Source organism: Agelaius phoeniceus, chromosome 20 (assembly GCF_051311805.1).
Source record: "Agelaius phoeniceus isolate bAgePho1 chromosome 20, bAgePho1.hap1, whole genome shotgun sequence".
NCBI lineage: Eukaryota > Metazoa > Chordata > Aves > Passeriformes > Icteridae > Agelaius > Agelaius phoeniceus.
Genome location: NC_135284.1, coordinates 8074506 through 8212080, shown reverse-complemented (window position 1 = coordinate 8212080; position 137575 = coordinate 8074506). Strand labels below are relative to the sequence as shown.

The following is a 137575-nucleotide window of genomic DNA, read 5'->3' as shown; positions in this document are numbered from 1 at the left end:
CATGACAAATAGCTTTGAAATAAACTAATCCCAAAAGCTTTTAAAATTTTTATAGAGGGGGAAAGGGCTTCTTCTGACACCATTTCTTTATGTTTGCAAGTCAGACTAATTAAAGGCTACTCACAGAAGGGATGATTTCTTAAGGGACAAAAGGATGCAAACAGCAAGGAAAACATGAATGGGATATGGGATTCCAGTGGGACAGGAATATTTGAGACTGGGAAATACAAACATGTATATTCCTGATCCATGAAGGTTCAACACAAAGCCAAAAAGGTGTATAGATTTTATTACTAACGTCTTTTTGACAGATATTGGGTTTACCTGTCTGATATTAAGTAGTATTAATTTTATACAGCTGGTGCACATGGATAACTTTTTATGCCTCAGTGTGCTTGGTGGAAATCACTCTGCACCCTGCAGAGAAGAAACAATGCCTTCTTTCTTAAAACAGACTGTGTCTGTGTTTAGAGAGCTCCTAAAATTGGCAACAGCATGGTACATTGGTACTGTTGCTGCCCATGAAGATCAGGGACAGACTAGGAAGGAGGTCAGAAATACCCCAGAGAGGGGCAGGTTCAGGTGGCTCCTTACACACAGGTGTGGGCCTGGAGCTTGGAATGCTGAGGTCCCTCAGCATTTCCATGGGGCTGTTGGTTTGGGGGGCTTTGTCCTGGGGCCTCCTGTGGAGGGATGTGATGGATCCCCCTTCACAGACAGGCTGTGTGTCCCTCACATGGGGAGATGCGGGAGACCCTTCCCTGGAGGCCCTGGGACCCCCTGAGGGGCTGTGGGGACCCTCACACAGAAGGACATGGAGACCTCCCTATGGGGGTCGTGAGGACCCTCAAACAGAGGCTGTGGGGAATCACCCCAGGGGCCGGGAGCCCTCACACAGAGGGGTGTGTGGGACCCTCCCTCACACGGAGGGGTGTGTGGGACCCTCCATTACCCAGAGTGGTGTGTGGGACCCTCCCTCACACAGAGGGGTGTGTGGGACCCTCCATTACCCAGAGTGGTGTGTGGACCCCCACTCACATGGAGAGGTGTGTGGGACCCTCCCTCACACAGAGTGATGTGTGGGACCCTCCCTCACACATGGAGGTGTGTGGGACTCCCCTCACATAGAAAGGTGTGTGAGACCCTCCCTCACACGAAGGGGGGTGTGGGACCCTCCATTACCCAGAGTGATGTGTGGGACCCTCCCTCAGACAGAGGCTGAGGAATTGCTCCCAGGGGCCGGGAGCCCTCACACGGAGGGGTGTGTGGGACTTTCCATTACCCAGAGTGGTGTGTGGAACGACCCCTCACGCGGAAGGTTGTGTGGGACCACCTCTCACACACAGTGTGGTGTGTGGGACCCTCCCTCACCTGCAGGGGTGTGTGGGACCCCCTTCACACAGAAGGGTGTGTGGGATCCTCCCTCACACGGAGGCTGTGGGGAATCACCCCAGGGGCCGGCAGCCTTCACACAGAGTGATGTGTGCCACCCTCCCTCACATAGGAGCGTTTGTAGGACCCCTCCTCACACGGAGAGGTGTGTACGACCCTCCCTCACACGGACGATCTCATCACGCGCAGCTTTGCGGGCTCCGTGCGCAGAGCGGGCCCGGCTGTGCGGGAGGCTCCGGCCGCGCGGGGGCGCTGCCCGCCCGTGCACGCCGGTTTCCCGGAGCGCGGCCATGGCGGGCGCGGCGCGGAGCGGGGGTAGCGCCGTGTGCCGCTCCCGGGACCCCGCCGTGTACCGCTCCCGGGACCCCATCCGCAACCTGCGCCTACGGTGAGCGCCTGCCCGGCCCCGGCCCGGCTCCGCAGGCCCGCACAACCCTGACGCTCCGCTCCTTCCCCGCAGGGTCCGTATCCAGCGGGTTGCGCCGGCCGGGCCTCTCCTGCCGCGGGTGCCGCCGCTCGCCGGCCCCGAGCGGCCGGGCCGGGCCGACCGCGCCGCCGATGCGGGAGCGGTGCCGCTGCAGGTTACCGGGGGCTCTCGCGCAGGCGCCCAGCGACCCCCGGAGGACGAGGAGGAGGAGGTCGAGGTGGGGTGGCAGGAGAAGCTCTTCAGCCAGGTGGGTGCACGGAGAGGGGGGCGGGAGGGACTTCGCGGAATGGGTCAGATCGGAGGGGGTCACGGGAATATCCAGTCTGACTCCCCTGCTCAGGCAGGGACCCCAGAGCACGCTGCTCAGGCTTGTGTCCTGGACTGTGGCTTTGAAATACCTCTAGTGAGGAAGATTCCACGCCCTCTCTGGGCAGCCTGGTCAGAGCTTGGTAACGGCACAGGGAAGAAGTTCTTCCTTGTGTTCAGGTGGAACTTTCTGGGCATCAGTTCCTGCCCGTTCCACTTGTCCCATTTCTGGTCCCCAAGGAGCAGAGCCTCATCCATGCACTGTGCCCTCCTTGCAGACACTGACAGACAGGGATGAGGTACCCTCTCAATGTCTCTTCTCGAGGCTGAGCAGCCCCAGCTCCCTCCGCTTTTCATTGTAAGAAAGGTGTTCATGATGAACTTTGTCACCCTCTCCTGAACCTGCTCCAGGAGCTCTATGTGTCTCCTGTCCTGTCCAGAACTGAACAGGCTTGGGGGAGCTTCCTGACACCCCTTTTTGTGCACCTCAGTGTGGGATTCCTTGTTTCAGGGTGAGCTACAGTGCCCAAAGCTTTCCAGGTGGGCATCAGTGGTGCTGCTGGCTGCCACATGCCTGAGCAGTGTTGGAGCTGCTCTGGAGCTTGGTTATTTGCTGGTATTCCCAAAGTGTCTTGTCTCTGGTGTGGCTTTGGAAAAAAGCTGAAAAACGTTTGTGGCTTTTCCAAAGCTGTTGAAAGGCAGCTGTTTGTGCTTTACCTGTGGTGCTGTCAGTTTGAGGTGGATCTGTACCTGAATGAGTCAGCCTGCCAGACTCCCCTGGACTGGCAGTACCATGAGGAGATCCGGAAACTGGAGAAGGCTGGAGGTCGGAAGAACAGTCGCATCTTCACCTACACCGACCATGACCGATTCACCAACCTAGAGGAGGTACCAGCTCTTAGTTACTCTGTGTCTGTCACAACTTCCAGTCCTACTGCAGAGGGAGCATTTCTTGGTTCTCAGCTGGGCAGATACCCTGAGTGCAGGAGAACACACTGCTGCAAAGCAATTTCCCCTGGTGCCCCAGACCTGGGGTGGGATGTCCTTGGTTCAGAGTGATGGTCAGGACAGCCAGAGGGACTTGGCTTTGTAGGAGCACTGCTCTATAGGAAGCTTGCTGGGTGGAGTGAGCTGTATTTTGTCACCAGAAAAGTGAAGGAATTCTGCAGTCATTTAGCAAGTTGTCCTTGCACATGGTTGTGTGCATATCTGTTCCCTCCTCTAAGAGGAGAGCTGTGTTTGGGAAAGATATCCAGTTCAGCTAGATCCTGTCTGTTGTTCCAGCTCTGCCAGAAGGTAACTGACTTGGATCACGAAGAGCCATCGTATCTGGTCGAGAGGATGGCCAATGTGAGGAGGAGAAGACAGGACCGTAGGCCTGTGTGAGTTCAAACTTGGGCTTGGAGCTTGTTCATGCAGGTTTCATTGTGCCTGGTCTGTGGGAGCTGGTGGCTTGTGCTGTATCACACATGTAATCCAGCTCTGTGACTCCTCATCATGGTGGGTTTGAGGTGAGCTGTGACTGGTGCTGTTCTCTTGTTGACAGAGAAGCAAGTTCTCTGAAGTCAAAAATCATCACCTGGGAACCTTCAGAAGAATTTATAAAGAACAATCATGTTATTAACACACCTGTCCAGACCATGTACATCATGGGGGATTTGGGACCTTATGGGAAGTAAGTAAAATCCTGAAGTGATCATAATTTTCCAAAAGAAAATCCATCTTTCCTCCTTACTCAAAACTCCTGTTTCTCTCATTAGTTAAGGGGGGAGAATTCCAAGAGCTCAGTAAATTGCTCAGGGCTGCAATTTCTTTCTTCCTCTTTCTTCAGTTGGGAGGTAGCTGAGTGTGTGCATCCAAAAGGCTTCTAAACCAATGTAGGAAAGTGTGTATGTGTTCCCTTCTGTACCCCCAAGTTCCTTTACCAGCTCTGGTGTTCCAGAGCAAGAGAGTGTCCGTGTTCTCTGTTCAGACTGTGTTTTCCTGGTGTCCTCCTTCAGGCTTGGTCAGAGGGAGTACGAAAATGTGCTTTGCACGATCAAGGTGGATGGCAATGGGGTGATCACAGTGAAGCCTGACTTCACTGGCACCAAAGGAGCTTACCGGTGAGTGGAGCAGGGCTGGGACCTCTCCTGGGACTGGGGGCTGAAATGGCTGTTTCCTGCTCACCCTTTGGGCAGGGGATCAGCACTTAAATTGAGAAATATTTCATTTATTTCAGAGATTTCTAGGGAAATATTATTGTGTGCTTACGCTCAGTATCACTGTGTGTGTGCTGTGTGGGGCTTTGGGGCAAATCTCTGGGGATGCAGGTTATCATGGAATCATGGAATGGTTTGGGTTGGATGGGACCTTAAAGCCCATCTCATTCCACCCCCTGCCATGGGCAGGGACACTTTCCCCTAGCCCAGGCTGCTCCAAGCCCTGTCCAACCTGGCCTTGGGCACTTGCAGGGATGGGGCAGCCACAGCTGCTCTGGGCAACCTGTGCCAGGGCCTGCCCACCCTCAGAGGGAAGAATTTCTTCCTAATACCCATCTAACCCTGCCCTCTGTCAGTTTAAAGCCATTCCCCCTTGTTCTATCACTACATCCCTTGTAAAATTACGTTATGCATGTGGTGGATGCAAGCAAGTCTTCCATTTTGAGGGAATGATGCTGGCAGGTACCTGGGAGTGAGGAGAGGGCTGTGAGTGCCCTTGTGTCACTGCACAGGCTGGGTAGAGGGGACACTGCTGGCTCAGGAGGGCCCCATTGATACCTGTGCCTATTCTCTGCATAATGGGGGAGTTTTTCCCATGTGTTCTGGGGCTCTGCAGGATCGAGCTGGATGGAGAGAAGCGAGAGGTGTGGGAATACACCATTGAGAATGCATCTGCCCAGGTGCAGCCAGAGGAGGAGGAGCGTGAGCAGCGTGTGTTCAGAGAAGTAAGTACTGCCCATGGAGCATATTCACTAATTCTGAGTAACAGAGGCAGCTCAGATCATCATGGAGATGGAACTGCTGGTGCTCTGCACACCTGAAGGGACAAATGTCACTGCCCTGAGCCTCATCATGCTCAGGGATCTGAGTCCTCAGATGGTAGTAAGTAAATGTAGTCCTCAGATCCCTCATCATGCTCAGGGATCTGAGGACTACAGCAAATACTCTTTGCTTCATCCCTTAAAGAGACCTTGTCTGTAGTCCTGCCTCTGGCTGCAGTGCTTTAAGGAGTGAGAACTGATGCAAGACCCCACCCAACTCCATGCCTTCCTAGTGTCACCTGCCAGTGTTTTTCCTTCCCTTTTGAGCAGTGGGCAAATCTTCCTCTTGCTGCCTGTATATTTATTAAATGATGTCTTGTTACCTGTAATGACCCAGGATACTGGGATGCCATTTCACATCTCAATTTTTCTGAATTGCCTTTTTGTCTCCTGACAGTTTATGAAAGTACTTTTTGGTTTAGATTTTTACTTGTGCATTTCCTTACTGGTTTTGTGGTCACCAAGGAAATCATGATTTCACTACACTGATCTCTGCCTGGCCATTTTCTTGGAATAGTTTGTACCTGTGTTTTTCAGATATCATTTAAGGTCTGATTCTTCAGAGCTTCTTTTCCCTTAAAACTGACCTAGGAGAACCAAAGCTGAAGTTCTGTGCAGTGTTAGCAGTTATGCATCAGTGTTCTATTAGATATTTATATTCTCCATATTTGTTGTAACAACCCTGCATATGCTAAGCCTGGTAATGACTTGAGTTTAAATTATATACAGTTTAAGTTTTGCAGTACATCACAGCAGATATAATCAAAATGCCACTCTTTTTTGTTGTTGTTGTTGTTGTTGTTGTGTGTGTTCCCAGCTGTACGGGCGGCACAGGGATTACCTCAGTGGGCTCGTGGGCTCAGACTTTGAAATGGTGAGTTCAGAGGCACTGGCAGGGACTGGAGCTCTGTGTCTTTGGGGGTCTGGTGACCTGGCTCACACAGTTTGCACTTGCAGCACAGTCTCCAAAGACTGTTTTGCTCTGGAGGGGGGTTGGCAGCTTTTACCTTGTGGCTTCAAGCAGAAAACTGGGTCAGAAGGGACAAGTGGCAGAGGAGTTGGGGTCTGCAGAGATCCATCCTGCCCGTTCAGGGCCTGCTGAACACTGCAGTCTCTGTGAGGCTGTGCAGTGCCTCAAGGCCTGTGATTCTAGTACTTTGAGAAGGAAGGAGGGTTTGTGCCTTCAGGGACAGTGGTTGCTGTTAACTTCTTCAGTATTAAACAGCTCTATGTGCCACTTTGTGCAAATAAACAGCCCCTCAGACTCTGACTCATGCAGTTTCCATTCTCACTGAATTATCTAAACTGCAGTCTTTTTTTTTGCTCAAATATTGTTTGACAATACAGTGAATACAAATCAGTGAAATACAATACAAAACAGTGAAAGTTGTGTTTTCCAGTACTTTGATAGAGTGTCTCAGTGCTTCCCCCTGCTCCCTGACCTTGGTCAAATGTAGGAACATGACAGAAGCAGGACTGTGATTTCTGCAAGTGACTTCTCACTGTGTGTTATATCAATCTTGGCATCTATAAGAGACCTGTTTACAGAACAGCAAATTCCTGCAGGCTGGGCTTTGGGGCGTTTGGTCTCTTTAGAGCCTCTTTCCAGAGGGACTGTTCACTTCTGGAAGGGATAGGACAAATCATGCCTCCTCCCTGGCCAGAGCAGTAAATCATTCATGTCCAAAAACCTGTGAAATACCTGTGTGAGATGCTGTTGGGAAGGAATTGTTGAGGTTTCACCAGTGGTTGGTGAGCTCTTTATCTTTTTTATCTGCTAATTTTTCCAGCCTCTTCCTGGTACTCTGAGACTTGTCGTGAATGGAGAAATAGGTGAGTTCTTATTCTAAACAGAGCCAGTGTGGGTGTGCTAGGATGGCTGAGGGTATGATCCAAGGATTTTTGAATCCCTAGATTCAGGAGGCCCTAGAATCCTTTACTTCCTCCTTCTCCTCCCTGTTTCCTGTAGACCAATCCCTTCAGAGGCATTTACAGGTTGAAGGTTACAAATGCTGTAGCTGTTCTAAGAAAGCATAGATCTGAAAAAAGGAGAGCAGATTGCTATAATATCTATTAATTTCCCAAAGAAACCAATTAAATGTGTGAACTCCCTCATCTGGCTAGTCTGGAGGAGGAATCTTCGCTGTGGGTTATCTCCTGTTACTTTGAAGGCTTTTCCTAGCTTTCTGCAGTAACTGATTTTCCTTGAGGTTATTGGTGGTGGCTCTCCCAAAAATCTACAGTGAATGCTGGAAGAATTTGTATGGTTGAAGCTGAAGTTCATTCTCTCTCCTCAGTTTCAGCCCAAGGCTATGAGTATGACAACCTTTATGTGCATTTCTTCCTGGAGCTGCCTGACCGTGAGTATTCACATTCCCAGCCACATCACAGCAGCTGAAGAGGTGAAACAGGCTTGGGCTGGTTCATCAGACAAGCTCTGCTGGGAGTCAGCAGAAATTAATGTTGAGTCTGGGATCTAGTTAGAGGCCTTCAGAGCTAAAATGGCAGAACTCAGCTCAGGCTGGGAGGTAGAGGTGGTGGTGACCAGTCTGTCCAAACTTTATTCCTTATCTTGCAGGGAGCAGCCTCCCTGTGCTCCCCACCACAGTGACCTTGTCTGATTTCAGTGCTTGCCATCATGCTTTGTGCTGATATTAACATATTAAATTTTGATGGATAAATAAGGTTCCCAGCACTTTCATGCATATCCTGCTGCATGTTTAATTCTCCTAAAGCTATGGCTCTGCCTCCCCTCTCTGGATATATCTGTCAAGATACCACTTCTGCTACTCAGTACATTTAGATAAGGCTCTGCTTTTCTCTTGACCTAAATTGGTTCTTTTCATGGACAGTTCAGGGTGTTCTAAAGAGCAGTGCCTGCAACAGGACAGGGAAAAGTCATTTGAGGAACAGCTGAGAGAGCCTGGGGAAGAGGAGGCTTAGGGGGGGACCTTCTCTCTACAGCTCCCTGATAGGAGGGTGGAACCAGGTAGGGGTCAGGCTTTGCTCCCAGACAAGTAACAGGACAAGAGGAAACAGCCTCAAGTTGCACCAGGGGAGGTTCAGGTTGGACATGAGGAAGAATTTCTCTGTGGAAAGGGTGGTCAGGCATTGGAAGGAGCTGCCCAGGGCAGTGGTGGAGTTCCATCCCTGGAGGTGTCCAAGGAATGGCTGGATGTGGTACTCAATGCTCTGGCCTGATAGACAAGGTGGGGATCAGTCACAGGTTAGATTTGATCATATTGGAGAGCTTTTCCAACCTTACTGATTCTGTGATTCTGTGAATGTCAGGGTGGGTGATGTTACTTTTTACCCCAGTCATCAGTCATCACATTCCCCTTTGAGCTGCTCTGGTTTGTGAGTTTGGCCTCACCCCAAGCCTGCATCTTCTCCTGTCCCCTGCAGGGTGGTCAAGCTCCCCGTTCCAGCAGCTCTCAGGAGTGACACAGACCTGTGCCACCAAGGCAGTGGGCTGGGTAAGGACACTTTCAGACCTGCAGAGCAATTTGAACAGGCAGTTTCTGGAGTGGAACATGTGTAACAAACTACAGATATATTCAGCAAATGTTCTGAGTTGGGGGCTCCTTTCAAAACCAGAGCATGTTTGGGATTCTCTTTATTCTAATTATGCTTGTCATTTTTTCAAAGATCCAAATTTCTTTCACTTTCTCCAAATAAAACTGAATCAAATAAAACTACTCCCAAACATTTTCTGGAATCTCACTTTTTTATTCATTCTTGCTGACTGATTGCCTTTGGAGCTTTGATTTTTATGTTCTCCAATGCTCTGAGTTAACCAAGCATTGTTCCATCTTGCCTGGGGCAGGAATGTGCAGAGACTCTACGTTGATTTTGAATTTTATCAGCTTTTTAATTATTTTATATGTTTTCATATTACAAAAATAGTTATCATACAGCATTTTAGTAATACGATTGTTTGAGTTACTCTGCTTGGCTTGGTTCCTGTAAAGTTTGAGGCTGCCCTGTAGTTATGCAATTGACTGAGTTTTCATTTGAGGTGTGTCACTCCCCTTTTCCATTATTTTCAACATCCTATTCCATTGACATGGCACTAGGGAATGTATGCAGGTCCCATGTTTGTTAGTGGGATGTAATTAATCTTTTTGGGCAGCATCACCTGCCTTCTACCATTAGTTCCTTTCTCCCAGCTCTCTCTGCCCTCTGCAATGCTGGTGATGAATTCTCCAGGAATCTGATCTCCACCCTGTTCTTTTTCTAGGATAATGTGGCATACTTCTGCTACCCCTTCACTGTGGACATGTTTTACACCCAAGAAGATGAAGGTGTGTTTCCTTGTTACTCTGAAAGCCTTTGGTCCCACTGTAGCTGTCATGCTGTCTGTCCTGTTGGAGATGAAAGGATAGAGGGAAATGTTACTGGTTCAACAAAAGTTCACCCTGTCACCACCCAGCCCCTGGACATATCCTGTGTTTGCCCAGGAATCCATTAGCATTTTTATGGATTCATTGATGTTGCCTTGTTTCTAGGCTGTAGGCAGTTTCATCCAGTTGGAAAACTGCTTGGCTCTTGGCTTGTCTCTTTAAACCTGGAGTGCAGGGCTGTGTTGCTGTGCCTGCACAGAGCCCTGGGATGCTGCAGCTGGAGAACCAGGCAGCTTTTTTATACACAGCTAAAACTCTCTGCTGAGTCTTACATTTGTAGACGTGCTCAGTGACCTGTATAATCCCTAGATAGTTCATGTCACTTTGAAACTTCAGCTCTATTTTAAGCTGAGCTTCTGCCTGTTCCTGCTACTTCTTCACCAATCCTATTGCTCTGTGGATGCAATTGCTGGGGACAGCACTGTGGCATGCCTTGCCACTTGAATCCAATGTACACTTTGGATCTGGGTATTCAACCAACACTAATGAATTTTCAGACTAGAAGAAACAAAATGAGTTTGTTTCACTGTGGAAGAAAGAAATGCTTGGAGAGATGTAGGAGAATCCAAGTTAATATTCCCCCAATAACAGTGGGAAAGGTCAGAGATAAACAGGTTCTGCTGTTTGACTTCAGATCATTCCCAAAAGATTGTCTTGACTGCTCAAAGATAATTGACAGCCCAGTCTGGACTTGCTCTTAAAGAATTTTCCCTAATTTTTATCTTCAATAATTCTGTTTTCAGCCTCAGATCTGAGGGTTCAGCTTTTACAGGGGAAACTAATAATCAACCATAAATCTTTGTTAGTCATTGTAGAAGAAATACAGAAAGGACTGTGGTGGAAGGGTGCTGGAGTGTGTTCAGAGAGGGAGCAGAACTGGAGGAAGGGTCCGGAGCACAAGGAATAGCTGAGGGAGCTGGGCAGACTCAGCCTGGAGAAAAGGAGGCTTGGGGAGGACCTTTTCACTCTCTACAATCCCCTGACAGGAGGGTAGAGCCACCTGGGGATTGGGCTCTACTCCCAGAGAGCAAGGGGCAGGACAAGAGGAAACCTCAGGCTGCTGCAGGGGAGGTTCAGGCTGGACACCAGGAGGGATTTCTTCCTGTGATGGGTGTCAGGTTGCCCAGAGAGCTGATGGAGTCCCCATCTCTGGAGGTATCCAAGGAAGGACAGGAGGTGGCACTCAGTGCTCTAGTCTGAGTGACAAGGTGGGGATTGGTCACAGGTTAAACTCAAAGATTTTGGAGGTCTTTTCCAAGCTAAATGATGCTCTGATTCTTTGGCTTCCTACTAGTGGAGTTGGGCATTTAGCATTCTTTTTCTCACTGATAGTCTCCTTCCCAAAGCTGTGACCTGCTCCCCATCTTGCAGACAGTCTCCCTCAGTGGCCTGTTCTCTACTTTGAGGTCCTATCCCTGGATTTCTGGCAGAGGTATCGTGTGGAAGGATATGGGTCCTTGGTGCTGCCAACATCTCCAGGTAAAGCATCCTTGGGACAATTGTGTTAATTGTCTGGGAGAATGAGTTGAGTGGTTCCTCTTGGGCAGTGATTCAGGCAGTCCCAGGGACTTGGTGTACTCAAGGGAGCAGTCAGCTGTCTGGGGTGCAGCAAAGAAGAATATGAGGCAAATCTGGAGCTCCTGCCCTTGATCCTTTGATACTGCCATCACAACCTGTGGTGTGATAAAGCTCTGGGTGATGCTGTGCATCCACCTGTACAATGGCAGTAACCCTCTGTGTTCCACATGGGATCTGGAGTGACCCCTGTGTGTTATGGGGAGATGCTGCTGTTGGGCAGAGGATACTTTCAGCACTGGCTGTGTGACTAGAATGGGCTGACTCAATGGGAACATGCTTCTAGAACATTTCTGATACTGTGCAGTGTTTCCATTTCTAGACAGCTCTGGGTTGGGTCAGCAGGTATTCACCTGCCTTTGCTGCCCTCTGTGACTGAATAAATCACAGGTCACAGCAGCTAAGGTGTCCTCTTGTCCTGGGCCAGGTGTCCACATGCTCACCATCCCTACCTGGCGTCCCGTGGGTCTGGGACCTGTTGCTGAAATGAGGAGGTTTTTCATTGGGGGATCTCCTGAGCTGGAGGACTTGACCTACATCCGGATACCATCGACCTTCAAGGTGGGCTCAGCTGCAGAGTAGCCTCTTGCCAGGATGTGGTGCATTTTGTTCTTGTGTTCAGGTGTCCCATGGTCAGCCTGGACCAGATTTGAACAAGGATGAGCTGCTGGTCTTGTCCCTCTCACTAAAGAAATGTCTCCTCTGTGAGTCTTGTAATCCTGAACAGAGGAATGAGCAAACACTGAGGCAGAGCTGTGCCTTCTGAGGGGTGAGCAGCTTAGAGAAGTAGGGGAGCATGGGCCAAAGCCTTGTCTTGCCTCTGCCTATACAGTGTTTGTCAGGTCAGCATTTGGTACCAGCTGTAGACTGCTCCTGGGTTTCTGTGAGGAATTTGGGCTGTATTATGCCTGGAACAGCTTCCTGAAGCAAGAAGCTGATGGGTGTGAGGCAGGTAGAAACTTCATGTTCTTCAGTAAGTTGCAGAGGTGGCTGCTGGTGTAATGAGCAGGGTGATGTTAGTGGCAGCTGTGTGTGGGAACAAGCCCTGAAGCAGCTGTTGAAGCCCTGCCCCAGCACTGCACTGTCAGCTTGCAAATGTTTAGGTCCTGCCCTCAACACAGCCTGGAACTATGTGCCCTTCTTTCCAACCTTGCAGGGAAGGGAGTACTGTGCCCACAGGAGTTTGTGCTCTGGTGGAACATGTTTGTTTTCACTGTGGGTTGCTCTAACCTGTGCCATCCCTGCAGGGAAAGCGCTTGAGCCGCTTTGGTTTCCGGACAGAGACCACAGGGAGCGTCACCTTCCGGCTCTGTTGCCTGCAGCAGTCCAGGTGAGTGCAGCAAAGGGAGTGTGAGCTCCATCAGCTCCATCTCCTGTGCTGCTTTTGGCAGCCCTGACCTGCTGGTGTGCTTCTGTGCAGAGCCTTTCTGGAGAACAGTGCCCTGAGACAGCGCATGCAGAGTGTGCTGGACCGACTGGGAGGCTTCAGCCAGCAGAGCTCTGTCTACAATGTTTTGGGTAGGGCCTTCAGTGTCATTCTGTCTTGGTGAGCTTTGGCTCCCTTTTTACAGAGTGGGCAGGATATTTCAGGATAATCCATTACTGTGGGAGTGGTTCCCCACCCTGTGAGCTCTCAAAGCCCATGGCAGAGGTTAAATGTTTTGCTCTGAGCTGGAAAATTTAGGAGGCATCAGCTCTGAGCAGGCAGGAGGGATAATCACTGTGTGAGGGCACGGCCTGGACTGGGCAGGGCTGGTGGCACTAAGGCACCGGCTCTCTCTGATTCCATTGTGGACAGAAATCAGAGAGCAGCAGGTGGAGCAGCACAGGTGCTTTGGAGGTGTAACCTATTCATAGAAAGTAGGATCCTGCCCCAGGAGAGATGATGTTCACTGAAAAGACACATCCCTCCCCTTCCCCGAGGCTGTCTCATGCATTCTGGCCGGCTGTCACCTCTGTGTTGCAGAGGCTTTCCAGCGGGCACGGCGCCGGATGCAGGAAGCGCGGGAGAGCCTTCCCCAGGACCTCATCAGCACTTCTGCCTCTGCTCTGCCCCAGCCACTGGAGCCATGAGCCTCACCTCTGCTGCTGCTTGGAGCACTTGGCATCCTCCCTCCAACACAAGCTCCCCCCCCTCAGCAGGAGTCCCAGTGCTGGTGCCTGGAAGCTTCAGAAGCCCTTCCTTTGTTGCTTTCCTTGGATGGGAGAGAGAGCTTGCAACACCTCCAGACCCAGAATTTGCATTTCCATGGGTATCTGTGGAAGGAGCCCTGTTTTTCAAGGCCCTTTGTTACCAGGCTCTAACATACAGCCAGTTTTTCTCATTTCTTCTGAAATACTGGCATGGAACCTGTGAACCCTGTAACACCTTTTCAGGGATTGAAAAGGAAATAATGAGAAAAACTGTAAATTTAGTTTTCTTCTTAGAGAAGAGGGTGATGTTGAAGGCCAAGGCATGGATGCTTTTTGAGATTAATGGAATGAGTAGATGACTTCTTGAGAAAATTAAAATTAATAAAGTAAATTAATAAAAGTAAAATTAATCCATCCACCTCTACCTTAAGACTGATTCATTCCTAGAGAGAGAGCTCTCTGCCACATGTAATACATGAAATTAAAGCAAAAGAAGATAGATGGAGAACTGGACAAAAGGATTACATTCTGCATTTTCTTGTGTGCTCATAAGGTCTGGCTTTGCAGTGGTGAGCAGGAAGTTTCTTTGTTCAGGAACACAATTGAAAACACACCTTCTCCTTAGTTCACCACAGAGCTTTGGGGGTTGGAAGGTTTGCAGACAGTGAGAGCAGTTGATAACATTTGCACAGCAGCTGAACTTTGAACTGTTCAAGCTGTTCATTTGAGGTTTGATATTTGTTGGTGGTTCGTTGTTGCATCTCTGATTGCAGAACACTGTGGTGCTTCCTGGGAAAGCTTGTGTTTACCCACTCTTTACCAGTTTCTTCTGTTATTTTCTCTTTTTCTTTCCCCTATTTTTATTTCTGTCTCAAGTTCAGAGGAACATTGCTCCCTGCAGACTGTCAGTGCTGTGCTGGTTTGTGCACAAGTCACATTTCCATGTGTTTTCTGTTCCAAACAAAGGATGGGAAGAGAAATCTCAAGCTCAGACCATGCAGGTTTGAATGTGTCTTGTGAATTTAGGATGCAGAGGCAGGATATGAAATATGAATTGGCCATTCTACTTTTGCTCTGCACGTTCCTCCTTCACAGGGAACAAGAGACTCGTGGTTGCAGCCGTGTGTGGTTATTGGAACATCCCCTTATTCCCTGGTGCTCCATTATTTTCTTCACTCCCTTCATACCCTTTTGAGGTTGTCCCAGTCTTCAGTGAGAAAACAAACCCTAAGAAGGAATCAGCAACTCTCAGAGTTTGTTCTTCCTTGACCTTTGCTGTAATTCCTAGATCTGTCTGGCAGCTTGAATCTATCTGGCAGTTGCAATCATAAGTGGACTTTTGTTCACCTTCCTTGCCTGTTGCCCCTCATTTTGATGGAGGAGGCTACCAGGATGTGTTGGATGATGCTGGCCTGTGCAGCAGAGCAGTGTCCTTGGCCTGGAGCTGGGTGATGTGCCTGCTGCTGATGTGAGCACTCTGGAGGTACCACATGTGGTGCTGGAGCAGCAGAACTGATCTCTGTGTTCTGTCATGGTCTGTGGTGACTGACCCAGGAGGAAAAGCATTCTGTGAGTATGTAGCACTTGTTATCTTTTCATTTTAATCATTATTCATGTTGTGGCCTTGTGTGTTTATCACACTCTTCTGGGTGTTTTTGTGGTGCTTCTCACCGACAGCTGAACTGCATTTCTCTGAAATGCTTCTCAGGATGGAGTTAAAAGGTTACAAGAATAAATTTTTATCAATAAAGTAACAAAACACCTTTTTAATTGAGATGATGCCAATGGCAGATCCTGTTAGAGTGGAATTTTCTGATGAGGTTGGGTTCCTGACTCATTGCCCAGTTATTATGGCAGGATTTAGTGTCCTGAGTGTGAGATTCACTAAGATTTACATAATTATATTATTTTGCTACTCAGAACTCTGGATAGAGAAACTTGAGAGGAAAATTTTAAAATTAAAAATTACTAGAACCAAGCAAGCAGTTCTTCCAAAATAAGAAACTGCAGATCTTGACTGTCATGCTTGCAGCCTCCTTGGCCTGGCAGAATAAAGTGGTGCTGGTAAAAGCTGGTTTGAAAAGTCCCCTCAGCAAATGCTCTTTGAATTTGCAGTTTTATAAATTAAACTAGCAAATTTCCATATACATGTACACATATGAAAATGTCACTGGTCTTTTAGTCACAGCTGGCATTTGTGCTCTGAGCCTGCCAAGGAATCTGGCTTGGAGAGGAGGGGTGCACAGCTGGAACTGGAGATCACCAAGCTGATTAGAGTGATGGATGGAACACCTTTCCTGTGAGGAAAGGCTGTGAGAATTGGGATTGGTCAGCCTGGAAAAAAGAAGAGCTGTGTTTGTTTAATTGGTGTTACCTAATTGTGGCCTTCCAATTCCTGAGTGGAGCTGACAAGAAGAGGGAGAGAAACCATCTACATGGGCCTGGAGTGACAAGACAAGGGAGAATGGCTTCCCACTGGCAGAGGGCTGGGTTAGGTGAGATATTGGGAAGAAATTCTTCCCTGTGAGGGTGGGGAAGATGTGGCTGCTCCATCCCTGCAAGTGTTCAAGGACAGGTTCAGGTTGGACAGGACTTGGAGCAACCTGGTCTAGTGGAAGGTGTCCCTGCCCATGGCAGGGGATTGCAATGAAGTGAGTTTTAGGATCTCTTCCAACCTAAACTGTTCCATGGATCTATGATTCTATGACTGGAGTGGGGTTGTGCATTTCCCAGGTGTGCACAGGGAGATTGAAGAGGAGATGGGCCCTGGGGACAGGCAGGAGGGGAGACCAATGTCCTCCCTGGAGCCATGAGGAAGTCACTGCTGGGAGTGTCCCTACAGTTCTCACCAGAGGGGTGCCCATACAGGGAAACTCAACAGGAGAAGTGAGAGGAAGGACTCTTGTGGGTGCACAAGAGCTTGGGATGGGTGGGCACAAGGTAACGAGACAGGGGACCCCTGAACTGCAAGGGGAAGGCAGGAGGAGCCTGCAGCAGGCACAGGCCAGGAATTGCTGCAGATCCTTGGGGGTCCCACAGTGGGTCTAGCAGTGAGACTCGGGGGTTTGTGCATGGCTGGCAGCTCCCCAGCTCTGGCTACACCAGCTGCAGCAGCATAGCTGGATTCTCTGGGGCTTTGTCTGCTTCTTCCTTTGAGCAGACTGGTGCTAGGATGGGTTTTTGAGAGCCAACTGAACTTCCAGCTGAATGGGCATCTGTCCAAGGCTGAATCCAGCAGCCTCACCGGTGCTTTGGGCTGCCTGGGGGCAGGACTCAGCCCAAAGGCCCTCAGGGCCTTCCAAGGTCGAATTGAATGAGCTGTGCAAACAAAAGGGAATGGCAGGAATGATAGCTTGATGGAGGAAAAGGATGTGGGCAGTTGACAGAGCCTGGATGATGCAAATCAACATCCATTAGAAATTCCAGTGTAAATGTAACAGAAAAAAAAATCTAGAGATGAGTCATTCACATGATTGGAACAGCTTCCCACCAAAGTCAGACTGCAGGAATGGGTTTTGGTCTCAGTGGAGGAAGGTTTGGGCTGTGATAACTCCAAACTGGGGACTTGCCAGGAAATCTCAAATGGTGCATTAGGCTTGGCCCTGTCCCAGGGCTGGGGATACGCACCAGGAGTGTCACCCTTCCTTTGTGAAGGATGCTGGGATGTAGGGATGTGCACCAGGAGGGTGTTCCAGAAGGACACTGGGATGTGCACAAGGAGGAATGTTGGAGAAGGCTGTTGGGATGTGCACCAAGAGGGGATTTTGGGGACATCACTAGAATGTGCACCAGGAGGGGTGCTTGGGGAGGACCCTGGGGTGTGCATCAAGAGGGGTGTTTGGGAAGGATGGTGGGAAGGTGCACCAGGACAGGTATTTGGGAAGGATGTTGGGATGGGCACCAAGATGGGGGGTTTGGGATGTGTGGAGCTGCAGCAGGACCATGTGCTACAGAGACCTGTCCTGCCCCTGGCTGGTGTGTGGGGAGGGGAGGAGTATTTTATTTGCACCACAGGGTTTAAGTGCTCGTTATTAAATCCCTACTGGAGGTTGATTGTTGGATCAATATGTTTTAATTTTAGCCACGGGGTTGGAGTAGCAGAGGAAGGCTTCCAGCAGCAAAGGGAAGTTCTGGGCTGGTTTGCCTCTCACCCCCTGCTGCTGTTTTATTAATGCTCACTGTTCTCCCAAGGTGCAGCCCACATTCTCTGCAGTTAATGCCAATATTTCAATGCACGGCAGAGTAGAGCTGACCTGAGCAAAATCCCACTTCATTGGATCAGTCAAGAAATAAATGTCCATGTGCCCTGTTCCTGCACTGAAATGATTGCTTTGGTTTGATTGAATATCCCTCACTGCTTTGGTTTGAGGAGGTTTTTAAGTGAACCCTAGTGCCGTGCAGGCTGAAGATGCTTCCCTTTCTCTCTCATCTGTCAAAATCATTTTCTAGAGTAACACAGAATATCAGAAGGGACTGACAGAATCAGACTTCTCTATAATTTATTCACAAGTTCTTGTACTAAAAATCATCTGACTTTCACAACAGTTGGCAGGATTTCTACAATGCGCGAAAGTGAAACTTGTCTTGGAGGTGTGTGATTCCAGGTTGTTTCGAGATTTCCAGATCTGAGAATGAGAGAATCAGCTTTTGTGAAGGTGGGGAAGGTGAGTTTCCCATGGCTTAGTGTGACCTTAGAAATCCAGGAAGGTCAGGCTGAATATCAAGGTACAATGCACGAATTTCTTCAGGCAGTGTAACAGATGACAGATGCTCATCTGTGAAAAACCTGAGAAATGTTTTTCAACTTGTTCCTTACATAAAGACAGAGAATACAGATCATCCCTATCACATGTTTTCTTTTTTCTGTAGGAAATTTTCCTGTGCAGGGCACTGGCAGTGGCAGCTTGCACCTGAGTGTGTTGTCAGGCTGCTGCTGGAGGCATGAGGAGGTGGAGGGAGCCTGTGATTCCTTTTAGGTGATTCTTGTTTCTCTGGGGTATTCCTGTCCCACTCTGCCACTCCCTGGGAAATCTTGTTCCCTCTGCTCATGTTCTTGTGAATGCCATGATGCTCTTATGGCTCTGGACATGGGATTGGAAATGAGAAATGAGACAAGCTGTAGAGAAGGGAATGTCCACTTTTCCTACTGCTGCTGGAAATAATGAGCCCTTATAATGTCTGGTTTTTTTCACCACAGATGTGTTCAAAAGGCTGAATTGCCTCTCCTTGGTCACCTCTCTTTTTCCTTTGTTTCCCATGTCCTGTCCCATTTTGACTTTTTCAGCCACAGCACACACCTCTTCCCAATTTTCCACCCCCATCCAATGCCTTTCTGTGTGTCCTGCCTCAGCTTCTCCAAGTCATGGCACAGTTCCCCTTCCTTGCAACATCATCTCCCTGTTTGCTGAGTGGGGACAGGAGTCCTGTCCCTGGAAAGACCCTGGTGCAGCATCTTCCCATCCTTGGACAAATGGGATTGCAGCCTGTGCTAGCTGTCCAAAAGCAACTTTTAATGTCTGTTGGCATGGAGACAAGCATTTGAGCAATTGGCACTGACGTACCTGCTTCCCTTGAGCAGGGAGACAGAACCTCCAGCTGGATCCACTTGGTCATATGGACTGTGGTCATATGGACCTTCCCCTGTGCTGTTCCTGCCCTCCCTGGCATCTCCCTGTGGGCATTGAGTGGGATGAGGGGTGAGTCTCCCTTGCAGGGAGGTGGAGTGGCCCATCCACCTCATCCCTTCCCTGCCTCTGAGATCCTGTCTCTCCTATGCCACAGGACTTGGCCTGTGTTCTTGACAGAGAATGCCTCCCTGGCTCCCTCAGCACTGATGTGCTCTGTGACTCTGGTCTGTTCCTCCATGAACAGCTTTCCAGCCTAATCCTCGACAAATAACTTCCAGCAGCTCTTCCAGGATCTCTGTCCTGTCCCTCCGAAGTGAACAGTGTCCCTGAAGTGACAGCAGTGACTGAAAATGAATGAATGAGCAGCTTCAGGTGGTTTCTGATTCACAGCCAAGCTGCAGCTCAGGGCTGCACTCTGGATTTCCATCACGTTTGCACTGTCAGCCTCACCCCGAGCCCAGCACTTGCTTTTCTCTGTGTTTCTGTTGAGGATTTATTCTGCACCCCCTTGTGTGTGTCTGAACTCCTCCATTGGCAGTTGTGGTTCTGTCTCCTGATAAAGGCAAGTCCTTGAGAATGACAGGATTGATCCTGGATCTGCTGCAGCTGCACCAGCCATCTGCAGCCTCTGCTCAAAGCACCTCTGTAATTCCTCATGTGTCTTTGGGTTTCTGTGCTGCATTTTGGGCTGCTTAACACCTGAAAGTCCATCCATACCCCGAGTGCTGCAGGCACAGGCACTGTTCCAGTGAGCTGTGCCTCTGCCTCCCTGGATTTGCAAGCCTCTGTTGCCTGTAGCACAAGTGAGGAGCTGTGTGATCCTCTCCATGAGCCCTTGCATGCCCAGGACTCTTGGCAGACCAATCACCCCACAGCCATGTCTCAACTCTTTGGGTCAGACCCTGCCACACAGAAGAGCCCTGAAGTGGGTGGTGGCAGCCAGCACAGAGGGGACCTGCAGGCCTTCCTGGAGGTGGGAAGCTGTGGGGTCTGGAAATGGAAAATGCTGTTGTGTAGCAGGCAGAGAAGTTTTCAAAGTGTGAATGTTGGCTTCCATAGCATTCCACAGAGCTCAGAAGAGGAGGAAAATGTTTATTCATGAGCCTCTTGAGATGAAATCTGGCTAAAAAGGTCCTTCACGTGGAGGTGGGGTGGTCATGCTCAAGGTCTGGGGTGGAGCAGGCTGTGGACCTGTCCTGTTCTGGTAGCCCAGTGTTAGTGCCAGAGATCTGCCCAGCCTGCTGATCTGTGGCAGCTGGGAGAGAGCCAAGTGTGGGGCCACAGCAGTGACACAAGGGGACAGGCAGGATGAGCTGCCAGCCTTAGCTCCAGTATGGGAAGGTGCTCCAGTTTGGCAATAGCCAAAAGCATGGCTGCACTCATGCCCAGTCTCAGCTGGGGCAGCCAGAGCACGGTGTTCTGGCTCTGTGGAGTGACAAGGACAGAACTGTGTCTAGAACCTTCATCCTTCTCACCTGCCTTGCAGAAGGCTGAGCTTGGAGAGCATGTGACACAAGGAGCCAGAGCACGGAGAGTGTGGAACACATGGAACCATCTTGGGAACAGCCTCTTCCCTCCACAGGGTGCTGAGAGGTGTTAGGGGAGATGAAACCTCATGGTGGGCGCTGGAGGGCTGCTCTGACACCAGACAAGGTCTTTCCCTTGCAGTATGATGGTGGCTTTGTACATCCTTCCATGAGTGAGACCATCCCTGGCACTGGAGTGATTCACAGCAACAAGGTCTGGGTCAGTAAATAAGTGCAGCACCAGCAGGAGAAATGCTGTGCCATCACCTGAGCTGTGCCTTCACCTGAGCTGTGCCCAGCACCTAAACCATGCCCAGTGCTAAAGTTCTACCAAATGAGACCTCTCAGCACAATGGGATCCTGCTCCTGCACTCCCAGCTGAAGTGCCCACAGGTGTCCCTTGACATCAGAGCTCTTTAAAGGCACCTGGATGGTGGTGGTCAAAAATCCTGTTCCTATTTCACTTCTTGGCATGCACGGAGCTGGTTTTCATGCTAATACATGTTATGGCTGGGAGCGGGAGTTTCAGATCTCTGGGAGGGAGATGGGCCCTTCCCCTGCAGGAAGCCTTGACCCTGATGGTTACAGCTCTCCAGGAAAGCCCAAGGGAACAGCGTTTATTATGGGATATTTTAGAGAGGAAGCAAAGGTGTTAAAGGGATGGATATGGGTAATTAGGGGAAAAACACGCATGGGATAATATGGGAATATTGGGGTGGCCCTGGTGTAATCCGGTGGGGCTGCCCCAGGGGGATGAGGTCTCCCGGAGGAGCGGGAAGGGAGCCCGAACTCCGCCCCGGGTGTACCGGGGGTACCGGGGCTACTGGGGTTACCGGGGGTACCGGGGGTACCGGGGGTACCGGAGACCGACTCCGCAGGTTCTGGCTGGGGCCGCCAGGGGGCGCCGCGCCCCAGAGGCGCGCTCGGAGCCCGGGCCGGGTTCACCTTTGTGGGGAGAGAGGGGCAGTGCGGGGAAAACGGAGCTGTGAGGGGAAAACGGGGCTGTGAGGGGTAACCGGGGCTGTGAGGGGTAACCGGGACTGTGTGGGGAAAACGGGACTGTGAGGAGTAACCGGGGCTGTGCGGGGTAAAAGCGCCTCTGCGGGGTAATCGGGGCAGTGCGGGGAAAGTGGGGTTCTGTGGGGCAAGCGGGGCTCTGCGGAACAGTGCGGGGTAAACAGGGTAGAGTGGAGCTGTGCGGGGCGAGGGGTGCCGTGCGTGGTATGTGGGACAGTGCGCAGTGAAAGGGGTGAGTGGAGTGTTGTGTGGGGTGATGTGTGGAGTGTTGTGTGGGGTGATGTGTGGAGTGTTGTGTGGGGTGATGTGTGGAGTGTTGTGTGGGGTGATGAGTGGAGTGTTGTGTGGGGTGATGTGTGGAGTGTTGTGTGGGGTGATGTGTGGAGTGGTGTGTGGGGTGTGCAGGTCAGTGAGGCATGAGTGGGGCTGGACACAGGGTGAGCTGTGTTGAATTTGGCCATAACACCCATGGGGGAGACCCCCAGCCTTTTCACCAGGGTACCCCAGTACCCCAGCCCCGGGCACCCCAGGGATGCTGGACACTGCCGGACTGTGGAACCGTGACCCGTGGCCCCGCGGTTGGATGCGATGGCCCCAGGACCTGCAGGAACCTGCAGGCCCCGGCTGTGGGAGATCCCACAAACTGGCAGCGTCTGTCTGAGCCCTGCTGGCACTTCTCTGCTCCCTGCGGGCCTGGTTTTGGGGTCCTCAGGGTGGATCCCCCAACATGCCCTGCTTGTCCCCAGGCTGGGGGGCAGAGCCAGCCGGTCCTGTGGGTGCCACCAAACCTCGCCGTCTGCAGGAGCCCCAGCACCACTGCCACCGCCCCAGGGACACCGCAGGGGTGACCCTGCTCTTGGGGCTGCCCTGCTGTGCGTCCCTTCACACGCTTAAGAGCACCGTGATGTGATGGCCCACAGGTATGACCTCCCCAGGTGTGATCCCTCCCGATGTTATCCCCAGATGTGACTGCCTCCTGTGGCCTCCCCAAATGTGATGTCCCTTGGGTGTGACCCGCAGCTGCGACCTTCTCGCGTGGACCCCTCCCAGCGAGACCCCTTCCCGTAGATGAGACGCCCCCACATGTGAGGTCCCCTGGGTGTGACCCGCAGCCGTGACACCTCATTTTCCGCCGGGCGCGACCCCCACCCCCCGGTGACATCCCCTTGTCACAGCTGTGACCTTCTCAGCTGTGCCATCCCCTCCTCCGGTGGCCTCCCCGCGATGCGAGACCCCGCGTGCCGCCTCCCCGCAGTCTGATCCGAGATGTGAGTGTCCCCGTGGCAGTGTCCCCCTGCCGGTCCCCCGCGCCATGGCCGGGTCCCCGCGGTGTCCCCCCGCCCCTCTCCGCAGCGCCGCACGCATGCTCGGCGCCCGCCCCTCCCCGCGCTCTGCCCGTTCCCAGCGGCAGCGGGGCAAGGATGAAGGACCGGACCGGGGAGCTGCGCGCTGTGAGTGCGGGGCGCCGCGGGGGCTGCGGGGGATGCGGGCAGCCCTCTGCCCCATCGGGGACCGCCCGAAGCTGGCTGGGCCCCCCTCCCTGCGCAGGGGCCGCCCTGCCCTGAACGGCGGCGGCGAGGGGGTTGGGCGGGGGCTGGCAGCAGGGGATGAGCCCCCCGGACACGGCCGGGATGCCGGGATTAGAGGGGTGGGGGGGTTCCCCGGGCTGCGCCGTCCGCACACCGCGCACCGCTGCGTTCTGCCCGGCTTCGGGCGGTGCGAGCGGCGATCTGCGCGGTGCCGGGGCCGCGGCGGCGGAGCAGCATCGCCGCTGGGAGGAGCAGATACGGACGTGTGTTTGTAGCGGTGCGGGCGGGGGCTGCCCGCGGGGCCGTGCCGTGCCGTGCCGTGCTCCCCGGGGCCGTGCCGTGCCGTGCCGTGCTCCCCAGGACCGTGACGCGCCCGCTCCCCTCCCGTTTTGCGTGCTCATCCTCCGGCGCAGCCGCTGCGGCGGGGCCGGGGGGCGCCTGCGGCCGCTGCACCGCGCTGACCCCAGCGCCGTGACCCGGCCTGTCGGGGAGGCCTCGGGCTCCGTGTGCGGCCGTGGCCGGCCCTGTGTCCCGCGGAGGCCCCGAGCCCCCCAGCCCGGGGCGCGGGCGGTGGGAGGTGGCGGCGGCTGCGCGCACGGAGCATCGGTGGAAGGAGCCCCCGCTGCCCCCGCTGCCCCCGCTGCCCATGCCCGGGCCCCTGCGGCACCCTCGGGGCCGCCGCGGTGCTGCTGCCCACGCTGGGGCCGAGCCCTGGGCACAGCGGCAGTGGCCGGAGGGGCAGAGCCCGAAATCCCGGAGTGCTGCTCCAGCCCCCGCCCTGTACCAACCACCCCGGTCCTCCCTTCCAGTGCTTTTTCTTGTTTCGGTTTTTTTTTTCCTATTTTTCCTTTTTTTTTTTCCTTTTTTATTTTGGTGCATTATTTTTTTTAAATTACTTCACGGTTGGCGCTGCAGAGCCGCGTGGGATTGCAGGGGGTTCTGTCCCGTGGGGAGGACTCTGCCACAGAGCGAGGGGCACTGGGGACCAGCGTGGTGTCCAGTCTGGTCGGGCATCAGAGCTGCCACCAGCATCGCTTGGCTGCGAGTTTGGTTTGGTCTGAAAAAACCCCCGGAGGATGGGGCTGGGGTGATGGCAGCGAGGGGCTGAGGAGGTGATGGGCAGCTCTGAACGCCCAGGGCTCGCTGTGGGTGGCTGTGGATTCCGGGGAAGGAAGAGGCTCCCGCAAGAGCTGCCTCCCCACTCTGCCTGGAAAACACCCAAACATGGGGCTCTGTCTCCACCACCAGCACAGGCTGTGAAATGGGATTGGAAAGCAGGCTTTTTAATAATAATAGTAAAAAGAAGCCTCATGAATGTCCTTTTGGCAGCCGTTGCTGGCTGAGAAGTGATGCCATGGAGTATTTTAAAATTTCTCTGTTCCTTTAAATATGCCTTAAGAAAAATAAAATGTGTTTTTGCCTCACTCCTGCTGCTGCTCCTTATTCATCAGCCTCATGCTGAGGGTGCAGCATTCTTCCCGGGGACTCCTGGGGATGGAGGAATGCTTTTGAGCATCCAGTTGCCCCGAATGTGAGTGGGTGCCCCCTGGCAGGACTGCAGTGAGTGAGGCAGCGTGGATTTACACCCTTGGTGCTGGCAGACACCAGGGAGGAGCGAGATGCTGCAGTGGACACAGAGTCAGGAGCGTTTGAACTTGTATCCTCTCTGCTGCCTCATTAATAGCCTGGGTTGGTTCCTCCCATGTTAATACAGTGCTTAAAATCTGCCAGGGATGATAAAAAGGAAGGATTAATAAAAAAAGAGCTGGCATTGTTGGAGCAGAGGAGGGGATGCAGGGCAGTCACCGCTCTACAGAACAGGAGCTCCATGTCTTAATGGGATTTTTTAAATGGTACTTGATATTCAAAATGCTAATCCCAGTTCTTTTCTGAACCTCGGCTCTGGTTTGGATCAGACTTGCTGGAGCTTATTCAGTGCCCTTGTGGGAGTAGTGCCCCCAGGTCTGCTCTGAACCAGGGATAGGAAATTTAACTTACAGATAAAACATGTCCCCTTGTTGTGGAAGGAGAGCTGCTGAGGATGGGCTGTACAGGATGCCTTGGATGAGGCTGAGCAGAGCTTTGTTTACAGCTGCTTCTGTGCAGGTGTCCCAGCTCTGGCTGTCACTGGTGTTTCCTGCCCATCTGGAGTGGGTCTGGCGCTGGTCCTGTTCCCCAGCACCCCCAGGAGCAGCCCTGGTGACATGGTGTGTACATGCAGGGTTGTGAATGCTCCATCGTGCCATAGAGCTGACAGCTCAGCTTGAGTGAGGCATTGGGATTTCCAGGATGTGACACAGGTCCAAATGGTAAAATAATTATGAATGGTGTTTGGAGAGTGGGAGGAAGCAAGGGAGATGTGCCAGTGTTATAGGATCACAGAGTGGCTTAGGTTGGAAGGAACCATCCAGTTCCAACCCCCAGCCATGGGCAGGGCCCATTTTTTGGGGTGCACTTTCCCCCTGTGCCTGTTATTCACCTCCACAGCTGTTTTTGTGTGCATTTCTCCAGTGATGTTTGTGTGTTTGTGCCGTGCCACTGCCCTCTCCAGCTGGCTGAATCCTCACTCCTGACAGCCAAGTCCCTGCTCCCAGCGCTGCCTCCTGCCAGTGGGAGTAGTGGGAGATGAGAGTTAAAAATAAAAGGGGAGAGGAAGCGAGGTGGGCTCCAGGTCGGGCTCTGTGGGTGCCCCCGTCCCCTCCTGTGGCAGTGAAATCTGCAGCAGTGCCCCAGGACTCACAGCCTGACCTCTCTCCATCCCTTCCTCTTAATTCCATCCTGTTCCTACTGAGGCTTTCTCTCCTGGGGGCACGAATGTGAAGTCGAGCACAGTTTGCAGAGGTCAGGTCTTGTGTGTCTCCATCTTTTCCAGGACCCCCGGCTGCAGAAGTCCCTACAGACCTTGCAGATGAATACATTCACTTGTTCAGATGCCATCTTCCTTTCCCTTGTTAACCCTTTTCATTGCCATAAGTGCTTTTGAGCTCTTCTGTTCATCCAGAAGGGTCACACGTGAATAATTCAGCTGTCCTGTGTCCCTGCCAGTGGGGAGTGGGGCTGTCACATGGCAGGTGACAGCCGGTGTCCACAGCTCTGCCTCGGCTTGAGGGGTTTTAGCATCACTGAAATGCTGGATTTTGGGGCTGGGGAGGAGCAGAGCTGTCCTGGCAGGTCAGACATGGCTGCCCTTAGAGCAGTCCTGATCCCACAAGCGCTGTGGCAGGGAAGCTGCTTTGCCTGCTCCCGTGGGGTCCTGGAGCAGGAGGGGTGAGACACTGCTGAACCTTCACTGCTGGGCAGCTGGGCAAGGAGGAAGGTGACAGGAGTGATGCAGATGAGCCCTACATGCTCCTGTGTGGGGTGTTCTGGTGTTCCTGCATGCTCCTGTGTGAGATGTTGAGATGTTCTTGTGTTCCTACATGCTCCTCTGTGGAGTGTTCTTGTGTTCTGACATGCTGCTGTGTTCCTACAAGCTCCTATGTGGGGAGGAGTGTTCTTGTGTTCCTTCATGCTCCTGTGTGGGATCTTGTGTTCCTACATGCTCCTGTGTGAGATCTTCTTGTGTTCCTGCATGCTCCTGTGTGGGATCCTGTGTTCCTACACACTCCTGTGTGAGATGTTGAGATATTCTTGTGTTCCTACATGCTCCTGTCTGTGTGAGATGTTTTTGTGCTCCTACATGCTCCTCCTGTGTGAGATCTTCTTGTGTTCCTCCGTGCTCTTGTGTTCCTACATGCTCCTGTATGGGATATTCTTGAGTTCCCCAGCACTGAGGGGTCCTGGGTGTCCCTGTGCCACAGGGACACTGTTCTCAACAGTGCATGCACACTGTGGTAGGGCAAGCCAAAAACTGGGAAAACCTTTTTCTGTGCTCTAGACATGGCTGCAGGCAAAGCCCAGACTCTAGGTCACTCTGGGTGGTGTGTCTTGTCCCCAGCCTGGGAGGGGCCTGGTGGGGTGATGGACAGAGTTTGAGGGACAGGCAGAGCTCAGAGGGGACACTGAGCCCCAGGGTCCCTTGGATGTGTTTGGGGAGCTTCAGGTCTGCTGCATGGGGATCTGGTAGTCCCACTGGAATCAACTTAAACACAGGAATACTCTTGACCCACTGAGACCTGGTGTCAGTCTGGGCATCAGAGAGTGATAAGAGTGATGATAAGTGCAGCCAGATACATCAGCTGGGTGTCTGAGAGGATGGAGCCAAAAGGGTTCAGTCTCATCCCTGCTGTTTTAATAGAAGTGTCTTTGTGTGTGAGCTGCTCGGAAGCTGTACAAATGTTTGTTTTGCCATGTATCTCCCCATTAACAAGATTTCTCAGGAAATATGCAAAATTATCACTACAGGCAGAACATGTACAGTAAGGCTCATTAAGCTAAGTACTGTGATAAATTGCTTCTTCCAGAAAATTATGTATATTAGCAAAAAAGGAGGAGAGTGAGCCCAGGTGGAAGGGCAGGAAGACAGAGTGTGTGGGATTGTTGTGGCTCCAGGTGACCTGGGCACACCTGCCTCAGGGGAGTGTCCTTGCACCATGGGATGATCCTGCAGGAGGTGTGGGGAGGGGAGGGCAAGCAGAGGACAGCAGGGGAAATGGAGATGGAGCAGTGCTGTGTCAGGACCAGAGCAGGCACAAAGCCAGAGAGGCTCTTTGCTCAGGGAAAAACCAGGCAACTGTGGAAGCACAAGGAGTAGAAAGTTTTGCTGAACTGAAAGGAGGGGAGAGAGCAGGGGGGACGTGTCACAGGCTGCTTGCACCTCTGCACCTCTGCCTGCAGTGGCCAGAGCCAGGGCTGCTCTTGGGAATGTGGGCACTGCTTTTGCCCCCCAGATCAGGGAGCAGACTTAGGGCTGTGAACAGGGGACAGGCTGTGGCATGTGGTGTGTCATGGGCTCACAGAGTGGCTTGGCTTGGAAAGGACCTTCACAGACCATGTGGTGCCATGGGCAGGAGCACCTTCACTAGACCAGATTGCTCTGAGCCTTCTTCCAGTCTGACCTTGAACACTTCCAGGGATGAGGCTGACACAGCAGACAGATTTCAGGATGCTCAATTCCTGCATGAGAGATGTTCTGAAACATCTTTCACCCTTTTTCAATGATACTCTGAGTATTTTCCATAGTGATGCAGCTGCTCTCCCCTTGCAGGAGTGATGGAAGTAGTGAGTGCAGCCCAGGACATCTGCTGGCCAAAAGCTTGGGGACATCCAGAGGAGATCAGGAAGTTCTTCTGCTCCACCAGCCCTGGAGAGCTCAGGCTCAGGAAAAGATTCCCCTCAGTTGCCAAGGAACCTTCAAAGAACTGTATCATCCAATCCTACTGTCTTGGGTTGGAACATCTTCCACTAGACCAGCTCCTGACTGGTTGTAGAATTCCAAATCTCCTGCCCAAATTGTGTTCATTTGCTCCTAGGCCAGCATGTTCTTTCTACAGGAGGAGGTTCCTCCTCAGGCACCTCAGGATACACCCCAGCACAGGGGACAGACCTGGGTGTGCAGCATCAAATATTGCTGCAGGGTGGGACTGAACTTTGTGTTAACAGTGCAGTTTTCCATATTCTAATGAATACTTGCAAACCCACGTTTCTTTTCATGGGAAATAACTAAAAATGAAGTTTTCTGCTCACTGTTCTGTGAGTTTTCAGGAGAGTGCTGCCACTGTGGCCACCTCCATGCTGCTGTACTTGTGCAGATGTGTGCTGCAGGTTTTCCAGTATGAGCTTTGCCTTTTCCCCTGCCATTGCTGGTCTTCCATCAGGTTCTGTCAGACTTTGGGTTTGTGTATGAAATGACTGTTTTGGTTTTCCAGAGGACCTTTGCCTTTTGGGAGGATCAGTGGCTCACTGGGATGGTGCTGAGGTTCCTTTACAGGGTCTAGGCAAGAGCACCAAAGAAATGTCATTGAGCTTCCATGACCATGTGAGCAGCCTGGTTTGGTGAAGGTGTCCCTGCCCAGGCAGGGGGTTGGACTGGAGCATCCTTGAATGTCCATTCCAGATCAATATTCCATGAGTGCCTGTTTGTAGGTGAGGTGATGGGGTTTGCAGCATAACCATTGTATGGACTGTGTTGATCCCACAGCCATGGGAGTTGTGGTGCTGCCCCTGTCACCTTCTCTGCCTGAGGCTTCCCTTATTTTTTCTCTGGTAGCTCTGGTCTGCACAGGAGCTGTAACCATGATGATGCCACTTAGAGGGTGTTAAAAAATTAATGTCAGATTATTTAAGTCTGTTTTTAAGCAAATCATTCTCCAGCCATGACTGTAAATTTATAAAGTACTGGCTGTAAAGTCTGGGTGCTTTCCAGTATGTGATAGTGCTGTCCATGTTACAGGAGGAGGTCAGTGAGTTCAGAGTTCAGCTCATTGCCCTCTCCAGGACTGGTGTCACCTCTGGCACTTGCTCTTCAGAGCTAAGGAGAATTTTACCTGTTTGCTTTTAAAACTGAGCTTAAGAATGATTATGGCTCTGCTGAAAGGCGTGGACTTTGTGCCAAAGGAATGCAAGCAAGCACCTAAGGACAAAACTCTTGGAAACCATGTTCTCCCTTGCACTGCTAGTGTTGGAAATTGGAAACACCACCTGACTCATGCAGGTGTTGCTGAATGCTGAAGTCATCTGTGCCTTGGATTTTTACTGGGAAGGTATGGGCTGGTTTTGGTGAATATTAGAATTACAGAATTGCTTAGGTTAGAAAACCCCTCTAAGATCCAACTGTTTCCCCAGCACTAACCCCAAGTGCCACAGCTACACATCTGTTAAACCCATTCAGGGGTGGTGACTCCATCTCTGCCCTGCACAGCCTGTGCCTTGGTACCTGGGCTGGACAGCCCTTTCCATGGAGAAATTTTCCCCAGAATCCAACTGAATTTGCCCTGGCACAACTTGAGGCCATTTCCTCTTGTCCTGTCCCTTGTTCTCTGGGAGCGGAGCCTGATCCCCACCTGGTTCCACCCTCCTGCAGGGCACTGTAGACAGTGAGGTCCCCCCTGAGCCTCCTTTTCTCCAGGCTGAGCCCCCCAGCTGCTCCTGGTGCTCCAGACCCTTCCCCAGCTCCATTCCTTTCCCTGGACGCACTCCAGCATCTCCATGACCTTCTTGTTGTGAGGGGCCCAGACTGACCCAAGATTTGTGGTGCCCCAGCAGTGTCCAGCACAGGGGGACAATCCCTGCCCTGGTCCTGTGGACACTTTATTTCTGACACAAGACAAGTGCCATTGGCCTCTTGCCCACCTGGACTTGTTGTCATCTTATTGCAGGGGTTCCATGCTGCTGTCTCCTATCACAATAGTTTCACACCTTTGTGGTGTTGCTCATGGGCAGCTCCTCAGAGCACTGACTCTTCTTCACAAAGCAGCCACCAACCCCAGTTCCCCTCTCACCCAGCCACCCCACTCTTTATAGCATCTTCCTCTCACTGGTCACAGCTGTGGCCTGTTAAAGTCAGGCCTGCTCCTGATCTTTGCTAATTGGCCCAGCTGCAGCTCTTTAGGTGTGAGATCACTTTCTACACTATTTTCTTATATTCTATCCCCCTACGTGGGCTTATGTTCAGCTACTGCTGGCCAGTGCCCCAAGGTCTTTCCCAGCTTTCCAGTGGCTCTGCCCCCAGCCTGGAGCACTCCATGGGGTTGTTGATACCCTAGTGTTGAATTTGGCCTCATTGAATGTCACAGAATTGCCCTTTGCCCATTGATTCAGCCTGTCCAGATCCCTCCTGCCCTCCAGCAGGTCAGCATCTCACCCAGCTTGGTGTCTTCTGCTGAGGGTGCCTGAGTCCCCTTGTCCATGTCATTGATAAAGGATTGGCCCCAGCACTGATCCCTGGAGAGCACCACTGGTGGCAGGCTGCCAGCTGGATTTAGTGCTGGAATAGGGCACAGCTGAGCTTGGGGCCTGTGTGCCATGAAGTGGCCAATTTATCGTGGTGCACAGCTCTATTATGTGGCCTGCAGAAAGGCCTGGGTCCATAGGTATTTCAAGGCATGGTTTTGGGTGGTTCAGCTCTTCAGGGCTCTCTCCTGGGAGCACACCCTCTGGCTGTGCTTATCCTTATCCTCAGCCTTGGCACCCCCTCCCTGGAAACCTTCAGTGACAGGACTTCAGCCCTGCTTGAAGGGCTTTTTTTGGCTGCTGGAGATGCCTAAAGCAAACCCTGAAGTGTGGGGAGGTCAGGGTGATGCCTCAGGTTTAGATTTTCTATTTTCCAGATTCTGTGCTGCTTTAATGTGTGAGTCTGGGCTTCATATTAGGGGATGGTGAGCTGTCTGCAGAGAGCAGGAAGACACAGCAATTCCTTCTCTAGCTGGGCACCAAGGACAAATGATCCAAATCTCAGGCCCAGGACCATAAATAAGGTGGGCTGAAGAGAGAAAAACAAGAAGGATGGGACTGCATGGGCTAAATAAAGCTGGAATTGGACAATTAACTCCAATATGCAAATGGAGCAGAACTTATAAAAGTGAGAGACCCCGTGACCGGGTGTCCATTTTGGGACCATTTTGGTTCATCTTGGGTGCAGCCCTGGCTGGGCTCTTGTGCTGCCCAAGCTGGATCCATTGAGGCCTCTTCAGAAATCCCTACTTCATTCTTTGGCTCTGTCTAGCCTCTGTTCTAGGGCAGCCCCAGGGTGAGGGATTCACTTGGTGGGTGGGAGATCCATGGATGCCCTGCACCTTGTCCAGGTGGGGCTGTGCTGAGCTGCCCTTGTGCTGCCAAACATTGCAGAGCCAGGCTGGGGTGTTCCCAGAGATTTGGGCATCTGTACATTCTCCTGTGTGTCCTTTGGGCTCGGTGAGATGGCTGAGATGTCAGTGCTGCTCAGCTGTTGTGACCTTGTCCTTCCTTGCACAGCTGCAAGCCAGAATGAGCTGCCCTGGGAGCTCTCAGTGTCAGTGCCCTGGCCTTGGGAGTTTGGATACAGGGGACAAGGTGACTGCTGTTGGTGTTGGACCCCTCTGTGTTGAGTTTGCAGGGTCCCCAGGACGAGGGAGGAATTGATGAGTCTGACTCCATGTTCTTAGAAGGCTAATTTATTATTATATTTATATTATATCATTATATTATATTATACGATTATATTTTTATTATATTATATTATTATAATATTACATTATTTTTATATTATACTATATCATCATATTATATATTTATACTATATTATTATATTATTATATTATATTATATTATTATATTATACAGTATGATATTATATTATGCTGTATTATACTATACTAAAACTATACAAAAGAATAGAGAAAGGATGCATCAGAAGGCATAAAAAGAATGATAATGAAAACTCGTGACTCTCCAGAGTCCTGACACAGCTGGCTGTGATTGGTCATTAAGTAAAAACAATCCACATGTTGGATAAACAATCTCCAAGCACATTCCAAAGCAGCAAAACACAGGAGAAGCAAAATCAGATAATTATTTTCTTTTTTCTCTGAGGCTTCTCAGCTTCCCAGAAGAATCGTGGGCAAAGAAGATTTTTCAGAAAATATGACAGTGACACCCGTGTGCCACTCTGTGTGGGGACACAATCCCAGACATGACCCACAGCTGCTCAGAGGCAGCCCCAGAGCAGCCTGTGCACCCTGCCATGGTACAAAAAGAACATAATTTCACAAAGCAAGTCAAGCCCAGATGGCTGGGATCTCTTCAGCTGGGCAGAGCAGCACGGAGGTGTTGGTAAATACAAACAAACAGATGCAGCCTGGGAGTGAAGCCGTGGAGCAGCCTCCTCATTCAGGGATGAGGCCTTTCTGTGCTTCCTGAGTGGTCCCTAGGAGGGGGATGGCAGCTGGTGTGGCTTTTCCTGTCCCTTGTGCTTTTGTGAGGCTCTGCTAGGGTGGGAGGCAGGCAGGAGCTCGCTGCCTCTTTGGACACAGATGATTCCCAGGAAAATGTGCCAGCAGGGCTTGGCAGAGGGCTGTGCCTGGGTTCAGGTGTGCCAGCAGGGACTGAGCCCCACTGGTCCTCTGCCCTGCCTCTGCTACCTGCACCAGCTCCCTGGGCATGGTCAGATCCATCTGCAGCACTCCCAGGAGAGGACCGGAGCCTGGGGCTGTGTGTGGCACTGCTGGGGTGACACAGAGCTGGCTGTGCCCCTCACTGCCCACCCTGCCAGGAACTGTGTGTGTCACTCCTGGGGTGACACAGAGCTGGTTGTGCCCCTCACTGCCCACCCTGACAGGAACCTGGGGCTGTGTGTGGCACTGCTAGGGTGACACAGAGCTGGCTGTGCCCCTCACTGCCCACCCTGACAGGAACCTGGGGCTGTGTGTGGCACTGCTAGGGTGACACAGAGCTGGTTGTGCCCCTCTCTGCTCACCCTGCCAGCCCTGCTCTTTGGAGGACAGAAAGCATCCAGTCTTTCCAGGTGTTCTGTGCTCCTTTGCCTCTTTCAGAAAGCGCTTGCAGAGGGAATGTGCTGGAATGAATTTGTCAGCATGTGCTGGTTACAAAACCTCAAAATAGAGCCGGGATGCTCCGGGGCTCTGGATGTCTTCTCATCTGCTGCTCCTTTTTGTCAGGGGTGGTATCACAGTTTGCTTCTGCCTCCACTTGGGATTTTGGCCCTTGTGGAGGGCACTGTGAAGCCTGTGAGGCGCCAAAAGCTGCTGGAGTGTGGGAATCCACAAAATCAGAGGGTTTTGGGAAAGCTGCAAAAGGCAGGCCCCAGAGACAGCAGAACTGTGATTAGAGCTAAACAGTAGCCATGAGATAGGTCAGCAGAAAAAATATTTAAAAAGTAGAAAAGCAAGGACAAATAGAACAATGGTCTGTGTATTAATGCTTGTCTAGAATAACTCCCTAAGCTACAGAAAAGTTTATCTAGTGAGATATTAGGAAGTTTGAAGCTTAGTAACGGAGCTCTGTGTTTTAAGGCTTACAAGCAGGTATTGTATTTGAAATAAGCAAGCATTGTTTAACCAAAGGTACCTGTGCTTATAGTGGTTGGATAGAACTACTGTCAATGTGCTTTTGCTTTGGGTGATTGGTCAAGAAACTTATAAAGTGAGTTGTAACATTGAGTTCTTGGTCTGCTGCCTGGGATGTGAGCTGATGGCATCTTCCCATTGTCATAACCATGTTGTTGTCTTATATACCAAGAGTTCTATTATCATTATAGTGCAAGGATTCCATATTGCCACAGTCTCGTACCTCCTCAGTGTTTCTCACAGGGAGCTCCTCTAAGCACTGGCTGTTCCTGGTCCTTACAGTAGTCATCATCTGACTCCAGATCCCACCAATCCCCTCTTTTATACCATTGCTCTTATTGGCTACAGGTGTGGCCTGTTAAGATCAGGCCTGCTCCTAATCTTTAGTAATTGGTCCAGCTGCAACTCGTTGGGGGATAAGATTACATTCTATACCACCTTCATTTACCCATACTGTACCCCCCTACACCATGTAATGAGACTGATGCTGAAAAATCAAACAGCTCAAGGCAGTTCCCAGCAGTCCTGTCCCATCGGTGATTTGTACAGAGACCCCAGCTGGCAATACTGGAGGAGCTCTGAGTGCCCTACCCTCCCCACCCAGCCCTGCTGCTCAGTGCCACTGAAGGGCAGCAGCTCCCAGAGCCATCCCAGCCCAGGTCAGGGCCCACATGGTGCCACTGCCCAGCCTCTGGTGGACTGGAGAAATAAAAACCTTGAAAAGAAGGGTTATCCTCACCCACCCTATGTGGGGACAAAGCCTGGAAGCCCTGGGTCCTTGGTGCTGCCTGACAGGGCCTGAGGCAGAAGTGAGGGGCACTGGGAGGATGCCGTGCCTGACATTGAGTTCCCAGGCTGTCACAGGCATCTTTTATGGAAAATCCTTTCCTTAGGATGTTTCCTCCTGAGAAGCTGAGAGGCCTCAGGGACAAAATGGAACCAATGGTTATCTGCTGCTGTGGAATGCAACAGGTGCATCTGGGATTGGTCTCATGTGGTTGTTTCTAATTAATGGCCAATCACAGCCCAGCTGGCTCAGACAGAGAGTCCGAGACACAAACCTTTGTTATCAATCCTTCTTATTCTATTCTTAGCTAGCCTTCTGATGAAATCCTTTCTTCTATTCTTTTAGTATAGTTTTAATGTAATATATATCATAAAATAATAAATCAACCTTCTGAAACATGGAGTCAGATCCTCATCTCCTCCCTCAACCTGAGACCCCTGTGAGCACCATCACACCAGGCTGGGGAATTGTTTGCTGCTTGTGCTGAGCAGCCCCTGCAGGTAGTTTTGACTGAGACAGGAGCTTTCCATGTGACTTTGGAAACCTGGGATGCTCACAATTGGGATGCATGAAGCCAAAACACGGTTATGTTTCCTTTTGAAACATGTTTCTTTTTTTTTTTTTTTGTTTTATGTTTCTTTTTTGAAAGTTTTGGCCTTGTTCCTACTTTTGTACTAGAATTAATCATGGGGGTCACCTCTTGGGGTAGAGCAGTGAGGGCCAGGCTGGAGGGAGATGCAGGGAGCAGCTGATCCATCAGTGCCTGCCCTGAGCTGCTCTCCCTGGCTTCCCCTCTGGCTGCAGTCCAAGGCACCCATTAGTGGATGTGGCTGCTCTGCCTGGCCCAGAGCTGGGGTGGTGGGGTGGGGTGGTCTGCCTGCCACAGGGGGTGAGGATGGCACTGAGGGTGTTCCCAGTGACGTGGGTTGGACAGATGGTGCCCTTCTCCAGCCCGGAGTGACAAGTGACATGTGCCCTCCTGACCAGCAGGCTCCATCTGTGTAATTTCCTCTTCATGGGGCTTCTGGCCGGGCTCTGTGCCATTCCCCCTGTCCAGTGCCTGCCCTAAATAACATCTCTGTGCCTGTCCATCAGCCTCTGTGCTCCCAGGAGTGCTGTGCCCTCAAGCATGAGTGCCTCTGGCAAGGCTGTGTGTGGCTTGGGTCCCCTTCCTGCAGGATTTCTGGGTATGGCAGGGTCCAGATAGGACTAGGCAGGGATGTGGCATCCTTTGTGCAATGAGGCAGGCCTGTTTTGGATGTGGAAGGGACAAGCAAGAGGTGACGAGGACAATAACATCTTGGCAGGTACCCTGCTCTCCTGCTGCTCTTCCTCTGCTGCCAGTCCCTGGCCTTCCTGGTTCCTGTACAAATCTTCATTTAAAATTAACAGTGGGAATACTCTGCTCACAGGCTTCAAAAAGGGGCTCAGAATTCTGGCAAGTTGAGATCCTGTCAGGATGATGGCAAAAAAATGCTGGATAGGCTTGTGGGGAGGTTGTGTTGAAGGTTTTTCTGTACAGGGCTGCAGGGGCTGGCTGGTGCTTCCCATCCATTCCATGGGCTGGGACACCTTTCACTAGTCCAGGCTGCTCCAAGCCCTGTCCAGCCTGGCCTTGGACACTTCCAGGGATAGGGAAACCACAGCTGCTCTGGGCACCCTGTGCCAGCCCCTCTTGGTCTGACATTTTCCCCCATGTCCAACCTGACTCCAGCCTCAGTCCAACACCATTGTCCTGTGCTGGGACAGAGCTGGAGGCGGCTCCAGGCTCAGAGCACAGGGGGAACACCCTCTCCTCTTGCCCATACTGCTGAGGATGAGCCAGTCTTTGTGTTTCTGTGCTGCCAGTGCCAGGTCAAACCCCATTTATCACCCAGCAGAATCCCCTGATCCATCCTCACAGGGGGCTCTCAGCTCCTTTCCTTTACTCCTTCCTGTAGATGCCCATCCTGTTGGGGCATGGTGAGGTGGCAGGAGCTGCAGGCAGGACACCCCCTGCATCTGTGGGTGGTGTGGATGTCCTTGTCCCTGACAGGGAGAGGTTTAGCAGGGTGGGGGAAGGAAGATCCCCTATCCTGTAAACACTCATCCAGGGTGGTGTTTGCATTGGCAGGTGCATCTTCCATCACTCCCAGTGTGTGTCCCCAGGGTCTGTTGGCATTTTCCAGGGTCCTGGGGGGTGTAGGTGGGGGTCTGTGTGTTACTGCCCATGCACTGGGCTCCCAGTACCACCCACCGAAGTGTGTGATGCTTCAAAGCTGTTGGTGCTTGAAATCAAGCACAGCACCAACCTAGCAGGCATGTGTGATATGTAAGTGGAATGTGAACATGGGTAATACTTGTGTCCCTGTAGCAAAGCTCTGTCCATGCATTCCTGGCTTTAGGACATGGTTCTTTGTGACCTCCTTAATGGTGAGCCCTCCTGCCATGTGCTGGGGGAATGCTTGGGATGCTCTGGGATCCATGGAGCACATGTGGGCACTGCTCTGGAAGCAGCTGTTGGCCCCAGGTGGAGCTGAGCTTACAGCCAGGCTTGCTGCTGGCTGAAGGGGTGGCACTGGGGCTGGGACAGTGACAGCTGTCACTGTGCTCAGATGGTTTGTGTAGGAGTGTCAGGGGCAGGACAGTGGGGATGGATGGAGAGCAGAGATCTCTGCAGCCAGGTCAGGAACTTGGGGTTTATTGCAAAGGGCCTGGGGGCAGGGCCCTGCTGGGAGCTGCCAGCCACAGCTCAGAGCAGGCCTGAGAGAAGAGAGGGGCAGAGAGGATGAGAGGGTGGAGAGTAAGAGGGTAAGAGCGAAGTTCTCGTTCCAATACAATAAATCTTCTTTTGTGTTGAATATTCTCATTCTCACTAACCAATCTAGTACAATATACAAATATATATACAATATACAAATCCTACAGCATTCACATACAGCGTATAAGAATCATTACATTACCATCCTGTGTTACATTTTAAACCCCAAAAACTCCTCTTTGGGCCCCTTCTGCCAAGCTGTAGGGTCTGCTCTGAGCCTTGGGCCTGTCTGCAAGCAGAGGGTGTTGTTCCATCAAAAGGGGATCACCTTCAGCTGGCCACACCATTGTTTTCCTGTTGTTCAGTAACTGAGGGATCTCAAAGCTTGCTTTCATTTCAATCTCACTTATAGTTTCTATATTCTCAAAATCTTTTTGCCAGACAATCATATTTATAAGGCTTTCCTGTTTCATCTTCCTCAACAGTTTGGAGCAAGGCTGGAGCAGTGGTGACACAGGACAGGGGGAGGAACTGGGCTGCCTGGTGGCACTGGCATGCAGGAAGGATTTAAAACATGACTGTGTTCACAGGGGCCTCAAGTTGAGGGAAGAGATGAGGATTTGACTCCATGTTTCAGAAGGCTGATTTATTATTTTATGATATATATTATATTAAAACTATACTAAAAGAGTAGAAGAAAGGATTTCATCAGAAGGCTAGCTAAGAATAGAAAAAGAAAGAATATAACAAAGGCTTGTATCTTGGACAGAGAGTCCGAGCCAGCTGACTGTGATTGGCCATTAATTAGAAACATCCAACATAGGCCAATCCCAGATGCACCTGTTGCATTCCACAGCAGCAGATAACCATTGGTTCCATTTTGTTCCTGAGGCCTCTTATCTATCACTGGAGTAAGAGCAGTGGCTGTAGTGGCTGTCTCCCTGCAGAGTGCAGAGGGGCCATGGGGTGATGTGTAACTGCAATCATCATGAGATGAGTAGAGGCAATCCTCTCTCAAATCTCCATTCCACTGGCTTCTTCTCTCTTGTAAAGATGGAGTAAGAGGAAACTTTTCCAACGTGTTAATTTTCCATTTCCCTCCGTCGTGTAACTGCTTTGGATGATAATCTTTTAAATGTCTCCTTATGTGCAGGACTGTAATTTTTCCTTCCCTTGAGAGCTTGCAGCCCCCGCCTTGCTGGGACAGGAGGTGTTTTCATCTCTGGTGACAATGACACACATGCTTCTGCAGACAAGGACAACCCCTCATTTGCCTGCTGTGACTTTACTAGTTCTGCTGTTTTATCTGTTTGCTCCCACCTTTCCTGCACTCTACAGCACTCCTTTTATTTTCCCATCACAGCATCCCTTGTGTTTGCCATGGCAGCATCCCTTCTATTTACCAGCATGGCATCCCTTATGTTTTCCTGACGTGGCATTCCTCATGTTTGCCCATTGCAGCATCTCTCATTTCCTATTGCAGCTTTCCTTGTGTTTCCCACTGCAGCTTCCCTCCTGCTTTCCCGTGGCAGCATTCCTTGTGTTTCCTGTGACAGCATCCCTCATGTTTCCCATTACAGCATCCCTCGTGTTTTCCCATCATGGCATCGCCCAGGCTTTCTCCTGTGGCAGCATTCCTTGTGTTTCCCATGGCAGCATCCCTTGTGTTTTCCTATCACAGCATCCCTCGTGCTTTCCCATGGCAGCATCCCTCTTGTTTTCCCATCACAGCATTCCTTGTATTTTCCTGTCACGGCACCCCTCATGTTTTCCCAGTCCAGCATTCCTTGTGTTTGCCATGGCAGCTTCTCTCGTGTTTTCCCATGGCAGCATTCCTCATGTTTTCCTATCACAGCATTCCTTGTGTTTTCCCATCACAGCATCCCTCATGCTTTCCTAGTCCAACATCCCTTGTGTTTTCCTATCACAGCATTCCTTGTGCTTTCCCAGTCCAGCATCCCTCATGTTTTCCCATCACAGCATTCCCTGTGTTTCCCATCACAGCATTCCTTGTGTTTTCCTATCACAGCACCCCTCATGTTTTCCCAGTCCAGCATCCCTTGTGCTTTCCCAGTCCAGCATCCCTCGTGTTTTCCTATCACAGCATTCCTTGTGTTTTCCCATGGCAGCATTCCTCATGTTTTCCTATCACAGCATTCCTTGTGCTTTCCCAGTCCAGCATCCTTTGTGCTTTCCAGCATGCCTCATGTTTTCCCATCACAGCATTCCCTGTGTTTCCCATCACAGCATTCCCTGTGTTTCCCAGTCCAGCATCCCTCATGTTTCCCATCATTTCCATGCCTCACACTTTCCCACTGCAGCACCCTGGTGTTTCCCATTCCTGCTCCTTGCAGAGCTGGTGTGCTCACACAGAGTGCCCTGGGAGCTCCCCCTCCCTGGCTGTGGGGTGTCCTCAGCTGTGTCCATGCTGTGCCATGGCTGCTGTGGTGTTTTGGCCATCCCTCCCTGCTGGATGTGTCTGTTCTCTGCTCTCCCAGAGCCCTGGGGCTCGGAGTTGCAGTGCCTGGGGTGTTCCCCACTCTGGCTGGTGTTTGCCCCAGCTCCTTGGAGCAGGTTAGCACAGGAGAAGGGGAAAGTTCCTCACAGGAGCTCTGAAATAGGGCTGGGAACTCTGCAGGAAGCCCTGGTTGATGCCTCTCTCTCTCTCTGTGTTGTTGCAGGCCAAGGACAGTGATGATGATGATGAAGTCACCGTCAGTGTGGACCGGGACCGTTTCATGGATGAGTTCTTTGAGCAGGTGAGAGCTTTGTTCCTCCAGTGTGGCTTTGAGGCTGCTTCAGACCTTTCTGCTGGCACCAGGGTGGGTTGTGGACGCTCCAGGCTCCCTGTGGCCACTGGGGATGAGGATGAAGGTCCTGCCCTGGCTGGTGCTGCTCAGCTGATGCTCAGGGTTGTGCTGAGTGCTGAACATCAGGAGCCTGAGGCTGTGCTGCCCTGTGGACGTTTCCCTGCTCCTCCAGAGCCCAGCCAGGCTCTTGCCCAGGCCATGAGAGCAGGGAAGCCTCACACCCAGCTCTCAGGCCTTTCCCCAGGGCACCTCTGCAGAGCAGCAGTCTCTGCATGGATCATGGATTTAATTTTGTGCCTCCTGTTCCCAAACAAGAGGTTGTCTTCTGGCATGTGGGTGGCTGTAAGATCTGCTTGCGGATTTTTAGCACACCCTTAGCATGGCATGTGTGTGGGGGGTGTTAAAATGGATCTGTGCAGGCAATGGAGTGGGAACTGGGATAAATCTGATGTGCAGGTGGAGGAAGATGAGCAAAGGAGTGGTGTGAGCTGAAGGAGAAGGCTGAGTTAGAGGGTGAGCAGCCTGCCAGGAGAACACAGGAGAGGTTTCCCCTCTTGAGCAATGCTGGTGTCTTCCTGTAGCACAGAAGGGCAGGGAAAATGCCAGAATGGATCTTTGGGAAAATGTGGCCTCCCTGAAATGGGGGGTGAGGGTCAAATTGGGCATTTCTGGAGCTTTTTATGGAGCAAGGAGCCATGGGAGACTGAGCCACTACCAGCCTGGCTTTGCAGTCTCAGCAGTGCTCTGCCAGTGGCACAGAGTCTGGGGATCAATCTGCTGCTGATTTATATAAATCCCAGAAGTTTCTCAGTGTATCACAAAGAATCCAGGACATACAGTCTGCATTACACTGCTGTGAGTCAGAGCTGGCTGGTGGGATGGAGAAGGGCTGATTCCACAGTTCCAAACTGGAAAATATTTATCCAGGAGGATGTTTGCTGTGGTTCAGACATGTCATGGTTGCTTTGGAATAGGGTATAATAATCCCTTCACTTTCCAAGAGTCCAGGTCTGTCACAGACCACCTGTCTTCTTGTCTCACTTCACAGGTGGAAGAAATTCGAGGCTTCATTGATAAAATTTCGGAGAATGTGGAAGAAGTGAAAAGGAAGCACAGTGCCATTCTGGCTTCCCCCAACCCTGATGAAAGTGAGTGAGCCCCGTGTGTCCCATGTGTCCTGTGGCTCCCCTGGTGGGTGGCTGGGGCCAGGCACAGTCCCCTGGGTCTGCAGGTGGCCACAGCTGGGTGCTGAGGGAGGGCTTGGGCTGGCCTGGTGACTGACTGGTGGCTTTGAGACCTGCAGAGGTGGTGAGAGTCCAGCGAGGGGATTTCTGCAAGCCTGGGGCAGTGTGGAGGCTGGGAAGGGCAAGTGCCTGTTTCTGTGGTGGGTGGAGTTGTCTTGCCCTGGGCTGCCTGGGCAAGTCCCAAAGAGTGGATAAAGCAGAACAGACCAAGTGTCACCTGCTTGGGCCCAGAAATGTCACAGCTCCTCTTTGAGCCAGAGGTGGCAGCTGGGACCTTGCATCTCTGTCCTGGGGACAATTTGTTGCTGGCTGGTCAAGGAGTCTATCCCTTCCAGACCTTTTTCTTCCAGAGAAAAGGTTTGCTGCCAGGAGCTGGAGTTAGGGCTTTGAGCACCCAAAGGATGGCAGCATTTGGGTGTCTGGGGGATCTGGCAGAGTTAGAACTGTGCATGCTGTGGTCCCTGCTCCCAAGGGAGCCAGAGGAGCTGGCTGTGGGGTGGTGAGGTCAGCAGTGGTGTCTGCAAAGCCCTTGCTGTGGAATGGGTGGATCTGAGGGCTGAGCTCTGCAGGGTGGGGCTGGAGCTGCCCAGGCTCACCTGCTGAGGGACAGCCCTGGAACAGCTCTGCTGCCCCAAACTCCACCTTCAGGGTGACACTGAGACCAGGTGGGTCCCCTCTGCCCCCCTCCATCATCATGCTGCTGTCACAGGGGTGTTGGATGCTGCAGGTCTGACCCTGCAGGATGGCTCCAGGCCACTGCAGCCCTCATTTTGGCAGAGGTGTTGCTTCCATGGGCTGAGCACTGCTCATGCTCCCAGTTATAGAGGCTGGAAAGGTGAGACCAGGCCTCTCTATGCTCATCTACCCTCTTCCCATCCATTTCTCATTTGCCCTGTGCAATTCCATGTCTGCTTGTGGAATTGTGCCTGGAGGTCCCAGGAGGGTGCCCACATACACATTGCCCTGCATCCATGTCAAAGCAGTAGATTTTGTAATTACTTGAAAGGAATGGCCCATCCTGAATTGTCCCAGGCTCCCCTCTCCTGGCAGCTGCTCCTCAGCTAAAATTTCCTTGGCCAAGCCTGGAATTGAGGGATTTTCTCAAGGGAGTTCCCATGTCTCAGGCTATTGCCCTATCAGCCTCCAGGCCCTTGTGCTCTCACTGTGAGATGTTGCAGTGTTCCTGTCTGGGAGTGTTCAGAGAGAAGCTGCTGTGAGCCCCATGTGTCCTGAGGGCATGTGGCTTCCCTGGTGGGTGACTAGGACCAGGCACAATCCCCTGGGTCTGCAGGTGGAATGGCTGCTGCACTGGCATGGGGTCCACTTGGGGCTGCAAAGGCCACCCATGGCCTAAAAGCATAAGAATCTATTTAAAAGTCTGAGATCTGCAGTGAACAAGATGTGGTGACATTCCCATGACTTCCAGAAGCATCCAGGACCTTGGAAGTGCTTCTGGTTTTGTTTTACAGCGTTCCTTTGCCTTGGTATTGTAGAGAATTCAGTTTGTCTCATCAAGAATTGTTGGGACAGGAAGAGAGGAGCCACATGAATGTGAAATCAGTGATCTGTGGCATTGTGGTGTGCTCAGAAGGTGTGGCAGGACTCAGCAGTGGACAGACTCAGAATCACAGAGTACTTTGAGTTGGAAGGGACCTTCAAAGATCATCCATGGGCAGGGACACCTTAAATCTACACCAGTGGCCACTTGCTCCAAGCCCTGTCCAATGTGCCCTTGAACACTTCAGGGATGGGGCAGCCACAACTTCTCTGGGCAGCCTTTGCCAGCCCCTCACCACCCTCACAGTCTGACATTTCTGCCCCATGTCCAATCTGACCCCACTGCCCTTTGTCCCAGCCCTTGGACCATTCTGTGGCCACCTCTGGACCTGCTCTGCCAGGGCATTGTCTGTGCTGGCAGCCTCACCCCCACCCTCCTGTGTTCCTGAACCCACAGAGAACCTGCTCATTAATGCAAGTTTGTAACCCAGGGCTGTGAATTTATTAAGATTAATTTGGAAATTCAGAAGCACATTCCCATGAGGCATGGCAGGGGCACAGAGCCAAAGGACACTAAAATGTAGGTTGTGAGAGGCTAATTTTGGGATGTGCTCACTGAGATTTGCTGTTTAACAGGGCAAGGAGCGACACCTGGAATGGCCATCAGGGCAAGATGTTGCTCCCTGCAGGGATTTGGGATGCTGCTCATCCCCTCTGGAACAGCATCCTGCTTATTTCTTAGTGCTCTCCAAGTACTTTAGTATCATGTGGAAGATGCAAGATGAGGGGAAATGTTCCTCCAGGAAATAAGAGAATGTCACGGAGTTCTCATCCTTGTCTGGAGGCACATGTGCTGTGCAGCTCGGTTTGGTGTGGGTGTTGTATCTCCATCAGAGATACAAACTCCTTAAACACCACCAGCAAGTCCCTCCTGGAGCTGGAGGACTTTGGGCTGGGGCTTTAGATGGAACAGAGCTGGGCTGGTGGTCTGGGAAAGGTTTGGGCAGTGGTTGGGGTTGCTGTTGCAGGGATGGATGCAGAGGTTGTGGTGGCTGCTGGTGGATAGCTGCATTCTCAGGGGCAGTGATGGAAGAGAGGGACTCTGTGACAGTGTTCACAGGGGTCTCAGGTTGAGGGAAGAGATGAAGATTTGACTCCATGTTTCAGAAGGCTTGATTTATTATTTTATGATATATATTACTTTAAAACTATACTAAAGAATAGAAGAAAGGATTTCATCAGAAGGCTGGCTAAGAATAGAATAGGAAAGAATGATAACAAAGGCTTCTGTCTCAGACAGAGAGTCCAAGCCAGCTGACTGTGATTGGCCATTAATTACAAACAACCAACATGGGCCAATCCCAGATGCACCTGTTGCATTCCACAGCAGCAGATAACCATTGGTTACATTTTGTTCTGAGGCCTCTCAGCTTCTCAGGAGGAAAAATCCTAAGGAAAGGATTTTCCATAAAAGATGTTTGTGACAGGACTTCATAGGCACAATCCCACTGGAATCTGCTTTTTAAGTGGCTGTGCTCAGGCAGATGCAGCCCCTTGGTGTTCTCTGTTTGCAGGATCAAGTGAGGTCCAGTGTCTGTGTGAGACCTGGATTTGCCCGGTGTGCTGAGCTGCAGGATCCATGGAGGGGCTCATCCCTCCCTTCCTGCTGATCCCTCTTCTGGCTGCACAGACTGTTTGGGATCTGCCTTGCCCCTGCTGCCTGGGTTTATTTTGGAGCCCAGTGGGTGGGGAGCTGGCTGGCTGTGCCTCTGAGGCAGGGAGGTGACAGCCCATGGCTCCAGCAGGTTTAGTCTGGCTGAGGGGCTCAGGGGGGTCTCCACACCCAGTGGGCAGTGCCATGGTGGGACTGGCTGGACTTGGAAAAGCTGAGGGGCCGTGTTCCTCCTTGGGTTGGGGCCATTGTGAAAAACGCCAATCACTTGGTTTTAAAATTTTAAAAGTTTAATAGTAATAAAATGGTTATAAAAATAGTAATACAATTGGAGTAATAATAATTTGGACAATTTAAATTAGGACAATATGAGACAACAAATACAAAGAGTTATGGATGTCCAAGTGCCTTTTTCTGGGCAGCACGAGCCCGAAAAGGGATCCACGTTAACAAAGGATTAACCCTTAAAAGCAACAGCTTGTTGCATATTCATACACCTCATACATGATGCATAAATTCCATTAAAACAAAGGATTCTGTCTGGTCATCATCAACCTCTTCCTCTGAATCCTGACAGCGCCTTTGAGGCGGGAAGAAGTTCATTTCTTCTGATAAGAGAGCAATAAATTCTTTTTCTCTGAAAGATTCAGGTGTCCTGTGGCTGCTATCTCGCTGCCAGTCCTTTCTTTTAAAAAAAGTATCCTACATAGCACAGTTTCTATTTTAACAATTTTTATAACCTAAAACTATATTTAACACAGTACTTAAGAGAACTAATACAGCATCACTTTCTAACACAACACATATAATATTCATTTTAATATTTGCAAAAAGCCAGTCATAAAATACATGCATTTTTCACAGCTATCACATCAGGTTTAAGTCACAGCTCCTGGTAAAATCATTCCTAAAATCCTTCCTAGTGAGTGCTGTGGCTGTTGCTGCTCCTGGTGCTGCAGTCAGCTGCTCCTGCTTGGTCCTTGGTGCAGGCCACATCCCACTGATGTGAAATCACTGATTTCACATTCATGTGGCTCCTCTCTTCCTGTCCCAACAATTCTTGATGAGACAAACTGAATTCTCTACAATACCAAGGCAAAGGAACGCTGTAAAACAAAACCAGAAGCACTTCCAAGGTCCTGGATGCTTCTGGAAGTCACGGGAATGTCACCACATCTTGTTCACTGCAGATCTCAGACTTTTAAATAGATTCTTATGCTTTTAGGCCATGGGTGGCCTTTGCAGCCCCAAGTGGACCCCATGCCACAGCAGCTTTTCTCTGAACACTCCCAGGCAGGAACACTGCAACATCTCACAGCCAGCAAGCAATGAAATCACATTTGCAGTTTCCCTGGAGTGGTCAGGAGGGGTTCTGTGCCATTCCTCCTCTCTGCGCGCGGCGTCCCTCCAGTGACAGTGCTCCTGTCTCTCCAGCACTGGGTTATGTAACACAGCTGTCTGCTCCATGAGTTGCCTCTGGGAACAGAAATCTTCAGATCCCAACTTGTGTCTCTCAGCCTGTCAGCTCAGCCCATCTCTGCAGGCTTTGGGAGGCCCAGTAAATATTTCAGACCTGGAAGCAGGTCCATTCCAGCTGCACCAGCACAGGAGGGGAGGTTCACTTCCATCCATCCATCCATCCATCCATCCACCATCCATCCATCCATCCATCCATCCATCATCCATCCATCCATCATCCATCCATCATCCATCCATCCATCCCTCCATCCACCATCCATCCATCCATCCATCCATCCCTCCATACATCCATCATCCATCCATCCATCCATCCATCCATCCATCCATCCATCCATCCCTCCATCCCTCCATCCATCCATCATCCATCCATCCATCCATCATCCATCCATCCATCATCCATCCATCCATCCATCCCTCCATCCACCATCCATCCATCCATCCATCCCTCCATCCATCCATCCATCCATCCATCCATCCATCCATCCATCATCCATCCATCATCCATCCATCCATCCATCCATCCATCCATCATCCATCCATCAATCCATCCATCCATCATCCATCCACCCATCCATCCATCCATCCATCCATCCATCCATCCATCCCCCATCCATCCATCCATCCATCCATCATCCATCCATCAATCCATCCATCCACCATCCATCCATCCATCATCCATCCATCCATCCATCATCCATCCATCATCCATCCATCCATCAATCCATCCATCCATCCATCCATCCATCATCCATCCATCATCCATCCATCCATCATCCATCCATCATCCATCCATCCACCCACCATCCATCCATCCATCCATCCATCCATCCATCCATCCATCCATCCATCCATCATCCATCTCTCCAGCCTTCCCCCAGTCTGTGCTGCCACTGGGGATTGCCCTGACCCAGATGCAGGACTTTGCCCTTGGCCTGGTTGGCTGTCAGGATGTGGAGTGCCTTTGATGGATGTGAAATTGTGAGTTTTTGGGGCTTAAATTGTGAGGCCCAGGGAGGCTGGATGGTTCTGGCTGCTTCCCACAGCTCCTGCAGTGGGCCTGAGGCCACAGCAGTGCACTGGTGATGTCCTGTTCCTCAGCAGGGTGAGAAGGGCATGGTGTGGCAGCAGAGCAGGCACCCAAGGGGACAGTGAGAGCAGGTGCCACCTACCCTGTGGCTCTCAGCATCTCTGTTTCCTGCTTCCCCTCTCCAGGCAGTCCCAAGGGAGTGGGTTCTCAGCTGTGGCTGGTGTGTGATGTAGAGATTGGAGGGGTGTTTGCTGCAGGAATGGGGGTTCCTCTGCCCACTGGGGGTGTCCAGGGTCTCCCAAACTGTCTGCCACACCTCACTTGGCCTGGCCATCCCCAGCAGCGTGGTGCTAATGCTACCCCTGGCCCTTCTGGCAGTGCCACACTGTGCTAGGCTTGCCTCAGGTGGCTTTGTCCTGTCCCTGTGTCACACAGATGCTTTGTCACCCTTGCAGACACTGCTCCAGCTCCTTCTTGGAGGAGTTTTGTCTCTCCTGCCTGTAATCCTTGTTGAAGGGCCTGTCTAGGACATACCCTCCAGTGATCTTCTCACTTCCAGCCTGAGTCTGTTTACAATCGATTTACACACCAATGTCAGCCCAGGAACAAATGCACTTTGCTTAAAGAGTTCTTTGCCCTTCTGGCTTCATCCTGGCAGGTCACCACAGCAGCTCAGGTGTTTTGTGTGGGCTTTGCACAACCCCAGCCTTCCCAGGCCCCTGCACCTGCCCCAGCTCTGGTTTTAATGAGGTGGGTACCCCAGGTTTTGAGCCAGCTGCTGCTCAGTGTTTTTTGAGCTTTTCAGGCTGGGTTTCCCTTCACTTTCCCTGTGGAAGCTGGGATCTGTCTGTGTGGGATGGGCTGGGGTTCCCTGTGTTTGGGTGTGGGTGCTGTGCTTGGGTAGCCTCAGGCAATGTGTGTTTGAGGGACATGGGCACAGCAAGGGCTGGCAGGTCACGGTGACTCAGCTGTGTGTGACCCTGTGGTCACAGCTGTCCTGGGAGTGACCAGTCAGCCCCTCCTTGGTCTGTGGGTTCAGCTCTGAACCAGCCCAGTTCCTCCTGGCACTGGCTCAGTGGGTGCCATGGGGTGCAGGGAGAACAGGGGTGAGCACGGGCTGGGAATGCCCAGGGCAGGGTGCCAGGGATGCCTGGGCTGTGAATTTAGGGATACTCAGGCCATGAGTGTGGGGATCTCATGCCATGGGTGCCAGAGGAGTCTGGGCCATGAATTTAGAGATGCTCAGGCCATGGTGCCAGGGATGCCCGGGCCATGAATTTAGAGATGCTCATGCCATGGAGGTGCCAGGGATGCCTGGGCTGTGAATTTAGGGATGCTCTGCCATGGAGGTGCCAGGGATGCCTGGGCCATGAATTTAGGGATGCTCAGGCCATGGTGCCAGGGATGCTCAGGTCATGGAAACAGGAGTGCTCCTGCTGTTCCTTACCTTCCCTTTGCCACCCCCTGCCTGAGGCTCCCACAGCCAGGTCGTGCCCAGCATGGTGACACCCACTGCCAGCCCTTGGGTGCTGCCCACAGGAACTGGACACATGGGCTGTTGGAAAAATCCCAGCTTTACAGAGATGGGGCAACTGAGAGGTGTTTTAAAAGATTTTATTCCATTTTCAGTCTTGTTGAAGGGTGAGACATAAGAGACAACCACACCATTCTATCAGAAGCCAACCAATTTCCTGGTTACAATACCTTATAAATTTTTTCAGCCTCTTAGCTTTTGCCACACAATGCTGCTAATTCTTCTAACACCAATCACCTATATTTTTACCCCATGTGGTCTTGCTGCAATGCATCTTTCAGAATTCTAATTGTCTAAAATATGGTCTTTTTGCAAGGCCATAGTTTGAAATTTGTTGAAACTTGTTCCTAGTTCAATCTCTCTCTCAACAATGTCATCTCTATTCCATGCCCTTCCTAAGCCAGCACTCCCAGTTGCCCTGTCTCTGTAAATCTGGGATTTTTCCAACAATGGGCTTTCTATGCATCATCCCAGTGCTGAGTGAGGCTACCTGGAACACCTCTGTCCTCTCCTCCTGTGCCCCTGTGGCTTTTTCTTTTGTTTCCCCTGAATGTGTTATCCCAGGTGATTTTCCCTTTTCCTGTGCAGTTCTCCTGCTCCATGATCATCAATATCCATGATCACCAGCACCATTGATCCACCACTCTGAGTGCAGTTAATATCAATTAACTGGAGTCTGATTCATGGCAACATGTTAAAAAAGAATCAAAATCAGCAGTTCTGTAATCATTTTGGGTTTAATTTAGCCCAAAGGTTTAGTGGCACTCCTGGAACCTGTGGTGCTGCTGCTGCTGGAAAACTTAAATCTCCTTTGGGCAGCACTCCCTGTTGCACCCCAGAGCCTGGGGTGTGATGGACACTGAGGAGGTGACCGTGGAGCAGGAGCCCATCCTTAGTGCCTGAGGTGCTGCTGCTCCCATCTCAGTGCAGGGGGACCTGTGGCTCCTTGGCTCTGTGTGTGTGACAGCAGCAGTGTCACAGTGCCCAGCGCCTGTTCTGTGTGCTGGGATGGAGAGGGAGCCCTGGAGGGGAGGGGACACGAGGCCACCACTGCCCTGAGCCTGTGGCACCCTTGTCTCTCTCTGCTGGTGCATGCTGTGTGTGTGACTTTGTGTAGGGATACAGCATGGGTAAATGAAGGTGGTACAGAATGTAATCTTAGTCCCCAATGAGTTGCAGCTGAACCAATTACTAAAGATTAGGAGCAGGCCTGACTTTAACAGGCCACACCTGCAGCCAATAAGAACAGTGGTATAAAAGAGTGGATTGGGGGAACTGGAGTCAGATGATAACTGCAAGGACTAGGAACAGTCAGTGCTTAGAGGAGATGCCTGTGAGAAACATTGAGAAGGTACAAAGCTCTGGTGATGTGGACTAGAAGGTACGAAGCCCTGGTGATATGGAATCCTTGCACTATAATGATAGTGGAACTCTTGGTATAGAAGACAACAACTTTGCTCCCACTCCTGTGATGGTTTCCAGCCCTGGCTGCTCCTTGAGCCCTGGCTGGGATCCACGTGGGTGGGTGAGCTGAGCTGGCTGTACAGGGAGTCTCTTGGCCCTCTCCTGAGTCTTTGCATCCAGGGAGGTCAGGAAGAAGGAGGAAAGAAAGGAGCCAAAATTTGGGGGGGGCTATGGTAGCTGTGCCTCTTGCTGTCTGGTCTGGCAGAGCTCAGCTCTCCCAACCATCATTGGATGCATGGGGTGTCCTCAGGCTCTCCTTGCCTCTTCCTGCTGGATTTGGAGTGGTTCCCAGCTGTACACCAAGGGGAGAAGAGCCAGAAACCCCAGTGTAGCAGCCAGGAGCCCTGCTCTGGTGGGCACTGAGCTGGGCTGTGGGATGCTGGGTGGCATTGGTGGCATCAGTGGCACAGCTTTGGGTGACCGTGCTCACAGGGGGTCTTAGGATGAGGGAAGAGATGAGGATCTGACTCCATGTTTCACAAGGCTGATTTATTATTTTATGATATATATTATATTAAAGCTATACTAAAAGAATAGAAGAAAGGATTTCATCAGGAGGCTGGCTAAGAATAGAAAAAGAAGGAATGATAACAAAGGTTTGTGTCTCGGACTCTCTGTCCGAGCCAGCTGGGCTGTGATTGGCCATTAATTAGAAACAACCACATGAGCCCAATCCCAGATGCACCTGTTGCATTCCACAGCAGCAGATAACCATTGGTTACATTTTGTTCCTGAGGCCTCGAGGCTTCTCAGGAGGAAAAATCCTCTGGAAAGGATTTTTCAGAAAAAATGTCTGTGACACTCTTGGGTGTCACAGACACTGGTCTGTGGTTGAGTTCCTCTCATCTTCCAGGAAGAAGATGAAACTCATCTTGTGCCCCCCATCCCCTCCCTGTCCCTTCAGTCCTCCTCCTGGCATGGCCATGCCTGGGATTCCTCATGCTTTTGGCTCTCAGGTTTGGCATTGTCAGGGTTGGGGGGAGTGTGAAGGGCGGTGTGAAGGACAGAAACATGGGGCTGCTCTGGAAAGTGCTGGGGGAAGGAAACAGCAGGAATCAGCAGTGGCAGCCCAGCAGGCAGGAGGTGAGGAGGCCAGCCCTGCCCTGTGCAGCTGTGTCACTGTAGGGGGATAGAACATAAGTAAATAAAGGTAGTATAGAAAGTGATCTTACCCCCTAAAGAGTTGCAGCTGGGTTAATTATTAAAGATTAGGAGCAGGCCTGATGTTAACAGGCCACAGCTGTAGCCAATAAGGAGAGTGTTATAAAAGAGTGGATTGGTTGGTTGAGGGGGAATTGGAGTCAGGTGGCTACTGCAAGGACAAGGAAGAGTCAGTGCCTAGAGGAGCACACAAGAAATACATGAAACTCTAGCAATATGGAGCCCTTGCAATGCAATGACAATAGAACTCTTGCACTATAATGTCACCACGGCTGGCACAGCACTGGCACCCCTGGGAGGGCTGTGTCACCCGGCTCTGTGGCTCCCTGGGGGCTGCCTGTGCAGGCAGAGAGGGGCAGCAAACCCCCTCCCTGCCCTTCTGCAGCTGGAGCTCTGCCTGCTCCTGCTGAACCCTTGTCTTGGTGCTGGCACTGGGATAATCCCTTCTCTGCAGAAATGGGTTTAGGAGGGCTGAGCTGAGCAAGCCCTAAATCCTTTTACTCTTTCCTGAGATTATTCTGACGTGTGGGAGGCTGCTGCTTTCTAGGCATGCTGAGAGCAGGAGCAGCAGGGTCTGCTCAGTGGAGCTGGGCAGCAGCACAGGCAGGAGGAGGAGGGTGGCCACAAGTCCTGGGACCTCAGCATCACCCATGGAGATCCCACTGTGGGTGCACCAGGAGCTCCTGCCGTGGGCACATTCCAAGAAATGACTCTACAAAGCTACCACTAAATTATTGAGAGGGAAAAGACTCAGGGATAGTGAGTGGGGAAATTGCTGGGAGTAGCTTGAGGAGGAATTATTGATGAAAATCCATTTGGATTTGGAAAGGCAGCGTCTGTCTGTCTGTCCCCCTGGGTGACTGCACTCATGTGTGGCAGGGAGGTGTGTGTGCCTGTGCTTCAGGTGGGAGGAGAAGAAGTTAATTAAAAATGGGGAGTTGAGGCAAGCAGTCTGAGGAAGGGGTGGCCAGAGCAGGAAATCTGAGTGCTGAGGAGCCTGGAGCTCTCACAGTGGGTGTGCACAGAGGTGGATTGGGTCTGGTGGAGAGGGGGACGTTGCTGGGCTGGTGAGGTGGGTGGCCATGTCCCAAGGAGGGCAGGCCATGGCTGCAGCGTGGGGCCCCTCATGTTGGACTGTTGCAGACATCTTTTCTGAAAAATCCTTTCCTTAGGATTTTTCCTCCTGAGACGCTGAGAGGCCTCAGGAACAAAATGGAACCAATGGTTATCTGCTGCTGTGGAATGCAACAGGTGCATCTGGGATTGGGTTTATGTGGTTGTTTCTAATTAATGGCCAATCACAGCCCAGCTGGCTGGGACAGAGAGTCCGAGCCACAAGCCCTTGTTATCATTCCTTGCTATTCTATTCTCAGCTAGCCTTCTGATGAAATCCTTTCTTCTATTCTTTTAGTATAGTTTTAATATAATATATATCATAAAATAATAAATCAGCCTTCTGAAACATGGAGTCAGATCCTCATCTCTTCCCTCATCCAAGAACCCCCATGAGCATGGTCACATTGGGCAGGGCTGGAGCCTGCCAGGAATGGCTCCTCTGACCCCTTGGGTTGTGTTGTGTCTGGAAATGAGGGATCTCTGGACTGGTGGTGGGGTCCTCTGGTGTGGAAACTGCAGGTGCTGCAGTCAGTTTGGCTGCACCTGGTTTGCCAACATCAACTGATAAGACATTGAGGAGAAACTGGAAGAGGAATGGAGGGGTGGACAGCCAGGATACCCCAGTGGGACACCTGACAGCCTGCTGGGAGAACAGGGTGGATGGTGATGAGACCACCTGCAAGACACTCCTGGAGCCCTGAGAGTCCTGGGCAGCAACCAGGAGAGCCCAGCCCTGACATCAGGGTGGCAATGGGTGCCTGTCCCATCCCTGACTGGTCAGTGCAGAGCAGAACTCCTCACAAAACCAGCTCAGAGTGACCACTGTCTGAGGGGGTCAGGCTGGGAATTGGCAGAACTGGTGGAATGAGCTGTTCTGCCTCAGCCCAGGGCAAACCTGGCACTGGGCACCTCTGCCCTGCTGTCCCTGCCCTCCCCACCACTCTGTGAGCTGGCTGGTTCCTTCAGGAGTTGGGTTGCAGCTGCTTTGAGCTCAGGCCAAGCCAACAGTGCTTCTGGAGTGTTCCTGAGATACATGGGACCTTTTTCCTGCTGAATAGTGACAAAACAAAGACACCTGCAATAGGATGTGCAGTCTGGTGCTGCTGGCCCATGGCATGGCTGTGGTGCTGTGCAGCACATGGTTCTGCATCCAGTGTTCTACCCAGTGCTAGAAACAGCACTGAGCCTGGAGAAACAGAGGCTCAGGAAGGGCCTTCTTGTTCTCTAAACTCCCTGAAAGGATGTGGCAAGATGGAAGAAAATTTATTCACAGGAATTGTGGTCAGGCAGTGGAATAGGCTGTGAAGGGCAGTGGTGGAGTCACCATCCCTGCAGGGGTTTAACAGATGTGTGGATGTGGCTCTTGGGGAGAGTGGTGGCAGTGCTGGGTTAACTCCATTCTCTGGGAGGATTGCTCCAGCCTAAATGATTCCATGATAATCCTGTTCCTTTTCAGAGGCAGTTCACAGAGTGCTGCTGTGTGTTTGACAGAATCCCTGCAGTAACCAAGTGTTTCACTGTCATTCTAAATCCTTGCAGCGCTTGTTTTAGGAGAAAACATTCAGACAGCAAATATCTCCCATTTCCCCTTGAACTCCCCCCCAAATCCCTGTATTTTATAGCCTCACAGCACCACCCACATTGTGCATGAGGCTGCAGCCCACTCTCTCAGGGTCTGTGCCCACTGCCCCCTCCTCAGCCGTGGTTGATGCGAGGGTGCGCCAGCGGCGAGGCTGCGGCGGCGTGGGTGCAGCACCAGCTGCACTCAGGGCTGGCAGTAACCATTCCCTGCATCCCAGGAAGATGATTAATCACCGTGGGGGCACTGCTGCCCATTTGCTGTTACTGGAAACCCTGCAGAGAGCTGCTTGGAAGGGCTCTGCCTCCTGGAAGTGCCTGGGAGCCGCTGATCCGGAGCGGGAGCTGCTCGGGCAGCTGCCAGCCCAGGCTGAGCCTTCCTGCCTGCCCTGAGCTGCCTGCTGCCATCCAAGGGCTTGGAATCCCACTGGCAGAGCTGGCACACTGGTGTTCACCAACCTGCCCACCCACACAAACACATGGCCTGGGCATCTGTGGGACATTCTTGAGCGCCACGTGGACCTCCTGATTCACAGAATTCACAGAATCTCATAATTCACAGGGTTGGAAGAGACCTTCAAGGTCACAGAGTCCTACCCAGTCCTAACAGCTCAACTAAACCCTGGCACCCAGTGCCACATCCAGGCTTTGTTAAACACACCCAGGGATGGGGACTCCACCACCTCCCCTGGCAGAAGTTTCTGCTCAGTTTCCTGAGCTGGGCAGTGTTTGGTGTCATGAGCTGCCCAAAAGCTCAGTCAGGACTTGGGATTTATTTTTGTTTTCTCTTGTAAGGCTCCTTTGGTGTCTCCTGGGTTGTCTCCATCCCCTCTGTCCAGCTTGAGCTGTTGGCAAAGGGAGTGGGAGGACTTAGGGCTTGGCTTCCACAGCCCAGACCAGTGTCTGTCTCCTGGCTTCTTCCCCGCCGTGACTGTGAGCACTCCCTAGCTTATCTCAGGTCCTGGTGAGGCTGTTTGCTCAGAGAGTTTGGGGTGAATTACAGCTTGTGTGGGTACTTTGAGGGTCTTGAATGGCAAGGGCTGGGGATGGTGTGAGTGGGCAATGGCTCTGGGTGTTAGGGTCACAGTTAGAGCTTCAGTCTGCAAACAAGAGAGAGAATGCTCCAGTGAGGCTCTCTGTGAAGGCACAGCTTCCTTAGGGACACATTCCCATGCTCTGGTGTGGCATCCTCCATGCCTGCAGGGGGACATCCTGCCTCTCCATGGTTCTCATCACAGGCTGCAGGAAAAGCTCTGCTCTGGTGCCTGGAGCTCCTCCAGCCCCTCCTTCTGTACTGCCTCAGGCTCTGCAGGGCTTTTCCTCTCACATCTTCTCCTTTCTTGCTCACAGCTGCTGTTGGACATTGTTTGCAGCCTTTATCTGAGGCGCTGTCACTGATGGTTTCAGCTTGGCCAGGCTGTCCTGCAGCCCTTTGGCGCTGGCTGTACCCTAAATGGGCAGCTCCAGGTGAGGGACTTCTGACAGAGAACACCCCTGTAGCTCCCCCCTGCAAGTGCCAGCAGGGTTTGGAAGTTCATGAAATCATGGATCTGCAGAAGGGTTTGGGTTGCAAGGGACTTAAGAGCTAATCTTGTTTCACCCCCTGCCATGGCAGGGACACTTTCCACTGTCCAGGCTGCTCCAAGCCCTGTCCAGCCTGGCCTTGGACACTGCCAGGGATCCAGGAGCAGCCACAGCTGTGCTAGGGCCTCAGCACCCTCACTGGGAAGAATTTCTTCCTTATATGTAATCTAAATTTCTCCTCTTTTAGCTACCACAGCATGCCCTTCATTCCTCCATCCATCCCTTCTGCATCCTTGCTTGTTCTGTCATACCTGCTGCAAAGTCTTTTATTGGCCAGAGTTGAAAAAAATTCCAGAAAATTAGGAAGGGGTTGAGTCAGCATCTGATGCTTTTGTTCTTGTTTCCCACAGCTTGAATCAATAAGTTGCAATGTGAAACTCTGAGCTCTGTTTCCAAGAATAAATGTCAGCCTTTGGGAACTGAAGGACTGCACAGAGGTCACTGATGTCCCAGATTTCTTTTGGCAAATGGGACTTCAGCCAGAAAGTCCTTCTCCACAGAGCTGCTCTCCATCCATCCATCCATCCACTGACCCACCTCTAACTATCCCCTGGTCTTTGCTGGCTCCAGGGATTGTCCTGATCCAGGTCCATGACCTTGTTGAACCTCACAGGGTTCCCATGGACCCACTGCTCCAGCCTGTCCAGGTCCCTTCCCCTTCCCCACCACTCAGCTCAGTGCCATTCACAAACTTGCTGGGGGTTTGCCTGTGTCTTGATGGAGGTCTTGGGCCCCTCTTGTCACCAGTTTCCTCTTGCACACTGAGCCATTCTCTGCAGCACTTTGGGCACAACCATCCCACTGATTCCCTGTCCCTCCAGAGTCCATCCCTCAGACCCCTCTCTTGGCAATTCCAGTTTCCTGAAGTGCCCCCAGCTTTCCCCCTGGCAGGAGCTCCTCCCCAGAGCAGCAGTGGTTCAGCCATGCTGGGGCTGTCCTGCATCCACCAGTGCCTGTCTCATCTCTGTGCTGCTTGGAGCCTCCAAGGGCATGGGCAAGCTTCCAGCAGGCAGTGAGGAGCAGCTCCCATCAGGAGCAGAGTGCTTCCCCATCCTCCAGGGGAAGAGTTAGCCTGTCAGCCAGTCCCAGACAGAGCTGCTGTCTGCATGGCTGGGCTGTGGCTCCTGCATCCCTGCTCTGCTGGGACCCCCTTGGGTGGGTGCTGGCTGGAGGGAAGGGACTCAGGGTTTGTGTGGCCACCATCACTGGGCTGCTCCCCCCTCCTCCTTGGGTGGTGATTCTGTGGGTTCAAGACCTGGATTTTGGTCCTTCAACTACAGCAGAGCTGTGGGAAAGGGCCCTGAGGTATTCCCAAGTGAATTTAGCAGGCAGGTGTAAATAATAGATATGGGGAGCAACCGAAAAGTGAAATATCATGGAAAAGTGCTGCCATTCCAATGGGACACTGCTGCTCATGAGCTGGAGATCATTCAGTAGGAGAAAAAACTCTCCCTGATGTGTCACTTGGCTTCTTCCCTGGCAATTTGCTGCTGAATTATCAGTGCTGGGACCCCCTGCCTGTGCTCTATGGGTGCTCACCAGTGCATTGCAGATGCTGCAGAGCTCCGTGAGCACAGGGTGGGATGGAGCTGTGAGCCTGCACCCCAGGGCTGCCCACACCCTGGATACCCCCCTGCTTAGCTGGGGCACTCAGCCTGCTGAGGCTGCCCCCAAAGGGATACCCTGGCCTGGGGATGGGGCTGGATTCGTGGGATGTTGTTGAGAAAGATGAAAGTTTGACAAGAAAGTCTCACAGATATGTGTGCTTAGCAGAAAGATTTTTAAATGTAGAGTCTGATGAAGGAATAGAGATGGAAGCAAGTTTTGATATAGAAGAAAAGAATTGCTGAGCCAGTCTTGCTGGATAACCAAGGAGGCAAAGGCTGTGTTAGTTAGAAGGGTTTTTATGGCTTAGAGCAAAGGATAAACCCACCCCAAACAAGAAGATGTTTTTACCAAGCAGGAAGAGAGCACAGGCAAACAAAACAGCAAATGTTGCTAGTAGAAAAAAAGATCTCAGAATTTTCCACTGCAAGAAAACTGAAACACAACTTCTAGCTTAAACTGTAATGTACCAACTTTTAGTGATTGGAGAACAGTAACATGAATATGGTAATTACAGTAGTTATGATAGGCTGTAGATAAAAGTTAAGGTACAGATTGGTTCTACTGTATGAAGATGCTCAGCAAAGAAAAGTCTATAATGCGATGTAACCTAAAGAAAAGTCTATAATGCATTGTAACCTAAACTCAAGGTCTCAGGGCCTGCCTGCAGCTGGAGCTGACAGCTGTGGGCACAGCTCTGTCACCCACCACCCTGGACTGCTGTAAAGTCTTGGATCCAATAAACTGCATTTTGGAGACTGCCTGGAGTCCCCCATCCCTCATTCAGGCTCTTACAGGGTGTGGTGATGCTGAATGATTTTTCTCACACCTGAGACCTTCTACCTAGGGTAGCTGCTTGTGTATGCAATTCCTGCATCAGTGGAGTGCTGGGCTGCCCTTTCAGGGACCTGTCATGTTGTTAACACGCTCCAGTTCCCCTCCAGTGGTGATGGTGTGCTGTGTTTGGACCAGTCTCCTCTGGAGACGGTGACATGAGGACACGTGGGCTGGGGAGGTGTTACCATAAATCCTGGCTTGTGACTGAGACATGAGAGATGGGGCTTGGGTTGGTACTCCAGCCTCAGCAGCCTGAACAGGAGATGTTTACAGATGCTGGCTGATAGGGACAAAATTAATCTGTCACTTCAGTCTGCACTGTGTTAGTGACAGTGACAGGCCATGGCTCAGGAGGGACCTTCTCACTCCCCACAGCTCCCTGACAGGAGGGGGCAGCCAGGTGGGAGTTGGGCTGTGGGAGGACACAGTCTCAAGCTACGGCAGGGAAGGTACAGGTTGGGTATTAGGAAAAGGTATAGCTTGGGTATTAGGAAGAAATTTTCCACCAGAAGAATAATAAAGTACTGGAATGCTCTTCCCAGGGAGGTGCTGGAATCACCATCTCTGGATGTGTTTAAAGAAAGCCTGGGCATGGCACTGGGTGCTACAGTCTGGCTGAGGTGTTGGGGCATAGGTTGGACTCGATGATCTTGGAGGTCTCTTCCAACCCCATCATTCTGTGGTTCTGTGGGCTCTGCTCCCTGGGAACAAGGGACAGGACAAGAGGAAACAGCCTCAGGTTGCACTAGGGGATATTTAGATTGGCTATTGAGGAAAATTTCATCATGGAAAAGGCTGTGCAGGGCAGTGCTGGAGTCCCCATTCCTGGGTGGATTTAACAGATGTGTGGGTGTGGCACTTGTGGACATGGGTTGGTAGCAGTGCCCTTGGCAGTGCTGGGGGAATGGTTGGACTTCATCATCTCCGAGGGCTTTTCCAGCCTAGTTGATTCTGTGATTCTGTGGTTGGGGAAATGGGATGAATTATTGATGTTTTGTGCATGATGGCTGTGAAGGCCCTGGCTGGGCAACTCAAGGGCCAAGCACTCTTGAAGGACAGTGTGGCTTGAGAATGGCCCTGTCACTGCCCTTGTGGTGACATGTCTCCTCCTGTGTCCCCTGAGCCCTTTCCTCTGATCCTGCCTCAGTCCCTGGGGTCTGAGAGAGAGAAATGTTTTTTGAGAGCAGGCAACAAATCTTGAAATTGTTTTTAATGCCAGCAGAGCCTGCTTAATAGGTTTAAGCATCTTATCTCTCAGCACTCTTAATGAGTTTCCAGGCCCCACAGAGGTGGAGCAGAACTGTGTTTTCCTAATCAAGTTATCAGTTTATTAGCAAAAATGCAAATAAAAGAGTTGCTTTGGATGCAATTAAAAAAAAAAACAACGTGCTGTTTGGAGAAGAACTGAGCTTGTGTGGATAATAGGATCAGGGCAAGGCTGAAGAATTGTCCAGTAAAGAAGGTGAAAGGCAACTGGGATGTGGCCTCTCAGATGTCTGGGGCTCTCTCACAGGAGATTTTTCTTCTTAATCATATGAGGCTCTAAATGGTGGAAGCATTTATTGAATCACTCCATGAATGTGCCCTACTGGTAGAAGAGCTCACCAAGAGTTAATGGATGATTAATTATCTTGGAGGTAAATAATTAATCAAGTGGTATAGAATCCAGCAGGTCAGGACTTGGCTTGTGATCTGTAAATACTGATGTGTGTGCAGCTGAAGAGCATCTTGTGCAGATATTCTTCATTAGCAGCCTCCTATGAACCCCTTCCCTGTGCACTTTTAGCAAGCAAGAGTGATCCATCATCCTTCTGGTGACTGCCAGGGTGCCCAGGGCTGGAAGGAGCCCTCAGGCAGCAGCACTTCAGGTACTGGAGAGGAATTCTTCTCTGTGAGGGTGGGCAGGCCCTGGCACAGGGTGCCCAGAGCAGCTGGGGCTGCCCCTGGATCCCTGGAATTGCCCAAGGCTGGGCTGGGTAAGGCTTGGAGCAGCCTGGGACAGTGGGAGGTGTCCCTGCCCATGGCAGGGGTTTGGAACAAGTGGAGCTTTTATGGTCACTTCCAATCCAGACCACTCCAGGTCTGTGATTGTGCTGATCTGTGAGATGCCCTTGGTGATGTTTTTGTCTGTTTTGGTGGGCACCATCTCCAGGTCAGCCACTGGGTGTGTGTGTGTGTGTACAAGGATGTTTGTGCCATCTCCCATAACCCAAGGGCTGCTTTTTTGGTTTCCTGTCACCTCCATGATCCCAGTCTGAACCTGGGGGAAGCCTTTTCCCCTCAGGTGTGGTCAAAAGTGGTGGGTATGACAGAATTATAATATCACAGAGTGGTTTGGGTTGGAAGGGACCTTAAAAGCTCCTCTTGTTCCACCCCCTGCCATGGGCAGGGACACCAGAGTGCTCCAAGCCCCATCTGCTCTGCTTTGAAACCAGATTTGAAACTTTCTCCTCTGTCCTTCAAACTGCAGCCATGAAGGGAACAGCTTCAGGGGAAAGTTATGATGGAAAATAACCAAATCCTGACATTCCCACATACCAGAGTGAGCCTGTGTCAGATTCAGCCTTTCTCTAGTGCCATGACATGAAACCATCCCTCATTCCCTGCCTGTGGGCAATGGTTTGAACACTGTTTGATTTCTTATTGCAATGTGAGAAGTTTTTGAGTTACATCAATATTTTAAAACTTGCAATAATCAGTTGGATATTACAGGTAGACAGGCTGTGTCAAAGGGTTTCCAGTACCAACAATTATTGGTCTTTAGTCTCTTAAATTAAGGGTTGCCTTAGAAGATTGGTCATGCAAAGGCTCAGGAGAATGTGGCAGTGTGTTTTTTGATGGTAATGCATTTCTAGCAGTCAGTTTTATAATCTTTCCTATTTTGTACTGTTACAGCAGATTTTATTACTGATGGATTGTTCCTTTCCCCCCATGTTACTGGTTTTGTCCATCTCTCCAAAGTAGTCAGTTGGATATTACAGGTGGACAGGTTGTGTCAAAGGGTTTCCAATACCAACAATTATTTGTCTTTAGTCTCTTAAATTAAGGGTTGCCTTGAAAGATTGGTCATACAAAGGCTCAGGAGAAGGAGGACCTTAACCTTAGGTAAAGAGCCCCTGGGTTCAAGAAGGAGCTGGCCCTGAGGAGTCTCTGGAGCTCTGAGGGCAGTTGAGGCAGAGTAGGTGCATTAGCATTTATCTAGAGCAAAAGCAGAGAGGAGAAGACAGTGCAGTTTGTATCTGTGGTTACTTCAATTAGTCAGGGGATAGAAACCCACAGGTTTCTCCTAAAAAGTTTCTGGGTTGAAAGCAGAGCAGGGGCAGACTGGCTGGAAAGGGTTTTTCTGTGCTGCCTTTGCCTTTGGCTTGTTGAACACAAGCTGTGATGCTGCCTGCTCCTCTCAGCTGCAGGGAGCTGCTGCTCTCTGACTGACTGGTGTTGTCTTTGAAGCTTTTTGTTGAAGAAGCAAGGCTGAAATTCCAAAGTTGTCTGTCAGCCAAGGCCCTGGTGAAGAACCACGTCTGGAGTGACCTCTGCCAGCCCTTTCCTTTCCTGTCCTTTTTAGCCTGGTGGGAAGGCTTTGAGGAGAGGTGGCAATGTCAAGGCTTGAAAGGCTCCTCTTTCATGGGAGGAGCAGCAGAGCCAGTCAGGTGCTACCTGTGCTCTCTGAGGGCAGCAGAGCCTCCTCCTTGTGTGGCAGAGAACATTGTCCCCTGTGTACCCCCACTTGGAAGGAACACCAGTCTCTGTGTCCCTTCTTGTCACCCCACCCACTGTTTTGTGATGAAAAGCAATTCAAACCTCATGCTGATGCCTTGTTTTTGGGACCAGGTGAGCTCAGAGTCTCCTGTAAAAGCATCTCCTGTGCTGCTGGTGGAAGGTGACTCTGCAGGGCATTGGGTGATGATGTGGAGTGTAGGAGCATTGGGGCAGGATGGTGGGGACAGATGGAGAGCAGAGATCTCTGCAGCCAGGTCAGGAACTTGGGGTTTATTGCAAAGGGCCTGGGTGCAGGGCCCTGCTGGGAGCTGCCAAACACAGCTCAGAGCAGGCTGAGAGAAGAGAGGGGCAGAGAGGATGAGAGGGTGGAGAGTAAGAGGGTAAGAGAGTAAAAGGGTAAGAGAGCGAAGTTCCTGTTACAATACAATAAATCTTCTTCTGTGTTGAATATTCTCATTCTCACTAACCAATCTAGTACAAGATACAAATCCTACAGCATTTACCTACAGCCTATAAGAATCATTACATTTCCATACTCTGTAACATTTTAAACCCTAAAAACTCCTCTTTGGGCCCCTTCTGTTAAGCTGTAGGGTCTGCTCTGAGCCTTGGGCCTGTCTGCAAGCAGAGGGTGTTGTTCCATCAAAAGGGGATCACCTTCAACTGGCCACACCATTGTTTTCCAGTTGTTCAGTAACTGAGGTATCTCAAAGCTTGCTTTCATTTCAATCTCACTTATAGTTTCCATATTCTCAACATCTTTTTCCAGACAATCATATTCATAAGGCTTTCCTGTTTCATCTTCCCCAACAGTGGAGTAACATTTTTTTTCCCATTGAGGGCTTAAAAGTTTTGAATAATGATGATAAAACCAGCATGTCCCTGTCTTTGACACCACTTCCTGATCAGGTTGGGTGTGTGAGAGAGGAGGTGGGATTTTTCTGTGCAGGTGTGGGCTTTAGGAGGATGCAGCTGAGTGACTCATGTGTGTTCAGCCCAAGTCAGAAAGTAGGACACGTTTATGCAAGGCATGTTAACATCTCTTAAAAAAATGCCTCAGCTATAAGAAGTGCCTTATTCTTGGCATCCATCTGGGTTCTTGCAGAGACAGTGCTTAGAGTGGGTAATGGCACCATGTGTGGATTATATATCTCACCATGACCAAAAGGAATCTGGAGCTCCCAATCTGGAAGATAATTCTGTGCTCTTGAGACTACTGCAAGGGCTTTTAATAGCTTCTGGTGCTACAGGAAGGCAGCCTGGTGGGAAAGCAAGTTGGAGAATGTAGGCAGAGCATCACCCACCTTATTTTCTTCTGAATTTTAAGAAGATCCTGCTTAGTTCCTGCTGTTCCTCTTCTGCAGTGGTGGAGCCACAGCAAATGGAGCTCTCAAGATTTAGCTGGGGAAGGATGTGTAATATTTTCTCTTAATTGAAAAGAAAATGAAGTGACATTTCAACCCTTCATCTCATTCTTTTTTGTTTGCCCTGTTGTTCAGTTTCACATGAAAGAAATGCTGATAAAAGGGCTTGTCAGTGTTTGCCTTTGCAGCTCCCTTTCCATGTCTGAGCAGGGTGCTGGACACAGCCCCAAGGCCCCTTCTGCTCTCACACTAGAGAAGCTCTGAGCTGCTGTTTCCAGCAGCCTGAAGTGAAGACATTAGTCATTACCTTTGCTAATGAAGGGCTTCCCCTGGGGACCAGCCTCTGAACCTCCCACTGGTGGGAAGGTGGTCACTGATATGGATGCAGCAGCTGGGGATGATGTCCTATCAGCTGTAAGCAGCAGAAAAATGGAAAAAAATTCCATATTTTTATGATTGAAATAATTTGTCATGTGAAAAATCCAAATTCTTGTGATGAAAGCAGGTTTTTCTGAGCCCCTGGTGGAGTCCTCTTGCAGTCAGCTGCTCTGGCAGCTCAGCTGTGGGGAATGCTGCTGCTGCCTTGCTCCATCACTGGCAGGAGGACCATAACCCCATGATCCCCCAGCACTGGTATTCCTATTTCCACTTTCCAGTACAGGAGGAGACCAGCTTGGGGTCCCTGAAGGCACCAGGTTCTCAACTGCCCAGGTTGGTCTCAAGCCCCACCTGGAGTTTTGTGCAGCAATTGTGGCTTGGTGGGACCTGGGACTTGGAAAACTTTCCCTCCTTATGTGTGCTTGGGGCTCCTCATGAACGTGTCGGGGTGAATGGAAATTGAAAATCCCTTCCTGATTTGCATGCAGGCAAATTGCACCCAGCAGGGCTGGAGAGAACAGCCCCATGTGGGTCCCCCTGTGCCCTGAGCTGCTCTGGGCTCAGCTCCTGGTGGGGAGATGCTCCTGGTGGTGGTGAGGTGTTCCTGATTAGGAGATGTTCCTGCTGCTGAGGTGTTCCTGGCTGGTGGGATGTTCCTGGGGGTGAGATGTTCCTGGGGGTGGTGAGGTGTTCCTGATGAGGAGATGCTCCTGATGGGGAGATGTTCCTGGGGGTGAGATGTGCTCTCTGACCTGGTCCTCCTCAGAGAAATGTGGAGGGATCAAAGGCCTGCAGCCCCTCTTGTTCTGGAGATAGGCTGGAGAGCTGGGGGTGTTCAGCCTGGAGAGATGAGAAGGCTCTGGGGAGAGCCTAGAGCCCCTTCCAGCCTAAAGGGGGCTTCAAAAAAGAGGGAGAGAGTCACATTTTACATGCAAATAGTGACAGAACGAGGGGGAACAGTTTTAATCTAAAAGAGGAGAGATTAGATTAGATATTAGGAAGAAATTCTTGCCTGTGAGGGAGGTGAGGGCCTGGCAGAGGTTGCCCAGAGGAGCTGTGGCTGCCCCTGGATCCCTGGAATTGTCCATGGCCAGGCTGGATGGGGCACCCTGGCATGGCAGGAGGTGTCCCTGCCCCTGGCAGGGGGTTGGACCTGGATCACCTTTGAAGGTCCCTCCCAACCCAAGCCCATCCCTGATGCTGTGATTCCCTGAAGGGCTGTGCAGGCTCCTGGTGCTCTGCTGAGCTGCTCCTGCTCTGGCACAGGCTCCCCTCTGCCTGTCCAGGCTGGGATGTGCAGATCCTGCTGTGTCTGCTGGAAGGGGCTTGGCAGGGCAGCTTTCCCTGTGTGGGGTGGTTCCATGTCCTCTTCCAGGACAGCTCTGGGCAGTTTCCCACCTCCCCAGGCTGGGGCAGGCTGGAAGCAAAGCTCCCCTCCACTCAGCAGCCTGTGTGGGCAGTGTGGGGCAGTGGGCTCCACAGCATGGGTGCTGATGCTGGTCTGTGTGGGAGCCTTCTCCTCCTGCATCCCCACTGCCTCCCCCTTCCTCTGCTGCCTGTGTCAGAGCTCTGCCCTTGGCAGAGACCAAAATAGCTCCCACAGAGCTGCTGAAATGTCAGGCTGGAGCAGGCAGAGCTGGGCCACAGTGCTGCTGTGTGTGTGCAGTGGGACAGTGCCCTGTGCCTTGAGCCTGGGGCACACATCCATGGCTGTGTTAAACCCATCCAGGGACAGCGGCTCCATCCCTGTCCTGGGCAGCTGTGCCAGGGCTTGACAGGCCTTTTAGGAAGAAATATTCCACAATATCCTGCCTAAATCTCCTCTGGCACAACTTGAGGCCATTTCCTCTTGTCCTGTCCCTTGTTCCCTGTGAGCAGAGCCTGATCCTCACCTGGCTCCATCCTCCTGTCAGGGAGCTGGAGAAAGCAGAAGGTCTCTCCTGAACCTCCTTTTCTCCAGGCTGAGCCCCTCCAGCTCCCTCATCCTCTCCTGGTGCTCCAGGACCCTTCCCCAGCTCTTTAATATCTTTCTAGTTATGAGATGCCTAAAACTGAACCCAGGATTGGAGGGAATGGGGAAGGCAAAAACTGGCAAAGGAAGGAATCTGGAGAATGATTTGGCAGAGGAGAGTGAATTGCAGAGTGTGAAGAGGGAGCCATAATTAAAGGAGACAGACAGCAAGAGGATCCCACATGAGAGGGGGGAGGAGGGTTTGGGGGGAGCTGCAGGGATGTGGGGCTGGGGAGAGTGGGAGAGCAGGCTGAGGGGAGCACCAGGGACAGCACACAGAAATATTGCCTATGCAAGAGCTGGGCAGGGTGAGTGAGCCCTTGGCAGTGGTTCTGTGCAGTGCCAGCCCTGCATCCATCCTGTTCCCCCCTCCCATCCAGCCCAGGCCATCCTTGCATTGCTCTGCAGGAATTTGTAGCATCTCTGTTATTTTCTGTTCATTCCAGTTGTGTGATTTGATCTTTCTCGTTAAAGATGTGCTTGGGTTCTCTCCCTCCTCCCTCCCCCTGTCAGAGGTCACCTGCCCTGCAAGGAGCAAGGACACTGTGGGAAAATTGGGGTGGGGGAGCGGGAAGAAAGCAAGGCTGGGTGGTGTGCTTGCTTTTGGGATTCCCTGCCCCCTCCTCCGATGGATGGAGGAGATTTCCCTGCGGCGAATTCCTGAGATTTCCCTGCAGCGAATTCCTGAGATTTTCCTGCGGTGAATTCCTGAGATTTCCCTGCAGTGAGTTCCCGAGCTGGGGAGGAGGCACTGATGATGACACAGCAGTGACGATGACACAGCAGTGACGCTGCCCTGCCGCCGGGCTGGGGAGGAGAGGGAGCTGCAGCGAGCGTGCCAGGGAGCACGTCGGCATTGCTGGGCACTGCTGGGCACTGCCGGGCATTGCTGGGCACTGCCGGGCATTGCTGGGCACTGCTGGGCACTGCTGGGTGCTCCTGGGCACTGCCAGGTGCTGCTGGGCACTGCCAGGCACTGGCATGGCTGGGGGGGCAGCTCACACGGCACACAGCTGCCAGACACCTCCAGAGCAGAGGGCAGCCCTGGCACAGGGCTCACATGGTGCACAGGGCTCCCATGGCACACAGTTCCCATGGCACACAGATTCCCCATGGCACACAGCTCCCACACCCCTCCAGAGCACTGGGAGCCCTGGCACGGGGCTCACATGGCACACACATTTCATGGCACACAGATTCCATGGCACAGGGCTCTCATGGCACGCAGCTCCTGTGGCACACAGCTCCCAGTGCATATGGCTCTGATTTCACACAGAAATGATTTCACACAGTTCCCATGGCACACAGCTTCTCTGGCACACAGGTCCCACAGCACACATCTCCCATGGCACACTGCTCCTGTGGCACACAGCTCCTGTGGCACAGACCTCCCAGAGCACACAGTGCCCACACAGCTCCCATGGCACACAGCCCCTGTGGCACACAGCTCCCATGGCACGCTGCTCCCAGAGCCCACAAGCCCACGTGGCATGTGACTCCCATGGCACACAGCTCCTGTGGCATGTGACTCCCATGGCACACAGCTCCTGTGGCACACAGCTCTTGTGACACACAGCTTCTCTGGCACACAGCTCCCAATGCATGTGGCTTTCATGGCACACAGCTCCCATGGCACAAGGCTCACATGGCTCACAGCTCCTGTGACACACAGCTCTTGTGACACACAGCTTCTCTGGCACACAGCTCCCAATGCATGTGGCTTTCATGGCACACAGCTCCCATGGCACAAGGCTCACATGGCTCACAGCTCCTGTGGCACACAGCTCCCAGTGCATGTGGCTCCCATGGCACACAGCTCCTCTGGCTCACATCTCCCATGGCACACAGCTCCTATCCCACACAGCTCTCACAGCACACAATCCCACATGGCATGTGATTCCCATGCCACACAGTTCCCGTGGCACACAGCTCCCGTGGCACACGTGGCATGTGCCTGCCATGGCTCACAGCCCCCAAGCAGCACCTGGAGAGTGCAGGGTTGATGGATGGGGAGGTTCTGGGCAGAGCTCTGTGCTGGGGGGACTGGTCAGAGGCTGCCCAACCTGCTGGGGGAGGGAGGTCCCCAGCCATTGGCAGGTGTGTTCCCCTCTCCAGAGCTGCATCAGGAACAAGTTGTTTCTGATTTTGGTGGATTAACAAGCAAAAGATGGAGGCAGTGAGTCAGCCTTGGGGTGGGGATCATGGAAGAGGGCTCAGCACATGTAACTCCCATGCAGGCTCAGAGCTGGCTCACTCCTGTGTTTGGAGCCAGGTGTGCAGGTGGGGATGGATGGACCAAACCCTGCCTTGCTGCTGCTGCTGTCCTCAAAAAGTGTTGGGCTGGGCATCAGGAGGAAATGTTATACCATGAGGGTGCTGAGGCCCTGGCACAGGGTGCCCAGAGCAGCTGTGGCTGCCCCATCCTTGGAAATGCTCCAGGCCAGGCTGGACAGGGCTTGGAGCAGCCTGGGACAAGGGAAGGTGTCCCTGCCATGGCAGGAGGTTGCAATGAGATGAGCTTTAAGGTCCCTTCCAACCTAAACCACCCTAAAAGTCCATGGATATGTGAAAAGATCCTTAAACAAGTACCCAGCACTGTGAGGTGGATTTTTTCCCCTTTTTGACCTTTCCCTGACAATGAGTCACAGGATCTCTCAAATTTACAGGGCATCCTGAGGGTTATGCCTTCCTTCCAACTCAGAATTTTGGGCTATCCCATTTCCTTGAGTTAGCGGAGTCTAAAGAAGCTGCCAGACAAGCACTGTGCAGGGATGGTGGCTGCAGCTGACAGTGACTGCAGGTGACAGTGGCTGCAGGATGTCCTTAAAGCCCTTCCTAGCTACTGTGACCTGCCTGTGTGTTGTCCTTACTGGGACCTGACAATTTCAATGAAATGACACATTCCCTGCACTTCAGTCAGTGTTTAAAACCATAAATAATGCTCTTTTTTGTTTTGGGGGTTTTTAAGTTGGTTTTTTAAATTATTTTATTTTAGGTGGGTTTTTTGTTTGGTTGGTTTTTTGTTTTGTTTTTTGTTTTTTAAGGAAAAAAATTCTGGATTCAGCACATTCAGGTGTCAGCATTCTTTGTGGGTGCATTTTGAGTCTTTATTTCACACTCAGTGCTTTGGGTACCAACTGCAGCATCTCAAGGGCACTCCCAGCTGAAGCTCTGGGAGGTAGGACTACTTCTGGTCAGTTTTTTTCTTCCAGTGCTATAAAAAGTTTTCAGCCAGAGGTAATACTTGCTCTTTATCATGGAAATATGCAACTCTAAAAATAACCTTTCCACAATTCCCCAGCTGGCTTCCTTCCTGCACAAAGCCCTGTGTCTGTCTGTCCAAGTGGGCTCACTGAGTGTCACCTTGTGCAGGGGTGAAGAACTTTCCTCCATGCTGAGTCCTTCCATCAGCCCCTCCCTTCATCCCATCCTTTGGGATGCTCAGTCATGGGGCCCCTCATGGGCACAGACTCACTCTCTGATCTGGAACAATTCAATCCTCTCTGATTTTGGGAAGAGCTGGGGGTGTCCTAGGAGCTGGGGAGGGATGGGTGAAGGGTCTCAGGATCCTGAAGTACAGGAATGAAGCTGCCAAAAGCAGGAGAGCCTCATGGAGGTGAACTGGGTCCAAAGCAAGGTCCTGCACCTGGGCTAGGGCAATCCCCAGGGCCAGCACAGACTGGGGGATGGATGGATGGATGGATGGATGGACAATGCATGGATGGACAATGCATGGATGGATGAGGGATGGAGGGATGGATGGAGGGATGGATGGATGGATGGATGGACAATGCATGGATGGATGAGGGAGGGATGGATGGATGGATGGATGAATGGATGGACAATGCATGGATGGATGAGGGAGGGAGGGATGGATGGATGGATGGATGGATGCAGAAAAGGACTGGAGGATGCTGGTGGGTGACAAATGGGACTTGACCTATCCATGGGCACTGGCAGCCCAGGAAGCCAAGTGTCTCCTGGGCTCACCCTGAGCAGTGAGGGCAGCAGGACAGGGAGGGGATGTTCCCCCTGTGCTCTGAGACACCCTGGAGCTGCCCCCAGCTCTGGGGTCCCAGCACAGGACAGTGGTGTTGAACTGAGACTGGAGTCAGGTTGGACATGGGGGAAAGATGTCAGACCAAGAGGGGCTGGCACAGGGTGCCAAGAGCAGCTGTGGTTGCCCCATCCAACCTGGAAGTGTTTAAGGCCACATTGGACTGGCCCTGGAGAAGCTGGTCCAGTGGAAGGTGTCCCTGCCCATGGCAGTGGGTTGGACTGGATGATCTTTGCAGGTCACTTCCACCCCAAACCACCCTGTGAGTCCATGATCCTGTGATTAAAGCTGGGGACAAAAAGGAATTAAATTGCTCTAGACATCTCTGTTTACAAGACCAGTTAAAACCCTACAGAACTGCAATTGCTTGTCTGTGATCCCAAATTCAGCCTAGCTTGTGTTCCTCAGACCTGGAAGAAAGATTTGGTTGGATGAAGTGTGAAATATCTTTTTCACAGCCTGGGAGAAGGACTCTTCAAGGGCAGGACCCTTCAGTAGCAGAGACACTCAAACATCTGCATGGTCCTGTCCTGCTCCTTGATATCAAGTGCTCACAGAATAAATTTAAAGCACTTGATCCTCCCTGAAGGTCTCAGTGTTTCTTACCACTTCTCTGTACCTCCTACCCCTGGAGTTTTACTTGCCATGGATTTACATTGGCCTGTGTTCTCCCATGGGTGGTGAAGAGGAGAATATTTTCCCACCTTCTCCCAGTGCCACAGAAACTGGAGCTGGGAGTCACAGGGAGCCAGAAAACCCACCAGCAGTGGCCTGAAGGACAAGCTGAAGTTTTCTTGAGATGCTTCAAGAAGAGCAGAACCTCTCAACCATTTTGGTGCATTAATAAATGAAAATGAGATAATAATGCAGAAAGGACACAAACATATGGGAAACACTTCCCTTTTTTTGGGAAATACATTATTTATCTTATGCTGAATAAATTCCAACATTCCAGCAGTAAATCAGTTTGTTGCTAAACAGTTGATACCAAAAATAGGCACTGCTGGATTCAGTCTGCCTGAAGGTATTGATTGGGAAGTTTTCCAGGAGCTGAGTAAGACGGTGCCTTTGCCATTAGTGTTGATTTCCAATAATTTCTGGCATACCTAGTGGGCACTGGGAACTTGGGAGGTAGAAGAGCATTGATTCTAAAGAGAGAGGGAATGAGCTGGGTAATTATTGACTGATTAAACTGACCTTGCTTCTGAGTAAAATAATGGAGTATTCAAGGTGGGGTTCGATTGGGAGAACTAAAGAAGGTAAAGACAATGAGTGCAGTCAGTGTTGCAAAAATAGAGCTGAGGAGCTTTAGTTGGTACCTGTGCCCTCAGTGTGTGTGGGAGGGCTGGGGCAGATTTGGTCCATGTGAGCCCCAGCACTGCATCTCAAGTGCCCTGTGTCCGTCCTGGAGCTGCCAGGGGTTTGTGTGTGGCTCCAAGCAGAGTGGAGCAGGCAGTAGGGGGATTTGTTTCTCTGGTGCTGCCCTGGAGCTAACAGGATGAATGGAAGGAGAGCCATAGGCAAGGCAGAAGAAGGCCATGGACAGGGAAGGAGTGTTTGCTCATCAGGCAGCTGATTGCTCCAGGAGAGCAGCTTTGGGGATGATGCTGCAGGGCTGAGAAGCTCTGACAGATGGGCACATTTGCAGCAGGTGGGAGCAGCCATCCACAGCCCTTTTCTTGCATGAATTATGCTGTTTTATTTGGGTGCCCCAGCTGAGGGTGGGATGCAGGGGCTGAGCAGTTCTCTCCTGTCCCCCTCTGCCTGCTCCCCATTCTGTCATACCTGCTGCAAATGGCTGTGTTGGCCAGAGTTGAAAAAAATTCTAGAAAATTAGGAAAGGGTTGAGTCAGCATCTGATGCTTTTGTTCTTGTTTCCCACAGCTTGAATCAATAAGTTGCAATGTGAAACTCTGAGCTCTGTTTCCAAGAATAAATGTCAGCCTTTGGGAACTGAAGGACTGCACAGAGGTCACTGATGTCCCAGATTTCTTTTGGCAAATGAGACTTCAGTCAGAAAGTCCTTCTCCACAGAGCTGCTCTCCATCCACCCATCCATCCATCCATCCATCCATCCCTCCATCCATCCATCCATCCATGAATCCATCCACCCATCCATCCATCCATCCATCCATCCATCCATCCATCCATCCATCCATCCATCCATCATCCATCCATCCATGAATCCACCCATCCATCCATCCCCCATCCATCCATCCATCCATCATCCATCCACCCATCCATCCATCCATCCATCCAGCCATCCATCATCCATCCACCCATCCATCCATCCATCCATCATCCATCCATCCATCATCCATCCATCATCCATCCATCCATCCATCCATCATCCATCCTTCCATCCATCCATCATCCATCCATCATCCATCCATCCATCCATCCATCATCCATCCATCATCCATCCTTCCATCCATCCATCCATCATCCATCCTTCCATCCATCCATCATCCATCCATCATCCATCCATCCATCCATCCATCATCCATCCATCCATCCATCATCCATCCATCATCCATCCATCCATCCATCCATCCATCCATCCATCATCCATCCATCCATCCATCCATCCATCCATCATCCATCCATCATCCATCCATCCATCCATCCATCCACCCATCCATCCATCCATCCATCCATCCATCATCCATCCATCCATCCATCCATCCATCCATCCATCCATCCATCATCCATCCATCATCCATCCACCCATCCATCCATCCATCCATCATCCATCCATCCATCCACCATCCATCCATCCATCCATCCATCCATCATCCATCCATCCATCCCCCATCCATCCATCCCCCATCCATCCATCCATCCATCCATCCATCCATCCATCCATCATCCATCCATGAATCCATCCATCCATCCATCCACCATCCATCCATGAACCCATCCATCCATCCATCCATCATCCATCCATCCATCCATCCATCATCCATCCATGAATCCATCCATCCATGAATCCATCCATCCATCCATCCATCCATCCATGAACCCATCCATCCATCCATCATCCATCCATCATCCATCCATCATCCATCCATCCATCCATCCATCCATCATCCATCCATCCATCCATCCATCCATCCATCCATCCATCCATCCATCATCCATCCATCATCCATCCATCCATCCATCCATCCATCCATCCATCCATCCATCATCCATCCATTCCCCAGTCTGTGGTGGTCCTGAGGATTGTCCTGACTCAGGTACTGGACCTTTCTAGCCAATCTCATCTCTGGTACCTTTTAAAACCTTTTGAGTTGCTTTAAGGCCATTAAACACTATGGAAGATGTTTCTGCCAGATCCCTACAGTTCCTACGAAGGATTCCTTATTATTTGCTCCCAGAGGTCAGATCCTTGTGGGGCTTCCTCTTTGCATTCACTTTTAAAAAGTACCCAACCTTCCATTAATGAAAGTTCCTAGATAAACAAGAAAGGTTTATTTGTTTAAAATTTTCTTCAAGGAACTGTTCCCACAATCTTCTTTCATTTTTTATTGAAAGAGCTAAGTCTTTGCCAAAAAGATCCTTCCAGCTTTGCCAGGTAACTCAGCTGGGAATTAGCTTGGACTTGCACTTTTCTTGATGATGTTTTATTGGTTATTGTCAGTAAAGACTCGAAGGTTGCTGAGGTGAAGTTTCTTAGTCCCAGCAAAGAGTCAAGGGCTGAGCACCTTGCAAGCAAAGTCACTGTCACCATGATGTCCAGAGAGATGGAGTGACAGTACCTGTGGAGGGTGGAGGGCTGTGCCTGCCAGCACCTGCCTGCTCTCCTGCCTATTCCTGCCTGCTCCTTCCTGCTCCTTCCTGCTCCTGCCTATTCCTGCCTATTCCTGCCTGTTCCTTCCTGCCTGCTGTTCCTCCCTCCTGCTTCTGCTTCTGCCTACTCCTGCCTGCTCACTCTTGCTTCTGTCTGCTCCTTCCTGCTTGCCTGCTCATTCCTGCCTGCTCCTACCTGTTCCTGTCTTCTTCTGCCTGCTCCTGCCTGTGTGCCTCTTCCTCCCTTCTGCTTCTGTCTACTCCTGCCTGCTTGCTCTTGGTCCTGTCTGTTCCTTCCTGCCTTCCTGTTCCTGCCTGCCTGCTCCTGTCTACCTGCTCCTGCCTGCTCCTGCCTGCTCCTGCCTGCTCCTGCCTATTCCTGCCTGTTCCTGCCTATTCCTGCCTGTTCCTGCCTATTCCTGCCTATTCCTGCCTATTCCTGTCTATTCCTACCTGCTCCTATCTGCTCCTGCCTGTTCCTGCCTGCTCCTGCCTATTCCTGCCTATTCCTACCTGCTCCTGCCTGTACCTGCCTGTTCCTATCTGCTTTTGCCTTCCTGTTCCTGCCTGCCTGCAGTGTCACCAGCCTGGGCTGAGTGTCTGCTCTCTGTCAGACAGGGGCCTCATGAGCTGTTGGCAGAGGGAGGAGGAGGAGTTTGTGCCCCTGCCTGCTCCCTGCACTGCCTGGCCTCCCTCCCAGGCAGGTCACAGCAGGCCCTGGGGCTCCTCAGGGGTGTCAAGACCAAAGACTTCTCAGGGGTCTTGGACCAAAGACTCCTTGTCCCTCCCAGCAGAGACTGGGGACACGTGGCCATGGGCAGGGACATCTCTGCTCTTGCTGTGCTCAGTGCCAGTGGGAATGGAGAGGACATCCTATGGGATGTGGGGAGCTTGGCTCTTGCTCTGGAACATCCCACGTGCCCCCCTCAGTGCCCCTCTGGCATGAAGGGATGCTGGCCCTGGCACAGCAGTGTTGTGGTACTCCAGCTTCCCATGGCTGTGTGTCCCTGGCTGGGAATGGTTAAATAATCTCAGTGAGTCACTTAAACAGACACTGTGCATGTGAAAATAATTGTCTGGGCAGCCTGTGCCTGCCAGGCCGCCAAGTAATCCTCACACGGCCTGTGACTCAAATCCAGCCAGAAGGAGTGTTCTTCATGCTGCTCAGTTGGAAATGGTTTGAGGGGAGGCATCCAGCCCTGTTCCCTGTCCCCTCCTTCCACCAGTGGGGTCCTGTGGCCCTTGCTGGCTCCCTGAGTGGCCAGCACAGGCTGTGCTCTGCACTTGTCCTTTGTGTCCTCAGTGGCAGCTTCACAGCAGCATGTCACAGCTCATAATGGACCTTAAAGACCATCTCATATCTCATCTCATATCTCATCCCATCTCATCCCCCTGCCATGGGCAGGGACACCTTCCACTATCCCATGTTGGTCAAGCCCTGTCCAACCTGACCTTGAACACTCCAGGGATCCAGGGGCAGCCACAGCTGCTCTGGGCTCACCCTTACAGGGAGAAATCTCTTCCCAACATCCCAACTATCCCTGCCCTCTGGCAGTGGGAGCCATTCTCCCTTGTCCTGTCTCTCCATCCCTGATCCCCAGCCTCTCTCTGGAGCCCCTTTAGGCACTGGAAGGGACTCTGAGACCTTCTCTTGTCCAGGCTGAGCACCCCCAGCTCTCCCAGCCTGGCTCCAGAGGGGGCTCCAGCCCATCTCCATGGGCTTCTCTGCACTTGCTCCAGTAGCTCCACGTCCTTCCTGGGCTGGGGACTCCAGAGCTGGCAGCAGGTCTGCAGGTGAGGTCTCAGAGCAGGACAGAGGGGGGATCCCTCAGCCTGAACTGACAGGGGGAAGGGAAAGCACATGGCAGTGAGTTAGGAGAAATTGTTCAGGAGAATTGAAGGTGGACGTGGGTGGGAAGGGACCTTGGCCAGTCCCCTCCAGCAGGTCCAGTGCTCAGCCCTGTGCAGAACATCCATAAGGACAGACATCCCTCAGACATCCCAAAGACATCCCACAGACATCCCTCAGACATCCCTCAGACATCCCTCAGACATCCCACAGACATCCCTCAGACATCCCACAGACATCCCTCAGACATCCCACAGACATCCCTCAGCCTCTCTGCATCTGGTATTTGACCACCATCATGGATGCTCTTCTTCTTAATATCTAATTTGCATTTTGCTTGCCCCAGCACTGCTTGTCCTCTTCCTGTGCACCCCCAAGCTTCAGTAGGAAGCTGAATGTCACCTCCAGGGACCAGCAGGACACCTGGCCCAGGTTCTCTGCACCCTCCTGCAGGGTGGTCTCAGACAGCAGTAGGGACCCCCTTGGCTTTCCCCTTCCCAGGTGAACAATCCCAGCTCCCAGCCCATCCCTGTGGCCATGGCAGCCTCTTGTCTCCTCTTGTCTCCTGTACTCCTGGTCCTTGTCTGCTTACCCAGCCTGGATGGCTGCAGGGAGTTACTCAGCCCAGGCTGCTTTATTTCTTTATTAAGAAATAAATTTAATTCCTTATTATTACAGTTTTTAATTTCTTATTATAACAGTTTCTTATTTTTATTACTTTCCTATTATTGGAAATTTTTATATATCCTATAAATTCTTTAAAGAAATTTCTTCACATTACCGTTTCTTATTATTTCTTTATTTCTTATTATTACAAGTTTTTTTTTTAAGAATGGGAAAAAAAAATAGTCACTTAAATAAGAACTTCAACTGAAAATCTCCTATTCCTGCCACTGCATTTATGCCCCTTCTACAGCAAATATCCTGGGGTGAAGGACTTCACAGATGTATTCCTTCTCTCCTTTTCCCAATAGTGCTGAAGCTTGTAGCTCAGGGATGGGGATGTTTATAGCTGCCAGAATGATAGGACCTTCCCCCAGAACATTCCCATCATCAGGATTGTCTAATTATGCCTGTGACTGGCAGCTGGCATCAGAACCATTGACATGAGTCAGTCAATATGCCTCAGCTCTATTAAACTAAGTTTTATTTAATTAAGTCTTGATCTCATCAAAATCAAGAGGGAGTGTTGGGGTGGCAGCAGGGAGAGCTGCACTGGCAGACCCCAGGTGGGTCTCAGTGATCTGGGTTTGCTGCTCCAGGGGCTCTGGCAGTTCCTGAAGCACAGATTGCTGAGGGGCACAGCTGCAATCCTGGCTTCTTTCAGGACACACTGGTTTCTGGGAGAAGAACCTGGATGTGATCACAGGGTCACAGGATGGTTTGGGTTTGAAGGGAATTTGAAAGGTTCCACCCCCTGCTATGGCAGGGACACCTCCCACTGTCCCAGGCTGCTCCCAGCCCTGTCCAGCCTGGCCTTGGGCACTGCCAGGGATGCAGGGGCAGTCCCAGCTGCTCTGGGCACCTGTGCCAGGGCCTGCCCACCCTCAGGATCTGACATTTCCTCCCCATGTCTAACCTGACCTTATTTTTGTATTCTTGTTCTATTTAACGCTTGTGTTGGGGCCCCAGAGCTGGAAGCAGCTGGAGGTCCCAGGAATGTGAGGAGAGTCCAGCATGGGGTGGTGGAAGTGTTCCCACCTAGATTGTGAGAGTGCTCCCAGTCTGAATGTGGGAGGGTTTCCAGTCTGGATGTGGGAGTGCTCCCATTCTGGGGATGCAAGTGCTCCCAGTCTGGGGGTGGAAATTTTCCCAGTCTGGATTGTGGGAGTGCTTCCAGTCTGGATTGTGGGAGTGCTCCCAGTCTGGGGGTGGGAGGGTTCCCAGGCTGGGGGTGGGAGGGTTCCCAGTCTGGGGGTGGAAATTTTCCCAGTCTGGATGTGGGAGTGCTTCCAGTCTGGATTGTGGGAGTGCTCCCAGTCTGGGAATTGGGAGTGTTTTCAATCAGGGGTTGAAAATCCTTCCAGTTAGGGGAGTTCTGGAGTTCTCTGCTTTTAACCCCCTGTGTTCTCAGAGGTGTATCCATGTCCTCAGTGGCCACACCAGGTGCTAATATTCAAATTTCAGCACTGATTGGTTTGACCACAAACTCCCAAAAACTTACTTCTTTTTCAAACCAGGACAGGGGGTTTAAGGGCTCCCAGCTCTGGTCTCTACACTCTGCAGGGCAGCAGATTTCAGTGGTGTCTGCAGCACACCCATGTTTGCTCTTTGCTCTCTCCCCAGAAACGAAAGAGGAGCTGGAGGAGCTGATGTCTGACATCAAGAAGACGGCGAACAAAGTGCGCTCCAAACTAAAGAGTGAGTGGTGACAAACTAAACTGAACTAAACTGAACTAAACTAAACTAAACTAAACTAAACTGCCTAGCATGGAGCTCTGGCTCTGCCTGGAGCACTCCTGTCCCAGGCTGGAAATACTCCCAGGGATCAGCATTACCTTCCCTCCCTCAGATGCTTTTGTTTGCCCTTTTTGTCCCCTTGTGCCTCATTCCCAGAATGGAATTGAGGGAATGGGGCCAGGAGCAGCTGGTGGGCTCTGAGTGAGTCCTGTGCCACACCTCTGGCAGGGCTTGGACACTGGGCAAACCCCCAGCTTGGCCAAAAGTTCTGTTCAGGTCTGGGTGGGTGAGGAGGTGCTGCTGTGGGAGGTGCTGCAGGATGTGACCCTCAGTTTCCACTATTGGAGGAGTCAGTCACTCTCTGGGGGGGCTGTCTGCCCACTGATGGTCAGGGTTGTGCTGGAGCACTCAGACAACCCAGAATTCCAAGACTGGGCCCCAGGGGACTGAGGGAGTCTGAGAGGATGGCAGCATCTTGAGACAGGAGCCAGGTCACCCCTGGCACCTCGGATTTGCCTGTGGTGGTATGGACATCAGTTTGGTTGGCATTGCTGCAGAAGACCTGGCTGTGTCTGAAGGGTAGGAGAGGAGCTGGTGCTTCCCCCAAGGCAGCAGTGTCCTCACTAATCCCAGGGTTTTGTGGGAGTCTGGCAGTCATGAGGACTCAGATATGCCCAGAGCCCTGTATTTGGTCACCCCTGGTGTGGCCATGTCCCATGTGAGGACCAGGAGACCTGAACCCCTTGTTCCTATGCTCCCTTTGTCCTCCTAGCACATGATCTCAACTAGAACCAGAAAGGAGAGCCAGGTATATCTTATCTATTCCACAGTCCAAGGGATCCATTCCTATAGCCCTGGACACACTGGGATCCCTGTGCTGGGATATCCTGGTGATAGTGTTTGGCCTTAAAAAAAACCAAAAAACTTTTTTCCATAAGTGTTTTGTTCAGTGTTTTGTAAGGGACTTTGAGAGCCTGAAGGATTGCAGGACAGGCTCCTGTTCCCTGCTTCCAGAAAAGCCTCTCTGCTGTCATATTAACCTGGAGCAGCAGATGACTGGTGCTTGTGCTGTGTCCCAAATTGCCTCCTGGCCAGCATGATCAATGACAGAAAACAGTCAGGGCTGATCAAAAACAACAGCTGCTGACAACAAACTGACTTCTTCAGGCCAGACATTACTCATGCAGGGCATAATTCTGATTGCTAGCTTCTTGGGAAAATGGGATTTTATTAGTTATCAGAAATGCCCAGTGTTTGCCAATAGCATTCCATGGGAATGGGGAGTGCTCTGTGTGGGTGTGCAGGAGGCCCAGGGACTGATGAAATCACTGAGCTGTGCTGGGGGTGAGCCCTGCTGCAGGAGGAACCTGCCCTGTGCTGGGCTTGAGGGACTGATCCAGGATGGAAAGTGCTGTGGACAGCTGGGCTCTGAGAGCTGTGAGACACCACTGTTGGGAATGGGCTCTTCAGCCCAGCTCCAGGGATGCCACTCTGGCTGCTTGCCAAGAGCTTTATCAGTGTGCCCACCCAGGCACGCCAAGATCTCGGATGGTTGCAGTTTATTGCAGCCCTGAGACACATGAACAGTCTCTGTTTTGGTCCACAAGTTCAAAGAAGGAGTCAGAGTTCTTCAGTTCTTGGTCTCAGAGTTGTTTATTGTTTCTTATCTATAAAATTTTTTCTGCTGTCCTGCCAAGGTCTGCTCAGGAGGACAGTTCCAGGCACTCTGCCTGCCCCCAGGGCAGTGTTATCTCTTTATACTAAAAACTACATATAACATGTTTACAATTACTTTCCAATACCTATCACCTGTGTTAAACAGTGAGTTTCTACTCTAAACCAATCCCAAAGTGCCAACATCACTGCAGAAGATGGAGGTAGAGAAGATGAAGAAGAAAGGCTGGAGACACGCCCAAGTCCTTCCATCTTGTCCCCAAAACCCCTATTCTAAAAACCCCAAAATCTACTTTTTCACCCAGTGATAATTTTATTATTACACTACTTAAACTTCTGTGACTTTCAGGTCTTCATACAAAGCTGGTAATTTGCTCCACGGGTCACAATCAAACCCACAGGTGCTCTGGGCTGTGTGCCAGGGTCTCTGAGCCCCCTGGCAGGGGTCCTGGCACCTCTGGACACCCAGAAGGATGTCCTGAGTTCTGACATGCCACCAGCTCACATGGCTGGTTCAGGTGTGTCCCTGCACACTGGCCAGCCTGCTGATGGCAGCTTTCTTCCAAGTTTTATAATCCCCTGAAATTAAGTCTTTGAGTTAGTATGTCCTGAGCTGGCCTTGAGGAACAGGTTTCATAGAATCCTGGAATGATGGGATGGTTTGAGTTGGAAAAAGCCTTAAAGGTAATCTTATTTCACCCCTGCCATGGGCAGGGACACCTCCCAGTACTCCAGGCTGCTGCAAGGCTTGGGCACTGCCAGGCATGGGGCAGGATTGCTGGTCCTGCACTGTGCCAGCCCTGCAGTGTGACCGTGCTCACAGGGGTTCTTGGATGAGGGAAGAGATGAGGATCTGCCTCCATGTTTCAGAAGGCTGATTTATTATTTTATGATATATGTTACATTAAAACTATACTAAAAGAAGAAAGGATTTCATCAGAAGGCTGGCTAAGAATAGAAAAAGAAGGAATGATAACAAAGCTTTGTGTCTCAGACTCTCTGTCTGAGCCAGCTGACTGTGATTGGCCATTAATTAGAAACATCCAACATGTGCCAATCCCAGATGCACATCTGTTGCATTCCACAGCAGCAGATAACCATTGGTTACATTTTGTCCCTGAGGCCTCTCAGTTTCTCAGGAGGAAAAATCCTAAGGAAAGGATTTTCCATAAAAGATGTCTGTGACACTGCAGCCCACAGCACTGTGGGACATGACCCTGCTCCTCCCTGCCATGGCCCTCAGGCTTTGGACACTGAGGCCTTCATGTCAATTATTTTCCTAATTAAAGGGGCAGATCCCTGTGCTGCTCCATGGCTGCTCAGCACTCCTGCCAGCGTGGTGGGTGCTCCCTGTGCCACTCCAGGACATGGAGGAGCTGCTGGTTTTTGGTTCCCTGGAGGAGTTTTGAGGTTTGGTATTTTGCAGACACTTCAGCTCTGCATTTTCTCCTCCTGCCTCTCTGGTAGAAGCAGCTCTCCAATTTGTTTGAATACTGGCAATCAGACCTAAGCACCACATTGATTTTGTGTGGAAATCCTGGCTCACCAGCCTGGGGGTGACAGTGCTGCCCTTTCAGCCCCAGATCACAGCCAGTGGCCAGGCACCAGGTGCTTTGCAGGGCTTTGCTGCCAGCTCAATGCTGGAGTCAGGGTTTGGGACGTGCCCAGCACCAGCTGCTCCTTGATCCAGTGTTTCACAGTCCCTTTGCCAAACAATCCCTTCCCTTTGGTTAAGCACTGGAGCAGCCACTCTGGCAAAGTGGTGGAGTCACCATCCCTGGAAGTGTTCCAAAAATGAGCACATTGGCATTTGGCACAGTGGCTTCATGGGCTTGAGGTAATCAGTGGAAAGTTGGATTTGATTATTTTGGAGGTCTTTTACAGCCTGAATGATTCAGTGGTTGTTCTCCAAAGAGCACAAACTATTGGAATAATTACCAATCTAGCCAGACAGGATGTGCCTGGGCTTGTCTGGCCCTTGGTGCTGAACCAGATAGTGGCAACTGTGGTGTTTCACCCCACAGACACTTTTGGCTGGGTGTGTGGTGTTTCACCCCAGGGACACTTTTGGCTGGCTGGGTGTGTGGTGTTTCACCCCAGAGACACTTTTGGCTGCCTGGGTGTGTGGTGTTTCACCCCACAGACACTTTGGGCTGCCTGGGTGTGTGGTGTTTCACCCCACAGACACTTTTGCCTGGCTGGGTGCTGCAGCTGGGCACGTGGGGACAAGTCCAGGCCTGCAGGAGCTCTGGTGGTGCTGGGATGGAGCTTCCCCCCATAACAGGGGCTGCTCCTCAGGTTTCCCTCTGTGGAGAAGCTTTAAGGCGATGGTGAAGGAAAGGAGTTGGTTCTGCTGGAGGGTTTGGATCCAGAGCTTTATTCTGGCCCTCAGGCCTCTGAATGCAGCACCAGCTCCAACAGAACTCCCTGAGCCCGTGGCTGCTGCTCCTTTAACCCCGGGGAGAGGGGCAGGGAAGGGGCAGGGAGGCACCAAGCAGGGACAGGAGGGGAGGGACAAAGGACAAAGGACACCTGGATGGCCCAATGCCCCCCAGGGGTAGAGGGCATCCTTTGGATCTGCCAATCACTCAGTGCCCTTCTGGAATGCCAGGACTGACAGACAGTGCTGGGAGGGAAAGAGGAGGTGACTGGCACACCTGGGAGGGAATTATCAGGGGAGGGACCCAGGTTTCTGAGGTAAACCCTGAAATCACGACACAACAGGAAACTAATGTGTCCTTGTGCCCTTCAGGCATTGAGCAGAGCATCGAACAAGAGGAGGGGCTGAACAGGTCATCGGCCGACCTGCGGATAAGGAAAACTCAGGTGAGCCTCTGACAGGGAGGGGAGGGGGGCAAGGGGCAGCTCAGGGGTCCTAGAAGTGCTGGAGAGGAGGCCTCTGTAGGGGGATAGAATATAAGAAAATAAAGATAGTGTAGAAAGTGATCTCACCCCTAAGGAGCTGCAGCTGGGCCAATTAGCAAAGATTAGGAGCAGGCCTGACTTTAACAGGCCACAGCTGTGACCAGTGAGAGGAAGATGCTATAAAGAGTGGGGTGGCTGGGTGAGAGGGGAACTGGGGTCAGTGGCTGCTTTGTGAAGAAGAAAGAGTCAGTGCTCTGAAGAGCTGCCCATGAGAAAACACCTAGATTATAAAAGAATAGAAGAATTCTATTGAAATGATGTATTATAAAAGAATAGAATATGTAATATATTAGAATAATATATAATTGATTCTATTGAAATGATATATTATAAAATTATAGAAGAAAGGATTTCATCAAGAGGCTAGAAAGGAATGGAATGATAATAAAATCTTGTGACTGACCAAGTCTGAGACAGCAGGACTGTGATTGGCCATTAATTAAAAACAATTACATGAGACCAATCCCAGATGCACCTGTTGCATTCCACAGCAGCAGATAACCATTGGTTACATTTCGTTTCTGAGGCCTCTCAGCTTCTCAGGAGAAAGATCCTAGCCAGAGGAGTTTTCATAACACTCCTGTGTTAGGCACTATGTCTGTGCCACTCTCAGCCTGCTGTCCCCTTGTGTCCCCCCAGCACTCCACGCTGTCCCGCAAGTTCGTGGAGGTGATGTCGGAGTACAACGCCACGCAGACCGACTACCGGGAGCGCTGCAAGGGCAGGATCCAGAGGCAGCTGGAGATCAGTGAGTAACCCACCCTGCTGTGGGGCACTGGGCTCTCTGGGCCACGGCCTGAGCACTCCCAATGGAGCAGAGCTGCTCCCTGTCTCGGTTTGGAAAGCCAGGTGTCTGCTAAGGAAGGCAGGAGCCTCCCCTGAAATGGAAAATGTAAACCCCCTCCCTCTGAATTGCTATAAATTTTAAATTAAGGGGCTCTCAGGCAAAAATATGGGAGCAGGAAATAACAGTTCTTTAATAGGGAAGAAAATACAGGGATAAAATAAACAATGCAGTGCACTAGAACAACACTGACAGAGTCAGAACCCAGCCTGACACCCTGTGGGTCAGGCTGTTGGCAGCAGCCCCATTGGAATTGTGGCTCAGCCCTCCTGCAGTGCCAGGGCTGGTTCTGCTGGAGCAGGGATCCTGGAGAAAGGTGCAGTCTCTGCCTCTGAAGATCCAGTGGAAGGAGAGGCAGCTGCTGCTCCTCTGGGGAATCCAGTGCAGAAGCTGTGCTGGTGTTCCAGAATCTCCAGATTATATCCAGGTAGGAATGCTTGGCTCCTCCCTCTGGGCTCACATCTCCCAATGGGATGCTGCAGTTCTTATCAGCCATGCAGGGACATTCCATAGCTATTACCAGCAGATGTCTCCCCAGAGGGAGGAGTGATTGTGAGCACTCAGAGACAGACATAAGGCAAACTGCCCACTTGACAAAAGACAGCTGCCATACAGGTGGCAATAGAATACAGCTTGCCTTGCTGTAATCTGGAACACTCCCTCAGAGCTCCTGGGATGCACAGGAGCCCCTGGGAGCAGCTGGAACATGGCTCCTGTGGGGTGAGACCTTGAGTTCCAGTGGCAACTGCATCCAGCAAAGTGCATCCCAAAATGCTGCAGAGAGAGCACAGGGATCACAAGGAGAGGGATTCCTTCTGTGTTTGCAGCTAATTTTTATTCAAAGAAGCTCACAGGAATTCCTGATTCCTGTGGGTGCTTGTCCTTCCTCAGGGTGCTCTTCATGCATGAACTTAGCTAAACATGGAATCAGGGAAGGGAATTCTTGAGATGGGAGCACTCCCTGCTCCTGATGGTCTCCCTTGCACAGGAGGAGCAGGAGCCTCAGTGCTGCCTCTCTGGGCCAGGACTGATTGATGGCTCTCAGCAGCCATTGTGTTGTGGCCAAGGGTGGACCTCAGGTGACACCTGAGGCTGGTGGCACCTCACCCAGGTGACACTGCTGTGGCACTTGGATCTCTGAGTCAGCCAGAGCCCATCCCTTAGGAGCAGTCCAGTCCTGCCTCTCTAGAAACACTCTCCTGATGGTCCTTCTGGGCAGGCAGTGACAGTTTAGAGCAAAGGGGTGATCTCCCAGCTAAGAAGAACCATGTAATTAGGGGAATAATCAAGGGGGAAGGGGAAGGCAGGGCATGCAGAAATTAAAGGAGATTTTTGCAAATAATCTCACTTTCAGACATGTTGTGGGGTTTGTGCTCAGAATGGAAGGCTCTGAACTTAGTCTTTTTTTTTCCTAAGAACCAAATGGATGTTTTTTTCTTTCCTCCAACAACTCACTGTGAATAATGATGGGAGATCTGTGAGTCAACCTGGTGTCCTTGGTGGTCACCTGTGGGAATGTGCTGGGAATCTGGGTGCTGTGGGAATTTCTGTGGAGGGCTGGAGGGAGACACAGCTCTGCAAGCCTTAATCTTTGTTCAGATTAGTCCTTGTGGTGCCTGATACTCCCAGGGCTGCATGGGAAGGCTGACTGACACGGGGCTCAACAAGAGCTTGCCAGTTTGCTGTAAAGCAGGATGTGTCACTGCTCCAGCTGCCTGACTCACCCTGCAGTGACAGCTGAGGAGTGCCTTGTCATGTGAACAGCAATTTAAGGTATCCCTGTGCCTCTCTCTGAGAGAGGAGGTTTGGAAGGGCTCAGCCTTGTCCTTGACTGGATGCAGACCTGAAAGAAACCTTCCTCTTGTTTTCCTACTGAATTTTGGGAGGGCTCTGCTGCTGTGCTTAAGTCCTGAAGATATGTTGTTGTTTTGTCTGCTCTGTCCATCCTGCCAGGTTGTCAGTGCCTGACAGAGCCTGGGGGTGCAGGGACAGGGCAGCTCAGGAGCCCCCATGGAGCAAAGTGTGCTCTAGGAGAGGTGTCCCTGTTCCTGAGAGCAAGGGACTCCTGTTCCCCTCAGGATGGAGGTGTGGAGGAGTGTGGGAGATGAGTGCATTTCTCATTGCTACAGAAGAGGTGCAGAGCTGGGCTGGGGAGGGCACAGCCCTTTGCCAGAGCTGGATTCCCCCATCAGGAAATGGAAAAGATTTCCTGGCAAAAAGACTCATCCAAAGGTGTCGCTGTAGGACATGAAAGAACACAAGCTCACAGTGCTGTTCTCAAGGTGAAGAAAAAAGGGAGGTTTATTTTCTGACTCCAACATTTATAGTTTTCCAAGAGTGACAGTGGATTGGAGGGTGACAGTGGCACCTCTCCAATGACACTGGACAGACCAGCAGTCCATCAACTTTCTCCTCCTCCATGAAGGAATGCAAAACAATGAGTTATTTACAGAAAGCGTGTGAGAAAGTTTGTTATAAAAATGTCAACATCAGAAGACTTAGAAAATCTTCAAAAATCAGGGGGACACCAAGGAACAGTTTATGGGTGTTTTACCAGGGGCTCTGCTTGGCCCGGGGTGTCCCAGGCAGGGCTTCAGCCCCAGCTGCTCCTGCACAGGCTCTCTGGGGCAGAGCTCAGCTGGGCTGTGACTGCACAGATCTCCACAACATCCTCAGCTCTCGTTTTCTGCTGAGGAGTCCAAAGATAGAAAGTGCTGGGAGCTCTGACAGCAAAGCCAGTGAATCACTTGGGTTTTGAGTGTGAGAGCAGGAACTTCTCAGGTGCTCTGGGCAGGCTCCCCAGCACCAGCAAGTTTCTCCATCCTCACCACACCTGGCTCTGCGAGTAGCACAGTGGCAGAGTTGGTGATGTGGAGTCAGTGCCCTGGGCTGCAGCCACCCCCTGGGGCCCCCCACAGCCCCCTCAGGATCTGTTCCCTTCTCCTTGTGTGGGCACTGCTGTGTCTGTGTGTGCCAGAGGTTGTGCTGTGCAACCATCAGCATCACCCTGCCCACCCAGGAGCAGCTCTGAGAGCATGCAGGGTTCTGTGGCTGAATCCTCATCCTGATACCAGCCTGGGCAGGGCCAGAGCTGTGTGAGCTGGGTGACAGGTGGGCCAGATTGTACCTGTTACCTCACACACAGCTGGACAGGACAGCATTGCCCATCTCTCCATGAATTGTATGGATTTGTGTCTGTAAGTGTTGAAAAGCCAGCTCTGGGCAGAGGATCCCAGCCTTGGGAAGGTTCCCTGTCCTCAGTGTGAGCCCCAGCTGTGGCTCTGCAGGTGCCTGTGCAGGGATGCTGCCAGCCCAGGGGTGCTGCCAGCCTGGAGAGCCCAGCTGAGCCCTCATTTGGCCATGGACCATTGGACTCCTTCAGCCCTGAGCTACCTCCCTATTTATAGACATCTGCATGCAGGGTTGGCCACACTGCCATCCAGTGTCAGCTGGGCTGTGGGACTGAGCTGTGCCACCAGAGGCTTCCCTGGGAGCTTCCCCCACACCCTGGCAGGGCTGCCCCATGCCCTGGGAGATGCTCACTGGGGTGGTCACTCTGCCCAGCTGGCCATTACAGGGCCTTTACTGTGCCTTGAAGTCTCCTCAGTGGTTTCACACTCACCTGTCCCAGAGTTTGGCTCTGCAGTGACCTGGGCACTGTCTCTCTCTGTTCTCTCCCTGCCACCTTAGGGCAGAGTTTGCTCTGGGTGTTTCTTGTTGGCAGAGCTGCTTCTCCCCAAGAAACTTTAATTGCTGGAGATGCCAAGTAAGAGGCAGATGTACTCTGGAGCTCCCTGGGGAGGCACAGGTCCAATGCTCAGGATTTTCTGGTGTTTAACCAAATTTTGGGGCAGGAGTGTTCCTCCAGGCTCTTCTCCCTCACAGTGGCTCCATCCTTTCACTGCTCCATCCATTCACTGTGCCATGGCCCTGTGGGAATGTGAGCAGCAGATCAGGCAGGTGCCCAGGACACTTTGAGCTGATTTTAGTGCTGTGGAGGAGCTGATGACAGGCCAGGAAGCCCAGTTAAGAGGCAGTGGCTTTCCTGGGAAGTGCTCTGAGGTCCTGCAGGTTGGTTATATTGAACAATTGGTTATTGTTGGGCAGGTGGTGTGGGTGAGATGCAGCCTCCATGCCCCAGGCTTGGCTCAGCATTGTAGCAAGTCCTTCCTGAGCAGCTGTGCCAGGCCAGCAGTGCCTGCCCAGCTGTTAGTCCATGGGATGCCTTTGCTCTCATCCTTCACCTCAGTGCAGCTTTTCCCAGCCCTGTGCTCTGCATTAGGGCAGTGAGGCAGCAGGAAGGAGAGGATGAGAATGATTCCCACATCCCACCCCACCTCTGCCCATGATGGATGTGGCATCTCCTGGAGCCCTTCAGGGCTGGCATTGGCAGAGCAAGCAGCTCTCCATGGACAGCACCTGGGCCAGTGGCTGCTCAGAGCTGGGCACATCCACAGGAGGGTTTGGAATTTTGTGCTTTTGATCCCTTGTTCTCCCTTCCTGGGAGCAGGGCAGGGTCAGCCCAGAGCAAGCAGCCAACAGCAAGGAAAGCTGGCAAGGCTTGTGGTGGATCACCCTTGGTGGGAGTGATGCTCTGTCACTCTAAAACATGGAATGGTGTCTGGAAATGGGCTGGGGACCCTTCTCCTCCTGGGGACCATTCTCCTCCTGGGGACCCTTCTTGGAGCTGGGCAAGGTGGGAGCTTGACTGATCCTGAAATCTGTGAGTACACAGTGGCAAAGCTCAGCCTCACATGCATCTGTGAACCCCCTCAGGTTGTTTTTGGGACTCAAACCAGCAGCTGCTCAGGGCTTTGGGGTCACAACCAGGTTGTGGTTATCCAGACCAGCCTCACACAGAGCCCCAGCCTCTGCCCATGTGTCAGAGCTGTGCTGGGCTCTGCCCATTTCCCCACTCTGAGGTGCCCTGGACTCGTCCTGGAGGATGCTGTTGTCCTTTTCAGTGCCACAGGCTGCAGGCAGTGTGTCACAGGGAGCATCTGCAGCCCCCAGCCCTGCTCTGCAGGTTTTGCTTCCATCAGCCTTGGTGGAGTCCCTTCAGCAGCTGCTCCTGCCTGACTGCCCTGCTCACACCTGTGGGTGTCACTTGTCCTGTCTCAGGTGAGCTGCCCACCCTCTCCATCCCATTGGGCAGCCCCCAGTGTCCTGCCCAGCATCTCCATCTGTCTGGCTGTAATTCCACGTGTCCTACGTGGCTGCTAGCCCAAGAAATTCACTGCACTCAGTGCAGGGGTCAGTGCCACCCATGGAGGGGTCAGGATCTCTCTCTGCTGCATGGGGTGGGGAAGGGAAGGAAGCACATTTTTCTCCAGGTGTGGGTGAATTGTTTTTAGAGGAGCCATGGGGCTGGAGGGCCCCAGAGCCATGGAGGGGGCAGGACAGAGCCTGGCTTCTGGTGGTTGGATGTGGATGCCATGGGACAGAGAGAGAGAAACAGCAAGTGTTCCTCACAGCAGCTTGTGAGAGATCTTTTAGGGAGTTGTAAGGATGTGATAACTTGTTAAGTATAAACAATTTGCAGGTGATGGTTTTATACTTCATTTTCTGGGGGTTTTTAAGGATGTTGTATGAGAAAAGCATTTCTTCTTTTTCTGAGCTTTAGAGAATGTGAATCCCAGAAATATTCTTGGGAAGTTGTGCCTTGCTTGTTGTGCCATGGTTACAGCAGCAGGGCCAGAACCTGGGCAGTCCAGCTGGGCCCAGTGTCCTGGTGGCATTGGGGACAGGGTTTGTCCAGAGCACCCTTGCCTGTGGCTCCTTCCCCATCCCTCCTCTTTCACAGACACTGGGTGCTGCTGGTCCCTCAGCCCTGCTCCCTGCTCTGCAGGAGTGCTCAGTGTGCCCAGGAGGGTGTTCCTGTGTGAGCTCAGCCAAGCTGGCAGCTTGATGCCCTTAACATGAGGTGTGTCAGAGCCAGGCTGTGAGAGGGCAGCCTCCAAACTGCCCTGTGTGCTTCTGGGGCCGAAAGCTCTGCTCTGTTCCACTCGTGGGACAATTACCATGGAGCCTGTGGGACTTGTGCTGGGTTCAGGGGGCTCTTGGCTGACCTGTGTTGTTGTGTGGTTGCAGCTGGCAGGACCACCACCAGCGAGGAGCTGGAGGACATGCTGGAGAGCGGCAACCCGGCCATCTTCTCCTCTGGGGTAAGCTCTGCTGCAGCTGAGCCAGCCCCCAGCACCAGGGATGGCTGCTGGACGTGCTGCCACAGTGCAGAGAAATGAACACAGCCCATGCAGGAGGGGGCCTGGGGGCTCAGGTCTGGCCTGAGGATCTGCTGGAGCAGCCTGAGTCCCAGCCCCCTGCTGCAAACCCCTGGCTTGGGGTGCTTGGAGGGGCTCTGCAGCTCCTGCTCATCCCTCTCAGTCCCAGACTGAGTCTTAGTGCTCAGCCCAGCTGGAGCTGGGTGTGAGCATGGTGCTCAGTGGCCTTGTTTTCTCTGCAGATCATCATGGATTCAAACATCACCAAGCAGGCTCTGAACGAGATTGAGACACGGCACAGCGAGATCATCAAGCTGGAGAACAGCATCCGAGAGCTGCACGACATGTTCATGGACATGGCCATGCTGGTGGAGAGCCAGGTGGGGAAAAGCTGCAGCCCAGGGCTCACCTGCAGGGCTTGGAGGGTGATGGGGGCTCCCTGTGGTGGGTGGGGAGGCTGGACAACAGTGCTCCCCTGCCTGGGTGGGTGCTGGGAGGGAAAAACCACATCCAGGAGCAGCATGGCTCCCATGGGGCTGAGCTGGGCTCCCCAGGGCTGGGGTGCTCTGTGTGTGTGTGGGGTGGGAGGCTCAGTGTGGGGTTCAGGAGGAGGGCAGTGGGTGGCTGCCATGCAGGGGGAGATCCCTTCACCTTCCCTGGAGCACCAGGCCCAGCTGGGTGAGCTGGGGGTGGCCCCTGGGCTGTGCTGCCAGCCCGTGGCACCAGTCCCTAGAGCCAGGCACGGGCTCCTGTGTCATTGCTCACCCCCCTTCTTGCCTGCCATGCTGCCATGGCCCGAGGAGACGTCGGTGGCAGGTAAAGGCCCCCTGGTGCTGCATGCTCTGCTCTGCATGGCTGCTCCTGCATGGCTGCTGCTTGCATGGCACTGGGATGGCCAGTGGCAGGACACCAAGGGTCACCAGGGCACCGTGGTGTTGGTGGCCTGTCCTGGCTGCAGTGGGGGACATATGTGGGGAATTCATGATTCCATGCCCTGCTCTGAGGGTTGGACAGTGCCAGCACCCTTGTCCTGCGGGTGAGAAGCTCGGAGCTGCTGGCACTGGGAATAGAGGGGCACCAGGAAGGCAGCAGGGCTGGCAGCTCTGCTCTGCCCTGGCATGGCACAGCTAGGAAGAAGCAGCAGCAGTTTTACACAAGACAGGGAGCAGTTGGTGGGGCTCAGTGCTCAGCACCCCAAGGTTTGTCCTCCCTGTGCTCTCCAGCATTAGGGTGAGAAATGGGCATTGCAGAGTTGCTGGCTATGAGCCCATGGCTCTGTGGCCTCAATTCCCTCCATGCCATGCAGGAGGACACAGGGCTTCAAGCCTCCCACTCCTGCCAGCCCTGTCCAGCTGCTGCAGACCTGGCTGTTTGCCTGCCCGGTCAGGATGGGGCCAAAGGAGGTGAACAAGGCTGGAGGAGCTCACTCCAACCCGTGTCCCCACACCCAGAGGAGCCCCCAGTTCCAGCCTACCCCTGCAGCAGGGGCAGAGATCCCTGGAGGGCTCTTCAGTCCTGGCTGGCCTTGCTGCAGACCCTCCTGCCCCCGGTGCGGTGCATGTGTGGATGGGAGCGGTGGTCCCTGGTCCCTGCTCGTATGTGGTTTCCTGGGCATCCCTCATGGTGCTGCTGGCACTGTCCTTGCTCCCTGCCATGCCTCCTGTTCCAGCAGCATGTGGTGTGGTGCTGGTGTAGATCCCACTGGGGCTTTGGTGTCACCTGAGACATTGGGCAGGTCAGCAGCAGGACTGGGCTGGGAGCTCCCTTGTCCCTCACCCTTGCTCGTCTCCCCGCTGGGATGTGCACAGAGATGCTCTGGCATGGAACCTGCAGTCCAGGGCAGGAGACACGCAGTAGCTGCAGGCAGCTGATGGTTCTCGTCTCTGTGCAGGGCTGCTGGGCAGGGCAGCGTCCCCCCGGAGGCAGGGAGCGGCAGAGCAGGAGGGAGCTCAGCTCTGCGCGGCCGGGCGGGCTGTGTCCCCCTGCAGGGAGAGATGATTGACCGCATCGAGTACAACGTGGAGCACTCGGTGGACTACGTGGAGAGAGCTGTGTCCGACACCAAAAAGGCGGTGAAGTACCAGAGCAAAGCCAGACGGGTGAGTCACTAAAAATGCGGTGTTACAGTCACTAAAAATGCAGTGTTACAGTCACTAAAAATGCTGCTGCCTGTCCCTTGTCCTCAGCAAGCCTCTCCTGTCCAAAGGCAGGGCTGAGTTGACATTCAGGCAATGCAGTCAAACCTCCACTCAACACTCACTGGCTCAGCAATAGAGGCAGGAAAGGCTCTTTAGCAAGGTTTATTCCAGCAGAGTAACACAGTCACCAAAGGACAAACCCGGGGAAAGAGAAAACCCACGTGGAGCAGGCAGCTTATAAAGGGGAAGGGATGGGGGGCAGAGGGGCCTGGTCTCCAGGAGTAGGGACCTGGCCACCAGGGATACCAAGGAAGAAGGTTCCCACAGGGGAAACCAGAGGAAGTTGTGACACCAAATCCATGGGGAGACTGTTTTTCCCTTTGGGAGGGATGACTCTGTGGTAAGTAGTTAATGTTCCAGGCTGAGGGCTTGGGGATTGACCAAGGGAGGAGAGTTCATGGGATGCTACAAGTCACAGCTCTGGCTGGGGCCCATCTGCCCCTGCCTGCACTGCTGACACCTCCATCCCAGCCACAGGGCCTGGCTGGCTCTGTGCCTGCCCCAGGCAGCCTGGCACAGCTTTGCAGGTGCCCAGGGACCTCATTGCCCCACACCACTGGGAGCAGCCCAGGTCCTGAGGGTTGCAGAGCTCCCAGCACAGACTGTGTGAAAGCTGACAATGAACCATAGGGCAGGGGTGCGGCTTGGGGGGAGGAAAACGGACAAGGAGACCCCTAGACCAGGCAGGCTGTTGTGGGAAAATGGAATGTAAGAAAATAGTTCAGAAAGTAATCTCACCTCTGAGGAGTTGCAGCTGTACTAATTACCAATTAGGAGCAAGCCTGCCCTTAAACAGGCCACAGCTGTGTCCAATGCTGAAAAAGAGTGAGTTGTGCTGTGAAGAGTCAGTGCTGTGAAAAGCTGCCCATGAGGAATCACCAAGAAAATATGGAGCTTTTGCAATAAGATAGCAACATGCTGTGAGAGCCACAGCCCGTGCAAAGTAAAAACAGGGAAAGGTCATGGTTCAGCTCAGAGTCTGAGCACAGTGCCAGCTGTCTGTCCTGCTCCTGTGTCAGCTTGGGGACCTGAAGGCCAGCTCAGGGCAGAAGCAGGAGTGTCACTCCCTGCCCAGGACTGCCAGGGCCCTTCTGTCTCCCAAGATGCTGCTCAGAGCCCATCATGGGCAAAGGGGAGCAGGACAGGCTGCCATTCTGAACTCCTGGGTCCACCATGGGCAAAGGGGAGCAGGACAGGCTGCTGTTCTGAACTCCTGGGTCCACTGTGGGCAAAGGGGAGCAGGACAGACTGCCATTCTGAACTCCTGGGTCCACCATGGGCAAAGGGGAGCAGGACAGGCTGCTGTTCTGAACTCCTGGGTCCACCCTGCCTCAACACTCACCATCCCCTCTCCCCTCTCTCCCTGCTGCTGCTGCTGCTGGGACACGTGAGCAGAAGAAGATCATGATCATAATCTGCTGTGTGATCCTGGGCATCGTCATCGCCTCCACCTTCGGCGGCATTTTCGGCTAGGCTGCCCCCGGGACTGTCAGTGTGCGATGGATGGAGCCGCGCGTGCCGTGGGGCTGCAGCCGCCCGGAGCCCCCCGCGCAGCCCCGGAGCCTCCCAGCAGCATTTCAGTTTCATGCATGGTTGTTTGTGACGCTGTGTGTGCGGTGCGGTGCGTCTGTGTGGAGGGAGCTCCGGCCCCGGGGCGGGCGGGGGCCGGCCCTGGTGATGGCTGCGAGGGGGACCCTGGTGGGGGGAAACCCGAGCTCTCATCACTGCTGCAGGCTGGGGGGAGGCTGGGACCGGCTGGGTGGGCGGGGGGGCTGCTGCTGCTCATCCTGTGCTGGGCAGTGTTAGTGACAGGAGCAGGGAGGGAGGGAGGGATGATGGGGTCAGGGGTCCTCGGGAGTGTGGTGCCCAGTCAGCCTCCCCAGCTTGCCCATCACCTCCAGCTCTCATGTCTGTCGGCCGCATCTGTGCTTGCAAACACCTTCCCTCGGGCTGCTTCTCTCCGGGGCCCTTCCCCAGGGGTGTGCTCTGCCCAGCCCTGCCTGGCCAGTGACTGTGTCTGGCTCTGGGGCTCCAACCCTGCCACTCCTCCCCTCCCTACATGAGCCCTCGCCCCAGTAGGGTGCCAAAGGCTGGAGGTGCCTGATGGAGCAGTGTGGGATAAGGAGCTGCTGCTTGGGGCCATCACAGCTGCCTGGGGACAGGAATAGGGCACGTGGGGGCCAGTGCTGCTCCTGGATGCTGGCTTGACAGGGCAGGGTGGCACAGAGAGTCCAAGGCCAGTGAATTTCCCTGGCTGCTCATCCTGCAGCACAGCCTCATGGCAGTGCTCTCAGCCCCGGCACACGGTGCCCTGACTGCTCTTGCCCACAGGCTGGACTCTGCCTGCCAGGGTTTGGGGCTGTTGCTGATGTCCACAGCCCCTGGCAGCACTCAGCTGCGAGCAGGGCTGCTCCAGCCTTGCTTTTCCATACCTATGGCTGGGGGTTAGAAGCAGTTGGGCTCTCTCCTGTTGTGGTGCCAGGAGCAGCCCTTGCTGCATCCAGCCCCCTGCCAGCCAGGAGCAGCAGCCTCCCTCCTCCTGTCTCCAGTCTGGCTCTGAACAGGCCAGTGCCTGCCTGCCTGTTTGCCACCTCCTGGCACCGTGCCCTCCTGCCCAGCCATCCAGTGAGGCACCTGCTCAGTGGGGAGCTGTGAGACAGCCTGGGTGCCCTGTGCCCTCTGCCATGCCCATGGCACAGCTGCTGTGGGGTCTCACTGGCAACTGCCAATGCCCGTTTGCCTCAGGCTAGGGACAGGGCTCTGCCCTCACCTTCCTCTGCAGACCCCAGGGCTCTGGCTGGCCTGTGCACATGCCAAAGCACCACAGGAGTCCCCAGGTAGGACTCACTGCCACTCTGGGACAGGGGCTGGCAGCAGAAAAGGGACACTTGATGGCAGCCAGTATTCCAGCCTTGGGCAGTGTCACCTCCTAGCTCCCACCAGCACCAGGCAGGGCTGCTCCACAAGCTGGCAGGGTGCTGTGGCTCAGGCACTGGCTGTGTGTGGTGCCCCTGGGTGCAGGGGAGAGGCAGAGGCTGCAGCCACAGAGTGCTGCCTGCCCCAGGGCCAGCCCTGACACGGCTTTTCTGCCACTGTCACCTTGGTCCCCCCACACAGAGCCCCCTGCTGCTTGCAGCTCCCGTGGGCAAGGGGGTCCAGCCTGGTTCCCCACTCTGCCCAGTCCCAGCCCCTCGGGGTGCAGCCATGGGAACAGCCCAGCCCAGAGCCCCCTTCTTTCACAGTCCCACAGCACTGATGTGAGCTCCAGCACTGCAGCCTGCAGGCACTGAAGGGCTTGGGGCACCAGGACCGTGCAGGCAGGGCTAGGAGGCAGGCAAGGGCAGGGGCTCTGCTCCAGGGGGACACGTCTGGCTGCAGCAAAAGGGAGTGGCCATGCTTCTGTCCCTCAGCAGCTCCCTGCCACTGCCCTCCATGCTTGCTCTGCCAGGCCAGCAAGAGCCCCAGGGCCCCTCCAGGAAGCAATAACACTGGGCAGGCAGGAGAGCCCTCCTCCCAGGCTCCTGCCCTGCAGCCATGCCAACTGCTAGCACAAGGTGACTTTTTTCTCTTCCAGGCAGCAGCTTTAGTGGCACAAGCTCACCTGACATCAGGGCTGTGGCACCCCTGTCAAGGCACAAGGCCAGGCACTGCCTCAAGGGGGGTTCTTGGCCCTTGCTCCTTGTTGGCACCACCCCTGCCAGCAGCCCCCACAGCAGCAGGAGTCAGATGGGGCCAGTCAGGGCCGCTGGCACTTTGCTGGGATCCTGTGGGCAGCAGCAGTGCTGGGCTCCAAAGGCAGGGAGACGAGGAGCCACTGCTGCCCCACAGGCAGGCTCACACTGTCCTCGCTGTGAGGGGAGGGTGTTTTGGTGCAATAATTACCCCTGCACTATGGGAAGCCCCATTGAGTTCCTTTTCACCTACCTGTCGTTGCATGTACAGACCAAATCACCAAAAGCGTGGTTGTGCTTTGGGAAGACGTTTCACCTTTTCTTTCCAGCCCCCGACCTGCACCCGCTTGTCCTTTGGGTTCCACCACCTCTGTTCCAGGTGCCACCTGCCCTCCCCACGCCGGGAGCGTGTTGATGCAGTATTCCATGAGCAGTGTGGGGCACGCACAGCTTGCACTCGAACTGGGGATTGGTTTTTTCTTTTGGGTTTTGGTTTTTTCTTTGTTTTTTTTTTTGTAATTAATGTACTTGAAGGCTTTCCGAGCCCCCCGTGGAGTTCTACTGTTGCTGTACTGTGAGCTAAGTGTCCTTGTTTTCTATGTGGATCTTGACCCTGGCTTGCTCTGTCTCACTGGGCTGGATGACACTGTATGTTGCCTCTCTTCTCCTTCCCTCTTTCCCTTCCTGCTAGCATTCCTTTCTTCTCCTGAGGCTTTGGGTGCAAAACAGCTTCCCATTTTGTGGAATTTTTATGTAGAATAAACATTTGTAACTGTAAAGCTCTGGTTGGAACCTCTCCTTGTTTCAGGGGAAGGGAAGAGGTGATGGGGGGGTTCAGTCAGTCCCAGCACCTTGGAAGCATTAAAACAAACAGGGTGGGCTTGGTGCCAAGCACCAACAAGAGTAAATGGCTACTGGAATAACACTTGAGGAGTCAGGAGCAACTTTGTCCTCATGGAACTACACCCTGACAGTGTGGATCCTATGCAGGCAGAGAGGAAGCTGGCAGGGAATGAAGTACCTTTGTCCTCATGGAACTACACCCTGACAGTGTGGACCCTCTGCAGGCAGAGGCGAAGCTGGCAGGGAATGAGGTACCCCATTCCCACCTCAATATTCCCAGCACCAAGGGCAGGACGCAGGACACCAGCAAACACTTGCAACTCTTTGACTCTTTAGTGAGGTACTGGGTATCACATCCTGGCTTACCTGGAGCTCAGCTGGCTCACTGCACTCAGGAAGGGAAGTGATGGCACTGTAGAGCACTGCCCAGCAGCAGTGCCAGAGCGCTGTCTGCACCTTCACCAGGGCAACAGGGCTGGAAGCTTTGCTGTTCGGCAGCACCTGAGCCAGTTTGCACCTTTAAGAGCCACAATGACCAGTCCCATCAAGTCCCCAGGTGTGGGGTGCCATCTGTGCCATCCACAGGAGGCTCTCTGGAGGCACCCATGTGCCACCTTCCATGGCAGCAGCGTCCAGAGAAGTTCAGAAGCGAGGACGGCGTTTCCGCCCCGTGTATTTCGTGTCTGCCCGCACCTCCCTGTGGGAAGAGCAGGGAACAGCTCAGCACCACCTGCAGGGCACTCGGGAGGGGAAGGGAGCAGGTTTGTGGCAGGAGGCTGGGCAGTGACAGCAGGTGACAGCCTCTGAGGCAGGACTCAGCTGGACTCACTTGCCCTGGCGCCGTCTGCGCTCCTTCTTCTCCAGGATCCAGTCCCGGCTTTTCTTCACAGACTTGCCCTTGACATTCCTGAACCGTGTCCTGGGGGGAGAGGGGGCAGCAGCTGGAGAGGAACTGAGGTGTGGGGGCACATTTCTCTGCCCCAGAGGATTGTCACCCAGAACTGGGTCACAGAAGTAGTGAGTTTCCCTCCCACCACCCCTGGCCAAGAGGCTGAGCCAGCACTGGAGGAGGCTGATTCCAGCCCTGGCTCAGGGATCCTGACCCATGAACTCCCCCAGGCCATACCCTGTGTCACACCAGCACCATGCTGCTCTCTGGGGTCTCAGGGCATTACAGGCTCGTGCACAACCACCTTCCCCTTGTCTGCTCTACTCCAAGAAAGGCAGACAAATTCAGGGTTCCTACAACGTTCCCAGCTCTGCTACTGCTCTCCAAGACCAGACAGCCCTTACACTGAGTGAGCAGAGAACAGCAATGTAAGAGGCAGGAAAACATGGCAGCCACAAGCTCCTGGCAGCCATGACAACGTTCCTCTGGTTTTTGTTCTGTCTCTCCCAATGGCTGCAAGAGGGGCTCCTCCCTGCACCACTGCTGTGGGAAGAGACAGGGCCAGCAGCAGAAACGCCCCAGGCCACTGCTAGGACCTGGACAGGAGAAAAAAAGGGAATGCCAGGACTCAGGCACTGCAGCCTGCCTCCATGGCCATCATGAGCCCTGTAAACATTCCCTCTGCCAGACCCTGGCATCAGCTGAAGAGCCCAGTGCAGGACAGAAAGCACACCTGACTGCTCACCTACAGCTCTAGGTAATCACCTACAGCCCCTGGGAAATAACGAGTTTTGTTCCCCATGTCCCTTGGGAAGATAAAGCAGTTGTCTCCTGGGCTTCTGTGAGTCCTCCCTGTCCTTCCCCTCCCATTGTGGGAGTGTGGTCCCCAGTAAAGCTCAGCCCTCCAGGGCCCCCACTGTGCAGGGAGACCCTGCAGCCTCACCCCCCCACGATACCTCTCATTGGTGAACTTTGCCTGGTGTGGCTCCTCACTGGCACACTCGGTACCAAGGCCCTGGAAAGCAAAATTGGGAACTTGTGTTCTCCTCTGGAGCAGGCACAGCTCATCAAAACTAAGGGGAATGCAGGGATCTGCAAAGGGAAGGACCAGAGCAGGGACAAACTGGTCTTTCAGAAATCATGGCAAAAAAAAAGGCAGAACAGCTTTAAAGAGGGAAGGGTTAGATTGGATATGGGAAGAAATTCTCCCCTCTGAGGGTGGCAAGCCCCTGGCACAGGGTGCCCAGAGCAGCTGTGGCTGCCCCATCCCTGCAAGTGCCCAAGGCCAGCTTGGACAGGGCTTGGAGCAGCCTGGGACAGTGGAAGGTGTCCCTGGCCATGGCAGGGGTTTGGAACAAGAGGAGCTGTAAGGTCCCTTCCAACCCAAACCAGTCTGTGATTATATGAGAGCAGGGCTTGGTGACTGGCAGAAAATGTATCAGTGAAGTCACATCTGCACTCTCAGAGCTGTTTGGCTCCCACACTGCCCACAGCTCCTCCACATCACCCAGGACAGCAGCTCTGCTGCCTCATGGAGGCCTCACCTTTGGTAATGTGCCAGATGTCCCAACAAAGAGACAGAGGAAGAACCTGGAAGAACAAGAATAAGGAGCATGAATGTGGGATTCAGCATGTGAGTCTCAGTCCCCAGGCAAGACTGAGATGTTTTATAACAGAGTCAGATCTAAGCTTTAACCTCTGTCCAGAACTGCATAATGGGAGAGAGAACAGCTCAGGGGAAGGGAAAAACAAAAAGAAAAAAAACAAAAAAACACTGCTAAACCCAGGCTTCACCCCAAACACAGACAGAGATGCAGGACTCACTTCTTGGCTTTAGCACTGTTGGGGTAATCCACCACCATTCCCCCTGTAAATCCAGCTCTCATGGCCTGGGCAGTGATGAGCTCCAGCTGGGAAAAGCAGCAGGTGCAAAGTTAATGAGCAGCCATCCCCCAGGAAAGCCCAAGAGACCTCTGGGAGCACCACACCAGGCTGGGCATTCCCAAGAGGGACTGCTCCTCCTCCTGCTAAGCTCTGCACCCATCTCCTGGTTCTGCACTCCCATCCACACACCAATTCCTTGCCATTTTAATTTTAAGACTCAGCCCAAGACAATCTATGAAATATGTGTTTCCTCAAGCCAGGTCTCATAAGCTTTTGGAGATCTATTTCACACCTAAGATAGCTCAGCTATCTTAGAAGGCATAAAATCAGCAGGATGGCTTCTGTGGTCGTGTTGGAAACAAAAAGGTTTTAATAAAAGGCAAAACAACAAAACTTTTTACAGAGAAAAACCAAGCCAGGTGCAAGAGGCCCTCCTGCCCCTGGTAAAACACCTCACAAAAGCAATTAGTTTCTTTGTTCTCTCTTCTTTTTCTAGTAAATTGCTTAGGCAGGACTTTTTGGCTTTTGTCTAATTAGCTATTTTTAAGTTTGAGGTGAAGTCTTTTAAGTCTTATGAAATTTTTTTTTCACTTAATTAAGAAGAAAAACTTCTGAGCTTATTTCTTTTTTAAAGGGACAAAAAAATAGTTTTGTCACTCCATCAACAAAGAGCACATAAATCTACAAATCCTATAAATTCCTGTAAATCTATGAAACAACAGAACCTGCACAAGGTATCCTCCTTACAGGTTATTTTTATGGGCTCCTGAAGAGCTCTAGAAGTGGCAGGGGGGACAGAGACACTGCCTGGATGTGGAAGAACAGGATGCAAACAGTAAATGATTTATTTCTGTGCCAGAACCCCTCCCAGCTGACTGATACCTGCTCTGAGTTCTCAGGGTACAGCTGCAGCACAGCTCGGGATCCTCGGGCCTGCAGGAGACAGAGCTGATCACTCCCCTGACCCCTCTGGGTCACCATCCCAGCCCCAAACATGAGCTCCCTCCCCCTCAAAACCTCCAGGACAAAGCTCCAGGAGAGCTGCTCAGCCCACAGAGCCAGTGAGGCACAGGGGAACAGCAGCTATCCCAGAATCATGAACTGCTAGGTTTGGGAAAGACCACCAAGACCATCAAGTCCAACCTTGATGAGCAGCAGCACCAGGCAGGAAGGCAGGCAGTGGCTGCTCCTGCCAGTCCTGCTTCAGAGCAGGACTTAATTTACTTAAAACAACCTGACTTGAAGTATCTTCTAAAGAGCTAAGCCATAAGAGCAGCAGAGATGTGGCTGGTGGAGGGTGGCACTTACCAGGGCAGTGTAGAGAGTGGAGAAGAATCTGTAGAGGCGTTTGGGGGGGCTGTGTGACTTCTTGTCAGCATTACAGAGCCACTGCACTGCAGAAATACTGAGAGGGAAAATGAGACCCTCAGGACAGAGTTACTGTTTCCTTCACAGAGCTTGTCACCTCCCTTGAGCTGAATTCCTGCACTAGGCATGTGCTGGGCCTCAGGGAAATCATTTCATTTCCTCTGTGTTGCTCTGCCTTCTGTTTCATAGCTACACAAACCCCTCTGGAGACTCACAAAACAAGGTGCATAAGTTAAAGGACAAAAGCATCATCAAGCATCCCCTTTAGTCCAAGTGCTCAAATCATAGAATGACAGAATGGTTTGGGTTGGGAGGGACCCTAAAGGTCAGCTTGTTCCAGCCCTTGCCATGGGCAGGAACACCTCCCACTATCCCAGGTTGCTCCAAGCTCTGTCCAACCTGGCCTTGGACACATCCAGGGATGGAGCAGCCACAGCTGCCCTGGGCAACCTGGAGGCCTCCCTACCCTCACAGGGAAGAATTTCCTCTCTGTATCTCACCTAAATGTTCCCCCCGTTACTCCTACTCCAAGCATTACAGCTCCTGAGCAGCACTGGAGAGCTCAGCTGTGTCCCTTGCCTGGCCAAGCAGGTTTTCCCAAAGAACAATTTACACCAGAGCTTTTGGCTCAGCAAAGGACAGCCCTTGCTTCCTCCCAGCTGTTCTCTGAGCAGGTAAGTCCCTCTGTCCCCCTGATCCCAAAGCCAAACACCAAACCTTGATCCAGGGACTGACTTCTCTAAGCTCTACCACTTTATACTTTGTTCTCCTCCTTGGAGTAGGTCTCAGCCATCCTGATAATATCCCCAGCTTTACTTTCTTCCCTTCAACAAAATTCCTAGCTCAGCAGCACAAAGGACAAGCATCACCTGGGAAGCAGCTGTCACAAGGTGCTTCTACCATCCAGAGTTCTGGAGGTTTGTCCTGGAGTGATGAGCCAAGGCTGACAAGGCCAGTCCCTCTCAGCTGTGATCTACCAGGTGTGCACCATGGGGACTGTGCAGTTCTAGGGGTGTCAGGAGAGCTCAGCTACAGGCACAGACTCACCTGATACAGCCATCAAACATGCCAGGCCTGAAGGGAATGCCATGGCCCACATCTGCAAGGAGAAGGTCTCCTTCCACCTCCCTCTCCACGGCCACATCTGCACAGAACACAGCACAGCTCAGGCACTCAGCTCCCAGCCCTGGGGCCTCTGAGGGTCTCAGGGGAGGTTGTGCTCACCCAGCATGGCAGGGCTGATGTCCATGCCAATCCAGTAGTGACCCTCCTCAGAGATGTAATCCCCACTCAGCCCAGAGCCACAGCTAGAGGGAGGAAGGGGGAAAGAGCTGAGCTCATGGGGCTGCTCTGAGGCTCTGCTGGCCACACACACCAACGTTACAGCAGCCTGTCCCTCCTCCCCAGCCCACAAAAGGCACTGGGACATGGCCACCCCCTTGCCTGTGCACCCCTGCAGCCCCAGATATGCCATGGAATTGGGCAGAGCCCCGCTCACCCCACATCCAGCAGGAGGCAGGCACGGTCCTCGGGCAGTCCCAGCAGCTCCACAGCCCGCTCCGACATCTGCGACTGGATCTCCACCACGCGGGAGCTGCGGCACAGCACAGCGTGAGGGACGGGCGGCATCCCGAGCACTGCGAGAGCGGACCCGCACCGCCCGCGGCAGGGCCCGCACGGCAGGGCCCGAGCACCCCTCGCCTCCCTCAGGACCCGACCCTGCCCCTCACTCCCGGACCCCAGGACTCCCGGCAGGGCCCAGGACCGACCCCGACCCCTACCCCTACCCCCGGTGGGTGCCCCCGGTGTCTGCCCCATGGCGAGTCCCCTCCCAGCCCCACGAAACCCGCAGCGCCGGTCCTGCCGTACTTCTGGGTGTATTTCCGCGCCTCGGCCTCATCGTAGAACTGCAACGAGAGAGCGGCGGGCGCGGTGAGGGCCGGACCCCCCAGCGGAGCCCGGTACCCCCCCGCAGACGTGCCCGGTTCCCCCCCGCAGACGTGCCCAGTCCCCGCAGACGTGCCCGATTCCCCCCTCAGGCATGCCCGGTGCCCCCCTAGACATTCCCGGTTCCCCCCCAGACATTCCCGGTCCCCCACCGCCGCTCACCAGCTCGGGTGGCCCGCGGTGCTCGGGCCGGCGGCCGCTGCCCGCCATGCTGCGACTGCGTGACGTCACTGCCCAGCGACAGCGCCGTGCCCGCCCGGTGGGCGCTGGTCTGTACACGTCATTCCTCCGCCGGTGACGTCACAGTTCCGCGCCGCGGCGCTGGTGATGGCGGCGGGCGGGCGCTGAGGCCGCCATGGGCCCGGCGGTGCTCGGGCGGCTGCGGCCGCTCCTCCCCGCGGCCCCGCGGCCCGGCCTCGCCCCGCCGCCCTCCCGGGCCGCGCAGACGGGCGGTGCCGGAGCCCCGCGGCCGCGCCGCGATCTCTACGAGGTGCTGGGAGTGCCGTCCACGGCCACGGCGGCGCAGATCAAGACGGCGTACTACGAGCAGTCCTTCCGCTACCACCCCGACCGCAATGCGGGCAGCGCGGCCGCGGCCGCTCGCTTCGCCGCCGTCAGCGAGGCCTACCGGGTGCTGGGCAGCGCCGCGCTCCGCAGCAAGTACGACCGCGGGCTGCTGAGCGCCGCCGAGCTGCGCGACGCGCCCCGGCCCTCGGGCCGCGCTCCCGCCGCCGCCCCGTCACCGCCCCGCGCCCCCGCCGCCCGCCCGGGGCCCGGCCCGACCCCCTTCGACTTCGACGCCTTCTACCGTGCGCACTACGGGGAGCAACTGCAGCGGGAGCAGATGCTGCGGGCGCGGAGGGAGCAGCTGAGGCTCCAGCGGGAGGAGTACGCGGCACAGGGACGCCTCCGGGCCCTCTCGGATCTCTCCATCGGGCTCCTCTTCTTCCTGGGGGTGGCTCTCATCTACGGCCTCAAGTGACGGCGGGGCGGCCCCCGGGGTGTCCCCCCAGCTGTGCGGTGTCACCAGGGGCTGGCAGCGGGCTGGGGGTGGGCCCTACCCCGCCCCGCATCTGCTGTTCGGGCTGTGACATTGCACCCTGCCAGAGTGACCTTCAGGCACGGGGAATGGCCGGCAGCGTCACAGGCTGCGAGCTGGCCCCTGTGCCAGTGTGACCTTCAGACACACAGTGCCCTGGCTGGCACAGTCTGTGCCCTCTGGATGCCCTCTGGGGACACAGCCTGGGCCAGGCCACTCAGGGTGACCTTGCAGGAGCTCTTGATGTGCCCCCTCAGCCAACACCTCCTGCACAGTGCCTGGCAAGTGAGCACAGTCCTGGACTCTGGACTGGGATGTGTCCCCTCCTTGGTACAGCTGTGTGACCCTGGGTGACTGCAAAGATTAAAGGCTGTCAGAGGTGCTGTGTGTGTTCAGCTGTGCCTCTGGTTCCTGCTGCTGCCAGGCCTGTGCTGTCACACCTGCTGGTGCCACATCTCTGGAGCTCCTGATGGCCCAGCTGCACCACCCTGTGAGAATGGCAGGTACAGGAGGCTGAGATCAGACCTGAAAAATGAAACCTGAGCCCATGGCCTGGTCAGTGTGTGACACTGCCTCGAGCTGTGTGACAGCACTTTGGTGTCTGCAGTCCTCTGTCCTGTCTGGGGCCTGCCAGGAGCTTCACACCACCCCTCCCCGTGAGGATTTTGGCTGTGGTGCACCTGTGAGCATCCATTGCTGTTCTCTGTGTCTTACATGTGTCTGAGCATCATTTGCACAAGAGTATTTGCCTATTTAAATACTGAAGTGTTTTAAGAACTGAAGATTGTATTTCTCAGAACCTTTTCTTTCTCCTTGGGTGAAGGTTCACCTGTGCTATGCTGCTGCTGCCTGGAGGGAGAGAAGCTTCCTGGCTTGAGTGTGTCAAGGACTGTGTGGGACACTGGGTTTGCTGTCAGTGGGGTGAGCAGGAGCCCAAGCCTTGTCCAGAGCCTGGGTTGTGTTTTGTCCCAGCACAAGAATGTCACAAGTGAATGAATGCCCTGTGTCTGCAGTGTGCATTTCTGTGATCCTGCTCAGAGCCTGGGGCCCTGGCACAGCAGGGACACCCAGGGGCAAGATGCAGGTTGGGCAGGCAGTGGGGAAGGAGGAAAAGAATCCTACAGAGCCAGACAAGAAGAGTCTGAAACCAACCCAAAAGCTAAATCCAGCACAATGGACATGCCACAGCAGGAAACAAACACCAGGAGGCTGCAGCTGAAGGAACCAGGGATGGGGAACACCCTGGGGGATGGGGAGCAGCAGCCCTGCACTCACCATCCACTGTGTGATCCCAAGGAAAGGAACAGAAGGGCCTGGGGTGGAGCAGGCTGAGAGCTCAGGACTCCTGCCACTCTTTGCAGTGAGGGCTGGTGGGATGGGGGAGGTGGGTGAGCAATGACAAAGGGCACAGTGGCCCCTGAGGGGATGGGAAAGGCACATCTCATCCCTTGAGCTGGGATGGGAAAGGGATGAGATCCCACACAAGTTCAGGCTGATGTGAGCAGTGGCTGCCAAGCTGTGAGCAAGCCCAGCTGGCCACAGGGTGTAACCCTCCATGGGGTGAGGGCTTTGCTGCTGGCACGAGGCACCAGAAGCTTCCCCATGTGCAGGGCCAAACTGGCCCTTGGCCCCTCTCCAGCCTGTGCAGGATTGCTCAGCATTGCTCCCTGCCTGCTCTCAGCAGCTTGTGCCCCCTCCAGCTGCTCACTAGAGGCTGCTGCATGCTGGGGCTAAGCTCAGCCCAGGGGCAGAGTGAAGCTTTCCAGGGTCCTCCCTGGTGCCAGTCTGTCCCTTCACTGGGATGTCACAGTGGGACACAGGAGCCTGGTGTGCCCTGCCAGAGGGAACTCTCTGGAGTTGGGGTTCTGGCACCTGCTGATGCATTTTCATGCTCATCTTCATTCTGTAAACAAATCACTCAAAAGATCAGAGGCAGCTTTTTGGGCAGCATTTGGCAGGAAGCATTACTCTGCAGGCTGGAAAAGCCAGCAGTGTCCATGGCACTCCTCTGGCTCCCTCCCAAACAGGGGGTTTGGAGTTCCTGCTGCTGGCTCTTCTCTTCCTCCTCAGGTCTCTGTGATGTATCTTGAAGATTAAAGATATCCAGCCACAAATTGGTGACAAAATGACACATCTTTCTTGTGGTGGGCCTGGGTGGGAAATACTCCTTGCACTTGCTGGAAAGCAGGGGTGAGGAGCTGTGACCGTGTTCACAGGGGTCTCAGGTTGAGGGACGAGATGAGGATCTGACTCCATGTTTCAGAAGGCTGATTTATTATTTTATGATATATATTACATTAAAACTGTACTAAAAGAATAGAAGAAAGGATTTCATCAGAAGGCTGGCTAAGAATAGAATAAAAAGGAATGATAACAAAGGTTTGTGTCTCAGACTCTGTCTGAGCCAGCTGACTGTGATTGGCCATTAATTAGAAACAACCACATGAGCCCAATCCCAGATGCACCTGTTGCATTCCACAGCAGCAGATAACCATTGGTTACATTTTGTTCCTGAGGCCTCTCAGCTTCTCAGGAGGAAAAAATCCTAAGGAAAGGATTTTTAATGAAAAGATGTCTGTGACAAGGGGCAGGCAGGAGTTTCACACCCTGACTTCAGTCAGTGAAGAAGAGGCCAGAGAGGGGAGCTCTGTCTGCCTTGCTGGGAAGGGTGGGCATGCAGTCAGCAGGGCAGGGTGGCCCCTCTGGAGGTGCTGTTCTGTGCTGCCTGGGTGACACCCAGGGGTGGCTGTGCCCTGGTGACATCCCCTGAGCTCTGCTGCCTGGACAGAGGAGGGTGCCCTGAACTCTGCAGTGTCACCTTTGCCCTGTCAGGCCTGACTGCTCCTCTGCTCTGGGAAGGATTTCAGCAGCTTGGGCACCAAGTGGCTGGAGCTGGTCCAAATGCCCAGCCTTGCCTCCCAGCTCCCAGCATGCCACTGTTCTGCCTCTTTTCTCCTTGTGTCAACAATGTCATGGCATTCTTGCTGTTCTCCAGTTGTTTCCTTGATGGAGAGCTGCCAGGAGAGCTGAGCACAGCCTGTGAGGGTGCCAGGGGTGGATGGTGCCAGGGCTGTGAGCTGTAATGGGCTGGAAGATAAAGGATAGGATAAAGATGGAAGGAAGGATAAAGGAAAATAAAACAGAGGATAAAGCTCAGTAATTCCCTGTGGCCTTTACATCTCAGGAGCCAGGATGCATTCCTGGGGACATTGACACACACAGGGTTGTTCCTGTGAGCAGGAGCCCCCTTCCTGCAGCTGGGGCAAGGCAGCCATCAGCAGGGTCATGGCAGGGAGCAGCTGTGAACTCCCCCAGCTCCTTTTCCTGCCTTGGGGATGTGTCCAGTCCCTGCAGCACAGCTCAGGAGCAGGCTGCAGCAGCAGCTGAGCTGTCCACAGCCCCTCCTGGCCCGTGTGAGGTGGCAGTTTCAGCTGGGGACTTCACCACGAGCATCCCGAGGCTTTTGCTGGGAGGAGTGTGATGTTCACAGCAGGGATTTCTTCCTCCTCTGTCTCCAGCTCACTGGGGCCATTTTTACAGATATTCTAGCACATCCTACCCCTCACTTCCTCTCCCTGTGCCTCCCCATTTCACTTGCTGCAAGTGATGTATGTGTCCATGTTGGATGCTTGTCCTTTGCACCAGGTTTTGCCAGCTGTGTGTCACCAAAAGGGTGACATTTGTCCCAGGGTGAGTTGCTGGTGGGGCCTCAGCCATCATCCCATGCCCACCCACCCAGGCCTGGACTGCTCTGCCCTGCACCTTCACCCCAGGGCTTGTTTTGCTGTTGCTCATTCCCACCCTTAAATCACTGACAGCAGACAAAGGGAAGCACCAAAATCTGAGTAGTTAACAGATGGGGATTGGATGTGTGATAAGCTAAGGAAATCAGAGGCTCCAGGGAAATATAAACAAGCTGGATTGAGCCTGATGGCCCCAGTGCTGAGGCTCTCCAAGCTCAGTGCAGACCCCACTCCCCACCCCTGCCCCAGCCCCTTTTCATGGGCTGACATCCCCATAACTGCAGGTTTGGGTTGCTGGGCTGCCCCCATAGCTGCTGGGTGCTTGGGAGTGTGGGGTCTCAGGGCCTCCTCCTGGAGCTGGGCTGCTCTTTGGGAAGGAAGGGGTCAAACCTGGCTGCTGGCAGATCTTTGATGGTGAGGGGCAGGAGCAGGGAGCTGCAGGCTGGGGAGCAGAGCCCTGAGCAGCAGTGAGGGGAGGCCATCAGCCTCCTCCCACCCCCTGGCAGGGCTGGGGGTGAGGGGACAGCCCCTGGGACAGCCCCAGCCCTCTGTGTGGGCAGAGCTCTGCAGCCCAGGGCTGCTGCTGGTGGCTCCAGGGAAGGGCTGCCATGGTTGGCAGCACCCGAGGATGGGGGCAGCTCCCCCTCCCTTCAGCAGCATCCCCTGAGGCCATTCCTCGGTTAATAGAGTTAATTGTTAATAGACAATTAACAGCCCCGTGCCTGCTCCAGGGGCCCCAGCTGGGGCACCCTGCCACCCCCTTCCTGGCTGGTCCTAGCCCAGGTTTGTACCCCTTTGGCACCCCTCAGTCTGGGGCTGTGGCTCTGGGGGCACTGGGGGCACCCCTCTTCTCCCAGCTGTTCTGGCTCTCCTGGGCTGGGGCTGCTCCTTATCCAGCCTGGAGCCAGGGGTGGGGGGCACCCCCAGCTCCCTGCCCAGCTCTGGCTGCACCCCAGCTGCCAGGGGGGCTGGGCTGGGCTGGCCCAGCAGCAATGAATGCAGAAGCACACCCAGGGGCAACTCCTCCTCCTCCTCCTCCCCCCCCCAGGGTGAGCAGCAGCACCTTTACCCTCCTTGACTCCATCCTACAGGGCAGGCAGAGGGGCTGTCCACTGCCAGCCCCTGCCTGTGAGCCAGTGTCCCTGTCTGCCCCGTGTGCCCAGTCCCTGCTGGCTGTGCAGGCCTGGAGCTGTTGGTGGCAGTGGGCAGATACCCCTCAATCCCCAGGGGTACAGGGTACATCCCCTGCCAGGATCACCACAGCTGGGGTGGCCAGCCCCAAACTGGACAGTTCCAGCTGCAGGGTGGCAGGAACCTCCCCAGGGCAGGGGCTCACCTGGCTTGGCCCCTTCCCAAAGCTTCCCAAGGCTCTCCACCCTCCAGTGGGGTGGTGGCCAGCCCAGCAGGACCATGGGGTAGTGAGGGCCTGCCCAGTGCTTCCTGAACTTGCCTGAGGTGCTGCAGGGCTCCTGTGGACTGACAGACAGACAGACAGACCATGGCAGCACAGCTTTCCTTGGGGCTCAGGCTGTCACTTCTTGTGCTGCAGCTCTCATGGACACACTCACCTTGCCCAGGCTGCAGGGGCAGCTCCTCACCCTCAGAGTCCCCACCCATGGGGCCACTGGGGTGACTCAGGAGCTGCAAGGGACCAGGGATGTTTGTCCTGGAGCTGGTGGCAGAGCCACCCTGGCAGCCTGGGGCTGCACTGCCTGGGGAGATGCACTGGAGGGCCTGGATAGTTTTTGGGTGGTTTTGCTGTTTGTGCACCATCTCCTGCCTCAGTGCTGTGCCTGGTCCCCTGTGGCAGGGCAGTGGCAGCCCACCAGCACTGCCTGGTGAGCACAGAGCCTGGCTGGCAAACAGGCCTTTCACTGCCAGGCTGAGCCCAAAGTGGGACTCAGGAAAGCAGCAGGTGCTTTGTGAAACTCCAAATATTGCAGTGACTACCACCTCCTCACATGCCAATAAAGGCACAGTCCCCTATTTATCCCAGTTTTAAACCTGCTTTAACTGGTAATAATGAAATATTAGCCATAAATGAGGGCTGATGTTTGGCATAAGGCCAGGTAGCCTCAGTAGGGGAGGGTGATCAGACACTGCAAGCTAATGACCTGTATTTTGGGGTGGTTTGTGGCCTGAGCCAGGGCCTTCTGCTGCTTGGGATGATTTCCAAGCAGTCTGCATAGCAGGGGCAAGATGCAGGTTGGGCAGGCAGCTGGGACAGGCGAAAAGAATCCTACAGAGCCAGACAAGAAGAGTCTGAAACCAACCCAAAAGCTAAATCCAGCACAATGGACATGCCACAGCAGGAAACAAACACCAGGAGGCTGCAGCTGGAGGAACCAGGGATGGGGAACACCCTGGAGGATGGGGAACAGCAGCCCTGCACTCACCATCCACTGTGTGATCCCAAGGAAAGGAACAGAAGGGCCTGGGGTGGAGCAGGCTGAGAGCTCAGGACTCCTGCCACTCTTTGCAGTGAGGGCTGGTGGGATGGGGGAGGTGGGTGAGCAATGACAAAGGGCACAGTGGCCCCTGAGGGGATGGGAAAGGCACATCTCATCCCTTGAGCTGGGATGGGAAAGGGATGAGATCCCACACAAGTTCAGGCTGATGTGAGCAGTGGCTGCCAAGCTGTGAGCAAGTGTCACGGACATATTTTATGAAAAATCCTTTTGACAAGATTTTTCTCCTTAGAAGCTGGGAGGCCTCAGAAACGAAATGTAAACAATAATTATTTGCTGCTGTGGAATGCAATAGGTGCATCTGTGATTGATCTCATGTGGTTGTTTGTAATTAATGGCCAATCACAGGCCAGCTGTCTCAGACTCTCTGGTCAGCCACAAGATTCCATTCCTTTCCTTCCTTTGCTAGCCTTCTGATGAAATCCTTTCTTCTATTCTTTTAGTGTAGTTTTAATATATAATTTTATTTTAATATAATATATATAACAAAATAATAAATCAGCCTTCTGAAACATGGAGTCAACATTCTCATCTCTTCCCTCATCCTGGGACCCCTGCAAACATCACCACAAGCAAGCCCAAGCTGGCCACGGGGTATAACCCTCCATAGGGTGAGGGCTTTGCTGCTGGCACGAGGCATCTCTGGGCACCTTCCCCACGTGCAGGGCCAAACTGGTCCTTGGCACCTCTCCTGAGGGAAGCACACACTCATGGCAGGCTCTGCACCCCTTGCAGGAGCTCTCAACTGCCCCAGGGCAGTGATGTCCTGAGCCAAGTGCCAAGGAAAGCTCTGGGGGCTCCTCAGGCTGGAGGCTCTCCTTGGCTGCCAGTCACCTCCAAGCCTGGCAAGTGCCCCCTGGAAACCCTTTCCTGTCTCATCCTGCTGTTCATAGCCAGAGCAAGGGGCAGAGCACGGAAAGAGCACACACAGAGCATGGAAAGAGGCTTTATTTAGGAAGCATGTGGCACACCCAGTGCTCCTGTGCCTTTTCCCTGCTATCCCTCCCAGCTAAGCCCACTGACACCCCTACAAGCCACCCACCCCCAGTTCCTGTCCCATTCCTCCTGCAGTGGATGCAGAGCCCTCCCCCCGGCACCTCCCCAATGCTGGACCCTCTGCCCCAACCCCGACCTCCATCCCTCTGTGAGCTCCCCCATGTGCCACCCCACAGCCCCTTCGGAGCTGTGCCCACAGCACCCCCAGCCCTCCTGTTCCTGCCCTCGGTGCTGCTGCCCGGCCCCGGCAGGGGCAGGAGCGGGGCCATCCCCACCGTGCCCCGCTACCGGTGCGGCGGCTCCTGCTCCCGGGGCTGGGCGCTGAGCACGGGCACGGGTCCGACGGGGCGCAGGGGAGAGCCCAGGCCGGGCACCTCGGAGCAGGGAGATGCTGGCTGCTGTGCCAGGGCTGGGAGATGGTGCTTGGGAGGTGCAGCCGGCACGGGAAAGGGCGCGGCGGCCTCCGAGGGGGTGAGGACGGCAGGCACAAAGCCGTAGGACAGATCAAAGGCTTTGGGGGCTGCACCGCTCTGCAAGGGGGCAAGGCGGGCTGGTGCCATGCTAGCTGGGGCACCTGGGCACCCCGCAGGGTCCTTCCTGCCCACCTGCTCCTTCTGCACCTGCTCCTTCTGCAGCAGCTCCTGCAGCTTCTCCAGCTGGGTCCGGCAGACATGGGAGCGTGTGCGGCTCTGGCAGAAGGACTCCAGGAAGGACTCGAGGGGCAGCTCCTGGGCCAGGAACTGCTTTATCTGGGCCTGTAGGATGGGCAGTGGGACAGCACCCCTTGGAGCCTGGGCTCTTCTGCAGGCCCTGGCACATGGGAGGGCATGGAGAGGCCCCCGTGGCCGTGGTAAGGAAGGGATGACAGCACAGGGGTCTCAATAACTCACCTCTGACTCTGCTTCTGAGGCATCAAGCCTGGCTTGGAGCTGGCCCAGGGCACTCTGTGGGCTCCACTTCTCCAGGTAAACCTCTGTGTGTCACAAGGGGATGGGGCTGCCAACCTTCCCCTGGATACCCCCTCTGCTGGGGGTGCTGAATTTCCCATCCTCAAGCATCCACTGCCCCCCCTCCTTGCACTGAAACCCCCCCAAACACACCCCTGGAGCCACCTGCACACCAAGGCTTCCATCCCACAGGTTGCCCAGAGAATCTGTGGATGCCTCATCCTTGTAATTGTTCAGGGCCAGGTTGGACTTGGAGCACCCTGCTCTAGGGAAGGTGTCCCTGCTCACAGCAGAGGATGGAATGAGATGATCTTTAAGGTGCCTTCCAACCCAAATGATTCTGTGATTCCATGGCTGGTCCCAGCTAAGGATGTGCTGTGTCACAGGGAGCATCATCCCCCACCACTCCTGATCACGGCTGAACCATCTCCCTGGGGTAGGGTCAAGAATGCTGAGCCCACCTGGAGCCTCATAGTAACAGGGGTTGCTGTGGATGTGCCTCAGCCCATGGGCTGCTCCCCACTCACCCAGGCGCTGCTGCTTGTCCCAGCAGGCCTCTCGGATCTCCTGCAGCTCCTGGTACTTGATGGCCAGGGAAGCCTTCCCATCCTCCAGCCGTGGGCGCAGGGACAGATTCACCTTGGCCTGGGTGCAATTTGAAGCCAAACACATTTCCCGCTCCAGCTGGAGACTCTGGAACTGTGGGAATGGGATTGGGGCCGTATGTGTCAGCAATGAGAGAAATGGGCAGAACCAGTCAGATCCAGCACCTTGCTGGGCGGGGGACAGTGCCCGTCCGGGGCTGAACCCCCTTTTTCTGCAGTGTCTCCATCCTCTGCTTTGCCTGGGAAGGGGGCGCATCCCGGGGGAATGCAGCGGCTGCAGCCGGGCTACGCAGCCTCCAGGCTAAACCCGACCGCGGCAATCTCCGCAGGGAAAGCGCTCGGCAGAGGACAAGGATGTCACGGAAGGGACACGCACCCTCCCCTGGCTGCGCACACCCCTCCCGCACTCGGGGCCACCCAGGGAATGGGGCCGAGGGCGATTCCACAATAACCCGCGCCCGATTCCGCAGCGCAGCCGGGAGGGCGCGGGGCTCATCCCGGCTGCGGAAAACGAGACCGGGCTGGAGGGCGGGCGAAGGGCCGGGGCCTCCGCACATCTCGGGATGCGGGGCAGCGGACGGGCCTTGGTGGCCCTGGCTTTGGCGGCCCTGGCTTTGGTGGCCCTGGCTTTGGTGGCCCGAGGTTTCGCACCGGGAGCCCCGCGCAGCCGCGGTCGGGACGCCCGGGCGGAGGCTCCCCCGCCCCGCCGGTGGCTCTGCGGCTCCTCCGGAGCCCCGGGATTACGGGTGTCAGGATGAGGGCAGCGGGCGATGGGGCCGGCGGGAGGTCCCCGGCCCCGCAGTGCCAGCCCCGGGCCGCGGGCGGCTCCGCCCTGCGCACCGGGACAGCCCCGGAGGAGCGAGTGGCGCACAGCTGGACCCCGCCGGCGGCGGGACAGCGGCCCCCGGCCCCCCGGCCCCGGCCGTACCTTCCTGCAGAGGCGGGCGGCGCGCTGCAGCCGCGGCTCGTCCTGCAGCAGCGCCCGGAGCTGCGCCGTGCTCAGCGCCCCGAGGCGGCGCGGGGAGCCGGGCGGCGCCGCGGGCCGGGACATGGGCCGGGATCGGCACCGGCACCGGCACCGGCACCGGGACCCCCGCCCGCGCCGCCGGGAGCCGCGCGCGCCGCCCCGCGCCCGCCGCCCCCGCCGGTCTTAAAGGAGCCGCAGCGGAGCGCGGAGCGATCCCGCAGCGCTCCTGCACCGCACCGATCCCGCACCGCACGGCTCCTGCACCGCTCCCGCAGGGCTCCTGTACCGCAGCGATCCGGCCCCGCAGCGATCCCGCAGGGCTCCCGCCGGGGACACGGGCGCTGCTCTCGCTCCGCGCACCCTGCACTCGCTGCGCGCAACCCGAGCCCTCTGTGCGCACCCTGCTCCCCGCTGCACGGATCCTGCACCCCATATTCTGGGCACCCTGTACCCCCTGTGAGCACCCTGCTCCCGGTTGTGCACAACTTGTACCCGCTGTGGGCACCCTGTACCCGTTGTGGGCACCCTGTACCCACTGTGGGCACCCTGCTCCCCACTGCACGGATCCTGCTCCCCGCTCTGGGCAACCTGCACCCACTGTGGACAATCTGCACCCCACTCAGGGCAATCTTTTCCCCCCTGTGAGCACCCTGCTCCCTCTCGGCTGTGCACATCCTGCGCCTGTTCTGGGCAACCTGCAACCGCTGTGCACACCCTGCTCCCCGCTGCACGGATCCTGCTCCCCTCTCTGCGCCCTGCGCCCTGCTCTGGGCACCCTGCACCCTCAGTGCACACCCCGTGCTCCCCGCTGTGCACCCACAGCCCTCTGGGCACGTCCCGCACACCGAGTCCCTCCTGCCGCCACCGCGGTTTCACTCCTCGCTGCCCTGCACCCCCTGGGACAGCCTGGGACAGCCTGGGACAGCCTGGGACAGCCTGGTGCCCTGACAGCCACTGGCTCAGGAGAGGTGGGAGCTGTGGGACACCCTGTCCCTGGGACACTCTGTCCCTGTGGCACCCTGTCACTGGCACACCCTGACATCAGGACACCCTGTCCCTGGGGCACCGTATCACTGGGACTCACTGTCACTGTATCACCCTGTCCCTGGGACACCCTGTCACCGGGGCACCCTTTTCACTGGGGCCCCCTGTCATGGTATCACCCTGTCCCTGGGTCACCCTGTCATGGCATGTTTGTGCAGCCCCTTCGTCCCCTAAGGAAAGCTGCCCTACTGGTACCAGGAACTGCTGCCACAGGGTCACTAAATGTTTGCAGGGATTTAGAAACCTAGAAGAAAAATTCCAGGACCCCTTTAACAGCCATGTCTCCTTTCTCTTCCAGCTTCTGACCCTGGCACACGACAGCTGGTCTTCCAGCCAACACAAATCCATCCTGGAGCTGCTCTGCTCTGTGGATCCCCTCCCTATGCTGTGCAGATCACAGGGCCTTTATCACAGTGTAACTGGGTTTAATTTTCTTACATCCCTGAGAAACATTCAAGGCTTTCTCTCTCCAGGCTGAGTAACCTGGTTTAGTGGAAGGTGCCCCTACCCATGGCAGGGGGTTTGGAATGAGATGGGTTTTAAGGTCCCTTCCAACCCAAACCAGGCTGTGATTCTATGATAAACCTCAAGAATCCAGTTCTGGCTCCTGACATGGGATTTCTTGGGTCTCAGGGGAGAAGATCAGAGGTACAGAACAGATGTCATTACTGAAGAATGAGCTCAAGCAAGCATGTTTATTGGATGCCTTATCAAACACTGCAGAGAGGCTCAGAGTACATGGAAATTTGGGGCATTGCTTTCTGTGAGTTCTGGAGACAGCAAGGAAACTCTGATGTAACTCCAGGGCTGTGTGTTTTCCTCCTACAGGGAAGGTACATGTGGAATCCACAAATTTCATCAGTGTTTTTTAAATTCTTGATTATGACCATAATAACAAGGAATCATTGGCAAGCACAGGGAACAGAGCTGAGCAGAGGGGAGTCTGCAATTGGAAAGGGGGACTGTAAAGTGGCATTTCATTAAAGCCCTGCTACCCTTGTGCTCCTCGCTCTGCTCCAGAGAGGCTCACACTCTTTGGCCGTGCAGAGCCTTTGCAGAGTGTCCACTGTGGACAGGAGGAGGAGGAGGAAGCACTAACAATAAGAAGCTGGTTTAATGAGGATAAGAGAGGATTTGCAGTTCCCCTTGCACAGGTTGCCCCATGTCAGGCCCCCCTTGTAATTCAGCCGCACGGAGTAACAGGATGAGTACCACCACCCTCCCTCATAGCTGTAGGCACAGTTCTTACTGTAAGTGTCCTGGTCCTGGTCCTTTGTGGAGAATTTCATGTTGTCGTGCATGTTGTTGGGATTGTCTGAGGTCATGGCATCCCCGGCTGTGCCGTTGTAGGAGCCCAGCCTCAGGCGGTAGCCGTGCTCCTCGTCCTCCACGCTGAACAGGTTGTAGTCTGCGAAGCTGAGGTTGTCTGCAGAGTCCTGGATGACAAACCTGACCTGGTAGACCTTCTGCTTGGCAATCTGGTGGATGTACTCGGTGCCCAGCCAGTACTCGGTGCGCACGTTCCCGAAGCCGAACTTGTAGGTGCTCCAGGCCTCGGCCCAGGTGACAGGGGTGTCCCTCTGGTTCCTCTGGATGACGGTCCAGCCTCCGTGGGTCACGTTCATCTCGCAGTACACCACCAGGTGGTGCAGCCCTTTGGGCTGGATGATGTACACGCCGCTGTGGCTTCCCCGGGGGATCTCACTGCAGTCCTTGGGCCACCCTGACGCTGGAAACAAGAGCTGGTTATTAAATGCCCCTGAGAGTGGGGTGTTTCTTTTGTGTCTGAATCCTTTTGCACACACATTCCTAGGCTGTATTCCTGCCATGTGCTCACAGGAGTAAATAAGGATATTACATGATCAATGATTTGATAAACTCCTGCATGGTCAATGTAAGACTTTATCAAATCAGGGCACCCTCAATGCAGGAGTAATGTGCTCTGACTCCAATGATTCAGAAGGTTGAACAAATGCCTTATTAAGCTGTATTATATTACACTATACGATGTTATTATATAGAATAATATTATATTATTATATATTATATTATAATTAATATAATATAATATATAATGATACATATGATATATTATTAATATATAATATATTACTATTATTATACTAACAATATAATATAGTAATATTATATTATAGTAATATAATATAATATTACTATATTATATTATTACTATTCTATACTATACTATACTCTGTACTACACTACACTATACAAAAGAAAAACCCATGACCCTTTCAGTTATGACACAGCTTTGATCCAATTGGTCTCACAGTCCAAACAACCATCAGCAAAGTCCAATTAACAAATCCCTTTCAGTAAACAATCTCCATAACACATCCCACATGTGCCAAACAACAGGAGCAGCAAGCAGAGATAAAGATTGTGTTAATTCCCTTCTCTCTCTGGGCTTTCTCACTACCTTCCCCGGGAAAAATCCTGGGAGACAGAATTATGTCTCTCTCTGTTCAAAGAGTATGTGAATATCACAAGAGTTGAGCTTCACATCTTCCTAAGACAGGATTCAAACTGATGAAAATGTCTGGTGAGACCAAGCCAGGATCTCTGTCACCCAGGGACCCCCACGCAGGCTGGGCTGAGCCTCAGTGATTTGCCTGTGTCGTGCAGATGATGCATCACCACAGACAAATGCAAATCTGGGGGACAAAGTCACTTGCTGGTACAGCACAAGAGGTTTAGTGCTCTGCCCCAGAGAGAGGGTGGCTGTCACATCCACATCTCTAACAATTAAATCAGTCCTTGGGACCTCAACAGGGCAAAGCCATTGTTGTTCTTTGGCCCTACCCAAGTAGCTCTTTGGAGACTTCCTGACTTGTTGGATTTGATTATGGCCTTTCCATGCCCCAGAGTGTCTGCACCTCATAAACAAACAGCTGAGTGTACCTACACACTGCTGGGAAGGAATTTGCTCCACTTCCAGTACCTCTGTCACCAGCTGTCCCCACCCAGGTAGGACCTGTCTTTGGCCTTAGGGGTTAATGTTGACCTAGCCAGCTCAGTAATTCTGTCACATCCAACTGTGTACTGAAAATAGGAAGTGACTAATCACCAATTCCCAGTAATGAGGCATCACTTTCCAGTTTGGACCTTTATGTGGGAAATTCCCCATGCAAAAGCCCCTCATCAAGTACTGAGCCCAGGACACAGCTGGCAGCAGAGTCCCCTGAGGTTGTAGCTGCAGCCCATCAGAAAATCAACATATTCCTGGCAGTGCAGGTGTAAGACATGGGAGAGTTGTCTGAGAGCTCTTGGTGAGCCCAGTGATGGTGGAAGCCCCCAGGAGATGCAGAGACTCACCATGGCTCACTGGAGGGTGGTGGGCGATGTCCCTGGCCTGCCGGACGTGTCCATCACCATCATCTAAAGTAACACAGGAGACAGGAGTGAGTGTGGTGGTGTTTGAGGGTCCCCAGGATGAGGGAAGAGATGGGAATCTTGACTCCTCAGAAGGCTGATTTATTATTTTATGATTACATTATATTAAAAGAAAATTATATACTAAAACTATACTAAGGAAAAGAGAAAGGCGACATCAGAAAGCTAGAAAAGAATGAATAATAAAATTTTGTGACTGACCAGAGTCCCAACACAGCTGGACCTGTGATTGGTCATCAAGTAGAAACAATCTACGTGAGACCAATCAAAGATGCACCTGTTGGTAAACCATCTCCAGACCACATCCCACAGCCATCAGATAGTTATAGTTTACATTTCTTTTCTGAGGGTTTCAGCTTCTCAGGAGAAAAATCCTGGCAAAAGTATTTTTCAGAAAATATGTCAGTGACAGAGTGAGTGTGGGGAGTAGACATGTCAGAAGCCTGCTAGGAGAGCTCAGTCTTCTCCAGATAATATTTTCCTGTTACTGGTGTTAATTCCAGAGGAATTCACCAATTTCAGGTATCAGCACGTTGGTAATTTGAGGGAATTTACATGGCTTTTAGAGTCAGGCTGATACTTTTATGGTGGAAGGGATTTGGACATACTGTGCAGGGGAAAACCTCTAAAGGTGGTGGCAGCACTGGGAAGATGGGTGTCAGAGTGCAGCAGCAGCAGCTGGGACTTGGGAAGAAGAGGGATTAAAGAGGGAGGGAAGAAATGTGAGAGCAGACAGAGGAAAACTGGCTCAGGTGCCAGGAGCTGGGAGAGGTGTCTGCTCAAAAGGGAATTTGAAGGATGTTGCTGGAAGAGAGGGTGGTTTAGAATGAGTAAATGCAATTCCTTTGCAAGGACATCTCTGTATCCACTGATGGCTGTAAAACACAAGGATCAGTCACAGGCTTATGAAATCACAAAAGCCACTCCTGTCCCCTCTCTACAACAGACAATTCACCCTGCAGCTGCTCAGGTGACATCCTCAAATACCTGCTCCCTGCCTCCCTGCCTCCAGTCTCAGCTGGCACTGTCTCACCTCCTCCATGATCTCAAAACACACTGGAACCATCTTTAACCCTTCTCCAAGGTAGAGCACATGGCCCACAAGACTCTGGGCTTGCCTTGCTGCCAACTTGTCCTTTCTCATGGGATGCTGTGAGCTCTGAGTTTTGGGCTGTTCTTCTGTCCCTTATGGACAGAAGAACTTCATGCCATGCAGGAGATGAGACAGGCAGCAAGCAGAGGGGCACCCTAAGGTTACTCTTGTTCCAGTAGGACACTCAGATCAGTATTTAGTCCTTCCTTGGTGTGACAGAGGTGTGGGCAGGCTGGTGAGGATGTAGGATCTGACTGATCAGGACCTTGTTAGCCTCTCCCTGCTGCAGGGCCATACTTACCAAGCTGGGAGGGCTCTGGGGGAGCATTCATAATGTCATCCATGGTGCCATTGAGGAGGTACAAGTTCCTTATGTCAACATCAGGAAAAGATGCTGCCAGGGCCAGCAGGCAGGTCAAAAGCAGGAGACAAAGGCCCTGGGTAGCTGAAATGGGAAGGGATTGGAAGAAAGAGATCAGAACTCTTCTATTGGAAAGCCACTAACCCCATTCAGAGTAAAACAGGAAAATTAAACTGTGTAGAGCTCCCTCAGAGCCATGAGCCCCATGTAGATGAGTTCATTTAGATGAGCTCTCCTGTACACATTAGCAGGAGTCATTAGTGGTGGCACCTGCTGTAGTGGTATTTGAGACCAAAGAAGTGCCAAAACCTTGTCCAAACTCAAAGTGTCCACAATCAGAAACCCCTATAAAACTCAAGACTTGGGACTAGGCATAACAAGCAGGGTGAACACAGAGGGAGGAATCCCCTTTCTGCCCAGCTCCCATGGCACAGAATTCACAGAATTACAGAATTCACTGAATCACTGGGTTGGGAGAGACCTTCAAGATCATCGAGTCCAACCCAGCCCCAACACCTCAGCTAAACCCTGGCACCCAGTGCCACATCCAGGCTTTGTTAAACACCCCCAGGGATGGGGACTCCACCACCTCTACAGGCAGACATTCCAGAACTTTATCAACCTTTCTGTAAAAAACTTTTTCCTAATATCCAACCTGTATTTCCCTTGGTGCAGCTTGAGGCTGTGTGCTCTGGTTGTGTCAGTGCTGCCTGGAGAGAGAGCCCAGCCCCAGCTGAGCACAGGCACCTTTCAGGGAGTTGTAGAGTGGTGAGGTCACCCCTGAGTCTCCTTTTCTCCAGGCTGAGCACCCCCAGCTCCCTCAGTGGCTCCTCACAGGGTTTGTGCTCCCAGCCCCTCTCCAGCCTCTGGATGTGCTCCAGCCCCTGCGTGTCCTTCCCAAGCTGAGGGGCCAGAACTGGACACAGCACTCCAGGTGTGCCCTCAGCAGTGGTTTGAGCTGGGACTGCCCTGGGGCTGTGGGCAGCAGGACCCTGTGTGTGTGCCAGCAGCATGGCAAATGAAGGCAGCACAGCCCTCCAGGATCAGAGTGGGTCTGGGGTAAATGATGCCCTTTCTGTGGTGATGTTGGTTGTGTGGCTGCTTCAAGGTTTCCATATGAGGACAGCTGGTCAGAGCACTAGGAAAAACCAGCACACTTTTTGCAGTATTCAAGCTAAGTAAAATAGCAGAAAGTTTGTCCTGATTCCTAAGGAGTGGGACACTGTGGAGCTGCCTGCCCATGGGGAATTCTGTTGCTGATAAGACACTCACAGCTCACCTGGCAGATTACCAGTGTGAACCCCTCACTGTTCAAAACCAAGCAGAGCCAACACCTATTGCATTTCCCAGGGGTACCTGGGTTTGGCACCATTCTCTGGGATGCCTGAGAAGGAAAATGATCGTGGATGGCAGCCTGGAACCACTGTGTGGAACCACAGCCACCCTAGAGACAAACACCCCATTCTGGGGATGCTCAGAGATGTCCCAGCCTATCGTGCTGGTTACAGTTTTACAGCAAGTCTTTTAAACACACTTCACTCCAACTGCTTCACTTCTCAGCTCCTGTTGATATACTTGTGTTTAAGGACATGTTTAAAGACATTTTTCCTCGAGGCCCCCAGGGAAGAAATGCTCCCCACCCCTCCAGCCCTTTCCCTGGGACTGGTCATGAAAACTCTGCATAGGAAGGAGATGCAAAGGAGGATCAGCCTCTCGTGGGTGCTGTGCTGGGGACAACAATGTGCCATTGAGCATCTGACCTCCAGATCTGGGTACCTGTTCAATATCACACCTTCAGCAGGAAAATCTAAAAGATCCCTTTTCTACACTAGAGTATTTAACACTTTCTTTGGAGAACTGAAAATTGCAAAGAATGGTAAATACAAAACTTGTAAATTGGTCTGTGTGGTGCTCCAGGGCTACACTGGTACAACCTGGAAATGGCAGAGCATGCAGGCTCAGCACAGGGCAGAGCAGGCACAGACAAGGGCTCAGCACCAGGATATCCAGGGTGTGGGGAGGACAGACCCCACAGCAGAGTGCTGGGACACCCTGTGAGCTGCAGGCACACACAGAGGTGCCATCCCATCCCATCCCATCCCATCCCATCCCATCCCATCCCATCCCCATCCCATCCCATCCCATCCCATCCCATCCCATCCCATCCCATCCCATCCCATCCATCCCGCCCTACACTCACCCATGCTGTCTCTGTGGGGACCTGTGGAGCACAGAGCTGGGTGGTTTTGGCCTGGCTGGAGGGGTGTCCAGCCTGAAAGTTATAGGGTTGGGCAGGTGAGGGGGTGGAGGCATGAGACCCAAAGCTCTGCACTTGTCCTCTGCTTGGCAGCAGGACCAGTGGCTCAGGGCTTATTTGCTCTCCACCATCAAGTGATCAGTCCTCAGGCAATGAAGTCACACAGGTGAAGAGCCTTCTCCAGAGGCAAAGCAAATAATTTGGTGCCAATAAGCAAATGCTTTGAAATGACCACAATTCAGTGTGCAGTGTTTCCCCAGGGAATGACGTTCTTGGGGCATCTCCACAGAGCTCAACTGGTGAGTAAACACCCAGGTGACTTTCACCTCCTGGATGGAAATCAAACATCAGGTGTAAATCACTCCCTTCAGAGCTGACATTGAGCTCAGCAGCCCCTGGGAACCCCACAGACCCTTCAGGGAAGAGGTACTCCAGTGCTCCTGGGAAACTGAGCCCTGAACTTCACCAAAGTCCACTCCAGTGCCTCCTGACACCCCTGCCCTGCCACTGCCACGCTGCCCTTGTGCAACACCCACTGTGGCCCCCCTGGCACCATGGTGGCCCTTGCAGCAATCTCAAGGGAGTTCTGGGCATCATGAAGTGCCACTGATGTAAAATGGTCTCACTTGGAGCCCCTCTCTGCTCTAGGAGCACTCACACCATGGATGTGTACAGAAAATGCCAGACTTCCCTTTTCCCTGGGATGGGTGCCTGCAGTGTTCTGAGTTAGGAGGGCTCCTGCAGCCCAGCAGCCAGAAAGATTTGAAAGAAAGGTCTGGCATTTTCTGTGAGACCATTTTACAAACCCTTCCAGGATTCTGTGTTTTTCTGAAATGCACTGAACAGGAGCTGGGGCCCAGGATAGAGCTGGGTGTTTGGAGAAATCCTCTCTGTGACCTTTCCCCTGCCTGCTTTGCTCATCCTGATCTTCCATGGTGTAAGTGCTCCTAGAGCAGAGAGGGGCTCCAAGTGAGACCATTTTACAAACTTTTCCAGGATTCTGTGTTTCTCTGAATGAGAAATCTTTCTTCAAAGACCATCTTCTTCCATCCCCCTGCCATGGGCAGGGACACCTTCCACTAGACCATGCTGCTCCAAGCCCTGTCCAGCCTGGCCTTGGTCAATGTTTGGTTCTGGAACAGCCACAGTTCTGTTTGTGGCTGCATTCCAGGCTGCATCTGGAAAAATGCAGCCAGGAGGGTGAGGGAAGGGATTCTTCACCTCCACAGGTGAGACAGCAGCTGCAGGGCTGTGTGGGGTCCCTGTGCAGAGCAGCAGCCTCAGCTCCAGAAGGATCCAGCTAGGAGCACCAGGACAGTTAGGGCAGGAGATCTGTGGGGATGCTGAGAAAGATGGGTTTGTCCAGCCTGGAGAAGAGAGGCTGAGATGGGATCTCGTGGCTGCCTAGAGCTGCCTCGTGGCAGGGTGAGGAGCAGGTGGAGACAGGCTCCTCATGGCACTGTGTCCTCTTTGGACACCCCTTGCAAGAAACAGACTGGAGCAAGTCTGGAGGCCACTGGAGGCCACCAGGCTGACTGGAGCCCTGGAGCTCAGGACACACCAGGAGAATTGGAGAGAACTGGGCTTGTTCCTCCTGGAGAAGAGCAGGCTCAGAAGGGGTCCCATTGCTGACAGCAACCACCTTATGGGAGCACACAAAGAACTTATGGGAGCACACAAAGAACATGGAGATTTTTCAAGGATGTCCATGATGGTGGGATGGGAAGCAATGGATCTGAGTTGGAACATGGAAATTCAAGTTAGAAATAGAACTTTTCTTCAACATGAGCTTGATCAAATACTGGGACAGGTGCCCAGAGAGAGGCTGTGGGATTTCTCTTCTTAGGGGTGTTCAAGACTTTACTGGACAAGGACTTGCTTGAGCATGGTTTGGACCAGATGGCCTCCAGAAATCCCTCCCAACCTAAACTGTTCCATCACCCTGTGATTCTGTGACTCTCCTTGAAGGTGCACTGGGAATCATGAGAGCCAACAGACACAAGGGGAAGGAAGGGAAATTAGATTTTTAAAAATCAGCTTGAGTGTGTTCAAAGACAAAAAGATTTAAAAAAAAAAGAAGAGAAGTTATGTGACCTCCATTTCCTGACATTCACAACTGACCCAGATGTGACCCTAAACAGCCCATTCAAGTTTCACTGTTTTGGCACTGAGGCCAAACCCCGAGATCCTCCTGATCCTGGATACCCTGTGTCTCCAGTTCTCTGCAGACCCCTCCCCAGCCCTCACATCTCAGTGCTGGGCCCCCACAGCCAGCCCAGCTGGGGGGATTTGCCCTTTCAGGGTTAACAGCTGCCATGGCCCTCGTGGCTGGTGGTCTGTCCCTCCCAGGACCTTCCCCTGGGCCTGTGAGGTTTAAACTCAATTTAAACTCAGCCCTAGAGCTCCAGTCCTCACCTGAGCCACACTGGGAGCACAAAGGGGGACTCCAGTCCCCTCTCTGTTCACTTTTTCTGGATGGATCTCAGACTTTGTGGATGGTTTATTTCCTGGATGGACTGCTCCCATCTCTGCCACAGCACATTTCCAGCCCTGCCCTCTGCCCTGTGTCCCTTCATCAAGGATCCTGGATCCAGCTGTGTTTGCCTCACATGGAGCCCACACTCAGCCCTTTCTACTGTGCTTGGACCTGGCAGGACAGACATCTCCTCCTCATCTCATCTCATCTCATCTCATCTCATCTCATCTCATCTCATCTCATCTCATCTCATCTCATCTCATCTCATCTCATCTCAATCTCCTCCTCCTCTCCTCCTTGGCTCCCAACCTCTCACCAAGCTGGCACAGGTGACATTGAAGGGTTCAGATGGAACCAGATCAAAAAATCATGGATTCATTAAAGTTGGAAAAGACCTCTATGATCAGCAAATCCACCTGTCAACCCAGCATCACTGTGTTCACCAACAAACCACATCCTCAAGTGTCACATCCACATATTTTTTGAATGTTTCCAGGGATGGTGATTCTACCACTACCCTGGGCAGCCTGTTCCAGTGCTTGACAACCTTTTCCATGAAGAAATTTTTCCAAATATCTAATCTAAAACTCCCCTGGTGCAACTTGAGGAGTTGACTATTGACTACTGACTACAACTTGACTATTTTCTCTCGTACTCTCAATCCAGGAATCCCTTACCAGGGATCCATTACCTTGGAGAGGTCTGGAGGATGCCACTGTCCATCAAGGCCTGCAAGTGGCACTGCTTGGTTCCCACAGCATGGAAAGTTTGGTGGGAACCTCAGCTTGACCCTGGATTGCTGTGAAGAGCACGTGTGAAGCTATGCCATGAAAAAAAGTCTGATCAGAAACCAACACAGAAGAAGAAGGTAGAAGGGCCACGTCTTTATCTTAAATTTGACTTGAAAAGCTTATGAAGCTTCCTGGATCCTGTGGCAGGAGGAAGAGCCCTCCCAAAGCATTTGTCCAGAGAGCATTTTGATCCAGAAGACAGAGAAACTCCTGGTCGGCATTTCTGGGGCTGAAGGTGGATCTGTAGGGACTCACCAGGCCAAAGACAGGGACTGGGGACCCACAGACCCCTGTTTGTTACCTGGAGCCCTGGCTCAGAGCAGGCAGCCTGGGGTGCCAGGGGACACTGCAGCTCTGCCTGCAGGACACTGGCTCCAGCCCAGTGACTGATCCTAAAACCTGCCAGTGGAGAGTTAGTGAGGGGGCAGCTCTCTTGAGGACCTGTCCTCAGCTTTCCAAGGTCGTACTCAGGACTGGTCACACAGACCTCTCCTGCTTTGCTGGTTTCTGTATATCCTTAAAAAGCTGGGTCTCTCCACTTCACTTTGATCACAGCTCTCTGGATTTGGCTCCAAGTGTGCAATTCACATGTAGTGTTTATGTAGGGACAGTCAATAACTGAAACTCCTCAGCATGGAGGGGGTTATTCTGCACTCTCTGGCTGGAAGCACACGTGTCCCTCCCCTCAGCTGTGCCGTCATGGGATCTGGAAACTGCTCCAGCCACAATCTGCAAGTGCCTCCTTGTGCCTCGAGAAATGATGAGTGTGAGCACACGTGGGTGTGTGCAGTGCCTATAAAGGCAGCGTGGACAGCTCTGATGGGAGGGTGCTCCACTGGGTTCCTGCTCTGCGTGGCTGTGCTGGGTGTGTCGTGATGGGTGAGTTTCCTGCTCAGCTACACCTCACTCCAGTGTGGTGCTGGGCTCAAATGAGACCTCACGGGGTGAGTATGCACAGAGAATGATGAGCAGGACAGCAGCTGTGAGCTTCCCTGGGAGCAGGAGGGCTGCCAGAGCAAAGCACCAAACAACACACACACACTTAGTGCCAGCCTGTGCCTGCCCCAGGCTACCTGGGCCATGTGTTCCAACATCCTGCCAAGGGGGGTTAATGTGGAGACCTGAGCTTCTCCTTGGTCCCTTCCCTGCTTGACCAGTGCATGTGGCATGTGTGGCTGCTCAGGGATCCTGCCCCAGGCACGGTGGCATCTCCCCAGGAGCTGAGGGAGTGCAGGGAGCAAAGGGGGGCTGCTGGTCAGCACGCAGGGTTTGGGTTTCTGCATTTCCTCCTGTCTGCTCGGGAGCAGTGCAGTAGGAGCTGTGGGGATGTGTGGGAATCCACAAAATCAGAGGGTTTTGGGAAAGCTGCAAAAGGCAGGCCCCAGAGGCAGGAGAACTGTGATTAGAGCTAAGCAGCAGCCATGAGATTGGTCAGGAGAATTAATTGGTCAGCAGAATATTTAAACTGTAGAAAAGCAAGGACAAATAGAACAATGATCTGTGTATTAACACTTGTCTAGAATAACTCTCTAAGCTACAGAAAAGTTTATCTAGCAAGATATTAGGAAGGTTGAAGCTTAATAATGGAGCTCTGTGCACTGTGTTTTAAAGCTTAGAAGTAGGTATTTTATTCAAAATAAGCAAGCATTGTTTAATCAAAGGTATGTGGGTTTATAGTGATTAGATAGAACTACTGTCAATGTGCTTTTGCTTTGTGTGATTGGTCAAGAAACTTATAAAGTGAGTTGTAACATTAAATTCTTGGTCTGCTGCCTGAAATGTGAGCTGCTGGCATCTTCCCATTGTCATAACCATGGAATGAGGCTGATGCTGGAAAATCAAACAGCTCAAGGCAGTTCCCAGCAGTCCTGTCCCGTTGGTGATTTGTACACAGCCCCCTGCCAGCATCAGTGATGGGCACTTTCCTCCCCAGGGCTCCAGGCTGGGACACCCTGGCTGCACCGGGACCTTGTCCTGCTGCCCACCCTGGTGGTGGCAATGCTGCTGCTCCGCGCCAGCGCCGGCCCCGCCGTGCCCACGGCCAGCCCCCGGAGCGGTGAGTGGGGGACAGGGGGCACACAGGGGCACACAGGGGGACACTCAGGGCTGCTCTGTGCCAGGGAAGGGGAGCAAACACCCAAAGGGATGCACAGCACAGGAACTCCTCACACACACACAACTCCCAGGCCACGGCTTTTACAGCCTGGCTCCTGCCACGTCACCTTCACCCCCTTGGTGGGCCCACGCTGAAACCAACAGGGTTTGAAACCACCTCAGCTTGGAAGGATTGCTGTGCCAAAACACCTCAGCTTGGAAGGATTGCTGTGCCGTGTTCGTGAGGCTCAGTTCCAGGAGGGATCCTCCTAGCTATTTGTTTAGCTCTTGTTGGATTAGAAACATCCCCTTCCTCCCTTCAAGGGACAATTACAGTACCTGCAAGACCCCAGAGTTTCGTGAGTTGAATTGGAACTACCCACAGCAAATTGGACAAAAACCAAGAAAAACAAATTAGATGGCAAATTAGTTTGGCTAATAAGTCATGAGAGATCAGATAAATTATAACAAGCTGGGGGAAGAGACCTCTATAAGACCAAGGCAGAACTAAGCCTTCTTATCCAATGCCATGAGCCCCAGGGAAAACATAAATTTTCATTACAAATCCTCATCCAGTGGAACATTTGGATACTTCTGGTCCCTGCAAGAGCTGCAGCTCAGTATATCAAGGGTATATGGGCCAGACATACTTTGAGGACATAATTGGCAATTCTTGAGATTTTTTTCACCCTTCCTTCTTTGGCAAGAGGCTCCAAATGAAACAGCAAATCATGAGAAATAGGTTCCAGAGCTGTTACAGAGGCTGAAGGTTCCCTGAGGATAAGCCAGTGGAAAAGCCACAGACAGAACCACTCCTTGTTTTCCTGAGTCCTCACCCATCTTCAGAAGCTCCTTGTTGTCCTGACAGACTCATGGACTATTGGAATAATTACCAATATAGCCTGACGGGACGTGCCTGAGCTTGTCTGGCCCTTGGTGCTGAACCAAATAGTGGTGTTTCACCCCACAGACACTTTTGGCTGCCTGGGTGTGTGGTGTTTCACCCCACAGACACTTTGGGCTGCCTGGGTGTGTGGTGTTTCACCCCACAGACACTTTTGGCCGGCTGGGTGTGTGGTGTTTCACCCCACAGACACTTTTGCCTGCCTGGGTGTGTGGTGTTTCACCCCACAGACACTTTTGCCTGCCTGGGTGCTGCAGCTGGGCACTGGGGACAAGTCCAGGCCTGCAGGAGCTCTGGTGGTGCTGGGATGGAGCTTTCCCCATAACAGGGGCTGCTCCTCAGGTTTCCCTCTGGCAGAGAAGCTTTAAGGTGATGGTGAAGGAAAGGAGTCGGTTCTGATGGAGGGTTTGGATCCAGAGCTTTATTCTGGCCCACAGGCCTCTGAATGCAGCACCAGCTCCCACAGAACTCCCTGAGCCCGTGGCTGCTGCTCCTTTGAACCCCGGGGAGAGGGGCAGGGAAGGGGCAGGGAGCCACCAAGCAGGGACAGGAGGGGAGGGACAAAGGGACAAAGGACACCTGGGTGGCCCAATGCCCCCCAGGGGTAGAGGGCATCCTTTGAATCTGCCAATCACTCGACCCCTTCTGGAATGCCAGGACTGACAGACAGTGCTGGGAGGGGTCAGGGAGGGAAAGGAGAGGTGAGTGACACACCTGGGAGGGAATCTGCAGGGGAGGGACACGAGGTTAACCTTGAAATCCCAACACAGCAATGGACCTCCTCTCTCCCCCACCCCGTGTTTGCTGCTGCAGCCTCAGGGTTCCCCCCGGACTGCAGCCGCCTGCGCAAGGGCAGCCCCAGCGGGGTGTACGTGATCCAGCCCGCCCGGTCCCCCCCGCGCGTGGTCTGGTGCGACATGGACACCGAGGGCAAGGGCTGGACCGTGGTGCAGAGAAACTCCCACGACACCGAGCTCACGTGGAAGCAATCCTGGACCACCTACAAGTACGGCTTTGGCAATGTGCACAGCGATTACTGGCTGGGCACCGAGTACCTGCACCTGCTGACGCAGCAGGGCACCTACAAGGTGCGCTTCGTGGTGCGCGACAAAGCCAACGTCACCCACTACGCCGAGTACGACATCTTCAGAGTGGAGAGCGAGGCCAGCGGGTACCCCCTGAGGCTGGGCAGGCACTCTGGAGATGGGGATGACTACCTGACCCTCTACCACCCCAAGAAGGGGGGCATTCATGACAACATGAAGTTCAGCACAGTCGACAAGGACCAGGACCAGTACAGCGGGAACTGCGCCAAGAGCTACGGGGGGTGGTGGTACAACAGGTGCCAGAACGTCCTGCTCAATGCCAAAAACTACATTGTTTGGCCAGGATTCTGTGATAAAGGTGACTGTGCATCCTCCCTCATCCTGGTCAAACCCACAGATGTGTGTTGACCGTGCCCAGCCCCCCGGGAGTGTGGGGGTGCCACCATCCCCAGCTCGGTGCCCCATTCCCATGCCAGTCCCAGTGCACATCCTGCTCTGCCCACAGCTCCTGTTCCCTCACCAGCCAAAACACAGCAGCTCTGGGGCTCAGGAGCCATCACCCGGAGCGCTGGGCACACGGGCAGCTTTGTCCAGTGCCATGATGCTGGCTGGCACTGGGGCACAGGCACTGGTTTGGGGTGGGTGCACCCGCTCCCATCCTGGGGAGGGGGACATGGTGCCAGCTCCCTTCCCCTGCAGTCGGTGACCCCTGCTTTGCCCAGGCCCTGCTCCCTCCCTGAGCCCTGCACACCCCACAGCTCTGCTATCCATGGTGGGAGGAATCAGCTGCAATAAACCCTGGAGCCAGACTGTGCTGCCTCATGTCTGCCTGCACAAGGTGTGGGGGGATCACTCTGCCCACTCTTCAGGGTGGCAGACTTGGGGGAAGCTGTGTTAGGCAATATTCCTTTCAATGGCTTGTTCCAGCCACTGCACACTGGACTGTAAGGCTACAATTAGCCAACAGGGCCAGCAAAGCCCTGATCATGCACAACCCACACCCACAGTTTGCCCCTGTTCATGGCTGGGTCGTTGCTCTGTCCTGGGAAAGAGAAGAAACCACCACAACCTGGAGTGTGGAGAGGGCAGTGGACTCCCCGAGGGTGTGAGTGATGTGGGTCAGTCAGTCCCATTATTCCCTGCTGCAGACTGGGAATGTGTCTATGAAGTTCCCTTGTGATGCAGGGAAGTTTGAACTTGGGGCCTGAAAGAACCCACAGCTCCTCTCCTCCCTCTGTGGAAGGAAAGCTGAGCTCAAGGAAGGTTTGTGGCTCGGAATGCTGAACACCATGGGACTCTGGAGCCAGGGTCTGTGAGCAAGGCCCAAAGGCAGCCTGCAGAGCTGTGGCAGTGCATTGTTCCTGAGGAGCTGTGAGCTCCCAAGGAGCATTCTTTGGCAGCCTTGGAGGCACCTGCAGGTGGGCAGCACTGCTTCATGGGAAGATGGAGAGAGATATGAGGGTGCTGCTGGCTGAGAAAGGCTTCCCAGCTGGAGCTGAGCTGAGAGCAGCACTTCTGGACTAACAGATGTGGCTGCTGGCTTAAAAAGACATTGGTGCTCCAGCCTGGATGCACAGCCTAACAGAAGGGGAGAGGCTGGACAAAGGCTTGGGGTTCCTGGTAAACAACATTCCAGCCAGCAGGGAGCCCTGAGTGATGCTGAGCTGCATTCCTGGGTCTCTGTTGGAAAGAGAATAGCTGCACCCAATGATCCTTGTGGGTCCCTTCCAACACAGAATATTCTGTGGATCTATGAGTGCAGGCAGTGAGACACCTGCTCTGTTCAGCACTGCCAGACAACAGTGCAACAGCCAAACATCCTCCCTCTGCTCAGCATCAGAGACCACACCACAGGCACCATGTCCACAGCTGAACTGTCCACTGCACAAGGTTATCACCACACCAGAGCACTTCCATGCAGACCCAAGCTGATCCAGAATCTTGAAATTCTGGGATCCCTGCCCTGTCAGGCTGTCTCAGCTCTCACACCAGCCCAGACAGACCAGCCACATGGTGCTGGGTGGCCTTGCAGTACTGTTGCACTCTCCCAGTTCCCTCCCAGCATTCACAGGGTTAATGAGGCAGGATGACACTGTCCTGGCTTTCCAGGTCATGGCTGGCAGGGTGCAACTGACCTGGTGCTTCCCTCACACCCTCTGCTTGCTGTTGGCTGTGTGATGCTACTTTCCCTTTTTGGAAGATCCCCTCCTCGGAATGCAACCTTCTTCTATAAGTGAAAGTTTTGCCTCTAATTCCTCACTTGAATTGTATGAAAAAATTTTCCTTTGAAAACTTTTTCTTACTGCACCAGAAGCCTCAGGTGTACTCTGGCAGGAAACAGGCAGCAGTCGCAAGGAATTCCCAAATAAATGAAGGACACTGTGCAGGTCTGAAAGTGATTTTATTCTGCAGGATGAACACAGACTGCAGCAGGGATGTTTTGTGGACATGGCCCATCCTGGGGTCAGTATAGCTTAGGTCAGGTTAGCTGGTGATGCTGTATACTTTCCTGCTGAAAACATCTCTACCCACAAAGCAAAAAGAGCGTAAGACCATGCTAGTCAGGAGGGGTTTAGGCTTCAGAGTTCTCTCCAGAAGGAACATGCTGTGTTTATAAAGATGAGCTCTAATAATATTGCCCCCAAAACCCACCACAGGTGAATGGCCAGAGCCAGAGCCAGGAGCTTTGCTACTTTTCAGGGCAGGAGGAAAACAAAGCAGTTCTTGATATAGAGGAACAACCCTATTCACCCCCAAGGCCCCATCATCAGATGGGCCCCAGCAGGGCACTGGCTGGGCCATGTGCTGCATGTGGACAGAAGGGGGAAGGAGTTCTAGGGGTATGGGGTTGGTTTGATGAGGATGGCCGAGGCTCTGCAGTTCCCCTTGCACAGCTTGCCCCACGTCAGGCCCCCCTTGACGTTCAGCTGCACAGAGTAACACGCTGAGTACCACCACCCGCCCCCATAGCGGGAGGCACAGTTCCCTCTGTAAGTGTCCTGATCCCGATCCTTGGTGGAGAACTTCATGTTGTTGTGCACTTTCCTGGGGTTGTCTGAATCCATGGCATCCTCTGCTGTCCCCGAGTGCGCTCCCAGCCTCAGCCGGTAGCCCTGGGACTCATCATCCAGGCTGAACAGGTTGTAGTCTGCGAACTTCATGTTGTTTGCAGCATCCCAGATGACAAACCTGACCTGGTAGATCTTCTGCCTGGTGATCTGGTGGATGTACTCGGTGCCCAGCCAGAACTCAGTGTGCACATTCCCAAAGCCGTGCTTGTAGGTGCTCCAGGACTCGGCCCAGGTGATGTCCGTGTCGTGCCGGTTCCTCTGGATGACGGTCCAGCCCCCGTCTGCCCCACTCATCTCGCAGAACACCATGATGGGGTGCAGCCCCGTGGGCTGGATGATGTACACACCACTGGGGCTGCCAGCCAGAACCTCGCTGCAGTCCCTGGGCCAAGCTGGGGCAGCACAGAGGGGGACAGAACAAAAGCCTGGGCATCAGGACAAGACCCTGGGCAGGAGGGAGGTTCATCTGGTCCTGGCACGTGGGGGATAACAGCTCTCCCAGCCCAGAGAGGGGGTTGGCCTCAACCCTCTATTCCTTTTCCATAGGGAAGACCAACAGGAGTCAGCCCCATTGAAAGGCCCCAGACTGACTGAGCTATGCTGGTATCAGTCCAAGAGACTGAATACGGGCACCAGTGGGCTCCCCTGGGTCTCCTGAAAAAGGGGCTGTGCCACTACAGCAGGGCCATGCTGGGAGGAAGGTGAAGAGAATCTATAGCCCCTGCCTGTGACTCAGGGAATGGGGAAAAAACGATCCCTTCAAGCACAAAGCCACCCTCCCCAGCCTGCACAGTGCACACACACACACACACACACACAGAGCCCTGCAGCCTGTGCTGGGCACACCTTCACCATCCTCCATCCTAGAGCAGGGCCAGGGTGAGAGACAGTGCCCTGTCCTGCCCTACCCAGAGCTGGCTGAACACATGCACACAACACCAGGTGCCCAAGGGATGTTACCTACTGGTTCTCTTCAGAACACTCGATGAAGTGTTGGAGGGAGATTTCTTGAAGGTGTTTAGGCTTTGAGTGTGCACACAATAGCCTGGTGAAGCCAAGATGAGCAGGGAAGCAAGGAGCAGAAGACACTGAGCTGGTAGAAAGGGACAAGAAGAAAAAAAGAAATGTGACCATCCTTCCCATGGCACCAACACCACAGCTAACAGGAGCCTGTGAGGTGCAGGAGGGCACTGAGCATGCTGGGCAGCATCAGGCTGCTCCCTGCGAGCTGCCAAGCTTGCCAAAGGGGTCACAACCTGTCCTTTCCCCCTTGATCTGCTGTGGACAAGTCAAACACGGGGTAGTTTTGGGCAGAGCAGAGCAGCCAACAACTGCCTGAGCCAAGTTTCACTCCTGGTCCCTGGAGCAGGGGCCTGGCTGGGCTGAACCAGAAGCCAGGGCATGAGCAGGTGGTGCTCAGAGGGGGCAAGTGCCCCTAAAGGGCACCAGTGCCACTGCTCCCCATCAGTGTGCAAGAACCAGAGCACGGAGCCTCTCCCCCTTGCTGAGCTGCCCTACCTTTGCTGTCCCCATTGCTGGCAAGGAGTGCCCACTTCCCAGCCCTGTACTCACCCATTGCTGCCTGTGGAAATGCCCTCTGGAGCGCAGAGCTCTGCACTGGCTGGGCACACAGAGGTTTTGTAGTGCCCTCTGCACTGGGCGGGCTGAGTGGGTCCTGCCTCCCTTTTCTGCTGGAAGAGATCAGGTTGGTTTCCTTTGTGCCTGCAGAAAACACCAGCTGAGGTGGAGGTGCCTGTGGTTCTGGATTGCAAAGAAAGAATTCCCGTGCCAGCAAGAATCCTTGGAATGGTCTCTTCTGCGAGTGCTGAGTGACTTGGATGGAATTTCCCCAAGGAACAGCATATTTGCAAACTTTGAAGAGTATTGCTCAGTAAACACTTGAATGCCACAGTCCCCAGCCAGGTGGAGAGCAAACACAGGTCTGTCCCTGCCTCCCACCACTGCAGCTGGTGCTGCCAGGTCAAGGGGCTCTTGTTTAATCTGCTCCAGTCCAGCCCAGCCTGGATTTGGGTGGAGCAGCAGAGCAGCCCCAAGATCCCCATGGAGGGGAACTGCCGTGGGGCAGTGTTTGGAGCAGCTGGTGTGTTCTGGGGTGCATGACACAGGCAGAGGGGTCTGTATCTGGGGGAAGCAGGAAAAGTCTTGACTCCCCACGGGGACACAGTCCTGCCCTGCAAGGAAGCAGCTGAAGGGCTTGAGGAAAGGTTTCTGTAAGGCAGGTGAGACAGTTGTGGCCATGCAGGGTGAGAGGAAAGCATCTGCCCAGGAATGGAGAGCAAACAGGTGGATGGAGGGCAGAAATGGGGATCTGAGCATGTACAGAGGGGAGCTAAGCATGTTTGAAGGAAAAACAAGGGATTGAGCGTGCACAGAGGGGTGGTGAGGGATATCATGGTGGAACTCATAGGAACTGAGCACCCACAGAAGAGACAGTGGGAGCTGAGCATCGATGGAGGTCAGCAGAGGGAATGTGAGGTGAGAAAAAGAGGGATGTGAGCTTGCCCAGGGGAGAAAAGTCAGCACTAAAGAGATGCTGAAAGAGCCAAAGGAGATCTGAGTACTCAAGGAGGGGGATAGATGAGATCTGGGTGCACACAGAGGGAAGGGGAGGGCATAAAAGTGTACAAGGGGAAAAATGGCAACGATCTGTTAGTGCAAGGAAAACAACAGAGGGGTTCTAAGAGGGCACAGCAAGGGGAATGAAGAGGATATGAAAGCAGCTGGATAGAAATGGAGTGCATCTGAGAGTGGTTGGAAGTGAAGTGAATGAGTAAGAGGGGATCCAGAGGAGCACTGAGAGGGAACAGAGAGAATTTGGAAACATGCAAAGGTATAGTTAAGTTTTAAGGCACTCAGAAAGGATGGCAGGGACAGGCAGTGCACAAAAGTATAAATCTGATACACTATCTGGCACAATAAATCTGGCTGTGTTCAGTGGGAGCTTGTGAGATCACAGATTCCCCACAGTGCAGTTTACCAGCATGGTCTGGCCCAGTCAAATGAGAACTTACACAATGCAGGTTCACTAATAGCATGGTTTAGGGAAGGAACAGGAAAGCAGGTTCAGGATGCTGGTGATAAATGCACTATGGATGTTAATATGCATTATGACAGAAGGGGTAGTAACAGGGATCTATTAGCTATAAATATATATTGATCCAGTTATATACACAAACTATTCCCAGGTCTGCTCCAATACATGTGGAGATGTGAAGCTCAAGCAGAGGCATCCCTTCAGGGGAGAAGGAGAGACACTGTCCATCTGCTGATCTCAAGCAAGCAGAGATGCTTTCCCCTCCCCTTTTTGCCCTGAGACCCCACTTTGATACCACAATTTTTGGCCAGCTTTGCTCCATTGGAGCCTTGCTGGAGGTCAGGGGCAGCCAAGGGACCCATCCCTTATGTTTCTCAACCACTCCCATTGATTCTTGACCAATTTAAGGGAGCTCTAAAGCAAGTCTGTCAAGTTATTACCCTTCTTCCCCACCCTGCACCATCACCAGCACTGAGAGCTCTGCAGCTGCAGCTGGAATGCCCACCCAGGGAATGGAAATGCTGCCCATACCCAGCTTTAATGTCTGCGAGCCCAAGAACCCAATATTTCTATCACAAGCATAATCCAGGTTTTCAGAACTCTTTATTTCTATTTTAAGACTAGCACAAGAAAAGCAATTGCAGAAATTTTGGTCCTCTGGGGTGGATCCATGTGCTACAGTGCCCTAGACTGAATCCAGGGGTCTGGAATCCTCTTGGGTACCCTGATGTCCACGTCTGCGGCGCATCTGACGGACATTGAGGCATTGCCAGCTGACCCTGGGAGACAGAAGGAGGAATGGAGAAAAGGGGAGCAGGGAGGACACCCTATTCCCATTAGGGTGTATGTGGGGAGGACAGGGACACATGGGGCATTTGGAGGGCTCAAGGGGCAACTGGGGGGTCCTTGGAGCAAGTGATGGGCCTAAGGGTGAAGCTATGGTATCCTGGGGGCAACTGGGGTAACTGAAACTGGTATCCCCAAAGGGACAGCAAGGGTTCTAGGGAAAACCAGGGAAAGTTTCAGGGTTTCAGGGGCAATTAGGGAATCTGGGGGAAGTAAAGGCAGCCTGGAGTGCTACTGGGTGCAAGGGGGAGACCCTGGAATAGGCCAGAGGGCAAAGGGAGTCCCAGGAGACATGGAGTGTCCTGTGACTTTAGGAGTCCTGGCAGTCTTTGGCCTCCCCTTGGACACCTGGGTTCCCTTGTACTTGCAGGGAATCCCAAGGGACTGAGAATGCAGAGGGGATAGGGAGTCCCAAGCTGGTCTGAGAAGAGCTCCAGAAGCATGGGGATTTTTAGAGTAGAGTTCACCAGGTCAGGAGTACTCACATCAGCAGCAGAACGAATGCCATGGAGCCAAAACCCAGAGCCAGCCCCAGGTATGGTATGTGGGTAGGTGTCTCGTCATCCCAGTTCAGCACAGTGCTGAACAGACTCTGCAGTCCTTTCTCTTCCTCCACGCTTCCCTCTGATACTGTGGAGACCCAGGCCCCTCAGGTCATGGCCCTGCACCCAGGGACCAGCTATCCCTGCAGCTCTTGCTCCAGCCACAGACCTCTCTGTCCCCAGTGACCCAGGCATCTGGGGTCCCTGCTCCACCCCACATGCTCCCAGGGGAGTCAGGCACCAGGGAACACTTGTGGTGCTCACATTCTCTGAACAGAGAGAAACATAATTCCCTCTCCTAGGATTTTTCTTAGGGAAGGTAGTAAGAAGTTAGAGAAGAGAAAACAATTTTTATCTCTATTTGTTGTTCTTGTTGTTTAGCACATGTGGAATGTGTTATGGAGATATTGTTTACTAAGAGTGATTTATTCATTAGACACTTGTGAGAGTTGTTTAGATTGATTAGCTAATTAAGTAAAACCTGTGTTGTGACTGTCTCCACACAGTCAAGGGTTTTTCTTTGGCATCTTTTTTGTATAGTTTTAAATAGTATTAGTATAATATACTATAGCTTAATAAAGCATTTCTTCAGCCTTCTGAAATCATGGAGTCAGAGTACATTATTCCTGTGTTGGGAGATCCCAGAATCGATAAACACATGCTCTAATCCACCTTCCATCATGAACCAGGCATCCTGGCACCCTGCTCACCCCCTTCCCATGGAGCCAGGTGTCCCAGGTCCCACTCTGCTCCACACTGCTCCCTGCCCCAGGGCTCTCAGGTGTCTGGGCTCACCGTTGAGGTAGAAAAACTTGCGGATAATGGGCTTGGTTTGCTCCCCCAGGCGACAGGCAACGGTTCCTGGAGCAGGTTCCTCAATGGTCAGACTGAAGGGCTTCTCTGGATTCCCCTTGAGCTCCTTGAACAGTGCCATGTCCTGTGTGCGCAGCTGGGGCACAGGGGGACACATCAGCACTGCCCAGGCCAGCGGGCACACAGAACTGCCCACACAAAGGCACCTGTGTCCTGCATGTGCTCAACACGTCCCCTTCATGCTTCTTGTGCTCCTGGCTGGTGCAAGGGCACGCAGCTCCCATCCCATGTCCATTTACACCCAGGGTGCACACAAAAGTCACTTCCTGCACATGCAGGAAGGATTTTCCCCTGTGAGCGTGGTGAGGCCCTGTGCAGCAGAGCAATCTCATCCCCTCAAGAGCTTATCTGTTGTTTGTTAGCCAGTCAGGTAACTCAAAGAGGACAATCTGTCTTGTAATGAGTTATTTTTGTACCTCTGGGTTAGCATCTCCCAACTGCCAATAAACACCTTACTGTCAAGGTGAGACGTGGGAGGTAAGCTGGATTTCTGACTGACAGCAAGTCACTTTACAACTATAAAAGTCACAGCAAACTTCTGCAAAGTAGAAAGCTTCTATAGGTTTTCCTGGAAATGTGTGGAAAGTCTCACATAAATAGGGACACCTATTTCTCAGTTAATCCCCCAGGGGTTGAGTGAAGGAATCTGTGTACATTATTGTCATTTTGGTGGTAAGTTACATTTGGCTCCTATTCAATACTATTTCTTTTGCTAGCTTTAATATGGATACCTTGATATAGTGCACTGTTCTATGTTATGCTGTAATCTACTAGTAGTTCTTTCAATTTTATACTGTGTAGTAAGTAATTCTGGTTAAGATATTTCATCTATTTTGCCTGTTCATTTGTTTATTAAATAATTCCTTTTTATAAATA

The 137575-nt window shown here is 53.1% G+C and overlaps 8 protein-coding genes, 1 non-coding gene and 1 pseudogene across 12 annotated transcripts in view; 4 read left to right on the top strand and 6 right to left on the bottom strand.

The window, feature by feature from the left end:
* The first annotated feature begins 1627 nt into the window (after positions 1–1627).
* MKS1 (MKS transition zone complex subunit 1) lies at positions 1628–13346 on the top strand. Its single transcript, XM_054647255.2, has 17 exons — positions 1628–1780; positions 1853–2066; positions 2858–3013; positions 3410–3507; positions 3672–3800; positions 4126–4230; positions 4943–5051; positions 5965–6021; positions 6938–6980; positions 7445–7507; positions 8553–8623; positions 9388–9451; positions 10922–11029; positions 11553–11686; positions 12373–12455; positions 12546–12643; positions 13092–13346. Exons 1-17 carry the CDS (start codon positions 1683–1685, stop codon positions 13196–13198), a joined length of 1737 nt encoding a protein of 578 aa, XP_054503230.2. The 5' UTR covers positions 1628–1682; the 3' UTR covers positions 13199–13346.
* A 9400-nt stretch (positions 13347–22746) lies between these two features.
* Positions 22747–95915, top strand: STX1A (syntaxin 1A). The gene is made up of 10 exons (XM_054646928.2): positions 22747–22879; positions 40106–40183; positions 41283–41382; positions 77490–77564; positions 82030–82103; positions 82842–82950; positions 89137–89210; positions 89510–89647; positions 91256–91366; positions 92861–95915. Exons 1-10 carry the CDS (start codon positions 22850–22852, stop codon positions 92936–92938), a joined length of 867 nt encoding a protein of 288 aa, XP_054502903.1. The 5' UTR covers positions 22747–22849; the 3' UTR covers positions 92939–95915.
* Positions 95916–96288: 373 nt separating this feature from the next.
* On the bottom strand, positions 96289–102387 carry BUD23 (BUD23 rRNA methyltransferase and ribosome maturation factor). Of its 2 annotated transcripts, XM_054646923.2 has the most exons (12): positions 102230–102387; positions 101990–102027; positions 101619–101714; positions 101345–101427; positions 101168–101264; positions 100061–100157; positions 99635–99685; positions 98693–98778; positions 98413–98458; positions 97825–97883; positions 96809–96898; positions 96289–96676 (listed from the first exon to the last, which is right to left on the bottom strand). In XM_054646923.2, exons 1-12 carry the CDS (start codon positions 102275–102277, stop codon positions 96622–96624), a joined length of 846 nt encoding a protein of 281 aa, XP_054502898.1. In that variant the 5' UTR covers positions 102278–102387; the 3' UTR covers positions 96289–96621. The 2 variants fall into 2 exon arrangements, with proteins under 2 accessions (XP_054502898.1, XP_077044903.1); XM_077188788.1 differs by lacking the exon at positions 101990–102027 and having other exon boundaries at positions 102230–102349.
* On the bottom strand, positions 97293–97425 carry LOC129129437 (small Cajal body-specific RNA 20). The gene has a single exon (XR_008535438.1).
* Positions 102349–104118, top strand: DNAJC30 (DnaJ heat shock protein family (Hsp40) member C30). Its single transcript, XM_054646809.2, has one exon. It carries the CDS (start codon positions 102423–102425, stop codon positions 103047–103049), a length of 627 nt encoding a protein of 208 aa, XP_054502784.1. The 5' UTR covers positions 102349–102422; the 3' UTR covers positions 103050–104118.
* Positions 104119–110249: 6131 nt separating this feature from the next.
* Positions 110250–113009, bottom strand: VPS37D (VPS37D subunit of ESCRT-I). 3 transcript variants are annotated; one of them, XM_077188790.1, is made up of 5 exons: positions 112794–113009; positions 111788–111959; positions 111204–111286; positions 110934–111068; positions 110250–110843 (listed from the first exon to the last, which is right to left on the bottom strand). In XM_077188790.1, exons 1-5 carry the CDS (start codon positions 112914–112916, stop codon positions 110598–110600), a joined length of 759 nt encoding a protein of 252 aa, XP_077044905.1. In that variant the 5' UTR covers positions 112917–113009; the 3' UTR covers positions 110250–110597. The 3 variants fall into 3 exon arrangements, with proteins under 3 accessions (XP_077044905.1, XP_077044904.1, XP_054503092.2); XM_077188789.1 differs by having other exon boundaries at positions 110919–111068; positions 112794–113008; XM_054647117.2 differs by having other exon boundaries at positions 110250–111068; positions 112794–112969.
* A 1961-nt stretch (positions 113010–114970) lies between these two features.
* Positions 114971–120948, bottom strand: LOC129129411 (fibrinogen-like protein 1-like protein). Its single transcript, XM_054647254.2, has 4 exons — positions 120945–120948; positions 118685–118828; positions 117213–117275; positions 114971–115605 (listed from the first exon to the last, which is right to left on the bottom strand). The coding sequence occupies exons 1-4, from the start codon at positions 120946–120948 to the stop codon at positions 114971–114973; spliced, it is 846 nt and encodes a 281-aa protein (XP_054503229.1).
* A 4195-nt stretch (positions 120949–125143) lies between these two features.
* On the top strand, positions 125144–128720 carry LOC129129410 (fibrinogen-like protein 1-like protein). The gene is made up of 3 exons (XM_054647253.2): positions 125144–125147; positions 126202–126324; positions 128080–128720. Exons 1-3 carry the CDS (start codon positions 125144–125146, stop codon positions 128718–128720), a joined length of 768 nt encoding a protein of 255 aa, XP_054503228.2.
* A 2426-nt stretch (positions 128721–131146) lies between these two features.
* LOC129129409 (fibrinogen-like protein 1-like protein pseudogene) lies at positions 131147–132959 on the bottom strand (annotated as a pseudogene).
* Positions 132960–135123: 2164 nt separating this feature from the next.
* SPACA6 (sperm acrosome associated 6) overlaps positions 135124–137575 on the bottom strand; it is a 5121-nt gene continuing 2669 nt past the window's right edge. The window contains exons 7-9 of the mRNA XM_054647251.2: positions 136622–136775; positions 135770–135914; positions 135124–135217 (exon numbers count right to left, since the gene is read on the bottom strand). Coding sequence (XP_054503226.1) covers positions 135124–135217; positions 135770–135914; positions 136622–136775 — 393 coding nt within the window. The remainder of the gene's footprint in view (positions 135218–135769; positions 135915–136621; positions 136776–137575) is intronic.

Excerpts from the sequence above, each read along its gene's own strand:
- MKS1 (XM_054647255.2), top strand. The coding sequence starts at position 1,683 with ATGGCGGGCGCGGCGCGGAGCGGGGGTAGCGCCGTGTGCCGCTCCCGG. Across the intron at positions 3,508-3,671 it reads AGACAGGACCGTAGGCCTGT|AGAAGCAAGTTCTCTGAAGT; the intron begins GTGAGTTCAAAC and ends TCTTGTTGACAG. Across the intron at positions 5,052-5,964 it reads AGCAGCGTGTGTTCAGAGAA|CTGTACGGGCGGCACAGGGA; the intron begins GTAAGTACTGCC and ends GTGTGTTCCCAG.
- LOC129129410 (XM_054647253.2), top strand. Across the intron at positions 126,325-128,079 it reads CACGGCCAGCCCCCGGAGCG|CCTCAGGGTTCCCCCCGGAC; the intron begins GTGAGTGGGGGA and ends TTGCTGCTGCAG.
- STX1A (XM_054646928.2), top strand. The coding sequence starts at position 22,850 with ATGAAGGACCGGACCGGGGAGCTGCGCGCT. Across the intron at positions 77,565-82,029 it reads AGTGCGCTCCAAACTAAAGA|GCATTGAGCAGAGCATCGAA; the intron begins GTGAGTGGTGAC and ends TGTGCCCTTCAG. Across the intron at positions 82,951-89,136 it reads CCAGAGGCAGCTGGAGATCA|CTGGCAGGACCACCACCAGC; the intron begins GTGAGTAACCCA and ends GTGTGGTTGCAG.
- VPS37D (XM_054647117.2), bottom strand. The coding sequence starts at position 112,916 with ATGTCCCGGCCCGCGGCGCCGCCCGGCTCCCCGCGCCGCCTCGGGGCG. Across the intron at positions 111,287-111,787 it reads GGACAAGCAGCAGCGCCTGG|AGGTTTACCTGGAGAAGTGG; the intron begins GTGAGTGGGGAG and ends TGTGACACACAG. Across the intron at positions 111,069-111,203 it reads CCTCAGAAGCAGAGTCAGAG|GCCCAGATAAAGCAGTTCCT; the intron begins GTGAGTTATTGA and ends CCCATCCTACAG.
- LOC129129411 (XM_054647254.2), bottom strand. Across the intron at positions 117,276-118,684 it reads CCCAGAGCCCTCCCAGCTTG|ATGATGGTGATGGACACGTC; the intron begins GTAAGTATGGCC and ends GTGTTACTTTAG. Across the intron at positions 115,606-117,212 it reads CCACCCTCCAGTGAGCCATG|CGTCAGGGTGGCCCAAGGAC; the intron begins GTGAGTCTCTGC and ends TCTTGTTTCCAG.
- BUD23 (XM_054646923.2), bottom strand. The coding sequence starts at position 102,277 with ATGGCGGGCAGCGGCCGCCGGCCCGAGCACCGCGGGCCACCCGAGCTG. Across the intron at positions 101,715-101,989 it reads GCGCGGAAATACACCCAGAA|CTCCCGCGTGGTGGAGATCC; the intron begins GTACGGCAGGAC and ends GCTGTGCCGCAG. Across the intron at positions 101,265-101,344 it reads CATCAGCCCTGCCATGCTGG|ATGTGGCCGTGGAGAGGGAG; the intron begins GTGAGCACAACC and ends TGTTCTGTGCAG.
- DNAJC30 (XM_054646809.2), top strand. The coding sequence starts at position 102,423 with ATGGGCCCGGCGGTGCTCGGGCGGCTGCGGCCGCTCCTCCCCGCGGCC.